Source organism: Akebia trifoliata, chromosome 9 (genome assembly GCF_017979445.1).
Source record: "Akebia trifoliata isolate Shusen 1 chromosome 9, ASM1797944v1, whole genome shotgun sequence".
Lineage (NCBI taxonomy): Eukaryota > Viridiplantae > Streptophyta > Magnoliopsida > Ranunculales > Lardizabalaceae > Akebia > Akebia trifoliata.
Window position 1 is genome coordinate 6,157,953 of NC_141383.1, and position 144,179 is coordinate 6,302,131.

Genomic DNA, 144,179 nt, shown 5'->3' on the forward strand with positions numbered 1-144,179 from the left:
ATGACCCAACTAACAGAAATAGCCCGTTGAAATATCCTACCCACGTATAATTTGTAAAACAATACAATTAAACATATCAAATATGCAAGTTCTGACGTGAATTTGAAATAACCGATTCAATTTTATATTTTTGAAAACTCACTACAAATTTTTAATAAAATCTGAAATACAATTTTCACAATCTACGATTACTAATAGAAATTAAGAGTTCCTTACAATCTCTAGGCAACGAAATTGAAGCACGTGCACGGAAATCAAGGCAATCAGTATGGAGATCGAGGTGATTCATACTTCAAGGCAGTTGATTTTCTAAATTGGCCCGGTGGTTTCGAAGATCTCGACATCGTCGTCCTTCCATTCTGCGGTGGAGGACAGTTTGACCCCGAAACGGATGAAATCCGAGGTCGAAGTTACGAAATCCCCATATATATATATATACGACTATTTTTTTTTATGATACAGGGTGGTAAAGATGAGAAAACGGAAGGAATTTGGGTGGGTTTTGTAGAGAACACGACTGCGGGCATTTCTCCCTTCTGCGTCGGTCGTCGACGGCGAGCCATTTGTGAGGGATCTGCGTTTGAAACTTTGAAAAAAAAATAATTTTTTTTTATTTCGTTGGCTGTTGGACGGGTTGGAGAAGTCGAAGTAATAAAAAAAATTAAAATTTTATTTATATAAAATTGGGGACAAAATCGATATTTCGCCTATTGTTTTGATCGACGATAACTTGACCATCCGGATTCCAAAACTGACAAATGAATACTCTATTTCGTCTAATTTTTCGTTCCGAATCTAATGGTGTGGTCAATTTCTATAAATTCTATCTCTAACAAAAATTTACATTTTTAGCCTAAGATGACCTTTAAAATTGACGTCATTTTCGTTTTTGACGATAATTCAACTTTTTGTGCTCCAAAAATGACAAATAAATATTTCATGTTCAATATTTTTCGTTACAAACCCAATGGTATAATGAAATCTTAATAATTCTTGTTCTAGTAAAAAGTCACTATTTTAGCCTGATCCGACTCGATAATCGAGGATTTTACAACTTTTATATTCGGACTAGCATTTGAGTGTACTTACAGGCTAAAGGATATTTTTCAATTATTTTAAATCCAATGGTGAGGTCAGATTCCATTAAAAATTATCAGAAACATCCTAAAGTTTTACCCATAAGTCCCATTTTAGAGATTTTTTCAAAATTCTATTATTTATTTTCTCGAGATACGAATCGAAAACTCGGGATTTTACATCATTAGTTCCATCAGTCTTTCACTTGACTTTTAGAATCCATTTGTTTTCAATAATCTTGCATCTAGGTGGAAGATCAACAAGTTTCCAAACTTGGTTTTTCATCATAAAACTAATTACTTTTTGCATAGCAGTCATCTATTCTTTAAAAGCAGATGATGACAATGCCTCCCAATAATTCCTAATTTCATCATCATCAATTAGAAAAAACATGAATGATTCTATTCAATTTCAAATCGATGACGAAGTATTGAGCCACATTTACTCCTACGAAGTTGAAGATCATAATTAGAAACATCTAGTGGTACACTCCAACTATCCTTGATGATCATCGGTTCATCAGAAGGTTTAGTTACCCCATCATTGTCAAGAATAGGTAGAGGTTCCTCTTATGATTTCAGATTTGATTCTATCATCTCATAGAACTCATGTGATGTCTGAGTTTTCTTCCTACTTGGGAAATCATTCTCAATGAAATCCACATCTCGCAACTCAATTTCTACCATTCCACCATTATCTCGTTCATATATAAACACAAAGTCCTTAGAAAGCTCAGAATATCTTATAAATGTGTATTTTTAGCTCTCATGTTTAACTTCCCAATCTGATGGGAGTGAATATAAACAAAATCAAATGATCCCCATTGACGTAAATGACCCAAATCGGATTTTCTATTTGTCTATAACTCATAAGGGGTAGATGTAATAGATTTGGAAGGTACCCTATCGAGGATGCAAGCTGCAGTTAAAAGAGCATCTCCCCAAAAAGAAATATGAACATTATTTACGCTATTATCGATCTCTTCATGTCTAAAAATGTTTTATTACTTCTTTCTTCATAGAACCTCTTCATAATTTCTGATAAATATTCGCGTCCTCGGTCAATTCTAAGAGTTTTAATTTTCCTTTTTCAATTTCCAACATAAATTTCTTAAAAGTAGTCTGATGCTTCAAATTTATGTGAAATCAAATAAATATATACAAATCGTGAATAATCATCAATAAATGTGATGAAATAGGTCACTCCATGGTATGTTATCACATTAAGTAGTCCACAGATGTCAGAATGGACTAACTCTAAGGGAATTAACTCACATATTACCTTTCTAAATGGTTTTCTACTCAACTTTTCGGCTAGATAATGTTTACATATCGGAAGATCGACTTTTGAAAGTGGACTTAATAACCCATCCATTATTAGTCTTTTCATCCTATCTTATCCAATATAGTCTAATCTAGCATGCCATTTCACAGAATCAGAAACAACATTATTTAAAATTGAAAAAGCATCATGGTTTAAATTACTATAATTAACATATAATTTAAACAAATCATTTTAAATAAAAGTGTATCCAGAAACAATTGAATCCAAAGAAATGTTAACTATTTTTAACAAAAAATAAAAAATCAAAACCTAAATCTAGTAACGATATAACTAAAAGTAAACTACGTCGAACTCTTGGCGCATAAAGAACATCGTGGAGCAACAGTGTGCGTTTTGTGCGCATCCATAGTTTATATGTTCTCACTCCCACTACGTCTTCACTGGAATTATTTCCTATGAATATCTTCATGCTGTCATGTGGGACTCAACGAAACTCAATGAACCCTACTCTATCCCTTGCTATATATTTGGTTACTCCAAAATCTACAATACAATCAAGATCATAAGAATCAACAACAAGCACCTCTGTGCAAACAAAACAATGAAAGGGGGTATTAGAGTTGGTTTTTATCTTCTTAGGCTCAATGCATTCATGAAGTGATCTAGTTTCTTATAGTTGTGGTATGTCATCTTAGATTTGTTTTCCTTTCTACCACATTTTCCTCTACGATATTTGAAATTATAGCTCTTCTTAGGTGCAAAATTATTAATCTGAGTTTTTTTTCATTGGTTTGCGCTAGGATCTGAAGATCCAATGCTTATCGGATTCAACAATGAAAACGACACTGTTGGTCCTTACAGATTGACGTTCAGCTTCTAATTCAATATGTCACGATAATTGAGAGAAATTAGTAATACTCTCATTATCTATCATATTGAGCTTCATATGCTCCTAAGAATCAAGTAAGGATCTCAAGATAATAAGGATTTATTGTTCATCTGTTAAAACATTTCTAACAACTTTTCGATCACGTATCATTTGAGATATTTTTCTAAGATAATCAACCATGGTGTCATTAGGAGTCTTCTTATATGAGTCGAATTTCAGCGTCAATGCGTGCAATCTGGTTGTTGAGGTACCTGCAAAAGAAAATTTCAAAGTATTCTATATTTTTTTGGTTGTCTGATAACCCTCGAATTTTCCAATAAGATCATTGTGCATGTTACTCAGCATAGTAAAACATGCGCACCGATCTTGTTTCTACCAATTCAGATATGTATCCATGTTACGACGGTTTTGTGTAGAAATCCTTTCTTCTGATCCATCCATAACTAGTGAAAATATCTAGAATTCCTTGCTTATTTAGGAGATACTGAATTTTTTGCGACCAAATGTCATAATTATTTCCATCCAATTTTTCTTCCTTAAATTCGTTACTACGTTTTTAGATGCCATTGCAATTGACTGATAAACGCAAAAACATGCAAAAAAAAATGTATATATATATATATGTTATATTTATCAATTATGCCACAGACAAAAAATTTATTTTATCCCTTAGATCAATCAATCAAGATTAATGTTATGACATTAGATCGAAAAAACTAAATATTGACAATTGTCAAAGTTAGCAATTATCTCTTTTAATCATAATTTTTCATTGCTAAATCCGTGACATGTAAATTTTAAAGAGGAACCTAAGAAGTTATCACTCTTAGTAGTAATAAATTAATAAATATTAAAATTAATTTATTACAAATTGAGATAAAAAAAATAAAAAAATATTTTCATTTGATCACAAAATTAATTGTCAAGATCATGTTATTCCAACAACTATAATCAATCAATTAATCACAGATAAAATATATAAAATGTGAAGTCCACCCAATTATATGCTTAATTGTTAGGCCTATCCATTGATGGGCCAATATGATTTGGGTATCCTGATTATAATGTAACACCCCCAAAATCAATTTAATACTATGCCAATCAAGACAAATGATGGACTTTAATCTTAATTGGCTAAAAAATCATTTTTTTTTTTAAACAGTACATGGTTGCATGGTATTTGCTACACTATTAACGAACAATTTTTATTTATTTTTTAAATACATCCATACAACCCCTTGAAGGGTGATGTATATTAAAATAATCTTAAAATAAAAATATATTCCATAACTACACCGAATAATAGTCCAAATAAAATAAAATTAGTGAGCAAAATAATAACCGATGTTATTTAATTATACAACCTACTCTTGTATATTAAAGTATCCATTCAATATTTCAATAGAAAAGAGTTCTCTTGAACTCAATGTAATTTAATTATTCAACATATTGTTGTATATTAAAAATACTCAATTCAATATTTTAATAGAAGAAAGAGTTATGTTAAACTCAATATTATTTAATTATACAACCTACTATTGTATATTAAAATACAACAATTCATTATTTTAATAGAAAAAGAGTTATGTTGAATTCTTATCCTCTTTTATGTTTTCAACTATTGTATATTAAAATTCATTATTTAAATAGAAAAATGGGTTTTAAATCAGAGAAGAATGTATTTAAAGCTAAGAGGAATTTCATGCGAGAGGTATGGGGTTCAATAGAAGAAAGGGGACCAATGGAAGAGAAAAAATTGAGAAGATCTTCACGACGAAGCAATAGCCTGGATCAGAGAGCTTCATGGCGACGCAGCAACCATTGCCAATAACCTTCAACCTTACCCTCCCATCATCTCTCCCTGGATGAAGCCACAATTGTCCAAATCCCAAACGAATGAGAGCTTCACAGCGAAGCAGTAGCCATGGCCGTGTATAAGCTTTGATTAGAGAGATAGATTGGGTGAGTCCCTTCTTGATTTTGATCCCTATCTCATTTTCCCTTTTTTATTATTTATTTATGAGCTTTAACAAAAAGTAACAAAAATTTTCAAAGTTGTTTAGGGTTTAATCGTCCAAAATCGATTTAGGAAATTTGGCAAATTTCTGTCCTAAAATATTGATTTAGAAAAAACCCAATTTTTGCTCAAAAAATTAAATTCTTGTAGTTAAAATCTTAGCTTTTTGTTCGATTTAGGTTTTGGTTCAAACAACGAAACACGAATCAAATTGGTTCTGATACCATTGTTAGGTTTTTAGGGAACGTACCTTTTAGTCGCATCGGAGATCCAAATCTAGAGTCATATCACGTTGAATCAATCGTCGAAGATTATAAATCCAAATACCCGTCACATCGACGCTTCTAGAGCAATCACGATTTTTTCTACTCCTTAAACCCTACGATCTTCGATAGAAATCTATAAATCTACCAACTTAGAGAGAAGAATAAAATAAAAAGAAAATCTTATTTTTTCCGTTATGTTTCACGTCCCCTTTCAATATCTATTTATAGAGATAAAATAGGTAACATGATTGCAGTCTCTTAGAACAATAGGAACTCAATCTCACTAGGATTTTGACTTCAAAGAGGAGTCCTAGTGCATGATTCAATGGGTTGGATCCATATGAACGACCAAATAACCAACAATGTTAAATAAAGAAATACCCATAAAAATTTACAAGAGCTTCAGATGAAGCACAAGAAATGAAAATGAACTCACCTTTACCAAAACCTTAAAGGGGGTTTAGATATGAAGTTTGAGCAATCCCCCAAAGTACAATCCCACACACGTCATTATTATGTGCAAAAAGCTTAATTTGCTTTATGGTGTTTAGTTTAACTAAGCAAGAGTGAGGATAGTAACCTATGGTTTAGAGACCAATTTTCTTTTGGATTTCTTTAACTTCAAATGCCGTATCTTAAGGGAAATTTGGATTTTTCTGAACCTGAAATCAAACAAAGTGAAGAAAGTGAGACATAGAAAGAGAGGAGAGGGTTTATATCATGTAGTCGCCTAATAGAGGAAATGAGAAGATGAATCATGACTTCATGAGAGGGTTTCAAAAAGTTTGTGGGATTTCTGTTGCCCACAAATGCAGATTGCATTGCAAGTATAACTCATTACAACTAAAACCTATCTAAGAAACATATGAGATAGTGTGTTACCTGCAAGAAAGAGAAATTAGATTCCTTGTGCATTGTCTCTTCCGATAATATCTTTCCCAACGAATGATATGGTAAGCAAGAGATGAATATGTTTCTTTGATGCTTTCTTTTTATACAACGAAGAACTCTCTTTCTCTCTCTTTTAGTTTCATTTAGATTCATTTCTTTCTTGATTTATGATAATTAGATTTTTTTTTTCTTTGGAGAGGGTTTGACAGAATTTCAAAAGTTGTTTAGTCGAACCACAACTGCTAGATTTAAGTATTTTGGACGGTGGAAATCCTTAAAACTTAGAATGGATTTAATTATTAAATAAGTGAAGTACAATTTTTTTTTTAATTTTAGAGGAAGTAGAGGCTAGAAGATTAGATAAATAATAAGGATTAGTATGCTGATTTTCTAACTCAACCTAACAAAACAACTCAAAAACTCACTGAAGTGGCATGTGTAAGAATCATAAATTTTTTCCTCAGGGTACACAACTGCACATCCCCATAAGCATGTGCAATTGTGTATCCCGAAGGAAAAATCTACAGTTCTTGCACATGCCACGTCCATGAGTTTTTGAGTTATTATGTAGAAAATCATTATACTAAGGATTAAGGATAAAAGAACATGGAGTGGATAAATTAAAAAAAAAAGATTAATTAATAAAAATAATATTTTTAAATTTTATTAATAATTAAAGAGTCCGGCTTTCCCACACTTATTCGTGAGAGAGAATCATACGAAAGACCTCATCAATCGTTGGATTGCAACTAGACATCTCGAGATTCTCCACCACATCACCCACATTGCCACATCAAAATTCTTCTCCCATGCACTTGAAAGTTCAAACCAAAGAAAAAAAATCTCCCAAATCAATTTTAGATTTTCCTCTCCCAATACCCTAAAACTAGCAGCAGCCCTAACTCTTCTTCTCCATTCGTCTCTCTCTCTCTCTCTCTCTCTCTCTCTCTTATAATTCGAGTTAAAGCTCCATCCCATTATTTGTTTACTTGGATAGCAAGTTTGTATTGGATCTTTGGTATATTACACAATTTACTAAGAACTATGTTGTAATGTTTAGATTTCTGAAATCATTCAGGGTTGAATCATTTGAATTTTGTGTTTTTGTTATTTATTTGAATTTTGTGTAGTTTTTCATGTAATTTTCAATCCAAAGTGATGAATTGTTGTTGTTTGCCAATTGTTTTTTTCTTAAAGGGTAAGTTGGACTTGAGCCTGGCTATGGCCTTAAGTGTTTTTGTAATGTAAGTAAACTCATCAATGGAAATGCTTCCATATTTTTAATTGAAACTCAGAAAACACCCCAAGATCACTCTGTTTATAATGATAATATAAAAAAATTTGAAAAAAAAAGAGTTCATGAATTTTCAACGATTTACATATAGTTAGATTGACAATCAATTCTAGTAGGATCATACATGAATGGTTGATCAATTTGGTTGTATGTAATAGATCATTGGGTTAAAAATCTATTTCTATCATTGAGTGATGTTTTCCTTTCATAAGCTTTTGGTGGAGGTAGAAATTTCATTTTATCTATCTATGAATCCTATGCTCGATGAAAAGGAGCACTTTACTAATTTAGTAACTCGAGAACAAATCCTTTCTAATTTATCGTGATTTATTGGTTCAAGATATGAATAGTTTGGAATGACATAATGAGATTGATGTATTCGATTTAAAATAGTTGAAATAAAGTTTTGTTGAATGTTCTTTCTCAAACCTTTCAAATATATTATGGCAACATTTAGGATTTGTGATAAATTAATCTCATTTTTTGGAGGTGTTAAATAGACTCATTGCAAACGTTCTATTTGTTTAGGAGACAGTGGGGGTAATTGTCCCCCATAAAACTTTGAGAGACCCTATATTTTCAATTAATTACATACCCCATCTGCCCGCACTCCCTCACTTCCTTCCCCATTTACCCCACCCCCTCACCTCCCTCCAATTTTATCCCCTCAATTTTTTGAAGACAACATTGCCCCTTGAGTGGGCCTTCTTTCATTGACTAATTGAAAACAACCCAAATATCCTTTTCAACTTCCAACCAAAAATCTCAAAATTTCTCCCAAAACTATTCATCTTCAAGCTCTTCAATTGTACCATTAACTATAGTTTGCCCACGCTACAAGAAAATCCTAACTCCACCCTTGTACAATTTCATGAACTTTTGAGGAAGATGAAATGCCTGGATGCAATGAAGCGCAACCAAAGAGACAACTTATTGGTGGAGAGTAGGAATGTCCTCAGTAGGATTGTTTAATGTAGTTCTTAATCCCAACATATATTACATGTTTTCATCTGGGATGTTTGATGGTCATGTTTTACAATTTATCTTTTGTCAGATGTAGGTATTTAATTATGGAAGGAACAAGGTATGCTTAAGGTGTGATTGCAAGCATCTTGGGGAGGCCTCATTCAGCACTACTGACCCGAGGTTTGCACTAATGTGATATAGTGAAAGTATCATACATAAGGCTGATGTTAATTGCACAAGACACTCCTAGAATTGAGATTGGCCAAGCTCGGTACTGAGGAATGGTTCTCTGACAGGGAATGGTGTGGGTCCAACTGAAGCCTCAAACAAATCCATCACTTAGAGTTAGGACATGATTCTTTGCCGCTCATGAGCTATTTGATATAGTGTAATTGTTGCTTAGAGAACACTAGAGAATAGAGGAGTTTGATTTCAAGTTTAGCATCTCTACTTACATGCCCGCTTCCAAGAGGCAGGCCTTAAAAAACTTGACTATTAATAGGAGGAATTTGTAGATCCTCTAGAAGTAGAGTGGGTTATTTATTAAGATAGCTCTAGCTACAACTATATTCTTAGTATCATCCTGAATTTATTCATTTTTGGAAACAAGCACTTCTACGGATACACCTCAGAATAGACAAAGATAAAAAGAACTGGTATTAGCACCCCAACTTTTATTTGTTACACCCTAATTAAAAATAAAGATAATAAGTGAATGATTGAAAATAAGTGAAAGTTGGAGTGCCAATAGAAGTTTTCCTCTTCTTCTTCTTCTTTTTTTTTTCTAGATTCTTACTTTTTGAGTTTAGATTTTATATAAGCCTAATTATAATTGTAAACAACCTAACATTGTATGAACTACTGTTATAATGTTTTGTAATGTTGAGATTATAATTTGAGCCAAACTTTTATAATGTTTGAAGAGTGTTTTAATCTTTAATGGGAGCAAGTCTAACTATGTTCATTTTGTGCCATTTGCTACTGATATGTTTAGTAAAACTCATGAATCGACAACAAACAAGAATGAGTAAGAGGCAACAACAATTCTACTGTTTCCAAGGCCAATGAACAGGTTTGTTACAAGTATAAGTGGAAGACTTTGTTGGAGAGAAGGTAGACGTCTCTCAATACTTAAGGAATTTGCCCATTGGGAGCTTTAAAGAAGGAAGACAACTAGAGTTGAACTAAGGGAGCATTATGTAATCAAAGTTGAATGTATTTCCCAAGAAATTGTGTTGGCAAAGGAGAATCCTACAATACTTTGGGATATTTTTAATCCACAATGAAATTGAGTTTTTATTATTTCATTCCCCAAAGGTTGAATGGATTAGAAAATTTGATAATTTGAGTTAACTGAGATTGGGTTAGATGTTGGTTGAACTGGTTGTATATTCTTAGCACTTATTAGATTTTTCTGTCCCTTCATTGTCATTGGGATTTTTTTTCCAAACCCAAATACCTAATCCAAGTAGAAAGGTAAGGATTTTTATTATGTTTTTTAAATGGATATATTTTTTAATAGTAGACTCTTTTCTTGTTCTTGTAGCAAAAACATGCTTAAGTCTGATAAAATCTCATCATTCTCTGTCGATCTCATGTTAAGATTGATCTCAAAGATTTCCATATCACTCTTTACTTTTTCTTTCTTCCATTCTCTTGGAAGAATTCAAAAAGCAACATATCTGTCATTAAAGGGACTACTCTGCATTTACAAAACAAAGAACAATAAAAGAAGAAATTGAATTAGTTTTTTTTGAACTTTGAAAAAACTGATCGAATACTTCAGGATTGTAGAGGATAAAACATGAACTTTGATAGGAAAAAAAATTCCAAAATAGTTATTTTTCATCATTGAAATTTAATTAAGTTTGAAGTTAGGTAGAAGTTCAATAGCCATCCATTTTCAAAACCTTGGAATTGATTTTAAAAATAAATATATGAGTTTTTCGATGAAAGCTAGAGGGTTGTGGTGTTGGATTTTTGATGTGGTAATCCATTTGAGCAAAATGCCCCCTTAAGATCTTAATATGTTAGTAAAGAAAGCGTTTCACTTAAAAGTATGGCTCCAATAGATTAGGACAAAAGTTAGATTTGAACAAAGAAACATAAACTCCAAGGAACACAAGCCATACAATCAGATTGTGATTAGAATTATGTCATCACTAATTGGTTTTCATTGAACTAACTTTCTACGAACAATTGTAGACGTTACAATGATATGTGATCCATACATTTGTATATAATGATATTCTTTTATTGCAATTGTTTCTCTAATCAATCTCAAGCTGCAAACATCATAATCTCAATCTTTAGAAAATATAGCGAATAAGAAGAATATTATTAGATCATGTCATAGCTTTCTCCTTGTTGATAACGACTAAAGCTCCTTGGCACTTCTGTCTTTCTCGAAAGGTGGTCGATTCCTATATTCACCAACTAAGAAGTAATTAGAACTAGTGTTGTTTCTAAATGCCAAAGCATAAGCCTTACGAGTGTGCTTTAAAAAAAATAAAGATGATTAATTATATTTACAAATAAATAATAATAATTCTATAAAAGAGAAACTTACCTCCTACCTTACACACTAAAAATCATAGTTATAAGACATTAAAAAAGTCTTGTTCATCAAGAAGAATGAATCATTAAAACTATTACAATGGGATATGTAAAAAGCTAGTTGATCAGTCTTGTTCATCAAATAACTATAATATAATACAACCACTAAAGAAAAAAAATAAAGTGAACCATTGAGTTTTAAGTATCTAATTTTAGTACTTTATGTATGTGGGTTGATTGATGTTTTTTTTTTTTTTTTTATATTAGAAGGGTATCTGGTCCAGCTTACGTGCACCAACTCTTCCCTCCTCCCTGAACAAGGCTTACGAAACAGGATTTTAATCCTGCGGTCCGTGGTCATTGATATTAGTAGCCGGTGGGAATCGAACTTGAGACCACAGGGGGAGCACACCCCTTGACCCAGAAGTGCTACCACTCGGCCACCCACCTGGTGGTTGGTTGATTGATGTTCAATCAGTTTATTGATTCACTTATCTTATACTTAACCTTAATGGTTCACTGTTCATTGCTTCTTGTAAACAAATTGTTTCTATCCCTATCAATCTTGGTATAACACAAACCAAATTCTTTCATAGCAATGAATTATTCTCAAAGTTAATTGATGAATATAGAACTACTCAAATCTTATTAATAACTAATACAACACCTCTACTTTGCTCACAGTAACTTAAAAAAAAATAAATAATAAAGATTAAGACGGGCCAATCAACTAAAAAGATTGAAAAACAAAATTCAAAATATAATTAATAGAAAAAGAATAATAATTAAAATTAACTAACAAGATTCCTTTGCGAGACAATTAGTGCCATTGTTGATTTGATCCAAATGTGTTTCAGAAAACGATCGAAGTTGAAACAATCAGCTACAATGAATATCTGAGCTTCAATTATCTTATTGGGATCCTTATTAAAGTATGATAACTTCACAATAATTTTTTTTTTGTTTAGAAATTTGTTAGTTTAAGAAATTCCTTGGATCCTTCAATACGAATTGGTTTATCGTAAACGAACGGCTGGGATGGGAAGAGATTTCTTATGGAACTGTTCGTTAGACAGAGATTATCCAACGTCGCTGGTCTTACGGTTCTAATCTTTTATTTCCTCTTCAACAAACCCCCACCCTCTCTCTCTCTCTCTGCTCTTCAGCCAATTAAGTGCGCAGTGTAGCATACATTCCTCTAAAATGCGCCATGTGTGACAACTAACTCAAAACTCTGAAACATTTGAACAATCTCGACGATCATGGCGGGATGGATCTCTTCGAAGCTCAAAGTTGCAGAAACTTTTCTCCAACAGGCAAGAATTTCTTCTGATCTATCTCCATTTCTTCATTTTCTAGGGTTTCGATCTTTTAAAAACCATTTCAGTTGAAATCAGTTTCATTAGGGTTTCATTGTTTCAGAAAATGCAAACTATTGTGTTTTTGGTTTCAAAGATTTTGTCCAATTTTTTGCGAAATTGAGTTTCTTTTCTTGCTGATTCAGATCGATCAACAAGCGGCTGAATCACTTGGGAAGAACGAGAAACCTCGATCCGAGGACTTAAACCAACAATCACCGAAAATTATAGAATCGGTTGTTCCTCTTAAGGATCAGCTCAAGAAGCGAACACCACCAGAAATCCATGATCCGTACGGTCAATCAAGGAAGGATTCAGTGAATGATCGAAGTACGGAAATTGGAACACCTCCGAAACCACCTTTGAACAACCCTACAACATCGTCCCCGCTCCCAACTCTTACAGACAGTGATTGGACTGAACTTCTCGGTAGCCCTAAGCAGACTCCTCCTCCTGGGCCGAATCACACAAATGGAATTTCTGCCATTCGTGGACCACGGAAGGATTTGAGGAAACCATTGGAGTTGAAAAAGAATCAGAGGAGTCATGGTAGCATTTCTAAGTCTTCGCCGAGATTGAGCATTGCTTCAGAAAATGTAATTAATGGTGGTGCAGCAAACAGTAAACATAGAGATGGAGAGGACTCTGGTATAGGTGATTCTGTGGAGATAAAGTCTGGTTTTGAATCACGTAATGGCGGTTTGTTTGTTGTAGAAACTGAAAAGGTCGGGAAAGTGGAATCAAGGAATGACACTCGTACACTTGAAATGGAATCAACAATGGTATCCAGTAAGGTTGATGGAATAGCCGAAGTAACGAAACAGATGGATGGTGATTATAATGGATTTAGGATGGATAAGTCTGACACAGACGCTGGAAACAATGTTCCTCGTGAATTGCGTGGAGGTTTGTCTTCGTCAAGTGATGGGACGTCTGTATCAGAGACTGATTCAACATCAGGATCGGACTCTGAAAACGAGCGAGAGAGGAAGGCAGAAAGGGCAAGGAGAAGAGAACAGATTATTGCTGAGAAAGCAGCTGCTAAAGCAGTTGAGGCAATAAAGGAACGTGAGAATATTGTTGCTAGGTTGGAGGGAGAGAAGCAAAGTTTAGAGAAAATACTTGAAGAACGTGCAAAGCAACAAGCACAAGAGGTCATTCTTTATGCTTAATGTTGTTTTTGTGTAGCTTTTTGTTCCGTTTCTTAGTAGGCATTATGATTTGTTTATTCTAGATGTACAACACTATGAAATCTAAAAATGTGTTTCTAATAATATAATCTTCCATGAAAAAAGAATAATCATGTGTTTCTTCTCAATTTGAAGTTTTTATTTTTATTTTTTATAAGCCAATTTGAAGTTACATGTTAAGAAAATAGTTATATTGAATAGGATGTATAACACAAAGACCTAATCTCCTTTATGTAGAGTCATTAAGTATTTGAGTTACTTGTAAGTAATGTGGGACTAAACCCAAAACATACCAAAACTACTCAACATAGATAATGACTAAAAGTTTACAGTACTTCTACAAATTATCTTCCACACCCCTTCAATTTCGGGTAGAAGTGATGATTATGCAGTATGCAAACTTGCCCATAACTTCTTATAATTATTTTTCATCCAACAGCCTTGTAGTCTTGTATGCTTCAACACTTGTACATATCAACAATCCTTCTGAAATTGATATGAGGCTTATGAACCCTAAATAAAATTTATTCAATCAAAAATCTAAATGTGAACAATGTGGGAGGTTGATGAGAATCAAAGATTTGATCTTTCAAACTCTGTTTGTAACTCACTAGCAGCTCAAGAATCAAAGAGAAGATGCTTACGACAATATATTTACCTTTAAAGTAGGATACTAATTGCACTAAAATAAACTAAAACCTAAAATGTCACACTGATGTCACAAACCTAGAGTTTATGTTAAAAATCTGGTTCTAGGGTGAAATCTCAAGAATTAGGAGTAATGAAGAATCTCTATGTCGAGCAAAACAGAGTAAAAACTTCAATCTAGGTTTGAGATTGATGGAAATCAATCGCAGACATTAAAATTAAGAACCAATATCGGGTTCTTATACTTAAAATAACTAAGAAAGGAAAGATAAGTTTTTTTTTTTTCCTTTTATTAATCAATTTAAAAAAAAAAAAAAACTAACGGTTGAATTTGTTTATTGGAGCTCCTTATATAGATAACTCCCTCATAATAACTTAGAAACCTTCTACAATACTGAAAAGTAATTTCCTAATCTATCTATAATATATTACTAACCTTCTTGTCCTATTAGAACTCAATTTTGACACCTAAAAGGACTTCTAATTATAACCTAAAGAATAAAAACGAATTTTAGAAAAGAATAGAAATATTAAAAAAATTAGAAACTTCCTAAAGTTGAAATAGAATTAACTAGGATTACTTAAACAACTTTAAGAATAGAAACTCAATAAAAGAAAGAGTCCTAAGAGAAGTTGGACTAGGTCTTGAGGATCAATCAAAGATTGGATCGAGTTGACTTAGTCAATGTTGTTGATTTCTTTCTTCGACGCATTTTAACTCGATCATAGGCATTGAGATAAGTGTCGGCAAGCCTATATATTACACCCCCTTACCAGTGCGTTACTGGCTGGACTCGCGGTCGATCTGGAATGTGTGTGGCACGTGTGGTTGGGTTCGTGGTTGAGGGGTGAAATAACTGGGAAGAAGTGAAGTTAGTCCCACATCAACCAAGAGGTGTTAGAGATTCTGGGTTATAGGCAGTCCAACTCCTTTATCGTGTAACAATGCATTTTAAAGTCATGAGGGGAAGTAGACAATGTTTTTACCTGATTAAGGGTGGGGACTTACAAATGGTATCAGAGCCCAGGACTCAGGGTGGAACTGGGATTTTTCCCATGTGGGAGCCACTAAGAGTGGAAATTTTTGTGTGGGGGCAACTGAGTAGAAAATATTTTGTGTGGGCAATAGTGGTGGATTTTTTATCTGCCGTTATCTATCGCAATAACTCATAAATCCTTAGACTTCGAAAATTCTTGTGGGGGCAAGGGCCCCCACTGTAAATCTGCTTTGTAGGATGACTCTCTTGTTAGGTGGGGAGTGCTATCACACCCTCGCCAGTGCGCTACTGATTGGACCCATGGTCGATCGGACATGTGTGGCTGCCATCGTGGTTGTGGGGTGGAATAACAGGGAGGGGTGAAGTTTGTCCCAGATTGACTAGGGAACGTTTGAGATTATGAACTATAGGTAGTCCAGTGTTCGCTGTATTTTTATTAGTTAAAACTCCAAAAAATTATAGTTAAGTTCCTTACGTGAGTAGAGGTCAAACCCAAAGGGACCGGGGGATTAAAAACTGGATCTTTGTTTTAGGATTTTGAATCGTGGAAGATGATGTTGTTTTGAAGAGATTTTAATGATCTATGAACAAAAATAAACTAAAAAAAGGTTGTACTAATCAAAGTAATAGCATAGAAAATAGGATCCACGGAAGAAACCATTATAACTATAACTTGTTCTCTTTGCAACACAATCCAAGAACAAACAAACATTCTTGGATCAGAATATTTGACTATAAAGCACTAAATATGATTCCAGAGTAAAAAAGTCTCCTTCACTCAAAAGTTTCGAATCTCGATCACGGTGTTTATCTAAATCGAGCATAAACCATAATGGATTTTCTCCAATAATGATTTATCACGAAGCAAGCATAATCCGTAACGGGATTCAAATATAAAAATATAAAATCGAGGTTTAGTGAAGAGAGACCTTTCTTTAACGATTAAACATAGGTTTAAAAGAACAAAGATTATAATTATAAAAATTGCTTTTGGCATCCTCTACCTCTCTACGGAGGGAGTGTTAGCCAATGATCATCGTGACACAAACAATAATAGGAATTTAAAAAACAATAGTATAAGTAATCCTCCTGATTTATTGATGAAACTTTGAATCAATGTTTGCACCACTCCTTTTTCCTCCTTTGATTACAGAAAATTAATGCAGAAAACAAGGCTAGAAAATAAATGGGAAGAAACTTTAATGGAGGTTAGGGTTTAGAAGAAAAGAAAATAAGAGATGTCTCCAAAACCTTAGGGTTTCCTTGGCAGTGCATTTTGACCCTTCAAAAGTCCAAATTGGATCTTAGTTGCGAAATACTACTTTGTTCTCCTCGGAGTTAGCTTTCCAACGCATCTGGCCTTGCCCCGATCCAAGATCCGAATCAAATTCTATGGCCCAAAAGGTGAAATGGGGCAGATTAGTAGTCTCTGACTTGTCCCTCGGTTTTGACCCATAAAAAGTCCAAATTGGCTCTTACTTGTGAGATGCAACTTTGTTCTCCTTTGAGTCAGCTTTCCAATGCATTCAGTCTTGCCTTAATCTGATAAGTGAGTTCAATGTTATGAGCAAAATTGCATGATGTGGCAGACCAGGAGTTTAGAAAAACTTGTTTTTGTCAATCTTTAAGTTGTTTTGTGGATTTGGGACCATCAAATCTCTGAAAATTCAGAATAACCCCCTATTAGTCATGTCTCGCAAATGCGTATAATACATGTAATTATGCCATTTTCTAGTGCACTTAGTGTGTGATAGAGTGATCGTGGCTCAATGCATGATTTTACGTGAATTTTCTGGGTTATTAACAAAAATAGGCTTATAAGTGCTGAAAGAATAATAGGATAATTATCAATATTCCGACACTTATCATCCAACTCCCTTACCTTGTAACAACGTGTTTTAAAGACGTGAGGAAAACCCAAAGTCGACATTATTGTTACCTATTTAAGGTTGAGGATGTTACAAATGGTATCAAAGCCGATGACAACTCTCCTGTTAGGTGGGGAGTATTGTCACACTCTTGCGAGTGCTCTACTGACTTGATGCGTGGTTGATTGGGCACGTGTAGCTGGGCCCGTGGTTGTGGGGTGTAGTAGTAAAGAGGGGCGTGAAGTTTGTCCCCACATCAACCATGGAAAGTTCGAGATTCTATGGTATAGTTTGTCCAACTCCTTTACCTTGTAACAACGTGTTTTAGAGTTGTGAGGGAAACCCAAAGCGAACAATATTGTTACCTAGTTCCTGGGGACATTACATCAAATGACTATTATAACCATGATTTAAAATCTCATTTTGATTTTTGAAAAGTTGAAACGATACCGATACAAACCTGAAACATTCCAAAAGAAACAACTCTTTAAAATAGGATTTTTTAAAAGTTTTTAGAAGACTGTGGTCAAGGGGCATGTTCTCAGTTTCAAACTAGGGTATCAAAATATTTACCAAAATATGGGGGGCTTAAATAAATAATCATGTCTTTAAGAGAAAACTAAGGTCAGGGAAAAAATCAACTTCGTTGATTATTGAAAAAAAAATCGAAGAAGACAATGGCTGAGGAAGAAGAAAACCTTACGTCGAACGTCGGTAGAAATCCGGCGACATTGCAACCACCCAGGTCTTTCTCTCTCTTTTTCTCACCTCGAACATAGATGGAAATCCGGTTAAATCGCAACCACACAGGTCTCTTCTCTCTCTCTCTCTCTCTTTCCATTTTCTTCTTTTTCTCCCCCATTTTCTTTTCCCCTTTATTTTTTTTCTCATTCTCTGATTTTCCCTTAGAAATCAACGAAACATCGTTTGTTCTGAATTCTGGACTGTATTGTCTCGCTACTTCGAAAAGACGAAATGTTTCATATGAAACATTACGATATTTTAAACCATGATTATAACATCAAAGACATAATTCTTACTCCCTCAAAAAACATGACCATATATCTCATTCCACAAACTCCAACAAATAATAAAGTGAGTTAAAAAAATGAGAAATGACTTAAATGCCCTTTCTTTCAACCTCTAACAAAAACTCTTCAATTTCTCCTCAAAATCACTTATCTTCAAGCTTTTCATTCTTATTGGTCAACTATAGTTTGCCCCCTCTACAAGAAAATCCTGGCTCCGCCTCTATTGACTAGCAATGAATCCAATGAGCTTTGCTTCCAATTTGATAATGGTTGCCAACCTTTTTTCTATTAGGAGTACATGCAATGTTTTTGGGAATACAGTGAAAGTTGATTTACCGTGAATTACGTTAAAATGCTTTATAGTATGACAACAATGCTAGTGATTTAAGTTTCAGAGCTTCTATTATACCAACTTCTCTAGAGGAAAAACTGATCAAATTAATCAAGAAATATAAGATGGGAAGCAAAATGAACAAATGGCTTAAGGATATACCAAAGCATACAAAAAATGCATGAAAATTGAAGAATAATAAGCACTAAAAATCACATAAGAATTATTTACTTCATATTTAAAACCCAAATTACTGTTCCTAGACATAGAAAAAATTTAAGACAGATCTTGAACTCAAAATCCTATTTGGGTGCCTCAAACAACCAACTAGGGTTACTTGACTCAATTACTAAGCCAAATTCCTATGAAACTAACGTAGCGGAAGCGTGTGAATCAATAAATTTGATAGGAATTAAGATATTGTGTTCAGTAAAACACACAAAATCAATTTGAATCAATAGAATCAATTGATAAACAAGCAATAACTTGAAAGAAAATAAAGAATGAAGCTAAAAAGTAATTAAGGGAGAAAAGATAATTGAATTGATATGTTTGGAATTCATTGAATTTCGCTTTTGGAGCTCTTTATATAGATAACTCCATCACAACTTAGAAATCTTCTAAAACACTAAAAAGTAACTTTCTAATCTATCTATAATATGATACTAACTTTCTAAACCTATTGTAACTCAATTTAGACACTTCTAAGTGCTTCTAATAATAGCCTAAATAATAAAAACGAATTTTAAAACAAAGTAGAAACTAATAAGGAATTATACTCCTAAAATAACTATGAAATATAAATCCTACTATAACTAGAAAATATAAATCTTACTAAAACTAGAAAATAGAAACAAATCCTACTAGAATTAGGAGACTGCTTAAGACTAACTAAATTGTAGATGTCCTACATCAGAAACTAAAGAAAAACCTTCTAACTTCTAATCTAGTTCAAAGGATCCTCCTTTTATATTACTTAGTCAACAAAAACTTGTTGACTTGTCATAGAACTCAAACTGGCCACTTGCTACATCAACCAATGCTTTTACCTTAGGTGCAACTCGTTTCTGAACCTCTCTCCTACTCTTGTTCACACTAGAATCTTGTACCTCCCCCACTAGTTATTGCTGCTTTTATTTTGTTCAATCCTTTTTAAGTACATGAATTTTGTTGTATTTATTTCTGAAGGCATTTGCAGTGCGTTCCATTGAATTAGTCCTAACGGGTGAGAAGAAAAATCCTTCCCAAGTGACATTTTCTTCTATGTTGACAACATCTCTTAACAAGACTCTTAAGAAACATCACTTATATACAGCCAAAGACTACTATTCCTTGCTTTTAATTTTGATTTTAAATAGTACATTACTTATAAAAGAAGTATTACCCTTTATAACATCTTTAATATTTAGAACTTAGTGAATTTAATTAATTTTCTGATAAGTTTTGACATGTGAGTGTATCATACCGGTAACATGAGGGAGCAAAACACCTTGTACGAGACATTGATGCAAGCCTTTAAATTTGTTGGTTGAAAATTGTTCAATATCATGGAAAAGAAGCATCAAATACAGAAAATGGAGAAGCAATTTCCGCATGGACTGATATAACTAAAACAATCACTTGTTTCACTTTTGTTTTATATGATGATATTTGTCTTCCATGCATAAACTGGACAAAAAAAATAAAAAAGACAGAAAGGAAAGGATCCAACCCTTTACAGTTTCCCCAATCCCAAATTTCTTTCATATTTGTGTGTCCTAGTGGGTTATATTTATTTATGTAATTCGCCAAGATTTTTATTGTGCAACTCCTAATCTGATGCATCTGTGTGTGTACTCAATTTTATGCCCTCTCTGGCATCAGGCTTCAGACTTGCAGATGAGCATGATGGAAACAATGGAAGCTGCTGAGTTGGAGAAGCTGAAACATAATAACACTAGGATGGAAGCACTTGTTCGATTGGCTAAACTTGAGGTCTTTCTACCATGTCCAGTTATTTGTGTTTTACTTTATAGTTAGCTTGTCATTCATCACTGTAAATTTGCTTGGTATTGTTTTTCAAGGCTATAAGTGTTTGTAGTTTCTTGAGCTACTGAATAGATATTAGAATCACTTTTGTCCTCACTAATGATAAAGGTGTTGCAGACTGCAAATGCTGATCTTGCGAGATCCCTTGCGACCACACAATGGAATCTGGAAATAGAGGTATAGCGAGATTTTCTTATTCAAATTTTTTCCTTTGCCTATATCACAATCTTTCTTATTCTAATTTGACTGGAGAGTAAAATATACACTTGGTCTCAATCATTTCTTTCCTGATACTTAAAAGATGCTTTAGTAGAAGATAGTACAACCACATTCTATTGTTTTCACTTCTGCTGGACCTTTCTCTTTCTATTTTCCGTTCTTTTTATCTATATTTATCTGCTTATGTTTTCCCTCTTTTACAATGTATCTGCTTATTTTTTTCCACTTTCACTAGGGATATCTCCAACTAGGTAATAGAATTTAGGGTGTGTTTGAAAACGTCTAGTTAAGGGTGAGAGTTGGCCTTCCAGGAGTTCAACTCTCTGAAGTTCAACACCCGAAAATTGAAGGTGGAGGTTAATTTTAACTTCAGTGTTTGGTTGCCTTCGACGATTCAAACTGGAGTTTCAAAGATCTTCGACTCCATCATTGAGAGAACAAAGAAAAGTTCTAGGGTTGGGGTTCCAGGTCAATTGCTTGCATTCAGTTCAAGTATCTATAACCTAGGGTTAGGATTTAGAAGATTTGTGTTTGTATGTTTGTTTGCTTTTGGGCAGAAGATCAAGGTTAGGGTTTTGAAGACCAGAAAAAAACCCTGCTTTCAAGAAGAAGAAGAAGAAGAGATAGGGGAGTTGCCTTGTTCTGGATAGTTCCGACCTCTCATGGGTTTCCAAACATTAAATTTTGAGCAAGAGAGCGAGTTGTGGACTCTCGCACAGAACCTTCTGTTTTCAAACACACCCTTAGTCTATTGCTTCAATTGAATCAAATGAGATTGTTCTTTGTTAAACTGCCTTTTGTAGGACTACTCCCTTATATCCAACAGATAACAGTAAGGGTGGTCTTCATTCACTGGCCATATGCTATTCCTTCTGACCTTATGGGTTTTCTGTTTTCTCATCTTTCTTCATGGACTAAAAGGGTAATCGGGTAGCAGAACTCAGACAACAAATTGAGCTGAAAGAAGCAGCCCATAAAGGTATGTTAGCACTTTAATTTTTGATCTCCAAAAATGTGGATATGTTAGAGAACTGTCAACTATTTTTTGTGTTACGATATTTTACTTGAGTTCCTTCTAATCTCTATTACTAAAATATGTGACCCTCATACTATCCATCCACAAATGCTGCATGCCCAACAACCCGTCTATTGCTAGAAATCATAAGGTATCACCTTCCATCAGCTTGTCTCCGCAAAGGACCTCTTGTCATTCATTTGGCAATTTTCTTCACCCCATGTAGTAATTACCCCGTTCTACCCACCAATTCATCAAATGAACTAAATTGTCACCATGGTATTATCACCCAACTCTATCTAGTAGAGCATGTTTGTCATTATGTTCCTCTAGTTCCTAGACATCATGTGCCGTCACCTTCTTGCATGAGCACTCGGTCATCATGGTAAAAATCTCCATATGTCGCACATCATTGAAAAAGTGGTGCTTGAACTTAGGTTTTCATAACTTTGTTGAGGACCTGAAAATTCAACTCGTATCTTGAGGGAAATTTTGAAGTTATGACTTTGTAAATTTTGAGTTTATACTACGGTTTAAAAGTATGGATCTTGATTTACAAACTTTTGAGGAAATCTGACATTAATAAATTCCAAATGGTTGAAAAACATAATTTACCCTACAAGCACACGCCTTAATCAGAGGTTAAATGAAAAAGTTGCCAAATCCTCGAATTTCGTGTTAAGTTTATACCACAAAAGGGAAATGATTGTTGGAGCTAGAATTTGGAAAATCTGATCACACCATTAGGTTTGTATCAAAAAATAACCCAAAATGGATTATAAGTTTGTAAAAATCAAAGCCCGAGACGTAGACTTTTTAAATAAAATCAATCAAATTCAAAAATGACCTTTACATCCCTAGGTCATGATAAATATTAAAGTTAGAGAAAATTTATAGAATTTAATCTCTTCTCCGGACTAAAACCCTAGCCTCCCTAGATCTAGAAGCTTCGATTCGAAAATCGTAGAGTGGGATTTAAGGCTTGACAAAAGAGAAGAAAAGTTTCGTTTCGTCACATTGATCCAAGAAAAAACGTGTTTTGGTCGAAGAGGAACTTTCGAGATCGAACAAAAATAATCGTTTGGAGTCGATCCTTCGTAGAAGATGCAAGCATGTAGGACCTCTTCCCTTCTACCTTCTAGTTATACAATTTTTTGTAGAAATTCACTTTTGATCTATGATCTTGTTTTTAATTTCAATTTAGGTTCATTCCTTCAAAGAACATGCATTATTAGATGATTAAAATTCGTGGATCTTGTTTTAAAAGATAGAAACAAAGTAGTTTCCATAATATTTATGATTATATTGCGTTTAAAAAGCTTTAGAAAAGATTTGGATGAATTTGCGGTAAAATTGAAGAAGTTTTGGAAGAAAAATATCGATGTTGGTTCGTCTTTGTAGGTGGCATTGACCTTGCCACTGCCAAAATGCCCTCTGTTGGCGACATCGAAAGAAATGGCTTTTGTAGTCAACATAATCAATTTTTCAGCATTGTTTCAACCTTGTTTTTTACCTCACCAACATAGTATTTTCAGCACCTTATTTTCGTTAAAAACATTTAAGTAAATATTATTTACTTTAGTTATTTAATAAAAATAAGGGAATACCCCCATTTGAAAACAATAAAAATAGTTTAAAAATTCAAACTCAAATAATCAAAATCTAATTTTTTAGTTCATGAACAAAACGTATTTGTCAGATTTTCAATCTTTGATTTCTTTGACTTTTCCTTAAATTAAGCTTCAAAAATTATATGATGTTAAATCTCGTAATTAAGACTTTCCAAAATTTTATTTTCCGTTCGAAGAACTTTGAAAAATCACATTTTTGACACTTAGTCAAATATTCACAACATTAACCATTTTCTGTTTTATCGCGTTTTCCAAGTCTTTTTACTCAACCAAGACCGTCATATGGAATTGGTAGATATCTTAGGATCACAAATAATTTGAAAAAGAATGTACTTTGATAGATACTTAGAATGGTAGATGATATATCGATAGATTGATGGATGGATAGAGAGAATTTATGTTCTCAACTAATTAATGGGACATTACCTCTAGTTTTATGTAGTGGCTATGCCACATTATGCATGATAAATAAATAGATGGATGGATATCTCACGTTCCTATGACCATGTGAGATATGATTGATGGATGGATGGATGGTTTGACAAATGGATGTAATTGGAGGGCACTAACAACTAAATATTTATAACAGAGCTACTTATGTCCCATAAGGACCTAATGTTGAACTTTGATACCACGTTGGGGTATCAGCTAGATCTTTATAATGGAGCTACCAATGTCCTATATAGACTTAATGTTGAGTTCTGGACGTGATATTAGCTAGATCTTTATAATAGAGCTACATATGTCCCATACGGACTTAATATTGAGCTCTTATACCACGTTGTCACACCCCAAAAATCCAATACAAATCCCAAGGATTCCTGTATTTGATCTCAAGGCATGATAATCTAACCCATCCCATGATAACATATAATAATAAATAACAATTCATGCTTAACAGTTGTAACACAACGGAATAATAACTAAAATAAATAAATAAGAGTTTGCGAAAGCTAACAATAATTCTAATTATAATCCACAATCTCCAATCTCATAAGAATAAGTCTTACTGAAACAAAAGACATTACTACGTAACGATACTGAATATAAATCGGCACATGGTGCCTTGGTATAATTTCTCAAACTAATCAACCACTAAAATTTATGAAATACTCAAAGTGATGGAGACGGCTGCTCATCAACATACTCAGCCTCGGGGACCTTTTTGTACGACTCTTCATAATCTGAAATGGTGAGTGGTAGGGTGAGTAACGGGATTTACTCAGCATGAAGTCTACCGTTCTAACTATTGGAAATAATCTAGTTATTTCAGTCCTAGTTGTTTTGAGTAATAACTTTTATCTTTCTATTTCTTATGTGTATGGGCACTTATGTCCATTGACTCTTTATTAATATAAATATTTGCCAAGCTCTTAGAAAGAGACTTGACAATCACTTTTCTTAATTCTTCTTGGTATCAGAGCCTAGGATTTTCGTCCCCCCTCCTTGGTTCCCCTCTTTGATTTTCACCCCTTCTTCCTCGTTTTCTTCTCCTCTTGATTCCCTAGACTTTAATACCTAACCTAGGGCAGCTCTGTTAGATCTTTTCCTCTTTGGGGGCATTTAGTTTCTTTTCGTTTCTTATTCTCTTTATTGCATGTTGTGATAGGATTTGATCACATGTTGTGATAGTTTTTCTACGTTGTCTCTTACCCTATGATAGGGTTTCTACCTTTGATAGGCTTTCTCAATGTTTTTTGCCCTTTGTTAGGGTTTCTCTCCAAGATTTTCCATCGTTTTTGGCCTTTGGAAAGTTGCAGCAGCAACTACAGGGATTATAAAATCTTGGAATAACAATTAGGCTGCCTTTGGAAACCCGCGACAACAGAAGCACAGCCTGTGGAGGCTTGCGATAGCAGCAGCAGCAGGATCCAGCAGCTCCATGGGTGCCTTTAAAGGCCTGTGACAGTAGCAACGAGGTCTAGCAGCGACTGTGGGTGCCTTTGGAGGCCACAACAATTGCACAGCCTAAGAAGGCTTGCGACAGCAGCAACGAGGTCCAACAGCGCTTGTGGGTGCCTTTGGAGGCCTGCGGCAGCAATTGCACAGCCTAGGAAGGCTTGCGACAGTAGTAGCAAGGTCCAACAACGCTTGTGGGGGCCTTTGGAGGCTTGCAACAGCACCTGGGGTGCCCTTGGAGATTTGCGATAGTAGTAATAGTGTCTAGGAAGACTTGCCACAGCACCTGGGTGCTCTTGGAGATCTGCGATAGCAGTAATATTGTTTTTTGAGGACTGTGGCAGCAACTGCACAGCCTTTGGAGGCTTGCAACAGCACCTAGGGTGCTCGTGAAGTTTTGTGATTCTGATATTGCGAGTTTCTCCTTTAGACCTACCTTTAAATCTAAAACAATGACTTTGGAGCAAGCAATTACGACTTCCGCCACCATTCTTGGGTCTAATTCTTCAACCCAACGTATTATCATTGCTCTTCTCGATAGTTGGAACTTTCAGTCATAGTCTCGATCTGTGCGACTTTATTTGGGCAGTAGAGGGAAATTTGGATGGCTCTTTGGCACTGTTACTAAACCACCCCTTACTGATCCCAAATTTGAATTATGGGAGATCGACAATTGCAGTATCCTTGGGGTGGCTATTTAACTCTATGGAGCAACGCATCTATACCATGTTCATGTACCATGAGATCGTCTCATCTTTATAGTTAACACTTACTCAAACATATGCATATGCCAGGAATGATTCAAAGATTTATGAGCTTTATCGAGACATTGCGCAAACTACCCAAGGGACTCAAAGTGTAGTTGATTACTCTGTATTTCTTCAGTCACGTTGGGAGGAATTTTCTCATTATGAGTCTATGGCTGAGTTGTTTGTAGAGGCAGCAGGGTATGTGGTTAATAGGATTGCTTGACATCGGACCTACCAGTTTCTTATGGGTCTACGTCTTGAGTTTGAGGCACTTTGGACACAGATTCTCAATACCACTCATTTACCTTCTTTATTTGAGATATTTACGATCATTGATAGTGATGAGTGTCGTTGTCGTATTGTTCCTTCTCAAACTTAGGTCTCTGACATTCTTTCTACTCCAGCTATAGATCAGATAGCCTTGGCTATCAACTCGAATTTTTTCAACTCTCGTACCCCAAGATCTGAGAATCGTGACCGTGGCAGTCGTTGCCGTGGTAAAGGGAGTGGCCTTACTTGCAATCATTGTGGGAAGACTGTCCATGAGAAGGCCTGCTGCTTTTGGCTCTATCTTCATCTAATACTACAATTTCTTTCCACTCCATTTTTGGGACAGTCTATTCCTTGTGCCGCTACAGTGGAGTCATCATTCATTCCTCCTTCACTTGGCATTATTGACTTGCAACACCTACAGACTCAGATTGCCACTATTGTCTGGGATCAGATTCATGCTCACTCACTCATCTTCGACTGTGGCCTCAGTTAATATGTCTCCACGTACATCCTCTGCTTTTCATGTCACTCAGTCTGGTTATGCTCCTCTAACATGGGTTATTAATTCTGGTGCCTCTGATCACATGACCGGTGAGCCTACCCATTGTACTTTTACTTTTCCCACTACTCATAGGGAGGTTCTCTTTGCTGATAGATCTCTTACACCTATTCACAAAAATGGTATCATCCCCTTATCCTCTAGGATTTTCATACCTAGAACGGATGCTTATTATGCCTAAGGAATGGGGAAACGGTGAATCACTTGTTACTTCATTGTCATCTTGCTAATGAGGTATGGGCATATTTTTTCGGTACTTTCGGGATTGTGGGCAGTTTTCGAAGGTCTATCTAGGAGCTTTTGGAGACATGGGGATCGTGGGGCAACCCCTTTAGAGCATCGAAATGGAATCTCACTCCTTTTGCCACTTGTTGGGATATTTAGATAGAGAGAAATAGATGCATATTTGAGGGGAAGGAGCTCACGATTCCTAGCATTTTGTTGTTTATTTTGGGTCTTTTTTTTTTTTTCTAGAGTATATTGTATAGAGTGCTCAAAGGAATTTTCTTCAAAGATTTCGTAGCTAGGTGGGACATGGTTTGTAATTTAGAGGAAGCCTAAGGGGCATTCCATCCCATTTGATAAGTTTGTACTCCGGGGCCACCTCATGCCCTTTTTTAAATAAATTTTAACTTATCAAAAAAATAATAATAATAACACAACTTCTGACAGCTAGGAATCTGTATCATCTTGCAAAGTTCCAAAATATAGGAAATTTTTGGGATTCCTTACCCATTAGGTTCAGTAAAGAACTTTCAGAGCTCACTTTATAGCTTGAAAAATGGCCGACTTTATCTGTTCATATTGATTAATACTATCCATCTTTCCATGTGATGTTAATGTGTTCCATTTCACCCGTTTTTTTTTTTTTTTTTTAAAATCAGTAACAAAGATATTTTTATTAATAGAAGGGAAAACATGCTGCAGAAATCAATGCTGTCAAGTTTATGAATATTCTGAAGATACTAATAAACTTCGTTAATTATTGATGTTGTGTTGGATAGTTATAAAATGACTTTTTAAGGGCACCGAGATAATAAATCTGAGATAATTTATTAGTTTGGTCTTCAATTTATTATTTCTGACTTTTTTTTTCCACTGTAGAACTGAGAAAGAGAATGTCCACGATTCATCAGGGTGGATCATCCTTAAACAAAGTGAGTCATCCTCATCTGCTTGTAATGATTTGGTGTAGTACTCTGGTTTCTGGAAAATCTTGTTTCTCAGACACAATTCAGTGGTTCCTTCAGAATGTTCTACTAATGGGTGAACTTTACTCTTACCTGAACTACATCAGTAATTTACAATTTCTCCCCTATAATATGCCTAGTTACGCTCCATTGTCCTACCAAAGGAAAAATGTCCTGTTGCTGATCTGAAGAGATTGTTAATCGAATAGTTGTATTGATGAAAATTTTGCCCCTTAAACCAGGTAATGCAATCTGTCAAACTGCTTGCTTATGCTAAATTAAAATAGGAAAATTACATGGGTGACCATCCATAAATCCACAACTAGTTCATGTGGTATATCATTTCCATCATGAAATTTTTATCTAAACCATGTCTTTTGTTACATCAACTTGCATGTTCCTTCTAACTGAGATTGTAATCAGTCTTTCTTGTACATGACCAAACCATCTCAATCGACTTTCCCTTAGTTTATCACCTCTTTCCATCATGAAAATTTTCACATGTGAATTATGCAGAGGTGGTGGGACTGGTGGAACCCGCTAATTATTGCTCCTACGGTCCTCCCTGGGAGTTTTTTTTATGCAAAATGTCACCTTGTTTCGATCTGTGAAATTCATCAGCCGGTTTGTCCCTGATGTCTGTGCATGAGCCATGGTTTGGCAGATTGTTGGGCAAAAAAGTTCATAATAAAAGATCTTTAAATAGGGAGGGTGTACTCCGGATGCCTGTCCAGAGTATAGTTCTGGACCACAAGTTCGTATAGGCCTCTGCATTGTGGCAAAAAATTGTAGATTTTGATTCAAAAATTAAAATATTAAAGACTCGTTCAAAGGGAAAAAAATACAATTCGTGGAAGGATTGTTTGGGGTGTGGAAAAGAGCACGGCCCCTATAAATTGGATGATTGATTAGCAACGTAATCCTCCACATGGCACAATATGGTGGCTGCTCAGGACTCCTCCCCTTCAAGTTTTGGCAACTGGTTTTACTGGTTGGCTTCCGAGTCCTTGAAATGACAACTTTGATTCTTTGGTGGGGGTGTAATTAGACATACTTTGGTGGGGTTTAACTCGACATAATTAAGGGGATGAATTGTAATTATAGGTAGAGTTTAAGGGAAGGAATGAAATTCTCCCTATACATGTATCAAGCTTTCTGTTGGAAATTAATCTACACTTTGCTCCTGACCTGCTTGTCAAATAATCCTTTCTTTTCCATCAACATTTTTGTAGTTAGAAGCTTCGAAGGGTGCTGAATTTGAACGAGAGATACTTGAGGCAGAGTACTCTTTAACATGTGATAAAATTAGACAGTGTCAAGAGAAGGTATGCTCTTTAATGCCTAAAATAATTTTACATGTTTCCTAAAGTGTGTGTTAGTTGTATTTATATTAATGAAAGGGGAATTTTTTTTTTCTTTTTTTTTTAAACGAAAAACTGGGGAAAAAGCATTTGATGCACCAGGAAGGCCTTGAAGCACCTTTTTGGGATCTTAGAAGAATATGACTCTACAAATATCGACATTATCTGTAAAGTTAATAATTTGGAAAGTCATCTTCACTATTCGCCATTGATCCAACACCTTACTTGAAGTCCAAGACTCATTTGTGGTGGGAAAATCTTCAAGACTTGTAACAAGAGATTGACTCTACTTCACTAGTCCTTAGGCCACAATGGTGCTAGAGTGAACTTTTTTTTCCCTTGTGATGTTTACATGTAAAAGTAGGCATTAAATTTCCATAATTTCTATTAAATTCCTGAAACATTTCCCATTCCCCAAATGCAGACATTGAAAGGTACAGACATTTCTGCTTTGCAAAATTTTCATCAAAATCAACACTGAAATTCTTGATGAGAAATATCTTTCCAAAATGGGCAAAAGCCTGATCCAACAATATTGTGTGAGTGAAGAAGACCAGTGCCTTCTGTAAAGTTCTTTCATAAGAAGTTTTAAATTGCATTATTTCATCAAATTATGTCAAATTTTTGGAAAATCAAACTTCTCAATCCTGAAAATTAAACATCTTTTGTATATTCTTGTTTTTTTGCTATGGATGACCACTTGATTTGTTTGTAATTTGTTATAACAATGTATATTTTGTTTAGTAATGGTTATTGCCTCTTAAAAATGAAGTTTTTAAACCTGTTACTACTAAAACTAAATTTTGCATGCACTATACAGGCAAAGAAGCTAGAAGAGAACATTGAGATAACACGGAAAGAGAGAGAAAATCCAACTGAAGTAGAAATTGAACTCAAGAGAAGGCTTGCACAGCTGACTGACCATTTGATTCAAAAACAATCCCAGGTTTGTTGCAGAATTATCTTCTTGAATGGGTTAAATTCTAGAAATATGGATGCTAAAAAGTTGTTTTGTCTCTCATGCTATGGATTATTGAACATTGTAATGCATTTTCATTCTCTACTGTTATGAATTATTGAACATTATGGTTTATTTTCATTATCTATATTCTAATCCTAAAATCCAATTTTTGGTGGAATATATCTTCACCAAGAAACTTTGAGCAGTATTGTATTTTTAAGCTTTTGAAAGAACAAGCTATGTTGCATAGATACGGAGTGCCAGCTTTGGAAAACCCTGAAAAATAGGGTTCATTGATGCAATATTAGCTATTTATATATAATAATTAATAAGTGGAATACCTGAAAAACTAGTGAACATCTTTTCCATGTCTGCCAGATAATGAATGCATCATTCCATGTTATATTCTTGCCATAGTATTAAATTTTGACATATTTTTAGCGTGCAACCGTAGGGATCAGTCTTTATCCTGCAAGGGATGTGTAACCTGTGTTATAAAAAACTCCCTTACTAAATATTGAAATGAATAGTGAATTTTGACCGAAATAATCAAATTTTAGGTATAAAAATACAAGATTTTGATAGAAATATTTCGGTGAATAGTAAAGTTCGACCAAAGTAATCTATTTTGAAAAATATAGTAAAAAAATATTGATAAAAACTTGTAATATATTAAAATTTGTGAATTGTTTATAGAAATGACTTGTAAATTACTCATAATAAGAATGTTTACTAATAAAAAATTGCACATGGAACTCATTAGAAAAATGAATTATGATTAATCAGATATCTACATTATCTTAATTTGATATATTAGTACGTTCATATAAGCATGCAGACAATTATCCATGTGTTAATTAGTTAGATTGATAATTCAAAAAATGAAAAATATAGAACAACAGCACATTAATTTACACTTCTAAAATTTTCATTTAAGCAAGTGTTTTACATTGTATGTAGTTTATGTGACATTTTCATTTCCATGTAGAGAACTGTATTTTTCACCATGGTGCTCTCAAATAATTGTGCGTATCTAGAACATAATGTTATTGATCTCAATTTCCACACTCCTTGATTGTTTATCGTGTTTTGATGACTCAATTAGTATATTTTAACGTCAATTTCATCATTTCCCACATGAAAATTTTCTCAATATTGAAATATTCCATTTCCAGACTGATCAAAATAGACACCAAAATCGAAATTTAATACTTTGAATCTTGCATGATTTTTTTAAAAATAAAATAAAATACATCTCTTAACTTTTTGGGTCAAACTCTATGTATGTGTCAACCTGTCTCATTTGTTAGGGATCAATTGTATATAACTAATAACTGTGTGACCAGGATACATGTCCATGTCAAAGGCATATAGCTGAAGTATGCGAATTTGATACCGGACTCGGTATCTAAACTGTTACAAAAACTCCCTTACTATTTCTAGCCCTTGGTAGTTGCTGATCTACAACCAAGCTTTCTGCTAATTTTCATGGATCACTTGCAGGAAGGACCATACTATTTCCACCCACCATTTATGCCCAGTGTACCTACTCACCTCTATGGACTCCACCCAAAAATGTGTTTTAAGTGGGTGCAAATAGCCTGGCCCCGTATAGGAACCAGATACACTGGATACAGTCCTGACATTACTGGCATGAAATCGAAATAATAATATTCTATCCATTTACTGCATTGGTATTTCACTTCCAACGTTCCCTATCCTCATTCCATACTCATACAGAGTTTATAAATCAGAATATTTGGTTAAAATACTAGAAAGGCTGTAATGATCTGAAATTCCAATTGTCAATCAGGTTGAGGATCTCTCGTCCGAGAAGGCAATGATACTGTTCAGAATAGAGGTATGGAGGAGTTGATAGCTACGACCACTACTACTACTACTACTAAGGGTTTCAACATTTTTTGGTTATTTTGTGCAGACGGTGTCGAGGTTGCTTGATGAACACAAGTCTAGACTGCATTTGCCAGATTTAGCAGGCCCATCATCGAGGGATGATTTAGAAGTTGGGACTTGGGAAATGCCTAATTCAAAGCCGAGGCCTCTCTTTGTGGAAAGAATCGAATCTGGGAGTCGTCGGCACTTTGGATCATTGGTTCAGCAATTGGATGCTATATTTTCTGCGGGTGCTGCATTTATAAGGAGGAATTCCTCAGCTAAAATTTCATCAATAGTTTACCTTGTGTGCCTTCATTGCTGGGTCTTATATATTCTCCGATCACATTCTCAAGTATCTGACATCAAATCTGGTGCCGTTATCTCTTTGGAGAGCATCAATAAGACTTCAGGCTCCTGATACATAATTGGCTACGCTGATAGAAAATAAAAATAAAAATGGATTGGTTGCTGTTTGTATTTATTCGTTTTTATCTTAAGCTTTTACATGAGGCATGCCATTATCGTCCATTATAATTTGTGATTCTTGAACTGCATCACACACTGAAAGTGTATATATAGAGGTTTTAAACATATTAATCCTGAGTTTAGTGGCGTGTAACATGGTTATGTTAATTACGGACAGAGAATGAAATTAAACCTGATGCCATAATATAATGGAAGGAATCAGTCTTCTGGTTATGGATTAAATGAGTTACTACTACATCAGACTTTTGAATAACAATTTGAGGCCTTCCTTGGCAACTTCGGCCTTGTTCTCTTTGTGGTTTTTGGTAGTCTGCCAGTCCATAAATAGTTATAAATAATTAATTAATTTAAAAAAAAAACAGCTTAGCATTATTGCAAAAATCTTACCAGAGGGGCATCAGGAAAAGTTAATCTAACATGGGGCTTCGCTTTGGCCTCTATTCCCGAGTCTCTTATGATTTTGTTTTGTTTTGTTTTTGCTTAGGAGACAATGAAGAAAGTAGTTCATAAGAGCCTGGTTTCTGTGCAAGGGAGCCAAAGCTTGCTAGATTTATAAATATAATAATTAACAAGTGAAACACCTGAGAAGCTAGTGAACATCTTTTCCATGCATTATGAGCTCCAAGGTATTCTAGAGGGGCTCCTTTTGGCTGCTGCTTCCGATTGTCGATGGATACAGGTGCAATCTGACTCTTTAGTGGCTGTTAACATCCTCAATGAGAAGTGGGGCAGGTTCATCTTTTAGTTTTGGCAAAACTAGAAGAACCTTTCTTAGCTTCCAAGATGTGTCCTCTCACATTTTTGCCTCTTTTCAAGCAACCGTCGGTTGCCAAGAGCTTGAGTGTAACTCCTTTTCCAGTGATCTTCTATCAATCCTTGATTATGATGGTAGAAGTATGTTATACCTGAGGTTTTAGCTGGTTCGGGTCTACCTTCACCCCGATAACCTTTCAAAAATAAAAATAAATAAATCTTTTCCACGTATGCCAACCAATGAATGCATTCTTTCTAGTTATATTCTTGCCATAGTATTAAATTTTGACATATTTCCAAGAAATGTTTTCATTTCACAAAGTCCAGTGTGAAATTTAACCGACAATTATTATTATTATTACTATTTTTGGTAAATATTTCATTGGAAACCACTTTTCATTTAGCAAAATATTTCAATGAATAGCGAATTTTGACCAAAATAATCCGACTAAAATAATAAAAAAAATGCAAGATTTCAATAGAATATTTCAATTGACGGCTTTCTGAGTTTTAAAATAAAGTTTGGTCGGATATCTCCACTTATAATGGTTTCAAGCATTGTTCAAAGTTTTGTTCTGCACCAAAATATTCTGATTATGACCAAGGCCGAAAAGAATCATTGATTTCAATTCACTGAATGCTTCAGATTGTCTTACAACGTTTCAGTAGGCTATCATTTATTTTTATTTCTTCAAGAAAGAAACTTAAACCTTGGCAACTACATTGATAGTATGGACTAGGAACTGTGACTTTGATTAGGAAATTCTGTTTTAAGTTACAACTCCCAGCAAATGCTAATTCAAGTTACAGCCATAGTTATTCTTTTTCAATATAAGGTATATAATATATATATAAAAAAAAAAAACACAAAGGAAAGGCCTTCCATATGTTCTTAGTTACAAACTTGCAATTTATGGTTAGTTAATCGTGATGACTGCGAAGACGATGATCATGCACAACAAACAATTATAGAATCCAAACTTGATCATCAAATCAAATCAAATGATTAACCCATCTTCAATCCCTTGTCAACTTCTCTCCGATTCTTTCTATACCTTGCACAAACAGTAAATACCGTAAAGATACTGAACCAAACCAAACCAATACCATTGACGAACAGAGAAGTTTGCCAATCAAGTATGAATGTCAGAATGCAATTCAAATCATAAGTAGATAATAATGCAGTAAGAGAAAATTTTACAGGTCCAATTCTAATTTTGTATTTACCATAGTACAATTAGCAATGTTGTTAACTATTAACAATTTTCTCATTTGTGTTGTCAACAGTATGTTATAAATTATAATAACTAACAAGTGTTCTAGTATTTGTATAAACTTCACATTATTCGAGGTTTCATTACATTCAGCATGAGACAAACACAAAAACACAATACATAGCTTAAAAGGGCAAAAAGTAGAAGTATAATAATATGAAGATACTGGAAGGATATCCACATCCACAATCACGTCATCGATTTCACGAAGTAAGAAGTCGTACAGGTATCCATCATTAATTTGGTATCATAGGTCTCATATGCCCACCAAATAGTGTTAACCAACCAAATACTCTAACAGATCGAAATACTCCAAAAGACCGATCTGTTTGGGAGGGGGAGAACTACGAATATAAGAGGGTCATGGGGCTTAATTGGGGTATGACACGCCTGAGAGTTGAGGGAAATGTACACTCAACACTCCACCTCACCCATAATGGTGGAAAGAATCAAGCCCGTGACCTATACAAACCTAGCTCTCTGATACCATGTTAATCAACCGACCAACTACTTCAAAAGACAGATCCATTGGAGAGGGGGAGAACTATGAATATAAGAGGAGGATCATGGGGCTTACTCGGGTATGACACACCCGAGAGTGGAGGGAAATATACACTCAACAGATAGATCCAAGGATGGACCACAAGAATGTGAGGTATAAAGTCAAACTAATACGCTCCCATGGAGAATAAAAGCATTTAAAAACTATGTGTTATTTACTTACATCTCCTAGAAGAGAAAATTGAGATGGTTCTTCTTATTCCATGTTAGATGCCCTACTACTAGTCCTTTCTGGGCTTCCTTCATATCGGGGATCCAAAGTCCCATCCAATTGGCCTTCTTGATATTATGGATAAGATACTAACATTAATCATATTATTATTCATGGGAAAATCATAGTGAATATTCACTTGGTGAGTAAATATTTTGGAAAATCAGTAAATCATCTTCTTATCCACTATGGTGGAATTTTATCGGTCGAATCTTTTTATTCCTCCTTGATGCATGTATCATTTGTAGACTTCCCTGCAGCCTATATTTGGGCCCCAAGGTTCCATCAAAAGTTGCTTTCTTTATTTGGTTAGCCACCTTGGATAGAATTCTAACCACTGATCAACTAATTAGGTGAGGATTCTCTTTGCCAAACTTTTGCTTTTATCTCTAAACCTATGTTGCGTTGGTAGACCATCTATTGATTCATTAACTTTTTATTAGAAAGATTTGGACTCATTTCCTTCTGCTATTCCACACTTCTAGCTCTAGGGGCCTTCCTAAGTCTTCTTTGGCATTATTCCAAACATGGTAGATTAAGGCCTTTTTGCATAAAGAATGATCTTTCTAGGCCTTGACACCTTTTGCTGTATGGTAGGGGATTTGGAAGGGAAGGAACAGAAGGATCTTTAGAAGGAAGCAATCGTTAGTATATTAGGGCTTTGGTGAATTCAAAGGAATATTTTTTATGGTTTTTTGTTTAAATGAGATCTCATGTGCTTGGTTCCAAGTTAGTTAATACTCTTTATCTTTTAACAGTCAAATTTCCTCGACCCCTTTTCATTGATAAAATGTAAATAATTAAAAAACAAAATTTGGAAGGTGTCTTCTTGATGAGTTGGCAAAATATGTGAGCGGTAGGACCAAAGATTTGGAATCAAAACTCCATCTTAACCAGCTTACCTATGAGAAAAGTAAGGTCTAACCTAGGAAAATCCTTACCTCAAGTCTTCACAAAGTGCAAAAAAAAGTTTTCTACCCACGAATAGTATCCTATTTATAGAAAATAAATTAAGGCTACAAGCTAATACAATTTCATTCATGTTTAGGATAAAATAAATCTAGTACAATCAAAAGCATTAGTGAAATCCTAGGTGATAGAGCTCCCTAATGCAAAGTTACACCTAGTTGAAGTGTAGGCAAATCAACTTTAGACAACTATTTGAAAGATACTGTACTAGAGTTCATAAAATTTTAAGAAGTAATAGCTTTGGAAAACCACTTTCAAATTAAAAAAAAGTTAAGCAAATCAACAAGGCACTCAAATTGTACAATTTTTTACATGGGAAAATTACTTGAAGGACCCTGGAGGATGGATTTCTTTCTAATTAGTCCCTAAGTTTTAGGGCTTATCTTAACAGTCCATTTAGTAAAACTTTTTTTCTTTCTAATCAGTCCATGAACCCCACTCCACACATCTCTCATGATTGAAATGTCGAAACTTCCCTCACCATTCGAACTTATTGGAAATATTAGAATAGATAGTTAGTTCTAGTTTGATTTATATAGATTTATTTTTGTTATTCTTTTTGTGTAAGGGCATTTATGTCCATTTCCCTCTTATGGGTTATAAATATATTCTAAGCTCTCTTTATGAGGCTTAAGATTTCTTTTCTAAAATTCTTCTTGGTATCAAAGCCAAAAAAAAAAGAAAAAACCCTAACTCTGTTCCTCCTCGTCCCTACTTACTTTACTCAGCTTCATCCGGAGTTTCTCCCCTTCGGGGGTTCCTTTTTCCTTCTTTGATTCTTGTCTTCTCAATCGCATGTTGCGATAGAGACTTTAGTAACCCTTCACATGCTGCAATAGAGATTTGCGCTGTGATTAATATTTTTTTTTGTACCTTACGTTAGGGTTTCTCTCGGCAGTCAGCACACACATCTCTTCAACAGATCAGATTTTGTCTTGCGATCAACCTTTAGGCTTTTATAATACCTTGCGACAGTAGCAGTAGGTCTGAATCTCATCTACGATCAAACCTACAATCCCTAAAGTGTTGTGCGATAGCAACAGCAGGTTCCTACAGGTATGTATCCCACCTACGATCATATCTAGATGCTCTTCAGTGACCTGCTATAGCCACAGTAGGTCCATACATGTGTTGCGAGTTAACCTACATGCTCTAGAGTGGTTGAAACTCATCTGCGATCAGACCTACCAGCCCTCTAGTGATCTGCGACAGCAACAACAGGCTGAATCTCATCTGCGATCAGTCCTACAAGCCATATAGTGATCTGCAACAGTAACAACAGGCTAAATCTCATCTGCGATCAGTCCTACAAGCCTTATAGTGATCTGCGACAGCAACAACAGGTTTCTACAGACCTGTGTTCTTACAGAAGGTGCTTACATGTGTTGCGATTCTATCTATACTCTCTCGAGTGCCTTGCGACAGCAGGAGTAGACCTCCTTAGGTTTGTATCTCACTTACGATCTCCCCTACAACACCTTATAGCACCTACGATCAGTTCTACTGCACCATACAGCAGCAGTCAACTATTGGGTACACCTCGATCAGCCCTACAGGGCCTGCTTTGCTCTACGACAATAGCACACATCACACAACACACAGCTATAGCATCTACTTTGATTAGATCACACTCACAACAGCAGTAGGGCTGTTTCTAGATTGCCGACAACAATTAGTAGGATTCTTTGGCCTTAAACAGTACTAATACGGGAGGCCTCCCTTCAATCCAAATACAGTACTAATTGTTTGCAATGACTACGACTCACGAGTCTAAGGACTCTACCACATCTCTTGGGGCGAATTTCTCCGACCAGCGCATCACCAATGCCCCATTAGATGGTCGTAACTTTCAGAGTTGGTCTCGGTATGTACGCCTTTATTTGCGTAGTCGAGGGAAATCTGGTTGGTTGTTAGGCAGTATTCCTAAGCCATCCCCCACTGATCCCAAATTTGAACAATGGGAAATTGATAATTGCACTATTCTTGGTTGGTTATTCAATTCCATGGAGCAACGCATCTACACTATGTTTATGTATCATGAGACTGTCTCTTCTTTGTGGTTAGCTCTCACTCAAACATATGCACATGCTCGCAATGACTCAAGGATTTATGAACTATACCGGGATATTGCTCAAGCTACCCAAGGACATCAGAGTGTTGCAGATTATTTTGGATTCCTCCAGTCCCGTTGGGAGGAGCTCTCACACTATGAGTCTATGGCTAAGTTATCTGCAGAGGCAGCCGGGTATGTGGTCAAGAGGATTGCTCGACATCAGACATACCAGTTCCTCATGGGTTTACGCCCTGAGTTTGAGGCACTGCGGACCCAAATCCTTAATACCACTCCTCTACCTTCATTATTTGAGACATTTGCGACTATTGATAGTGATAAGCGTCGTCGCTGTGTCATTCCCTCACAGACTCAGTCTCCTGTCACTATCTCCGCTCTAGATACAGATCAGATGGCTCTTGCAGCCAATTCGGATTTTTCTAATTCCCGTACTCAAAGATCCGGGAATCGAGGCCGTGGAAGCCGTGGTGGTAAAGGAAGTGGTCTTACATGTAGTCATTGTCGGAAGATTGGCCATGAGAAGACTCGTTGCTTTCAGCTCTATCCCCACCTGTTGCGATCTTCTAGGGGACAGCCCCATGCTGCTGTTGTGAAATCTACCTCTGTTGATCATGCTTCCCTTGGTACTCTTGATTTGCAACATCTTCAGACACAGATTACAGCTATTATACGAGATCAGCTCCAGGCTCGCACCTGTTACCATTTCTCCAGGTACCTCTTCTGCATTTCATACCACTCAGTCTGGTTCTGTTCCTCTGACCTGGGTCATTGATTCTGGTGCCTCTGATCACATGACCGGTGAGTCCAATCATTTTATTTATTCTATTTTTCCTCCTACTCATAAGGAGGTTCGCCTTGCAGATGGGTCTCTTACCCCTGTTCACAGTAATGGTTCTATATCTCTAATTCCTGGTTTTTCTATTGATTCTGTTCTCCATGTTCCACACTTATCCCTTAACCTTCTGTCTGTAAGTAGTATTACAAAATCGCTTAATTGTTCTGTAACATTTTTTCCTACTCACTGTGTCTTTCAAGACCTGACTTCGAGGAGGATTTTTGGTAAGGGATATGAGAGGGATGGGTTGTACCTGTTTGAAGCTCCATCTACTGCTGTTCCAGCTTCCGTCCTCCCACTCACTGGAAATCATACTTTTTCTTTTCAGACTCTAGACTTATGGCATGCTCGCTTAGGACATGCTAATTTTCAACACTTATGTTCATTATTTCCTACTTTAAAACAATCTTGTAGTGGACACAAATTTCAATGCTCTGTGTGTGAACTTTTTAAACACACCCGTACCTCTTATATTCCTCGCATGCATAGAGTTAATGTTATTTTTGATTTGGTTCATTCTGATGTGTGGGGGCCTTCCCCTGTTACTGCTTTTAATGGTCATAGATATTATGTTACATTTATTGATGACTATTCTCATTGTACTTGGGTTTATTTAATGCGTTCTCGCTCTGAGGTACTACCAATTTTTGTTAATTTCCTTAAAATGATTCAAACTCAATACAACATTACCGTCAAATCTCTTAGAACAAATAATGGCGGGGAATATATTTCTGATGGGATTCGCTCCCATCTCCATGAGCATGCTATGCTTCATCAGTTAATTTGCCCATACACTCCTGAGCAAAACGGGGTGGCGGAACATAAGAATCGCCACCTCATGAACATCGTCCGTTGCCTTCTATGCGGGATGCATGTTCCCAAGTCATATTGGAATATGGCAGTTCTTACTACTGCTTTCCTCCTGAATCGTGTTCCGAGCCGTACTTTAGGGGGAAAAGTGCATCTTCATGTTCTTCGACCTGATAGCACTCTCTTCACTATTACACCTAGAGTTTTTGGGTGTACTTGCTTTGTTCAGGATAGAACCCCTCATTGCACCAAACTAAATGACAAAGCTACCCATTGTGTCTTCTTGGGTTACTCTTCCATGTCAAAGGGGTATCGGTGCTATGATCCCCTTTCTCATTGTATTATTCATTCCCTGGATGTCACTTTTTTTGAAAATGTTCCATATTTTCGTACTTCATCTTTTTTGCAGGACTCTTCTCCTTTACAGGATTCTTCTCCAATAGTGCTACCATCTCCAATTTTCTCTCCATCTTCATCTTCGTCACTGCCGCTGCAAGTTTACTCTCGTCGCCCTCCCTCCTCTCAAACTTTGTCAACCTCCTCCTTAGACTCAGGTATATCCCCCTCTACATTTCCGCCTGCCCCTTCTATTTCTGACTCTTACTTAACTATTGCACTTCGCAAAGGTAAGCGAGGGTGTGTTACTGATCACCCTAACGCTCAGTTTATTTCTTATCAGGGTCTTTCTCCTTCCTATCGAGCCTATCTTTCCACCACAGACTCTATTCGGGTTCCTCGGTCTGTATCTGAGGCTTTACGTGATCCTATGTGGACTAGAGCCATGACTACTGAGATGGATGCATTGCAGAAGAATCACACCTGGGATCTTGTTTCTCTTCCTTTTGGGGAGCGAACTGTTGGTTGTAAATGGGTTTTCACCGTTAAGTATCTCGCAGATGGTACTATTGATCGCTACAAGGCTCGACTTGTCGCTAAGGGCTTTACGCAAACTCCGGGAAAGGACTTTGGGGCCACATTTGCCCCTGTAACCAAACTGTCTACTATTCGTTTACTAATCTCTTTAACGGCCTGTCATTCATGGCCTCTTCACCAGGTTGATGTGAAGAATGCATTTCTAAATGGTGATCTGACAGAGGTCATTTATCTGGATCCCCTCCTGGATTTCGTCTTCAGGGGGAGTATTCTGGGAAAGTATGTCGTCTTCTTAAATCTCTGTATGGCCTAAAGCAATCTCCGCGAGCCTGGTTCCAGCGTTTCTCTGAGGTCATTTTATCTATGGGGTTTTTCAGATGCCACTCTGACCAAACCTGCTTTATTCGACGAGGAGTAAATGACCGTAATAGTATTGTCTTGGTTTATGTAGATGATATTATAGTAACTAGAGATGATGCACATTGGATTGACAGGGTTAAGAGTCAGTTGGGTAGTGCTTTTGAGGTTAAGGACTTAGGTCCCCTCAAGTACTTTTTGGGTTTAGAGATAGCGCGCTCGCGCCGTGGCATTTCGTTATCTCAACGTAAATACACATTGGATCTTCTTCAGGATACTGGTATGCTTGGTCGCCGTCCTGCCTCTTCCCCAATGGATCAGAATCATCGCCTTCATGCTGAATCTGGGAAACTTTTATCTGATCCCTCATCTTACCAGAGACTCGTAGGCCGTTTGATTTATCTGACTAACACTAGACCGGATTTGACCTTCGCAGTTAGTGTAGTCAGTCAGTTTATGCATGCTCCACGTACCTCTCATCTTGATGCCGTGTATCGTATCCTTCGCTACTTGAAGTCTCGTCCTGGTCTAGACTTATTTTATTCATCTACTGCTCAGCCACATCTGTCATGTTTCACTGATGCTAATTATGCGGGTTCTCTTACAGATAGGAGATCTACATCTGGTTTCTGTACTTTCTATGGCGGTAATCTTATCTCATGGAAAAGTAAGAAACAGAGTGTGGTTTCTCGTTCCTCTGCTGAAGTTGAGTATCGTGTTATGGCCCTTGGTACATGTGAAATTCTTTGGCTTAGATCTTTACTAACAGAATTGGGATTTCCTACTATTGGCTCCTCCTCGCTGTTCTGTGACAACAAGTCTACTATCATGCTTGCATCTGACTCAGTCCTTCACGAAAGGACTAAGCACATTGAGGTTGATGTTCACTTTCTCAAGGAGAAAGTTCGATCTAGTGCACTTAAGAAAATCTTTGTTTCTTCTTCAGATCAACTAGCTGATATGCTTACAAAGGCTGTTGGACCTTCTGTCACAAACTCTCATCTCGCCAAGCTGGGCCTAGTTGATATATTTGCCCCAGCTTGAGGGGGAGTATTGGAAATATTAGAATAGATAGTTAGTTTTAGTTTGATTTATATAGATTTATTTCTGTTATTCTTTCTGTGTAAGGGCATTTATGTCAATTTCCCTCTTATGGGTTATAAATATATTCCAAGCTCTCTTTATGAGACTTAAGATTTCTATTCTAAAATTCTTCTGAACTCACCATTTTTGTCAAAATATATGGGATTTCCCGTATCCCAATCGAGTTTCAGAGACTCCAGTCTGATGGAAAGAATTTGAGATGGAAGAAGCCATTATCAAAGATATTTTGAAGCTAGGTTTTTCATATTTTTTTTTACTTCATTTTTCATGAAAATCAATCAGGGATGGTTCTTTTGGTTTGAAATCATCTACACAAGTCGTTATGTCAAGTTTTCAATCAAAAAAACCTGGAAAACGAAAATGGGTGGGTTTTACTACTGTCAAGTTGACCACTTTTTATTGTCAAGTTCAACATTTTTATTGTTTAGTTTGACATTTTTTTTAAAAATTGTCGAACTCAACAATAAATAAAATTGGTGAGGTCGACAATAAATAAAAATTGGTGATCTCGACAATAAAAAGTGGTGAGCTCGATAATAAATAAAACTGGTGAGGTTGACAATGAACAAAAAATTGGTGATCTCGACAATAAAAAGTGGGGAGTTCGACAATAAATAAAACTAGTGAGTTCGACAATAAATAAAAATTGGTGAGCTCGACAATAAAAAGTGGTATGCTCAACACTATATAAAAAAATGTTGAATCTCAACTTCGTTCTTCACTTTTTGCTATAAGTCGTCGAAATAAATAAATAAATAATCTAAATGTTCAAAATTAGAAGTATATCATTTCCATTTGTCATTCACGATAAAAAAAATCGTTAGAAATGATTGGTATCACCGTTGGAAAACCCAAGTATGTGAAGAAGATGAAAAAATGGGTAGTTTGGGTATTTCAAAAATATCATAACCTGAGATGAGGTTGAGGGACCATTAAGAAATAAAAAAGTTTACTAAACAGACTATCAAGCAACCACCCAAAACTCATGGACTAATCCCTCTGCCAGGGTCCTTTAAGTAATTTCCCTTTTTACATTCACTATAAAGCATAGACACAGGATACTGATGATGATGATGATGACGACGATGACAACGACAATAAGAAGAAATAAAGCTTGTACATGTAAATATTTTTTTCATTTTGATGTATAAAGCATATGTAACATTGATTTTATATTTGTAGCCTATGTGCATGCATGAACACAAGGTGCGCAAGTGAGCCTAGGTTACCCGCTTTTGTAGTAACTCATGCCTAAACCCTTTTTTAGGAGCTAGGGGTTCTGGCTAAGCAAAGCGTTTGCTAACAAGACTTTAATAAGGAATTTAGGATATAAATCCGTAAGATAGTAAGGAGTTATATCAAATCTAATCTCTAACCTCAGTGGATATCACATCAAAGTGGGTCTTGTGGCTTTGAGAAAAATCAATGAGTTCATGATGAATCTTACATAAACGGCATCAGATATAGCAGTCGGAACTATAATCAGTCTAGAAAAAATCCAAAAAACACCAAGGAACACATTTCATTAAAATTCAAGGACAGAAAATATAAATACTCAGATCTCTAAAAAAAAAAGTTTACGTTTGAATATGGGGTGTGGTGTGGATCTGTGTTCAAGATTCATAGTAATGTTCTCAAGGCCATAGACTTACCAATATGATCTTTCAGCTTGCGGAAGATTTCGACTGTAGAGAGGGAACTCAAAGAGGAAAGCTACTTTGAACCATGCTGGCAACTTCCCATACATAAGAGGGGGTAAAGTAATGAGGGGGCTGAAACAGAGGAAAAAAACACCAGTTACTTTTCTCTTTTAATTACCATATGAAGAATTACAAAATACCAAGGTAGAATTATCGACCTAGTCGTTCTTTTATAGTATACGTATTCAGCAATGTTGCCAAACTTCTTATCGGCTGATTCCTGCTTCAACGAATGTTTTACAACCAAATAAGCAAATTTCTAGCTTTCAGTGACATTGTAACTGAGTTGAAGGTGTAGGTAATAAGCGAACCTCAAGCAATGGAATGCCACTAAGGAAAAGAAGCAAAAGTGTGAGGAAGACTGGACCAAAGATTACAAGCCATTCGGCCCCTTTTAATACGGGTGTAGAAGCCACAAAGATTCCCCACCAAAGCAAAATCTGAGAATGCCATTCATTAAACCAAGGACTAGTTCACACCACATTTAAAAAAGGATATTGGTGATCAGATTCCATGTTATGATATAAAAGAAAACAATAGTATGGAATTTAGGGGTGTCAATGGGTCCGTTCCTGTTCGGTTCCTAAGGCATTTAGAATTGGAATCATTATATTTTTTTGGTTCCGGTTCTTGTTGGCTCCGGTTCTAAAATAAGTGGAACCGGAACTGCCCAAAATTGTGGGTACCTATCGGTTCCAGTTCTCAAGAATTGAATGAAAAAAACGTTATTTCAAATCATTGTAAAACATTTTCCTTTTCAGAAAATTAACCTATACTGTACAAAAGTATCAACGTAATTACAAATTTGTTCTAGATGGTGGGAGTTAATAATTTTTTTCAAGATTAAAATGTATCTACTTTATAAGTAAAAAACTTTTACAAGAGATGATGGCCCATTTTAAGCTCTAATACATAGTTTATATGAAAAAATTGAAGAACTTTTATGTAAAATGTATTAGTTTTAAAATGTTAAAAAATCTTAAATCATCTAAAACATTAAAACAATGACAAAATAAATCGGTTCTGAGTACCCCCGGGTACCCATCACATAGAACCTAACGATTCTGGTTCCTATCAATTCGGCTCCATTTTAGACCTGACTCTAATCAGTTCCAACAAAACGGGAACCAGAACCAGGGTTTTCGGTTCCGGTTAAATGGGTAACCATTGATACCCTTGGTATGGATAGTAAAACCAACATTTAATAATGAATTCGGTAACATAAATTCAACTGAAAACTGAGCATGTAAGCATCAGTTCTGTGAGCAAGTGCTCCACTAATTAATATAACCAAACAAGGAAAATTATGACTCGTGATTGAAAAATAACATGGGCCTCAAAAGCGTTCATGTTTTTAGCTTATGGAGGTGATGTATGTCATCGCTCCAGCTTGAGTAAATAGAGGATCAATAACTGCTGATGTGAGTGCAATGAAAGGTTAACTAACCTCGCCAAAATAATTTGGGTGACGGGAGAATTTCCAAATACCAACATTGCACCACTTCCCTCTGTTATCTGGAGAGTTCTTGAATGCCAGCTTTTGTTGGTCTGCTGTAGCTTCAATAGAAAAACCCACAGACCACACAATCCACCCAATAATGTCTTGGGCTTGGATAGATGGATCTCTATCACTAGCATTAACAACTGTTACAGGTAAACACACAGTCCATACCCAGATTGCCTGGAATAGCCAGAAAAATGCCAATTTCCCCAAATTAGAGCGCATCTCATCGAAACGCCGGTCTTCCCCCCATTGCAGAATCCTGTTAAACACAAACGGTCATGCCCTTTTGCTGATTAAACTAATCATATAAAAAAAAAAAAACTACACAAGATTATTTCTTTTGATATGTGTAAACCTTATTGGTTAAAAAAAAAAAACAAAGGAGGTCCAAAAGGCTTGCCTAATACAAACAAGAGGCAAACATGAAAATAATCACAAGCAATCAACCTGCAAGGTTAAGAGTTCTCCTTGCACACAAGAGCCCATCTAAAAGGAAATCCTCAACAGAGAAACTTTTCAAAGTAATCAAAACCTTTACACTAATAAAAACTTAGCCCTATATGCTAATAATAACCTCTTGGAGAGAGTTCTCGTTCCAAGGAAAACATGTCCATTCTTTTCTTTTCAAATGGCCTAATATGGCAAAAGGAATCATACTCCATAAAATTTCCTCTATGCCTGAAGGCCTAAGACTGCCAACTTTGGAAGAAAAAAAAAAAAAACCATGGCGAAGATCCAATGGATATGGAATAGGGATATGAAATGGGACTAAATTGCAAGACCGAAGAAACAGTAGAGTAGAAGATGACTAATGGATTCACCATTTGCTTTGCAAAAATAATAAAAACTGAAAAGAGTTATACCATAAGGCATGAGATTAACAATAGTCAAATATTGCCAAACGCAGCTGACCAAACAAAAAACAAGTGACCTTGGATGGTACTTTAAGACCCCGAATTGCTGTAATTGGAAAATCCAATGAGATGCCATGAGGTAGGGATAATATTTACTGTAAAGACTTCATAACGAAAAGATAGGATTAGTAGAAATTCAACTGATAAAGCTAGAAATCAACTCAACTCCCAATCATTGAAGTTCCTCCTAAAAGCAGAAATCCCATAAGAATCTGCCACCAGACCGAACCATGAAATCCACAATCAGTAAGTTTTTGTTCCATGAAATAAAGTAAAGACTCAAGAGCTATGCTTTGACTTTCAAGTTGGCCTGATATAGGAAAACAAGAAATGCCCCATATCCATCTAGTGACTTCGAAGGAACTATGTGAGATGAAGTAGATATCCCAAACCCACATAACTTGTCAAAAAGAATATCCTCATGATTAGTTGTAGTTTTCTCCATTTTTTCAAACTCCTCATGGCCATCAAACACGAGAAGCTTCCCAAGTTGCACAAGATTGATTATTCTCATATCTCACTTCTCAAGGTCATTGCAATTAGCCTTTAAGAATATCCTCCTAGTTAAGATCAAGGGTTTATATAGGCATTAATCGTGTGAACACTATTAAGTACATGTGCATCACTTCTAAAATCAAATAATTCCCACAACTTATTGTACCATGCTGGATCATTATCACAAATTAACATTAGCACTTCAACGCCACCCTTGTTCTATCATTGCTTCATACAATTTCCTCACAGTTGATCCCTCACCATCAGTTAACAACGTGCTCTAATAAGAGATTGTAATAAGGGGACAATAAAAAAACATTTTCTCGGTCAATGTTCAATTCCTTCTCAAAATGCTATTGTTGATTAATATGTTCTAATAATCAACAAATAGGATGGTCCTAAAGTAGTTCCTAAATCCAGCATCTTGATGGAGGACAACACCAAAACATGCAATAGAACAACCGGAAACCTTCAAATAGAAGATATTTGAATGACCTAGTAACACTTTTTAAATCTAAAAAAAAAAAAAACACTTTCCTGACTAACTAAGGAAAAAAGGCCTTACTAAGGCTCATCCACCATCAAAACAAACCTCAAGATTTGTTATGTATCTCGAGGTTTTGTTTTGACAGTGGATGAACCTTAGTAAGGCCTTTTTTCCTTACTAAGTTAGTCAGGCTAACCCTACTCCAAAAAAAATTGGATAAAAGGATCTCTGAGCTAAAGCCAATTTTTCACGGGTTGGAAATTCAAATCTAGAACAATCCATCTTCATATTTTTATCATTTACAAGTCTTCTAACATAAGCTAGAATGGCAATTGGGATATTTTAACGGTAGCACCAAAAGCAAGGAATAATGAGAAAGTGGGAAAGACAAGAATTCAATAAAGTATTGAAGAAGATGTATCACATTTGAAGTACTTTCATGGTCATACCTCATTAATAAAAATAGTCCTAGGCGAAGACCCCATAGTACTACAAGCAAGGTCAAGACTACCTGAAAGATAGAGCTCGTAAGTCCAAACATTTAACAAAAATTGTGGCAAAATTGGGAACTATCACTAGACTAGACAAAATAAGACGTATATATAAACTCATATTTCATTGATTTATACCACCTCATGATTTGAAAAGCCATGGAATATATACTTAGAAGCCATTGATTTTAACCAAAATCATTCGGAGTGAGAAAATAGTGCAATAAACTAACTGAATACAATATTTCATTGGAAGAGATTTCCCTCCAATGGTAATTCGATCTCCATTGCAAAGGAATAAGAAGGTTTCAATGGTGTTCAGTCTCCTAGCTGTCAAACGTAACCATGTCATTGTTCAAAATTTCGTTTTCAGAAAATTTCAGTCAAGAAAAAAATGGAAGCACTTCCCAAGACGGAATGGAACATTTAAAAACAATCAGTGTTTCGAAACGTTCCCAAGGCATTTCGAAATATTCCGACACGTTCATCAAAATCAATATTCTATTGATAAATATTGTTTAAAGAAACATGTTTTAAGTTATAAAATAACTCATGCAATGATCTATGTTAAATATATCACACTTTTTCATGTTGATACACATCGATAATTGTTGATATACTGAGAATACACTGAGTTAGATTGTACTAAAGCATGCTGAATATGTTTATGATGTCAAATACTCATACACACAAAATGTACAGATAAATTGGAAAAAAGCTTCACAATATCATTACGTGAGCAAAGATTCAAAACTCCATCTCAAGGTAATCTTTCTATCCATAAAACTCTTGGGTATGACATAAGCAAGATTAGGCATGGATTAATCAACCTACTCACTTGTTGGGCTAGCTTGAGCATGGCCTTGGCAAAACTTGACCTACCTCTACTAGTTTAATTGGTCTGTACGAAGTCCACAATGAAAAACATTTATATCCAATGGTTAGATATCACATATTAGGATGATTTTGGTGTCCTCAGGGTGGTCCAAATATTCATTGGATGATGTTCGTATGAATCAATCATAAAGTTGTTTAGCTTCCTAACTCCTTGAAGTATATAATCACATGTTTTTGATACATACTGACTGGAACGAGCAAGAGACATTTATCTTGATGTTTTCTATATATACCTTTGTCCCTTATCTTGACTAGTCTAGGGAAACATGAATAGAGGTGCCCCGACATCTCTCCAACATGTTCTTCTTTCCCTTATCTGTTTTCTTCTTTTTTTATAAAAAAAAAAAAAAGAAAAAACTTGAGAAAGCTTGATAAAATTGAGGTTTTCTACGGAAGAATCAGATATTCAAAAGACATTTATTGATGCATTATTGCCCCTCAAATATCAAATTTTTATAAAGTTCCAAGTCATTATTTTTTCCTTACATATTAGATTTTTTGTCTGAGTTGCTAGACAGTAAGACCACGTGCACCTTGACAATAGTTTTGCAGTGACAAGATCGAATGTGTAGGATACGTGGGAGGTGGTGACACAATGACCAATCTTGAAAAACCACTCTTTCCCTAATCGTCACATCAATCATTCAGGGGGGACCTTATGAGGTGAGTCGTTTGTCAGGGGCAGGTGTCTCCTAAAGAGTTTTAAGGTGTTCGAGGGTAGGCTCAAGCTAAGATTATGCTCATAAGCATAATGGTATAAGCTTGCTTGATCATAAGACCGACTGGTCGAACAAAGATGAAAGTCGGCAGTGTTGTCCCTCCAAATAATATATTATATGATTGTTTTGTCTCATAATGTCTTGGCCCTAACATTTTAAAATGAAACGAAATTTTTGAACCATAGATCTGTGCATCATATTGTGATAGCAATCATCCAGGGCAACAATCAAATGTTGTTGCCAGCCTGGTTAGCTCGGCAGGTGGCTCAATGTTATGTGTTTTTGAAAGGTTAGGGTACATGTCACCATAGTCACCAAAGTCACCGACTTCTTCAAAAAGTCATGATTAAATCGTGATTTTAAAGACCGATGATTAAATCACTACTTTTTGAAAAAGTCACGATTTAAACGAAAGTCGTGCTTTAATCGTAACTTTTTGAAAAAGTTGCGATTTAAACAAAAAAACATGATTTCATCGTCACTTTTTAAAGGGTTTTTTCGCAGACCATTTATTCTTATAGTTTAAAGTAGGACTTGATGATATAAATGACAACACCTCTTAGTAAATATATATACACATTATCCTAACACTATTTTCGATTTTTTCCCGACTTTTTTCGTTTTTTTTTTACTTTTTCCCTTGTCGATTTATTCCCAAACCTCGACTTGGTGACTATGCATGTCACTACCTACCTATCAAGACCCATCAAGGTTCATATCATGCTAAGAGCGTCAAACAGGGTCTCTACCCATGGCCTCCAAAACTAAGTCCTACACGAACTAGCAGAGTCTCTACTCATGGCCTCTAAACCTAAGTCATGTTGCATGAACTCCCTTCAACGACAGGTTCATCAATTTCGTTGAGGTATCATTATGGTGATAAGATTTATAGGTTTGGTGGGGTTGATGTGTACCACGACATAAATGCTTTTTGGTGAGTATGAGGGCAGTGTCTGATGTAGGTGTGTGGACCTCTTAGTACGTGTGGTGGCCCATTTTGCACCACTGACACCTTGAAAAATGAAAATGTCCCAATGGAGCCTCGGAGCCTCCTATTTGTTTATGATATTGTGGTCAATTATTACTTATGAAAAAATCATAGGGGAAATATTGAAAGAAAGCCCAAGATATGGCAAAATATTAAAATATACCCTCACATTTTCAAGGGAATTTAGCAAAAGCCCCAATGGGAAATAAAATAGAACTCAAGTAAAATGATTTGGCCTTGTAAAATGAAGAACAATAATGGAAAAGATCAAAAAGAACATTTTAGTGAAATTTGAAAGCTCTAAAAGGGCAAAAAAAAAGGGAGGGGCGGGGGGGGGGGGGGCAAAAATGAACTAGAAATGTGTTAAAAATGATTTAAAAGCACATCCTTGATTGAAGATACGTTTCCACATAGAGTAGACAGAGAATTAGATTTGTGATGTTGATCACAAGTATGTGGGATAAGACTTGGATGATGATAATCCTCGTAGTTGTATGTTCAAAAGATCAAAGAAGGACCCTAGATTTAGTTTCAGATAGGAAGTGGCCCCAATGTTCATAAATGACCATAGTTTTCATATGACCAAAGCCTACAAACTCGAATTATGAAAGATAAATTTTCCTTTGCAAGTTGCAACTGAAGGTTCTAGGTACGAATACCATTATCCAAGCTTTGCACATTCTTGTTGATACCATAGATATTAAGAAAAATATATTTTTTATTATTACCAATTAATTTTTTAAGGAGAAAGAAACTCACTTGCCTAATGAAATTGCAAATTCCTTTTCTATTATTCCTCAATTGCAATGATTTTAGTGGTCAGCATAACCAACTGACAAGATCAGAAGCTACATATGAAAAGCTAAAAAAGATTTCAGGGAGTTCTGAAGCAAGAAATTGTACCTGTCTAAAATGCCATGTTCCTTTAAGAACCAAAGTCAGTATAGCAACTATAACAAAGTTTGTGCTTCCTGCAACATAAATAGCAAACTAGATTTTAAAACAAAAAATTGCCAACCTAGATTTTTTTTCTTTATAGTACATGTACTATAAAAGTAGTATTTCATTAAACATCAGACACCTTCTCCATTGTTATTTGGTAAGTTGTCGAAGCCTCTTCAAGATGTTTATTTTGTAGGTTGTTGTAGCCTCTTTTATCTTAATTAACCATACATATTTATATATATATATATGTGTGTGTGTGTGTGTGTGTGTGTGTGTGTGTTAAAACATGTGTCTTTTTTTAATTCTCCAAATAGTAAGGTATAAGTCAAGAAGGGGGAAATTCAATAAAAATGGGAAAAATCGGAAAGAAGTCAGGAAAGATTGAGCTAGAGTTAGGGTTGTGTAATCGTTCCTAGTAGGTGGTGGTCTCATATTATATCATCAAATCCCATATAAAACTACAATAATTAATCACCAAACCCCCTTATTGATACTATCTATCCATCCATAACAAGTAACCACAAGTCTTCAACACATCTAAGGTTTATATTGTTTAAAATATAAAAGAGATTATAATCATGGGTTCAAGTCAGGAATCATCAACCGGTCACCATCATCAAAATCAATATCATCCTCATTGTTTGATGCTTCATTGGTAAAATGGTCATCATCATCTTCATCAAGTTCATCTTTTTTAACTGGTGTATTAAGGTCATCTTTTTTTTTTTTATTGATTTAATTGTAAAGCTCGCAGTTTAATCGTGAAGTTAGGTCTTGTTTGTTAAATTGAAAAAAATAAGTGCTGAACAGCATTAAGCGCTGAAACTTATAAGCACTGAATTTAAGTGCTGAAAAGGTTGTTTGTTTAGATGCTGAATCATGTTTGTTAAACATTACTGAAACTGGTAAATTGTCTTTGTTACCCTTACAATCATATTATACATTATTTGCATGTTTCAAATGCTTATTTATTATCAAACACAATAAAATATATTATTTATTATAAAATTAAAATACAATTTATTTTTAAATAATAAATAATACTCAAATCTTCAATTTATAAATAATAATTTCTATTTATAAAAGCCCACAAATTTCAAATTAAAAATAATAATGGCATACAAGTCACCAAAATTTGAAATCAACTTTAAAAGAACTTAATTTTGGATGAATAATTTTCGATGGAAATGAAGGATGTGTAATTATAAAAGCACCCTATGAATTAATAAGGGCAACCCACACTATAGCCATTTTTTGTTTTGTTTTATATGGGTTAAAGTTTTTGGAATGAGCAAATTTTTAGTGAGGATGGTCTATATGGTCTAGAGATCATCCTCACCAAAAATCAGTCTATTTTGAAACTTCTAACTCGTCAAAAATAGTTTTCAAAAAAAAAAAAAAAGGGACAATTTATGGTTCTTGAATTTGTTTTGATAGGGTTAGAAGTTTCAAGATGTGCTGATTTTTTGTGAGAATGATCTCCTCATTGTAGAGATCATCATCACCAAAAATCAACTCATTCCAAAACTTTTAACCCATATAAGACAAAATAATTTAGCTATGGTGTGGGTTTATTAATTTGTGGGATGTTTATATACTTATACATGGGATATAAGAGGTAATATCCTTTTAAGAATATGGGCATACTTGTCCATGCTCAAAAAAAACAAAGGGCATACTTGTCCGTGTTGAAAAAGCGAAGTGCTTATCGCTTCAGCACTTTTTTTCAGCATCAAAATAGTGCTGAATTTTTTTCACTTATTTTCAGCAATAAGCGCTGAAAATATAAAGTAAACAAACGCGCTATTTTGACAAAAGTGCTGAATTTAATTTTTTTTCAGCAATAAGCGCTGAAAAATAGCGCAAACAAACACCACCTTAGTGATTTAATTGTGAAGTTCGTATTAAAAAGTTGTGATTAAATCACAATTTAATCAGTGAAGGGAAAAAGTTACAATTTAAACGCAACTTTTTTAATAAGTCACAGAATTTGGTGTCTATCCTGAGATGAAACCTAGGATGCCAAACCACCTCGTACCGTGAGGAGTCTATCTCCTCAACCAAAAAGGAGATGGTTTTAAGGAATCTTTACTTTCGCAACAACACCACCAGCACATGCATAACACATGAACCTCCCATAGTTAAGAATTAAACCGGCATTGTGCCCATCCCTTAATTAAGAATTAAGAAAAGTTGTATGAAATATAAAATGTGATACTGGCTAACGACCCTTTCAACAAACATCACTCCTTCCACCTGTCGTGATATAAAATGAGGGTCAGACTCCCTTTGGTGACTACCTCCATTTCTATTACAATTTAAACTTTATCAATTTAAATGGAGTTAGAGGAGTTTGGTTTTCATTTTTAGTCTAGAAAAAAAATCCAAAGTTAATCAAGTAAAGATAAGTGATTATAATTCAATTAAAGCGTCAAACTAAGCTAAAAACAATCAAATTTCCTATAATTTATAAAGACTACAAAACTCTTATCACTTACAAGATCCCACCTAAACAAAAAAAAATCTTCAAAAGAAAAGCCCCTAAAAATTTTCTTTTATGCTTACCCCAATAAAAGGTAAACCCCATAATAGAGAAAATCACTTCTTGAAGAGACTGCGCCTTCCCCTCAAAGATTCCTCCATTTCTTTCTTTCTACAAGCCCCAACAGATAACAAAAGGTATCAAATTCCAAAGAAACCTCTCTCTACCATACAACTTCGTGGTCATCTAGTTAGGAAAGAGCTGGACAATTGACCTTGGAGTGGACAAGGACATATGAAATAGACAGAGAAAATGAGACCACATTGAGTTAGCCCAAGCACAATGAATGAAAAAGTGGTCCACAGATTTCTCACTAGCCTTACACAAGAAGAAAAAGTTAACAAAAAGTATACCTTTATTTCAAAGAATATTCAAGGTTGGAAGTTTACTCAACGACACAGTCCATAAAATAAAAAAAATAAAATAAAAAATTTAAAAGGAATCGAAGGATGCCAAATTGCTTGTTTAGGACAATCTAGAACCCTTTTCCCTTTAAGAAGGAGATAAAAGGCTTTCACAAAAAAAAATTCTCATCTCCAATCCCTTTCCAAATCCTACAAAATTTTTGGGATACATGGGTATCCAAACTTAGTTCGATTAATCCCATGGACACGCCCGTCACCACTTCCAGCACGTGCCTTGTGTACTTGGCCTTTTAAAGCATCAAGGTGGTGGCCAACAAGAGATAATGCTCATTAGGCAAGCAACTTCCTGAATGTTCTAATCCTTAAAGCCTCTCCTGAAGTCAAGGTCCCAAGACCAAACTCCATCTTTAAAAACTAGGAAGGAAGAAACATGAATCTTTTTCTCTTCTTGATAAAATGAACAATGTTGGAAAAGCAACTTGCAACATGACCTCACTGCACCAACAATCCTCCCAAAAACAAATGTGGTTTCAATCCCCTACTTTGAACAACATATGTTTTTTGAATTCAAAGACTAATTTACACACCCATCTTCAAATGCCATAACCATAAGACGATATTTTCTGATGGCTTTCCCAACCCATTGGGTCCTTCCCGTACTTTGCTTGAATGTCTTTCCTCTAAAAACAATATCTTTCCATACCAAACCTACATAACCACTTGCCTAGGAGGGCATGGCTCATAGTTCTAAACTTTCTAATCAACAGACCTCCTTAATTTTTAGTTCGACAAACGATCTTCCAATTGACCAAGTGACATTTCTTCTTCCCTTCGTGATCGCTCCAAAGAAAGCCCATAACCAGTTTCTCCACCTAAGCCTCCATCTTCTTTGGCATAGTAAACAAAAAAGAAGATAAATTGGGATGCTTGATAGGATGCTCTTGATTAGAGTCAACTTTCCACTTTTAGATAGGCATCTTGTTTCCCAAACTTCCAGTCTTTTCCTCACACAATCTAAAATCGAATTCCAAATGCTAGAGGCCCTATAAGCTAACCCAAGTAAGAAGGAAACTTACCCACTTGATAACTTAAGAAATCTTCCCAAACATCTATGTCAAGGGTCAAACTAACAACAAAGATCTTACTTTTCCTCAAATTTACGGACAAACCAAACATTGCTTCAAAGCAAGCCGACAACCCCTTCAAGAATCAAAATTGATCAATTGCCACATCAATAAAAATGAAAGTGTTATCATCAAATCGCAAATGTGAAACCACAAGCCTTAGAGAATTTCCCCCAAACCCTCTTAGCGCCCCTAGATGTACCACTTTAGAAATCATCCTAACCAAGGATTCCACACAATGTCGAAGAGGAGAGGATGTAGGGTCGCCCTGCCTTTAACCCTCTAGAACTCCTGAAGAAACCCAGTCGAGCACCCATTCACTAAGATAGAGAAGAGATAGTGGACACATTTTCTAATCCATTTTTTTTTGTTAAATGATAAAGATTGTATGAAAGAGAGAATATGATATAAAAAAGGGAATAACCCTTAGTTTACATATCCCCCATTAAACAACTTCTCGTAGCTAAGGGACAACTCGCAACATCATGAAAGTAAGCTGAAAGAGAGACTCCTACATTAGCCAGAGAGTTCACAACAGTGTTACTCTCCCTCCAAATATGAAACTCTCCAAATTCGAGTAGATAACCTGCAATGAATTTGATAGAGAATCAGACCCATGTTCCAAGGATTATTTTCGCCTTCCAAACTTTTCACCAAGAGGGAACAATAAGTCTCAATGTGAAACATTTTGTGTCGCAGATCAAAATTTTCCAATGTACAAAGCAAAGCTCGGAATTCCACTTCATTATTAGAAGCAACTCCAAACGACAAGCAAGCAGCCCGTATGAATGTTCCATGGTCATTTTTGAAAACACCACCACCTCCAAAAACTCCTAGATTGCCTTTTGGTGCACCATCTATATTTAACTTAACCCAATCCTGAAAAGGGAGCTCCCAACATATTGCCAAACACTTCTTTGGGCGAATAGAATGAATAGAGAAGCCAAGAACAACCATCCTCCATCCTTGTCGTCTACTCCATGGAAGAATTAACTCTGAAATTCTTGATATTATCCAACTTTTTGGCCCAACGCGATACCTTTTGGATAATCTCATCTGAAGAAGAAAACATACTTTCAAAGATCACCAAATTCCTAGCTTTCCAAATTTCCAATAGAGATACCCAAGGAATTGTTCTAACTAATAAAGCAAATTGAGAATTCTTCACTTTATTCCATGCATTAAGCATAATCCTTAGTTCAATAGGAAGAGGTGAATCCAACAAGTGAAATGAAGAAGTATCTCCACACATCCGAAGCCAATTTGCAAGAAAAGAATAAATGATGAATCGTCGCTTCATGCCTACCACAATTTGGACATCTAGAAGCCATCAAAACCGACTAAATTTTTCTCACAGCATCAACGGGGACTCCCTTGTGAAGGACTTTCCATCCAAAAGTAATTATTTTTGTTGGAATCGATGAATGCATAAAAACTTCCCAAATCTGATTTACAAATTATGTAGCGATTTCTTTGTGAACATTGCAAATTTGAAGAAAAAAACATATATTGTTTAAATAACAATAACTGTAGAAGTATTTCTAAGCTTACCTCTATCAACTCAAACAATAGCCTTCAATGGTAAATTCTTCCTCCTCCACCGAACTGGGACACCAGTGTGGTACCTACCAAACACCCTCCGATGCTCAAGCTAGAATAGAGTCTCAGTAAGTTGTAAAGAATAATGGTTATTGCAATGGATTTTCTTTCAAAAAATCCATTTTCCATAGCACTCCCACTCTATTTATAGGCTAACCTCTTTTCCTAACTATCCTTTTTACCATATTACCCTTTTCTTATTACGGGGATTAGAGTTTATCCGTTTCTTAGGTCTTAAGAATGGTTAGTAAAAGGTTGTTATAAAATAGGAAAATATTCATTAAGGAAAAAGAGTGATTGACACAATCAATCACTCCTAGATTCTCGAGATATTCTCTCAATCCTAGCCCATAAAATAGGAGAGTTCATCCTACCAATATGCTATATTGTACCCTTTCAAGCCTATGGAAAAACTACTAGTTTGATTGACTCAACTAGGCTATTCTAAGAAAAGTAGCTTAATAACTCAAGTATCACAGGATCGGGTTATGTTGAAAACTATTCTACTCTACCACAAATCCTTCTTAGATTTGAACATGTGTAGCGTCCAGATTCAATATTGCTTATATCATACACAATTACCCATTTAACAGAAGATGCGAGTTTTCATCATCATCTCGAGAATCGTTTATTGTTCTATTGGATATCATCATTTGGATGGGCCATTTATATACTAATCATAATGTTTGTCACTTCAACGTATCTCTTCATTAAATACAACTACCGTTTTATTTTTGGACAATCAAAATAAAATCTAAAAACTCAAAATGCTCCAACTCCAACGTGTCGTTTCAACCTTCCTAATCCTCAAATGTTTCATCTTTGAAACGTTTTAATAAAGGGATCCAACGGCTGATAGACTTACAATATGTCCTCCCACCAATCCACCAATGCCTTAGTTTTCTATAAATAGGAGACTTAGAACCATTTTTCAAATCCTTACCTCACATTTCTCTTTCTTGGTGCCTACACTTCACCTTCTTCTTCAAGATTTTCTCCTCTTAGCAGCCTACAACACAATTGTAATTGTATAGGATAGAAGCAAGATTGAATATGGACCCTACATGTATTCAAATCTAAGAAAGATTTCGTGGTAAGAGAGAGTAATTTTTGACATAACTCAAATCAGTAGACCTGAGCTATTAAACCACTCTACTCAGAATAACCTACCTAAATCAACCCGAGTGACAACTCTTCCATAGACTTGGAAGGGTAGAGTAGAACAAATTGATGGGACGAGCTCTCATATTTTTAGATTTGGATTGAGAGGACATTTCGAGAATCAGGGAGTGATTAACTATGTCAATCACGCTCTTTCCTAAATAAATATTTTCTTATTCTATACGAGCATTCCGTTAATCATTCCTAAGACTCAAAAAGAGGATAAACCATAATTCCTTGTAATAAAGAAATGGGTAATACTTTAAATAGAGGGGAGAGCCTCAAGAACGGATTTTTTGGAAGAAAATTCATTGAAATAGCCATTAGTCTTTGCAACTTGTTGAAACTTTATTCTTACTTGAGCGTCAAAGGGTGTTTACCAGGTATCACACAGGTACCCCAGCTTGGAGGAGGAAGGATAAACCATTGAAGACTGTTATCTAAATTTATAGGTAAGCTCAATACCCCTACACCAACTGGTCAAACAAAGAATTTAACTTGAAACATATACTATTCTACTACAAACTGGTGAAACAAAGAATATAATTTGAAGAATCTAAACTTTACCAGCAAAATCGGTGACTTTATCGAATTTGAGAAGAGCTGTGATTACGAAGAACAAGAGCTGATAACCGAACTGAAGATACCAACAAAATCTCAGTATTAAAGGAACAAACAAACAAACAAACAAACACACACACACACACAGAGACTTACAGTAACAAGCGCTGTGAGAGCTAAGAAATGGGAGTCGAGAACAGTTCCCATGTCTATCTGTTCAACAAATGGCAGACTTATGATTTTTCTGCATTTTGTAGTGCTCAAATTTCATTTTTATTTTCTTTCCCAACGTTTGGTTGGCATTTGAACACCGAGGCTTGGGGAACGGATACTCCGTAGCCTCATTTTCCTGCATCGCTTCTTCTACAGCCCTCAAAAGTCAAAACATCGTTTTTCAAAAAAAAAAACATAACAGATCAGATACACTGTACTCATGTTTTAGATCAGATTTGAAAAAAGAAAATTTAGAAAAAATAGGTTTTTTTTACATGATCCATGATGTTGAAAATAGACGATCGCTGAACCTCCCATTTTCACAGACTTTTCAATGGTGTATTATAAAGGTGTGGTTGACGTGGCACTCTGCCAACCGTGTTAAAGCGCCACAGAAAACTGAGCTAGATAGGATCTTCTCCCCCTGGCTTGCGGTGTGGAGGGTATCAATGGGTCGGTTTCATGTATACCTAAATCCGGACCACACCCGAACTTAAATATCGGTTTCGATTTCAATTGATTTTGATTCGGGGTACGAGACCATTAAAATCAAAACCGACCCAACAAATACCTGATACCCATTGAGATAAATAAAATTTGATTTGACTAAATTACTGAGGGCCATTTTGTTCAAATGGATTGCCACATTAGCAAATCCAACACCACAGACCTCCAAATTTCATCCAAAAATTTGGATACAAAAATTTTTATTTTATTTTTGGCGGGGGGCTTGATCCAAGGTTTTGAGAATGGACGGTTACCAAACTTTCACCCAACCTTTTAAAAATTCAACGGAGAAAATTAACCTTTTTTTTTCAAAGTTCATAAAATTTTGTCCTCTACAACCCTAAATCATTAGATCATGTTTTTTGATGTCACAAGATGAGCCCAAAGACCCTTACTAAGTGTGAAATCTTTACTAACTTAGTAAGGCTTGTCGAACTCTTCTATTTGTTTGTATTGTTTGAATTTTGAATGATTTGTTTTATTCTTTAAAGAATTAAAGATGAGAAAAAATCTTAACTTGTAAGCCTATGAGTACAGTTATGTTCTTCTTTGAAGTTGAACTTGAGAATGAGATAAGGGCATATGGAGACGCTTAAAAAATAGAAAAGGTTGAAAAGATATTGAATATTGAAATATTTATTCATAATTAGTAATTACTAATAATTAATTATACTACTGAATAATAAATATAAACATCCTCTTAACTAATTGTAAAAAAACATACCCTATTTACCCAATGGGTATCTCACAAGTACCTAATAGAAACCTAATTCTTAATGGGTCCTTAAAATGACTACCCATAATGGACCCAAAAATTAATTGGATCTCTCATAGTGGAATAAAAACCAATTAAGCGGTTTCTGATACATTGCGTAATTAGGTACCCATTGACACCCCTAGGTAGGACAGTAGTCACTGGTCGTGGGTGGATCGGACCGGCTTTTAGTTTTTGGATTCTATGAAAAATAAATAAATTCATGCATTTTTCAAAGTGAAACCATTTCCTTACTAACATAGTAAGATTTTGAGCCTTACTAAGGTTGTTTTGCTCAAATGGATTACCACATAAAAAATCCAACACCACACCCCTTTAAGTTTCATCGAAAAACTCAAATCCCCCAAAAGAAAAATTAAAAAAATAGTTTCTTTTGAACTAGATCCAAGGTTTTGAAAGTAGATAGCTACCAAACTTCCGCATAACTCCCAAACTTAAAATTGAAATTCAATGGTGAAAAATATATATTTTTTGAAAATTTTCTTTTCGAAATTAATAGAATTTCATCCTCTACAACCCTGAAGCATCAGATCATGTTTTTGGACACCAAGAGGTAAATCCAAGGACCCTTAGTCAAGGTGAAATCCTTAGTAACTTAGTAAGGCTATGGGAACTATTTTTCAAAATCATTTTTGGAGATATTTGATATTTTTTTTACATCAAAATAGATGTCCAACTATCCAGATTGAAAAAAAAAATGATTAGGGATGAAAGCAAATTTATTATTTATTACTAGTAGGTAGGGGTGCACATTGGATCAGGTCAAACCAAGATGAGAACCAAACCGAATCAAGGCATTTCAAATTGGTTTGGTTCGGTTTTTTAACTCATTGGTTTGGTTCTGATTTATAATTTTGAAAAATCGATTGATTTGGTTTGATTTTTTATTCAAGGAATCCTAGAACCAAACCAAACCGAGAATTGAACCAAATTCGTTATTATATATATAACAAATAAAATTAAATATAACAAAAAAGAGCTCTCATTGTTTGCTTTCTGTATTCTAACAAATTTGATCACCAATATGAGTAGGCCAAATGACTGGTCCTATTTATCCAATGAGTTTCAATTTTGGAAAAATCACTCATGTTATTAAGTAGATAATTGAGATTATAGAGATATTAATATTATATTGCCAAAGTCATTCTCCTTGTTGCACCTTGTGACTGAAATCATTGATGGTCATGGGTTTTTTAACTATAAGATTTGATAATTTGTTTCTTAATATTTGTGTTTAGGAGACTTGGGAATCAAATCAAACCGAATTAAGATTGGCTTGGGTTGGTTTGGCTCTAGGAGTTAGTCGGTTCAATTAGGTTTCGATTTCGGATATGTAGAACCGATCAAGTTGATTCGGTTCAAATTTAGTCGGTTCAATTAAGATTTATCCATTTTGTAATTTAAAAATTAATTAAAACGAGTTTGAATATAACATGATAAAAAATTATTTTTGTAATTTTAGAACAATAACTATCGTGAATCTAGGAGTTGTGAAATTTTAAATTTATTCAATTGTGACGAAAATGACCTTGATAATAATAAAGTAAATGCAAATGTGAGAGAACTTTTGATCTTTTAATTTTTGTTAGTAAACCACTTTACTCTACCTTCTATTTATATAAAATAATAAAGATGAGGCATTTTTGTTCTTCCAAATTTTGGCGTCAAAACATTTTACTCCACCTTATTTCATTATAATAGTAAAGACGTATATTTTAGTTATCATTTGTAGAAAATCGTACAATATTGATACATTATATATATGGGGGCAAGTTCAACAACCAACATTTTGGCCAACGTGTTTTGTCCTATATGGGCTAGAAGTTTTCAAATAAACTAATTTTTTGTGAGGATGATCTCTTCCCCATAGGGGTCATCCTCACAAAAATCAGCCCATTCCAAAACTTCTACATATATTGAAAAATAATAATGCTGAAGTGACCTCAAGATTGTACCTCACATTGCACATCCTCATGTGAAAGTGTATAGGAATTATAGATGTTTTCCATCGAGATACGAATGAAAAAGCATCTATGGTTCATATACACTTCCACGTTAGGATGTGTGATGTGAGGTACAATATTGAGGTCACTCCAGCACAACTCATTGAAAAATGTTTGACACAATGTTTGATTTTGTATACGGCCCTTGAACGTCCCCCCACCATCAATACACACTAGTGGATGCTCGTGCCTACAACACGGGTCATCCATTCTCGTACATGTGTTCCTTACTTGTTAATTCTATATTTTGTCAATTACAAGACATATGTTGAGTGTCGGATCGATTTACCATTGAAGACTAATGAAGACTCATTTAAAGTTGCTTAACCGCACGTGACTGGACAAAAACCTCCATTGTGTGTACAAGAAGCCCAAAAGGTAATGAGACCACCTAAAATCTTTTTCTCAACATTTAGATGAGTGATAGGTTGACCCATAGTTATTAGGGAAACTCGTTCTTCTACCTGTTCTTTCATCGGACTTTTCGGGAATCCAAAATATTCATAGAAGAGACATTAGAGATTTGACCAACCTAAACTAATTTTCTATCCTTGGTGCTTTATAGGTGAAATTATATAGGTAATATCTAGCACGTTTTTGAACCGTTTTGGCATTGACCTTCCCGAAAGTTCGATTTGACCCGAAAAGGTAAAAAGGCTATTTCGAGAATCGAAAATGGTCATAGATGGGACATTAGAGATTTGACCACCCTAAACTCATTTTCTATCCTTGGTATTTTATAAGTGGCCTTATATAGGTAATATCTAGCATACCTTCAAACCATTTTGTCACCGGCCTTCCGAAAAATTCGATTTGACCCGAAAAGAAAAAGGATATTTTGATCATTTCACTAATTTATTCTATGATCTAACATTTGGTGGTAGCTTGAGAATATTTTACATAGGAAGATCTATAATCTCCCTGAACGGCATGCAAAACGGACTTACCGTCTGAAAGTTATGGCCAAAATACCCTCCCCCTAATGGCATTTCTATAATTTTCACAGCGGCATGTTCATCAAGCACGGTAGCACCGACAGTAACTATCATGTGGCGTCTTGCCAAACACTAAAAAAAATCCCAAGGTCAAATCTCAAGGTACTAGGTGGCACGTTGAAATTTTGACATGGCTCCCTATGTTTATGCTAGCATTTCACAGAACTCAAAAACCTAATAAACCAAAATCCAACAAATCCTATATATAACATATGCCAAAAATATATACGATACGGAATATGGTAAATTTCGAACAACATAAAGCCAGGTCAGAGCGCGCAAAAGGTAAAGATATACAGGATTACAAAAATTTAACCTCACATTAACAGAAACCTAATCCCTCAATCCAAAAGCTATGTACACCTCTTGGACACGGTAACTCCTAGTGGAAATAGTCCCAGTGCTCACCAGGTAGTGGACTCTGGTCGTCAATCTGACCAACCAGATGTTCCTCAACTAATGACTCAACACTTACTTCACCAACTACAGGCTTTGCAACTAAAAAAACATGGAAGGAAAGGGTGAGTAACAATGGTTACTCAGTAAGTCCACAAACAATTCTTACTAATAACCTCACCTAACGTGATCGAGTAATCATATTGAATCATTTAAAAAATATGTAAATTTTACAAATTAAACTACGATTAACTAGTACATACAGTCAAGGATGAGCAACTAAATAGTTTAAAATCCTACATAGCATCAGTCATCTATACTCATTATACATTTTATATCTTATGCAAATATAATTGACAACATTGAAATAGTAGACATACTTTCCAGTTTATAATTCAAAATAAAACAACAGATACATACTACACAGTGGTGGAGTAATAGAATTAGAGAGTTGGGATTCAAGACTGGATCGCTCCCAGTCAGGACATGAAACAACATAAATCTGGCTTTTAGTTCTTGATTTTGTGATCGGTCGTTGTACTTACCATACTTAGTGACCATTTATCTAGCTCAGGCAGGCCATTTGACGAGACTGTAAGCAATGGATCTCTTTTCGATGTGTCAGAACGTTTGACTACTACTAGATTATTAATGATCACTGACCAATCATCTGCGTTTATGCCTATCAGGCGTGCATGTGATTCCCAAAATAAACACTCCATTCAGATACGACCACCTTTACAATACACATTCACTGATAAAGATAGAGAGGAATGGACCCAGATTCTAGTTGTGACTCCACTCTTATACGTGTCCAATACCATGTATGAGCTTGGTAGTCCCTATCGTACATTTCAGTATAGTACACCACTCTGAATGATATGATGCATTATCCCTTTAAGCATTCACAGACTCTTTAATAGCTCACAAAATAGTTATTTATATATATTATTTTTCTTTAAAAGTAAAAAGAAATTAACATAATAAGGTTGAGAATGGATATCCGGTTTCTTATCATACAAGTATGGCCACCCAACCTAAAATAAATAACAGTACTTAGAGCTTCTACGCCAACATAATTTAAATAAACATGCAACCATTCATTAGACATGGATATCCCTTCACCAACCTACACACAACATACAATGTAAAATGCAGACATCACCCCTCGGGTGTGATTCTGACATTTTACCGATTTATCATTTTTTCGATATTTTTCACTCTTCATCTATTCAAATTAAACCCTTATTTTTCAAGCTTTCAAATTCACTTTGATCATTCAATCAAAAAACTATTAAATTTTTGTTAAAATGAGATCCTAATAGGTATGTGAAGGCAACCTACCAAAATTGGGAAAGTTGGTAAAAATTTGGCTAGGTGTTGGAAACTCAATTTTTCAAAGTTCTCGAAATTGAAAATGGATTTTTAGAAGTGAAAGCCTTGAACACGAGATTCAACACCATATAATTTTTATAGTCTAATTCAAAGTAACGCGAAAGATATTAACTTTTGAAATTTTGTCGAAAACGTCGAAATTTACGTTTTATTCTTGAAACCAAAATTCAAATTTTGATCCTTTGAGATTTGGATCTTGAAACTATTCCCATTATTTCGAAATGAAGGGTAAAATCCTAATTTCATTAAAGAAATTAAAGTAAATGAAAAGTAAATTAAATGTTTTTAACAAAGGACGGTTCAAAAGTCAAAGTCAGTTTTGGTGGAAAATCATGTACAAGTCATGAGGAGGGCAATCCAAAAGTCAGGGTCAATTTTGGTAAAAATTTTGTCGGTGGCAGAAGCAAGGTTATGTCGGTGGAACTACAACTCCTGCCGACAGCACTGAACAATTTCGTAAAATTTGAGTTCTTTGATCCTTTTCGAATTTTTCTTCCGTTCTTCAATCCCATTAACCCACCCACGAATTTAATATTTAAACTTGATAAAAACACATCAAACATCTATTTCTATTATGAATTGAAAATCCAACAAGTAATTTATATGAGTTACAAATACGACACATATTCGATAAAAGTTCCTAAATACACATTTTGAAATCTAAGGTTACTACAAAGAATCAAAAGTCTCTTACCGGAGTTCGTGGACGTCAAAGGTGATGAGCTAGCACGAGAGCCTAGGTTGGATGGAAAAAGAGTCGAAGTTGGGTTGAGTTTGGTGCAAAAAAGGTGAAGGTTTGCAAAACATTCAATGACGGCGCTCTCCTTCACTTTTACAATGAAAGGTAGATCTAACTCCTACTCGATGAAGCCTTTGGATGGAAGGTGTAGAGTTTTCTTCGAACTACATAGCTGATTATTGATGGAGGATGGGAAAAACGAACGAGAATGGACAAGCAAAGATGATGAAGTTGTAGCTCTTGTCGTAGTCGACAACTTTGATTTCTTCATCAAGGTTCAACTTGGCCTTGTTCACATTAGAACTGAATGGGAATGGGTCGAAACCCTTGGGTTGAGAGTGGCTGTTGTTTGGTTATTTGGAGAAGAAGAGAAAGAAATAAAAGAAAGCTAATTTTCTTTTAAATAGAAAGTAATGAGGGTATATTTGTAATTTTCTTCTCATCGTTTCTAGTTTTGATCGTAACTTGATTATTCGAACTCGAAAAATGACGAATGAATATTTTATTTCGAATAGTTTTCATTGCGGACCTAACGGTGTGGTCAAATTTTCCTGATTCTCACTCTAATGAAATTTTACTATTTTGGGTCACATTCAACATGAAATTCGAGGATTTTCTAATTTTTTCATCTTAACTCGAATTCAGACATGCTTACAGGCTAAAGTATATGTTTCGACCATTTTAAATCCAATGGAGAAGTCATTTTCCATTGAAAATGAACATAATAATATCCAAGTACTCAAATCTAAGTTTTTTTTTTAAATTTTCTCACAATTTCATTATCAAGTTCTCTCGAGATACGAGTTAAAAACTCGAGGTATTACATTCTCCCCCCCTTAACAAAAATTTTATCCTCAAAATTAAAATTGTACCTTAGTCTCAAAATAGTTTTGGGTACTTAGCTTGCATCTCTGCCTCTTTTTCCCATGTGGCTTCTTCAATGTTGTAGTACCTCCACAATACTTTGACTAAAGGAATGGCTTTGGATCTGAGTTACTTTACTCTCTTGTCGAGTACCTGTATCGCACTTTCCTCATATGATACGCCCTCGTCTACCTCTAACTCCCACAAGTCTACTACGTGCGAAGGGTCTGGCAAGTATTTCTTCAACATGGACACGTGGAATACATTGTGAACCTGCTCAAGCGGCGGTGGTAGAATCAATCTGTAAGCCATTGGACTTATCCGTTCAACTATCTCGAATGATCCCACAAACCACAGCTTTAACTTGCCCTTCACATAAAATCTGGACATTCCTATTCGGGGTGATACTTTCAAAAATACTTTATCCCCAACTTGAAATTTCAAAGGTCTGCGTGGCTTGTCTGCATAGCTTTTCTATCTACTTTGAGCAGTTTTTAGTCTGTCCCATGTAATGCATACTGTCTCAGTAGTTTCCTCAACAACTTCGGGTCCTAACACCGTGGCATCCCTTGTAATCGAACTATCTCAGCTATGTATATCTGGCTCAGTCTATCAATGCCAAATGAAACCCAGATTGGAATGAAATGTGTCGATTTCGTTAGTCGATCCACAATCACCCATATGGCATCTAACTTGTCACTGGCTCTCAGTAACCACACTACAAAATCCATGGTCACGTGCTCTCATTTTCATTTCGCTATGGGTAATGGTTGGAGTAAGCCTGTTGGGTTGCGGTGTTCTACTTTGACTTGCTGGCAGGTTAGACTTTTACCTACATATTCTTCAATTACCTTTTTCATACCCGGAAACCAAAAATATCTTTGCAAATCTTTATACATCTTTGTACCTCTTAGGTGTATAGAATATCGGGAATGGTGTGCCTCACCCACTATGTCGGACCTCAATTGCGAGTCTTGCGATATCCATATCCTGCCTCAAAATCTGAGAACTTCATCTGATCCTTTTGACCAATCTAGGTCAGCTAGGTCCCTAACTCTCTGCTCATATTCTCTCACATTTTCATCTATCCTCTGGGCTTCCTTAACTCGTGCTATCAACTCATTCTCAATCCTTAATGTACCCAGGTAAATGTGCGGTCTATACTTTTTCCTTGGAGTCTCGAACACTATTTTTATGGCTTGCTCAAGCAACTGCCATTCTTTCATCATCATATGAGCTACAGTATTTCTACTCAATGCATCGACAACCACATTGACTTTCTCCGGGTGGTACTCAAGGGTAAAGTGGTAGTCCTTGAGTTATTCCATCCATATTTAATTCTCGTTGCGAGAATAAGCACTTGAGACTCTTATGATCAGAGAACACTTTAAACTTCTCTTTGTATAAGTAATGTCTCCAAATACGTAGTGTGAACACTATAGCAACTAATTCCAAGTCATGAATGGGGTAACTCTTCTTATGATTCTTCAACTCCTTAGATGCGTATGCCACTACCTTCTCAAATTGCATCAATACAGTTCTCAAACCAATCCTAGAAGCATCAGTAAAGATCGTCAGACCTTTAGTTGGTGATACTAAAACTGAAACGGTCGTCAATCTTTTTTTCAATTCTTGAAATGTTGTCTCGCACTTGTCATCCCACTCTAACCGAATATTTTTTTGCGTCAGTCTCGTCAACGATGCTGTAAGAGTTGAGAATACCTTAATAAACATTTTATAACAGCCAGTTATCCCAAGAAAACTCTTAATATCTGTCATTGTCTTCAGTTGTTTTCACATCAACACGGTTTCAACCTTAGAAGGGTCTACTGCTATCTCTTCATTGGACACTACGTGTCCTAGGAATTTCACCTTTTAGAGTCAGAATTTACATTTGCTAAACTTGGCATATAGCTTATGCTCTCGTAAAATCTGAAGTGTGATTCTGAGGTGTCTTTCGTGATCCTCCCTTGACTTAAAGTAGATTAGGATGTCATTTATAAACATAATAACAAATTTGTCAAGGTGCTCCCAAAATACCCGGTGCATCAGATCCATAAATGATGCCGGTGCATTCGTCAGACCGAAAGGCATCACTAGATATTCAAAGTTTTTTTAGCTTGGTCTGAATGCAATCTTCGAAACATCTGCTTCCCTAATTCTCAACTGGTGGTACCCAAATCGCAAATCGATTTTAGAGAAATATTGGCCACCTTGCAGTTGGTTAAACAGATCATCAATGCGCGGAAGGGAGTACTTAGTTTTGATGGTTACTTGATTTAGCTTCCACTAGTCGATACATAATCGAAGTGACCCATCCTTCTTCTTGACAAACAAAATCGGTGCTTCCCAGGGTGAGGAACTCGGTTGAATAAACCCCAAGTTGGTAAGCTCATCAATCTACGCTTTCAACTCTCGAGTTTCTACCAGGGCCATTCGATATGGTGCAATAGAGATAGGTTCTGTACCAGGAACCAAATCGATAGAAAATTCTATCTCACGATGTGGAGGCAAACCAGGTAATTCGTCTGGAAAAACATCTCCAAATTCCCTAACTACCTCTACCATATCTATCGATTTCTCTAGCTCCGATATACTCAAAGTTCCCAACTGGTTGTATAAAGGACCGTCTCTTCTATACCTGGATCCTCGAACCTTGACTTTTAGATATCCCGACCTTCTAAAAGCTACTGACCTCGTGAAACAGTCGATGTGGGCATGGTTTTGCACTAGCTAATCCATCCCCAAAATGACATCAAAGTCAGAATAATCTAACGTCATGAGATTGATGTTCATCTCCTGGTCCTCTATTCTAATTACAAAGTTCCGACATAATTTTTGAGGTATTTGTCGATCTCCCAATGGTGTAGATAGTTTCATTACCCGGCCTGTGTTAGAAATCTCTAATTCTAGCAACCATACGATCTCAGTGGAAATATATGATCTAGAAGAATCGATATTAAATAAAACTCGAATCCTAATATTGGAAATCAAAATTGTATCTTCTAACACCTCATCTGAAACTGGTATCTCCTCTTGAGTCAAATGATAAACTCTACTCTGGGGTCTAGAAATCACCCCTAAATGTGACTGTGATAAAGGACAGTTTCTCCTAATGTGTCTTGTTTGTCCGCACCCAAAGCATGCCAATGGTCCCATCTATATAGGTTCTGTGGGACAGGTGGTCTCGAAATCTATCTGGTTGGTCCCCTTGGCCCTGTTGGCTTCATTGGAGCCCCAACTGGTCCATAATTCAGTGGTGTGGGAGCTTGATACTGCGAATACGTGGGTATAGAGGCACTCACTATAAAAAATATCGGCCTTTTGGCTGGATCAGCCCCAGGAGGAAAAAAAGTATGGGGTCGATTGGCCTACCCTCTCGAAGTTTGCAACTCCATATCTTCTCACTCAACCCTCTGAGCTCGACTCACTGTGTTTCTGTAGTAGGTGGTCTCGATTACTGACATCCTGACCCTTAGGTAGGGTTATAGTCCTCTAAAAAATTTACGAGCCTTCTACAGATCGGTTGGAATGAGCTCGGGTGCATATCGTGACAATTTAATAAACTTCAACTCATAATCCGTAACAAATAGATTGCCTTGCACCAATCCTAAAAATTCCTGATGTTTAATCTCTTGGGTTGTCTCATATATGAATCTGTTTAGGAACTTCCTTTTAAAATCGGACCACTCGAAAGGTCCATCCCCCAAAACATTCCTCTCAGAACGCTACCAATGGTTGGCATCCCCGTCAAACTGAAATGCAGCCATTGTGTAACAGCCATGTACTCTGACACCTAGAGTTTAGGTGTAGCTCGCACCAAAGTCATCCGGGAGCACCCATGTAATACTATGTAAGGCTCACTATGAAGCCATGTCAGCCCCGTGCCAGGGTATATCTGTTAGCTTAGAGGCATATGTCAGCCCTGTGTTAGGGCATATCTATTAGCTTAGTGGCATTTTTGTAATAAGGGAGTATGACCAGCCTCTACTTTTGATGTTTCCTTCTGAAAACCTAGGAAAGGAAAGTTATACTCTTTGTACGAAGGGTGTTTAGTGCTTCCCAATCCTCGACCTACACCCACGTTGACTGAAGCCCTCAAGCCCAGTTCCGTGGAAGTCCCGTGTGTCATAGGATCATCTATTACTTTGTAACGCACATTTATGCTTTTGTAATGTGTTACCCCGTGTAATCAATATTATATCAATAAAGTTGCCTCCGGGCTTTGCCTCGTGTTGCCTCATTTACTTGTTTGCTAGCTACGTATTGTGGTGTACGATCATTTTTACAGGTTTGCAAGTGAATTTGACCCCCTTGCATCGCACAATCTCACTTCGAAAGAACACGGCCGTGACAGTTGGTATCAAAGCTACAGTTGTTTGAGCATAGCTGGTATTTCAACCAAGTTGGTTCAGGTCACGTTGGTTTTATCCCCAAGCTCTTCTCCTAGTTTCTATTAGTTCATGTGAACAATGGCAAGAGGAGCTGCAAGTACTACTGACCAACCCACTCCAAACACACCACCACCACTTACAAATAAGGAACGCATTAAGGTATTAGAAGAAAGGGTAGCTATGCTATCCGGTCTCATTGATGATATTGTGCAATTAGATGGTCATCAGAATACATTGGAAGAAAGACCTTGACCCTCAGAACTACAGTGACTGTCCTCGAGGGAGATACCAGAGGAACCATAGCCAATTTACAGGAACAGATTACAGAGCTCACTACGAAGGTAGGTCTCATGGTCAGAGTCATCGGTAATGAACGACCTATCGGTAGTGATGCTTCTCCCTCGCAGTTGTGAGTCTCCGAACCACGCACCTTCAGTGGTGCATGCGATGCGAAAGAGCTTGAGAATTTCCTATTCGATATGGAACAGTACTTTCGTGCAGTTCGTCCGGATTCAGAAGAGGTAAAAGTAACAACTACTTCTATGTATCTTACAGGTGACGTAAAACTATGGTGGGGAACAAAGTACACCAAGATGGAAAAATGGCCAATGTTCCATCGATACATGGAAGACCTCAAAAAAGAGCTGAAGAATTAGTTCCTACTTGAGAATGTGAAGTTCATTGCCCGCAGAAAGTTGAGGCAACTCCAACAGACAGGTACCGTGCATGACTACGTCAATCAGCTTTTCGCTTTGATGTTTGATATCCGTGATATGTCAGAAAAGGACAAGTTGTTCTCGTTTATAGAAGGGCTTAAGCCTTAGGTTCAGACAAAACTACATAGGCAACGTGTGCAAGATCTCACGATTGCTATTGCCGTAGTTGAGCAGTTGACGAATTATTCTCCCGTGGAAGGAAGCAGAAAGAAAGTAACTCCTCAATTGAAGGGGTAATCTCTGTAGTGTGAACGCACCAATGGGCCTTCCAAAAGTAAAAATAGAGGATCTAGACACAGTCCAAGTAGGAGATCCCAACGGGATTCATCCCCTTCGAAGAACACAAGTATCCAGTCTAACAATCACTGCAGCAAGATTCTGTGTTACTTGTGTGGTGGTCCTTATATGACGTTCAAGTACTCGTAGAAAAACAAGTTGAACATACTGTTAGATTCCTAGAGTGACCTTAGTAACGAGAGTTCAAGTGAGAGAGATGATGATGATTTTTCTCACATGGGAGCTATGCATCTGTTGAATGCAATGAAGCAAACCTCTGAGACTCAGAAGATCTGTCAGTGTAAGGGTCTCATGTATGTTGATATGGAGATTTGTGGTAAGACCACTTAGGCAATGGTTGATACGGGAGCTACGCATAGCTTTATTTCCCCTACAGAGGCGAAGTGCCTCAATATCTGACTCAAAAAGGATTCAAGCCGTATGAAAGCTGTTAACTCCAAGGCCATTCCTACATAAGGGTTGGCCAAGTCCGTGGTCGTCAAGATAGGCCCATGGAAGGGTAAGCTAGATTTACTTACAATTCCACTCGATGAGTTCAGAGTCATCATTGGGATGAACTTTTTACGACATAACAGGATCGTACCCATGCCATTCGTCAACATTTTGGGCATGCTAGGTGAATGTCCAAGCTTCATTCCCATCTCTATAGATAAAGAAGAGGGAAAGATGATTTCAGCTTTACAGTTAAAGAAAGGGTTGAAGAAAGGTGAACAAACGTTTCTTGCTACCTTACGAGTTGAACCTGATGATCATGACCACAGTTCAACTCCCCCATTAGTCAAGAAGGTCTTAACATAATTTGATGATGTGATGCCGAAAGAGTTTCCAAAGGTCCTACTGTCACATAGGCCGATTGATCATCAGATCGAACTAGTACCTGGTGCTAAGCCTCCTATAAAAGGGCCATACAGGATGAGTTCTCCGGAACTAGTTGAGTTACGCAAGCAACTTGATGGACTTCTGAAGTCTGGATTTATCAGACCTTCGAAGGCACCTTATGGGGCACCTGTTTTGTTTCAGAAGAAACATGATGGGTCATTGCGACTTTGTGTAGACTACCAAGCGTTGAACAAGATTACCGTCAAGAATAAGTATCCTATCCCACTGATTGCTGATTTATTTGATCAACTTGGGACAGCTAAATATTTTTCCAAGTTGGATTTGAGATCAGGTTACTATCAAGTACGAGTTACAGAAGGAGATGAGCCAAAAACTATCTGTTCTACCAAGTACGGTGCTTATGAGTTCTTAGTCATGCCCTTCGGCCTTATGAATGCACCTACCATTCTGCACCTTGATGAACGACCTCTTTAGACAGTACCCTGACAAGTTTGTTGTGATATAGCTTGATGATATCGTGGTATACAGTCCACCCATGAAGAGCACGTTCAACATTTATGCAAGGTATTCCAAGTGCTTCGTGACAATCAGTTGTATGTCAAGCTAGAAAAGTGTTCATTTGCTCAAGAACAGATCATGTTTTTTGGCCACGTTTGTGGGTAATGGACAGATTCAGATGAATATGGAGAAAGTGCAAGCTATTGATGAATGGAAAACCCCTTCTACTATCACAGAACTCAGGTCATTCCTTGGTCTTGTGAACTACTACCCACGTTTCGTCCAAATATATTCCAAAAGGGTCGTACCTCTCACAGACTTGTTGAAGAAAGATCACAATTGGTCCTGATCGGACAAGTGTCATGAGGCGTTTGAAAACCTCAAACTTGTTATGCAAAGCCCTGTCTTAGCTCTACCCGACATCACCAATCCATTTGAAATTCAAACAGATGCATCTGGTTTTACTATTGGAGGAGTGTTGTTACAGGATAGGTATCCGCTTGCTTATGAAAGTCGGAAGCTCAATGATGTTAAGAGACGTTATACCATGCAAGAGAAAGAGTTGTTAGTCGTCGTCCATTGTTTGAGAGTTTGGAGATATTATTTGCTGGGATCACAAGTTCAGGTGAAGACTGATAATGTAACCGTGAGCCATTTCCTGACTCAGAAGAAGTTGACCCCAAAACAGGCTCGTTGGCAAGAGTTCCTCATAGAGTTTGACTTGGCCTTGGATTACAAGCCAGGAAAGAACAATAGCGTGGCCGATGCCCTGAGTCGCAAAGCAGAGCTAGCAGGACTTCAGCGACAAATTTCTCAAGTTACTAATACTTTACAGTTGAGAATTCATGATGGTTTGAACAGTGATCCCCAGGCGAATGCCATATTGGATATGGTGCAGAAGGGGAAAACATGCCTTTTTTGGCTTCGGGATGGGTTGTTATATACCACCAAGAGCCGCATGTTTGTTCCACGTGCGGACGGGCTAAGACAAGAACTAATGAGAGAGTGTCATGATACTCCATGGACTGGCCATCCGGGATGGCGCTGCACATTAGCTCTCTTGGAGCGATGATACTATTGGCCGAACATTCGAGATGATGTGTTAGATTATGTGAGGACCTGTCTCATTTGCCAGTAAGATAAGATCGAGCAAGACAAACCGATTGGGCTGCTAGAACCACTTTCAATCCCCCAAAGGCCTTGGAAAAGTGTTTCTATGGACTTTGTCATAGGTTTGTCGAAGGTTGTAGAGTATGGGTCTATCCTAGTGGTTGTGGACCGTTTCTCCAAATATGCTACATTTATACCGACATTAGCATATTGCTCAACAGAAGAAACAACACATTTATTCGTCAAGCATGTCATCAAGTATTGGGGTGTGCCCAAAAACATCGTTAACGATAGAGATTCAAGATTTACAAGGAAGTTCTAGACTGAATTGTTCAGATTACTTGGGTCTTAGCTTGACTTTTCGACCAGCGGACACCCTCAGACAAATGGGCAGACTGAAAGATTTAATGCCATGTTGGAGGAGTATCTCAGGCATTTTTTCACTGCCAACCAGAAGGATTGGGCCAATCTTATTGATGTCACACAATTCTGTTTCAACCTTCAGAAGAGCTCTTCCTCCAACAAGAGTCCTTTTGAACTTATTACTGGCCAACAACCTTTAACTCCTCATATTATTATTTTACACTATCAGGGACAGTGTCCAATGTCATACAAGTTTACAAAGTTTTGGCAAGACAACAATGAAATTGCCAGATCTTACCTTGAAAAAGTGTTGAAGCGGGTGAAGAAATGGGCTGATGGACATCGTTGATCAGATCGTTTTAAAGTTGGAGACTTAGTTCTACTCAAGACAAATCAGTTAAGAAGGTTCAATCGAGTATAACGAGCACACTGGGGACTACTACAGCGTTATGAAAGTCCAATGCTTATCCTCTCTCGAGTCGACAAGGTCTCCTACAAGCTGAAGTTACCATACTGGTTACGCAACATCCACCCTGTCTTCTATGCCAACTATCTCAAGTCATTCCATGCAGATTCAGCAAATCCAGCACGCAGCATTCCAACACATTCACCTTCTCATTCAGCAATCTAGCCGGAATGTGTTGTCGACAAAGTTCTCACAGAGCGTCAAGTTAGCAGTTGTTCAAGCAAGCAGTAGCACACGGAGTACTTCATCACATGGAAGAACATGCCAGAATGTGATGTATTCTAACACCTAGAGTTTAGGTGTAGCTTACCCCGGAGTCACCCGGGAGCACCTATGTAATACTATGTAAGGCTCACTATGAAGTCATGTTAGCCCCGTGCCAAGGCATATCTGTTAGCTTAGAGGCACATGTCAGCCTCGTGTCAGGGCATATCTGTTAGCTTAGTGGCATTTTTGTAATAAGGGAGTATGACTAGCCTCTTTTTTTTATGTTTCCTTCTGGAAACCTAGGAAAGGAAAGTTATACTCTTTGTACGAAGGGTGTCTAGTGCTTCCTAATCCCCGGCCTACACCCACGTTGACTGAAGCCCTCAAGCCCAGCTCCGTGGAAGTCCCGCATGTTATAGGATCATCTATTGCTTTGTAACGCACATTTATACTTTTGTAATGCGTTACCCCGTGTAATCAATATTATATCAACAAAGTTACCTCCGGACTTTGCTTCGTGTCGCCTCGTTTACTTGTTTGTTAGCTACGTATTGTGGTGTACTATCATTTTTATAAGTTTGCAAGTGGATTTGACCCCCTTGCGCCGCACGACTTCGCTTCGAAAAAATACGGTCGTGACACATCGGTACCTACTGGTCTCTCGATCATTGCATGGTACTCAAAATTTCTTAGGACCTTCAAACCTACTCCTCTACCTTAGTTGGGTTAGAAGAGCCTCCAAATCTTGGTCGACGTAATCGTTGGAAGTTCTGTAGCCACATCCCCAAATTTTTCTGTACTTGAGGTGGGGGAGTTCTCGCAGCCCTCAACGGTACAACCTATAGCCGTGGCTCATGTGGCTTTGGGGGTGAAATAGGGTCGGCCTCTTGTGAAGAAGCTTGGCGTTCCCTCAACTCAGCCACCTCATTGGCTAGTCTAGCATGTGACTCGAGCATCTCTTCCCTAAACTTGTTCTGGGACTCAGTCGTCTGTCCCATAAACAACATCAGCTGCGCTATCGGATCGGGGGTCTGATCTGAAGCCTGTCCCGTTTCTAGTGTATTTCGGCCTCTACCTCTTCCTCGTTTTCTCATCTAGTTTCTGTTCATCAACAACAAGGAATTTATTATCATAAAGCAAGGTCATTCTTATTTAAGAATTAATCGATATCTTAATTAGAAATTTAGTAATAAACACCATTTTAATTACTAACAGGTAAACCTAGGATCCTATTTTAGTCTTACTAAGCTCTATGGACTCTAGACACGGAAGAGCTTCTAATCCCAATACGAAACTACTAATGAGCTTTGATACCATTTGTGGCGTCCTGTCAAACGTTAACCCAAATCCCAAGGTCAAATATCGAGGTAATAGGTGGCACCTCAAAATTTTGACGTGACTCTCTCTATTTATGTTAGCGTTCCACGGAACTCGAAAACCTGATAAATCAAAATCCAACAAATCCTGTGTATAACATATGCCAAAAATATATACGATGCGGAATATGATAAATTTCGGACAACATAAAGCTAGGTCAGAGCGCGCAAAAGGTAAAGATATACAGGATTACAAAAATTTAACCTCACACTAACAGAAACCTAATCCCTCAATCCAAAAGCTATGTACACCTCCTGGACACGGTGACTCCTAGTGGAAATAGTCCCAGTGTTTACCAAGTAGTGGACTCTAGTCGTCGATCTGACCGACCAGATGTTCCTCAACTAATGGCTTAACATTTGTTTCACCAACTGCAAGCTCTATAACTAAAAAAAATATGAAAGGAATGGTGAATAACAATGGTTACTCAGTAAGTTCACAAACAATTCCAACTAATAACCTTACCTAACGTGATCGATAATCATATTGAATCATTTAAAAAATAGGCAAACTTTACAAATTAAACTACGATTAACTGGTACATATAGCCAGGGATGAGTAACTAAATAGTTTAAAATCCCACATAACATCAGTCATCCATACTCATTATACATTTTCTATCTTATGCAAATATAATTGATAACATTGAAATGGTAGACATACTTTCTAGTTTATAATTTAAAATAGAACAATAGATACATACTACACAGTGGTGAAGTAATATAATTAGAAAGTTGGGATTTACAACTGGATTGCTCCCAGTCGGGACATGATGTTACAACATAAATCTGACTTTTAGTTTTTGATTTTGTGGTCGGTCACTGCACTTATCACACTTAGTGACCATTTATCCGGCTCAGGTGGACCGTTTGACGTGACCTTAAACAATGGGTCTCTTTTCGATGTGTCAGAACGTTCAACTACTACTAGATTGTTAGTAATCACTAACCAATCATCTTCGTCTATGCTTATTAGGCGTGCATGTGATTCCCAAAATAAGCACTCTATTCGGATACGACCACCTTTACAATACATGTTCACTGGTAAAGATAAAGAGGAATAGACCCGAATTCTAGTTGTGACTCTACTCTCATACGTGTCTCATACCACGTATGAGCTTAGTTGTCCCTACCGTATATCTTAGGGCAAAATTTAAATAAGAAATTTGATGCTTTCAGCATCAAAAGTAACCAACAAGAGATACTACATTCTATATTCCAAGTCACATCAGAGACGCCTTTCGCATGTAAAATATGAGAAACTTTTTACTACCTCATGGAGAACTATCCTATGGCTAATATAAAACAAGTCAATGCCATTGGGTCATATAACACTTTTAGAAAATCTACTTTAAATTCATAAAGTCAGACTTACCACCTGGACAATAGGTTTCACCCCAATTTTTCCTAACGTCAGAATGAACCTATCCAAAAGGGTGGTATTCCTAATTTTCAAAAATACTATAAGAGGTAATCTTAGCCCAATGCGAATCTTTCTTTGGTTCCACAAGCATCTTACTTTTCACCTCATACGTCTAATCAAAAGGCGATTGTTGTCAATCCTATGATCAACTATTTTCCCCTAGTTGCATAAACAAACTCTGTATTAAAAACAATGATGGCAGAGATGTTAAAGTAACAACAGCAATTTCAGCTTACAACTCTACAAATGCAAAAATTCATGCAAGACCAAGAACAATTGAATCAGAACCAAGCACATTCAATTAACAAGCTTGATGTTCAGCTATGACAATTAACTCTCTCTCTCTTGAGGAAAAAAACAAGGGTAATTTCTAAGCCCAATTATGTTTAACCCAAGAGGAATTGCCCCAAAAGGACATTATGAAATAACAAGTCAATCCTGGCCCTCTAATGACTATGTTCAAGCAGTTCACACATTACATTTTGATAAATTAGTGGATAACCAAGTGCACATGCCTAGTGTGGTCTTAACACAAGAGGATAACCAAAGTGTACATTCAACAGAGGAAGAAAAATAACAAAAAGAAGCTCTTCCAGTAATGGAAAAAGAAATTACCATTCTCAAGGCCCTTTTTCCACATAGATTAGCAGACAATAAAAAAGAAAAGTAATTAGAAGGTATTTTTAAAGTCTTCAAGAATGTTCAGATTAACATCCCTTGTCTAGATGATATCCGCTATATCCCTTCATATGCTAAGTTCCTTAAAGATCTCACTACAATGAAAAGAAAAATACTTGTGCCTAGAGAGGTTACAATGACGGCCCAATCATCCTATCTGATTCAACAGACAATTGCGCTTAAATTCAAGGACCCAAGCTGTCCAACAATTTTTGTGCATATAGGGGACACAATGATTGAGAAATGTCTGCTAGATCTAGAGGCTAATGTGAATCTTCTATCCTTTTCTATTTACAAACAACTAGGTTTGGGGGAACTCAAACCTACAAATATCACTCTCAGCTTAGTAAACAGATTAGTTAAGATTCCCAAAGGGATAGTAGAGGATGTAATAATCAAGGTTAAATACTTTTATTTCCCCGTTGATTTTTTGGTACTTGACATTGAACTTATCATGAAGTTAGACAATCATGTTTCGATCATCTTCGATCGACCATTCTTAGTCACATCTAACGCTGTTATTAGATGTAGAAACGGGTTCATGATCTTAGCCTTTAGAGACATGAAAGTGAAATTGAATATCTTCTACAACAAGTGTCAATCCATTGACCTGGATGATATGGAAGAGGTCAATATGATCGATACATTGGTCAGTAGAACATTCCAAGAAGCGGAGAACATTGACCTGTTAGAAGAGTATTTAGGCTAATTTGACATCGAGTTTGAGGAAGAATAATCTATCAAGGAAGTAAATACCCTCCTAAAATCCATCCCTAAGATAAATTTTGCAAATTTGCAACCTAAAATAGAGAGTATCCCCACCCCTTCAACTCCACCTTCAGTTCGGGAAACTCCTAAACCTGAACTCAAACAGTTGCCTGACATGTTAAAATATGCATTCTTAGGGAAGGTCGAAACCTTCCATGTAATCATATTATAAATACGTAGATTTTGTCATTACGATGAACACATCTACGAAGAATTGGAGTGGTCACCATTCATATTGTAAGTGGGTGTGAATGGTCACCCGATGTATATTTTTCAAAAAATGACATTTTTGGTATTTTTGTGACTCTCGATGGATATGGGGTTGATCAAACCTAAGGATTTGGGTAAGCGGCTCGATTGGAGAAAATGGAAGATGTTAGGCACCATTTTTTTCCCGCCAAGTGACGGTAACCTCTACGCAACTCGATCATTTTGATTTAAAAAAAATGAAAAATAATGTGTCACATGTCGTGCATTTGTACCCTAAGTAGGGATTTATTTTCGGCTCGATCATAGGATCATCTTATTGAAAGAGATGATCCTAATGGATCATTTGCCTTGAGGTCCATTCATCCCAAGTCCATTTGAAACAAAGTGAAGAGAAGAGGGGATGATAGAAGAGGGAGGAGGAGAGGGTAGAGAGAGAGGGGGGTTATTTTTGTTGCACCCACCTTGAAGCTTCAAGATTTTCTTTTCTTTTCTCTCATTCCTTCTTCTTCTTCTATGTCTTCTTGAGTTGAGTCCTTAGTGAGTTATAAGAATGTAACTCTTTAAACTTAGTGTGAGAGAGTAGTGAAGAGATGAGTAAAGAGTTGAGAGTAATGTTTGTGAGACTTAGTAAGAGATTTTTTGTGAGAGTTGAAAACCATTTTTGGGAAGAGGAGGGGGGCTTTTATAGATGTTAGGAGGGTATTTTAGGGGTATAATGGGGTAAAGTGGGAGAAAGTAGAGAATGACATATATTTTAAAGGTGGGGGGTATGAAATTAGGAGTTGGGAGATGGGTAATTATGTAATGAGGGTAAATGGATTGTGTTTTGATCCAAATATTTTAGATCTTACCCAAACCATTTGGGTGGAGTGTTTGATGAGGTGAGATGATGGGTGTTTAAGAGGATGGTTGATTGATTGAGTGGTGTTTGGTTTAAGAGAATGGAGGGTGTAAGAAGGTGGTTGGGAGGGTGAGGGAGATGGTGACATGTTGCAAGATGTGTGAAGGTTAGGGTTTTAGATTTAATTGATGGGAGAGATTGAGAGTTTGATTTGAGAGGATGGGTATAGGTTTAGGTTGTAGAGATGGGTTTATAGGAAATGATGATGGTAGATTAGGGAGAGGTATGATGATGGTAGGTTAGAGGGAGGTGTTTGATTTGAGAGAATAGGGGTTAGGGAGTTATGAGGGTAGGTTAGGGGGAGGTATGGGTTGGAGGTGTTTGATTTGAGAGAATGGAGGTTTATAGGGAGTAATGAGGGTAGGTTAGGGGAGGGTGTAGGTTGATGTGATTTTTTAGAGAAATGTGATGTGGGTAGTTAATTTTTCAGAGAAAAGTGATGGGGTGGGTGATTTGATGAGGAAGGTGAGAGGGGGTGATGACATGTGTCACCTTTTGATGATAAAAAAGTGATTGGTTGATGTGGGTTGTGGTTTGTGGGTTAGAGTTGTGGGTTAGATATGAATTGGATATGGGTTTGGGCATAGGGGCATTGGACTTGGATTTTGGGAAATGTTAGGGGTTTTATGAATTGGTTTGGGGTTATTTTGGATTGGATTTTTTTTAGAGTGGGTAGGTCGTAAGATTTAGGTGATATGGGATTAATTTTAGGTTAGGGGGTAAGGTAAAAAATTGGTTTTTGGAGAATTGAGGGTTCATGGGTCATAGGTGGGCTTAGGTTTTTTCGAATTTGGAGATGGAGAGGTGGAGGGTATAGGAGGTGGTAGGCGTCCCAAGTCTCGTTTTTTAAATTTTCTTTTTTTTTTATGTTTTTGAAATCATTGGTTTGCTCAAAATTTCATGTGTTGGTAAATCGGACTTTTTAGGGCCCATTCGTAAATTTGATCGAAAATTTGTCATTTTCAATTTTGGGAATGGCGCGGTGAATTTTGGGAAAGCATAGGGTAGGCCGAGTCCTTTTGATGGGCATCCTAGACCATTAAGAGGTCTTAGGGGCCTTGATTTGATCAAACTGCCATATTTCGATTGATTTGGGCCTTAGAGGCCCGTTGACAATTTTTATTGAAAAATCTGTATTTTTGAGCCCTTTCGAGTAGGGGCCCATTCAAAATGGGGTGTCTACAGCTGTCCTTCTTTGCAGGAATTGCGTGCAAAGAATTGTAAAGAATAGACTAAACCCCTATTTGTATGGGCTAGAAAAAATTCTGTTGAAACACGATTTCGAATTATCGATTAAATTGATGACGTTTGTAAAAAATGACTACTCAAGCACGGGGTCTGATAGAGTTTTACCTTATTAATTCCTTGATCTCGATGGCGTGAAGCTCGTGTGAAATCTCGGATTTGATGAAAGTTTGATGAGTTTTGAAATTTGGATATTTTTGTTATATTTTAACAAATTGGAGTCAAGTGCAACTCGAAAGGATTTTTGAAATTCTTTTAATTTTTTTGTTTTTTGTTTTTTTTATTGATCTTACTTTATTTCTTCCATAAGTTAACCCTCTCAATTCACGCATTATCCCTTGTAATGACGCCTTTGATCCTGTTGTAACGGTGCTACTCTCCTGCAATATCAACATATTTTTTCGCCCTTCTTGATTCATTATCACACCAATATCTCTAGTTGGCGTGTCACTAGCCATAACACTTGCAAGGCGTTCGCACTGTCGATCTAAGGTAGCAACCCATCGCTTCGCTCCAAATCCAAGGTCAGAGTTAACCAATGTTCTATGCATACTGTGACCTGCTTTGTTATCCACTTCTACATGTTCGACCCATATGACCTTGGAGTAACCCTTTGGTACTTCTTGGATTAAACAACCTGATGGCCTTCTTCGACATCTCAATATCGGGCTAGGACACAAATGATGCAAGAAAACATCGACCACCACTCAAATTCCCTCGGCATGTTATTTATAATACTTTACAAAGAAACTCTTTCAAGTTGGAACCAGAGGTAAAAGGACTTGAAATTCTATTGTCATCACTTGAAGGGCTTCATCTGCTATGCCTAGTGAGTCATGATGCTTTGGATGCTTAGGTGGTGATGAGTCAGGCTACCCGGATTTGTGCTTTGGAGGAACGCCTCGACTCCTTTTTCATTTCTTACAATGATTCTTGATCGACTGTATTGTATTCCCACTTTTTGTATTTTCTTGTCATTATCTGAATGTATGCAAAATGTTGAAAGATTAATGCAAAGAAAATAGGTTTTGTACTTACTTGGCCTCAGGTGTATCTAATGATTTGAAAACTTGAAGTTTTAATAAGTCCTAGATTTTTCATCATCGACCAAAGAGTAGTTTTTTTTTTAATTTTATGAAATGTCTTTATCAAATGAGTATGATAAATTCAAGGTTTGTAAAATCTTTGGTTGTGACGATCTTGGTGTTTTTTCCAACCACAGAGGATATAAATGTCAATTGTTCTTTTGGTTTCTTTAGAGTCATCCCCAATGCCCTAGTATTGGAAGATTGTTATTCGCTTGGACCACAGGTTTTGAGAAAGATTTTGCCGTTTACAGTTTATACTCTTGCGGGTCAGGAGTTCTTCTTTTTTTTTCTTCTTTTCTTATTTTATTATTTTTATTTTTTTTGTTTACCCTTATTGCCCCTGGTGCCAATTACGATTTTCACCAGACCCGATTTCCACGTTTTTGCGCATCGACGTCTTTTTTGAGATTTTTATCGTGCCGATGATTTTGATCTTGTCATTGTCTGATTTTTTTACTCAGAGCGCCCTTTCAGATTTTCACTATGCCCTTTCAGACTATGCTTGTATTTTTCTGGATTTTTTCATTATAATTCTGTTCGAAGTTTCTGTGTCTTTGTGGCTTGGTGACTCAAGTTGAGCTGCGAGATCGACGACTCTACTCTTGTAGTGGCACTCTTTCTTGAGTAATCGATCTAGATTCCCCTCCCGAGTTTGCTGACGACTATTCGTGGTTCGGCAACTCAAGTTGAGCCGCGAGATCAACTACTCAACACTTCGAGTACTCTTTTTTTTCGAATATCCGACCTGGATTCCCCTCTCGAGTCTTCCAACGACTAATAAGACTTTGGAGGTCCGGACCAAGTCGTAAGATCATTGATGCTGCCATTGTCGTTGTGTTGCCCTAGAATATTTTCTGATAAAAAAGGACTTTAAGTAGGACGAAACATCGACTTGGGCTAGTGGTAGTGGAAGCATACAAAAAGATTAAGGTCTGGATGTATTTTGAGTGGTTTGCACATAGGGCTTGTCTATTTTTATTTCGAAAAGGTGATCTATGTCTCCTCCCAGTGTCTCTCGAACTTGTTTAGGCTGGAGATTTGGGTCGAGCTCAGATCAAGTGTCCGAGTTTTTTTGACTTTTTTGATTTTTTTGTATTTTTAGTCGTTCACAGTTTATCCTCATGCTGGCCAAGAGTACTTGATGTTTTGCTTCTTGACCTTTCAGATTTTCTTTTCTTTTGTCTTTTTTTTTTTTTGTAATCTTGTAATTGTTGACTTGCCCCAGTCTTAGGTTGAGAAATGAACGTGATGGCTCAGGTTAACTAAGGTTAGATAATTTGTTTAGTATATCAAGGATGGCCTTTCGTCATCTCAGGATCAGTTCTTAGGTGTAGTATTTCTTGATAGTGTCGGCATTGATCGGTTGCGGGAAGACTTGTCCGTCCATCTCTGTGAGAATTAGAGCTCCTCCCGTCATTACCTTCTGCACGATAAATGGTCCCTCATAGTTCGGTCGAAACTTTTCTCTGGCGTCTTCTTGGATTGGCAAAATTTTCTTTAATACAAGGTCTCCTGGTGAGAAATCTCTAGGCTTGACTTTCATGTTATAGGCACGGGCCATTCGTCGCTGATAGATCTGTCCATGGCAAATAGCTGCAAGGCGTTTTTCTTCAATCAAATTCAGTTGATCAAACCGAGCTTGAATCCATTTAGTTTCATCCAACCCTGCTTCTTTTAAGATTCGGAGGGAAGGGATCTCGACCTCTACAGGTAAAACTGCTTTTATTCCGTAAACCAATGAATACAGAGTTGTCCCAGTCGAAGTTCTGAATGAGGTTCGATAGGCGTGAAGTGCAAAAGACAACATGTCGTACTAATCTTTGTACGTAACTGTCATCTTCTCGATAATTTTTTTGATATTCTTGTTGGCAGCCTCGACTGCTCCGTTCATCTTGGGTCTATAAGGTACAGAGTTATGATGAGTGATCTGGAAGTCTTCGCACATCTTGACCATATCCTTGTTCTTGAAATTTTTGGCGTTATCAGTCACTAGTCCGTTGGGAAGCCCATATCTATAAATAATGTTGTTCTTGACAAACTTCAAGACATTACTTTTTGTGACGTTGGAGCATGAAGCAGCTTCTACCCACTTGGTGAAGTAGTCGATAGCAATTAGAATGAAGCGGTGCCCATTTGCAGCTTTAGGTGAGATTGGCCCGATGACATCCATTCCCCAGAGTAAGAAGGGCCAAGGAGTGGTCATATTATGTAGTTCTGAAGGCGGAGCATTGATCTTGTTGGCGTAGATCTGGCACAGATGGCATTTGCGAACATGCTGATAGTAGTCACTTTCCATTGTTGTCCAGTAATATCTCATCCGTATAATCTTCTTTGCTAGCATGTGACCGTTCATGTGGGGCCCACAGACTCTCCCATGTACAGTCTCAATTAGTCGTCTTGTTTCTACATCTACCACACACCAAAGCAAAACCTCGTGATGCAATTTTTTGTACATGATGCAATTGCTGATGAAGAATTGTCCTGCTAGTTTCTGAATGGTCCTTCTGTCATTAGGCGTTGCATCTGAAGGAAGGATTCGATCTTCAAGATATGCCTTGATGTATGAGTACCATGGTTTTTCTTCAGATTCTTCTACTTCGACGGGTAAGCAATAAGTCGGCTCATCTTGGATTCCAATCTCAATTGGGTCGATGACCAGATCTTCTGAAATACTAATCATGAAAGTAAGCGTAGCTAGTACATCTATGAATTGATTCTTAACTCTTGGCATGTATGTGAATGAGATCCTATCAAACCGTGAGCTTAGTTCCTTTAGATACTCGTGGTAAGGGACCAGTCTCTGTTCCCGAGTCTTTCATTCTCCAGTCGTCTGATAGACTACTAAGTTTGAATCTCCGAAAACATCAATCTCATCTACCTCAAGATCTAGTACTGCTTTCAACCCTGCTATGCATGCTTCGTATTCAGCCTCGTTGTCAGAGCATTGGAATTTCAATCTGGTGGCGATTGGCACATGGGACCCATCTGGTTTGATCAAGACTGTCCCTATTCCGTTTCTTTTCTGATTAGCTGTCCAGTCGAAATACATTTTCCAGTCTGGTTCGTCGTCATCATCCTCAATCTCGGTAAATAGTATGACCTCATCTGGAAAGTTCGTCTTTAATGGCTCGTAATCAGGCAGTGGATGTTCGGCGAGGTGGTCGGCGATGGTTTGTCCTTTGATGGCTTTTTGAGTGACATAGGTGATGTCAAACTCCGATAATAATAGTTGCCATTTTATTGTGCGGCCTGTTAGTGCTGATTTTTCAAATAGGTACTTCAGGGGGTCCATCCTGGTGATAAGCATAGTCGAGTAACTGAGCAAATAATGACGTAGTCGTTGAGATGCCCAGACTAATGCACAACAAGTCTTCTCAAGCATCGAATATTTTGCTTCGTACTCAATAAATTTCTTGCTGAGATAGTAGATGGCATGTTCCTTCCGTCCTGCTTCATCATGTTGCCCTAGCACGCACCCCATCGACATTTCTTGTACTGAGATATACATCAGTAGAGGTCGCCCTGGAGTAGGAGGGACTAAGACTGGTGGATTGAACAGATATTGCTTGATCTTGTCGAATGCCTCCTGACAGTTTTTGTTCCACTTCTTCGGCGTATCTTTCCTTAGTAGCTTGAATACCGGTTCACAGATAGGCGTGAGTTGAGCTATAAATCGGCTGATGTACTGTATTCTCCCTAGAAAGCCCCGAATGTCTTTTTCTGAAACAGGTGCCTTCATTTCGAGGATATACTTAGTTTTTGTCGGATCTATCTCGATACCTCTTCTACTGACGATGAACCCCAGTAGTTTGCCTGATGTCGTCCCGAACACGCACTTTGTCGAATTTAACCTCAAACTGTACTTTCTAAGTCTGTCGAACAACTTCTTCAGATTCACCAGATGGTCTTCTTCAATGTCGGATTTAGCAATCATGTCATCTATGTAGACCTCCATTTCTTTGTGGATCATATCGTGGAATAATACGGTCATTGCCCGTTGGTAAGTCGTCTCTGCGTTTTTCATCCCAATGGCATGACTTTGTAGTGGAAAGTACCCCATGGTATGATAAATGTAGTTTTCTCCTGGTCTTCTTCCGTCATTTTTATCTGATTATAGTCCGAGAAGCCATCCATGAACGAGAACATGCCGTGCCCTATTGTACTATCGACTAGAGTGTCGATATGTGGTAGCGGGAAATCATCCTTAGGACTGGCCTTATTCAAGTCTCGGTAGTCAACACACATACGTACCTTCCCATCTTTCTTGGGTACCGGGATGACGTTAACCAACCACTCCGAGTATGTAGAGATGGCGAGAAATCCTGCTTCGAATTACTTCATGACCTCGTCTTTGACCTTGAGGGTCCATTCTGACTTTAGCCTTCTCAGTTTCTGCTTGATCGGTTTGCTTCCCGAGGTAATTGGCAACTTGTGTACAACGAGATCTGTATCTAACCACGGCATATCTCTGTATGACCATGCGAAGACGTCCTGATAGTTTCGTAAGAGTTCAACCATTGCTTCCTTTTGCTGCGACGTTAACAAAGCTCCGATCTTGACAATTCATGGATCCTCTTCGGTACCAAGATTGATTGAATTTGTATCTTCGATGTTTGGCTGAACACCTCTCTCGTGACGTTTTACCAAGTCTTTGATTTCTTTGGGTGGGTACTCCATTTCGTCCTCAGACTTTTCTTCTATCCCTATGAGGTCGAAGTCGAGTTCAAGATCGAAATCATACTCGTCCCTTTCAAATTCTGTTTTATCTGGGTACTCATTTGACGGAGATAGATCCCTTGAAAACTCTTTTTTTTTTTTTTTTAAATATTTGTTTTTTTACAATTTTGAAAGCTTTTTGATTTTTTTGGTTTTTGAAAATTTTTTGACTTTTTTGATATTTGAGAAATATTTGTTTTTTTTTGTGATTTTCTGGATACCTGAAATAAGAAGAACAATCATGAAAATTTGTTAATAAAGATAGGAAGCCCTCAAAATAGTCTTTACCCCAAGACGAGGGCTCGTTATAATCCTCGGGCAAATTGAAGTTGCCTAACGACATTTTTTTTTAGGCCTCAACAGCCTCAAAAGTTAATGGGAATTCTTCCCAATTGTACAACGTCTCCCCTTCTCTGAGGGGGCGGACGAGATGAGCGACACGGAGTCTAGAAAATATTTTGAAAAAGAAATTACATCAGCACGGAGCTGGCATCGACGCGGAGTCGGTAAAATATTTTGAAAAGAGATTACATCAGCACGGAGCTGGCATTGACACGGAGTCGGTAGAACATTTTGAAAAGAAATTACATCAGCACGGAGCTGGCATCGACACGGAGTCGGCATCAACATGGAGTTGGAAGAACATTTTGAAAAGAAGTTACATCAGCACGGAGCTGGCATCGACACGGAGTCGGTAGAACATTTTGAAAAGAAATTACATCAGCACGGAATTGACATCGATACGGAGTCAAAAAATATTTTGAAAAAGAAATTACATCAGCACGGAGCTGGCATCGACACGGAGTCGGCATCAACATGGAGTTGGAAGAACATTTTAAAAAGAAGTTACATCAGCACGGAGCTGGCATTGACACGGAGTCGGTAGAACATTTTGAAAAGAAATTACATCAGCATGGAATTGACATCGATACGGAGTCGAAAAAATATTTTGAAAAAGAAATTACATCAGCACGGAGCTGGCATCGACACGGAGTCGGTAAAACATTTTGAAAAGTAGTTTCATCAGCACGGGGCTGACATCGACACGGAGTCGGGAAAATATTTTGAAAAAGTAATTTCTGAGATAAATCAAGTTGGAATAACCCATGTTTTTGGTAGCCTCCAATTCAGTTTTCTGAAATCATCGCTGGCCAGGTAGATCTCCAAGGAAGAGACGGCGCACAATGACACTCTTAAATCACCTTATTCCCTGAATAGACGTAGTCTATCCCCCTCGTATCAACAAGATAAGATCTTTCTAGGCACCGACTTTGATCAAGGACTGCAATTGGTGCTTTTCGAAATCTTTTTTTTTTTTGGTTGAAAAAGATTGAATTAATTTGAGTTGATTGATCAATTGTCAGCCTTGTTAGATCATATATAGATCATGGACTTAGTTCAAAATTGGATATGGATCTGGTTTGTAGTGGATTTGGGACTTAGACCTAGTCAAAACAGATCTGGGTTGTGGTCCCAATTGAAATGGATCTGGGTCTTGGACCTAGTTGTAGTGGATCTGGGTCGTAAGCCCAACTGAAATGGGTTTGGGTCTGGGTTGTGAACCCAGTTGTGATGGATCTGGGTCGTGGACCCAGTTGAAATGAATTTAGGTCATAAACCTAGTTAAAAATGGATCTAGGTCTTGGACCCATTTAAAAATGGATCTAGGTTGTGGACCTAGATTGAATGGATCTGGGTCGTGGACCCAGTTGAAAATGGATCTGGGTCCCCAGTTGAAATGGATATGAGTCGTGAACCCAGTTTAAGTGGATCTAGGTCGGGGACCCAATTAAAATGGATTTGGGTCGTGGACCCAGTTTGAATGGATCTGGGTCGTGGACCTAGTTTGAGTGGTGCGGGTCGTGGACCCATTTAAATGGATATGGGTCGTAGACCCATTTTTAATGATTGGTGATGGACGGTAATGGATTTGATTGTAGGTGAGGTTGATAGTGTACCACGTTAGGTGGGGTCAACTTTGATCGATAGAAGGTATGCGAGTTCTGTTTTGATCAAACAAAGAAAAACGGCGAGGAGTAGGCCCTAAGTTTAATTAAAAAATAATTCATTTAAGTATTTTCAAGCCTTAAACATCAAAAGAAAAATAAACTCGAGAACAAAAGTTGTCAAGTCTGTTGTCGGGAACAAAATGAGTAAGAAACAAATTATTATTATTATTATTTTTTTAAAGTTCGTTAGTCCAAAATGAGGCACACATTGCCTCTGGTTTTTGGCTTGGGCAAAAAAAAAGTTACATTTTTTCATTTTTTGTATTTTTAATGATATGCATGACAAAATAAAAAAAAGCTGGTTTTTCCCTTTTTACCAAGGGAATAAGTAAAGAAAATACATACCCCTAAGCCTATACAACTTGCCATTGTGGCTTACAACTTGGGTTTTGAGGCCCGACATCAACTTGTACAATTACAACCTTGCTTGGGGGTCGATGTAACGTTGGAAACTCGTGTCCTAGCATTGTCTAGTCGGACACATGTATGCGGCTTAATAGGTGGCTTTACGGTTACCTGATCTTTAAACCTCGATGCATACCGAAGTACGCACGTCGTTGGTTGGTGATTGGATTTGATGTGTTCATCCCCGACACTTGAAATAACAATCTCAAGCCATAGAACTACTAAACATCGGGGCTAAGTATATTGAGGGTGGGGTGGCTTATGAAGTGGGCTATGCTCGCATGTGTACGTGCCATTTTTTTTTCATTTCTCTTCATCGACCCCCTTAAAAACATGTAACAAAAGCAACATAAGTAAATAAATATTACAATTTGGACTTGAAAGATAAAAAAATAAAAATAAGAAAATAAGAGACAAACAACAAATAAACAATGTTAGTAAACAAACTCTTTTTTTTATTATCAAGAAGACCGAGTTATCACGAGGGGTGAACCATAAGTCCCCAGTGGAGTTGCCAGTTGTAGATACGTGAATTTCGACATTACGACGATCACATCTACGAAGAATTGGAGTCGTCACCATTCATGTTGTAAGTGGGCGTGAATGGTCACCCGATGTACATTTTTCAAAAAATGACATTTTTGGCATTTTAGTGACTCTCGATGGATGAGGGGTTGATCAAACCTAAGGATTCGGGTAAGCGGCTCGGTTGGAGAAAAGGGAAGGTGTTAGGCACAATTTTCTCCCCGCCAAGTGACGGTAACCTCTAAGCAATTCGATCATTTTGATTTTAGAAAAAGTGAAAAATACTGTGTCAAGTGTTGTGCATTTGTACCATAAGTAGGGATTTATTTTCGACTCGATCGTAGGATCATTTCATTGAAAGAGATGATCCCAATGGATCATTTGCCTTGAGGTCCATTCATCCCAAGTCCATTTAAAACAAAGTGAAGAGAAGAGGGGATGATAGAAGAGGGAGAAGGAGAGGGTAGAGAGAGAGGGGGGTTATTTTTGTTGCACCCACCTTGAAGCTTCAAGGTTTTCTTTTCTTTTCTCTCATTCTTTCTTCTTCTTCTGTGTCTTCTTGAGTTGAGTCATTGGTGAGTTATAATAATGTAACTCTTTTGAAGTTAGTGTGAGAGAGTAGTGAAGAGATGAGTTGAGAGTTGAGAGTAATATTTGTGAGACTTAGTAAGAGATTTTTTGTGAGAGTTGGAAACCATTTTTGGGAAGAGGAGGGGGGCTTTTATAGATGTTGGGAGCGTATTTTAGGGGTATAATGGGGTAAAGTAGAGAATGACATATGTTTTAAAGGTGGGGGGTATGAAATTAGGAGTTGGGAGAGGGGTAATTATGTAATGAGGGTAAATGGGTTGTGTTTTGATCCAAATGGTTTGGATCTTACCCAAACCATTTGGGTGGAGTGTTTGGTGAGGTGAGATGATGGGTGTTGAAGAGGGTGGTTGATTGATTGAGTGGTGTTTGGTTTAAGAGAATGGAGGGTGTAAGAAGGTGGTTGGGAGGGTGAGGGAGATGGTGACATGTGACAAGATGTGTGGAGGTTAGGGGTTTAGATTTAATTGATGGGAGAGATTGAGTATTTGATTTGAGAGGATGGATATAGGTTTAGGTTGTAGAGATGAGTTTATAGGAAATGATGATAGTAGATTAGGGAGAGGTATGATGATGGTAGGTTAGAGGATGTGTTTGATTTTAGAAAATAGGGGTTAAGGAGTTATGAGGGTAGGTTAGGGGGAGGTATGGGTTAGAGGTGTTTGATTTGAGAGAATGGAGGTTTATAGGGAGTAATGAGGGTAGATTAGGGGAGGGTGTGGGTTGATATGATTTTTTAAAGAAATGTGATGTGGTTAGTTAATGTTTTAGAGAAAAGTGACGGGGTGGGTGATTTGATGAGGAATGTGAGAGGGGGTGATGGCATGTGTCACCTTTTGATGATAAAAAAAGTGATTGGTTGATGCGGGTTGTGGTTTATGGGTCAGAGTTGTGGGTTAGATATAAATTGGATATGGGTTTAGGCTTAGGGGCATGGGGCTTGGGTTTTGGGAAATGTTAGGGGTTTTATGAATTGGTTTGGGGTTATTTTGGATTGGGTTTTTTTTAGGGTGGGTAGGTCGTTTGATTTAGGTGATATGGGATTAATTTTAGGTTAGGGGGTAAGGTGGGAAATTGATTTTTGGAGAATTGAGGGTTCATGGGCCATAGGTGGGCTTAGGTTTTTTCGAATTTGGAGATGGAGAGGTGGAGGGTATAGGAGGTGGTAGGCGTCCCAAGTCTCATTTTTTAATTTTATTTATTTATTTTTGATGTTTTTGAAATCATTGGTTTGCTCAAAATGCCACGTGTTGGCAAATCGGGCTTTTTAGGGCCCGTTGGTAAATTTGATTGAGAATTCGTCATTTTCGATTTTGGGAATGGCGCGGTGAATATTGAGAAAGCGTAGGGTAAGCCGAGTCTTTTTGGTGGGCCTCCTAGACCATTAAGAGGTCTTAGGGGCTTTGATTCGATCAAATTGCCATATTTCGATTGATTTGGGCCCTAGAGACCCGTTGGCAATTTTTATTGAAAAATTTGTATTTTTGGGCCCTTTCGAGTAGGGGCCCATTCAAATTGGGGTGTCTACACATATCACCTGACTTAAAAAAGTCTCAAATAGAGCAGTTACTAGAGGTTCTACGTGAACATAAGGAAGCTATTGGTTGGACTATAGATGGATTTTTCAAATTATGCACCAAATACACTTCGAGGACAACTACAAACCATCGAGAGAACCACAAAGGAGACTGAATCCGATCTTATAAAATGTTGTTTGAGGAGAAGTCCTCAAATTGTTAGATGCGGGTATTATATACCTCATCTCAGATAGTGAATGGGTAAATCTAGTTCAAGTGGTCCCAAAGAAATTCAGTGTCACTATTGAGACCACCAAGGATAATGAACTAGCACCAACTCGCATCCAAACTGGGTAGCGAGTTTGTATAGACCACATGAAGTTGAACTTAATGACACGAAAATATCATTTCCCTCTTACATTCATAGATCAAATGCTAGAACACCTGGCTGGACACGTCTACTACTATTTTCTTGATAGATATTTGGGGTATAATCATATTCATATCGCCCCTGAAGATCAAGAAAAAACAACTTGCGCGTGTCCCTTTAGGACTTTTGCCTATCGAGGTATGCTATTTGGGCTTTGCAATGCTCATGCAACCTTTCAACGATGTATGTTGAGCATTTTCTCCGATATGATAGAAAAATTTCTTGAAGTCTTTATGGATGACTTTTCAGTCTTCAGCTCTAGCTTCGACAATTGCTTACATCACCTAAAATTAATCTTAACTAGATGTCGCGGAAATAATTTGGTGTTAAATTGGGAGAAGTGCCATTTCATGGTCACTTCCAGGATTATGTTGGGACACATCATATCCCACAAGGGGATTGTGGTAGATAAGGAAAAAATTGATCTTATCACTAATCTACCTCTCCCTAAAATTATGAAGGAAGTTCGTTTTTCGTAGAGCACGCAGGCTTTTACAGGCGTTTCTTTTCCAAATCTCTGTGTGACTTATTATCTAAAAACGCAAACTTTGAACTCTCTACCGCTTGTTTAAACACATTGGAAAAACTCAAAACTGAGTTGATGACATCACCTATCATTTAACCACCGAACTGGAATATGCCATTTGAAGTGATGTGTGATGCTTCAGACTACGCAATAGGTGTTGTATTGGGACAACAAGTTGACAAACTCCCCCATGTCATCAAGTACACGAGTAAAACGCTAAACAATGCCAAATTCAACTACTCCACAACTGAAAAAAAAGTTATTAGTAATAGTCTTTGCTCTGGAAAAATTCCGTTCCTATTTAATAGGATCCAAGGTTATAATCTTCACTGACCATGCAACACTGAAGTACCTTCTCTCCAAGAAGGATGCTAAAGCAAGGTTAATCCGATGGATTATCTTATTGCAAGAATTTGATCTCGAAATCCAAGATAAGAAAGGATGCAAGAATGTGGTTGCAGACCACTTATCCAGACTGGTAATTGAAATAAGTTCTGACTCCCTCCCAATCTTTGAGAATATTCCAGATGAACAACTAATGTCTATCTCCAGTCTGGATACACTTTGGTATGCTGACATTATCAATTACTTGGTGATTGGGCAAACAACTACCTAATGGAAGAAACAAGAGAGGATGAGATTCCTCACCCAAACTAAGTAATTTATCAAGGCGATCCATACTTATTTAAGTACTACCCAAATCAAATAATTCGTTGGTGCATTTCTAACCATGATTAGAAACATATACTCGATTTCTGCCACAACCATGCTTGTGGTGGACATTTTGGAGGTAAGAAAACAACAGTAAAAGTGTTGCAATGTGCTTTCTACTGGCCAACACTTTTTCATGATGCCCACATCTTCGTTTAGTCATGTCATCAATGCCAACGTTTAGGTAAGATTAGTCGAAGAAATGAAATGCCCAAACAATCCATTCTGATCATCGAAATCTTTGATTTTTGGGGCACTGATTTCATGGGACCCTCACCCATTTCACACAGATTCCAATATATCCTAGTCGCGGTCGACTACATGTTTAAATGGGTAAAAGCAACAGCGTATCGAACCAGCAACTACAAAGTCATTGTGAACTTTCTTAAAAATATCATATTTGCTCATTTTGGTACTTTAAGGGTAATCATTAACGATGGAAGTAATCACTTCTACAATCAAGTTTTTGAAAGTCTCATGCGTAAATACGTTATTACTCACAAGGTCACCACTCCGTATCACTCTCAAACGAGTGGACAAGTCAAAATATCCAATCATGAAGTTAAAACCATTATTGAGAAATGCCTTGTGGGCCTATTGTATTGTTTTCAAAACTCCGATCGGCATGTCTCCCTATGGTCTCATCTTGGGAAAAGCATGTCACCTTCCGATAGAACTCGAATACTACACGTATTGGGCTATAAAACATCTCAACTTTGATATTGCCAAAGTAGGAGAACACAAAAAACTTCAACTCTCGGAGTTTGAAGAATTGTGTAACGATGCATATGATAGTACTAAATTGTACAAGGATCGTAAAAAAGGCCTGGCATTACAAATACATTCAAAGAAAATCTTTTCAAGTATGTCAACAAGTATTGCTCTATAAGTCTCGCCTCCACCTATTTCTCGAAAAATTGAAATCTCGATAGACAAGACCCTTTGTTATCCATAAAATTAATTTACATGACAACATCAAGATACTTAATACAATGGATGGTAGTATTTTCCAAGTCAATGGTCAACGGCTCAAGCCGTTTATCAAATTCCCACCTCAAGAAAAAAATTCCTTTATGAGGAATCTTGTGTATCAGGATTAACCTCATGTCGTTGTCTGGCTGAAGACAATAAACTTAACACTTGTCGGGAAACAACCCTTGATTAGAAGGCGTGCAACGTAGTTTTGTCATCATGTAGGATCAATTTTTCATTATTTTCTCAAATTGAGAATAGGATATTTTTAATTTCTTAATAAGTTGTTTTTCTATTTTAAGTAGGATTTCTTTTATGCAACAACTGTTTTGAACATTATCATTGTTATAACTTTCACTCTTTTCAGATTAGTTGTAACAAGACTTTGCACATTAATGTCCAATCCGTTTTAAGTGTGATATAACATTTTTCTCTTTCCTTACTACTTTCATATTGAGTACAATATATCATTTAGATTTGGGGGTATTAGGTTAGCTCATAATTGCATTACATTTCATTAGTAGTTTAGTTTCATGTTTATTTCATTGCTAGTTTAGTTTCATATTTTTAGAAAAAAATTGAGAAAATTAAAAATATTTAACACTTTCAAAATATTTTCTTCAAACACTTTCTATGTATTATTTACATTTGAATTTCGAATTTCAGGATCATGTCCTAATTTTTTAGCATAAGTTCTTTTTAGTTATTCCTTGTCCAGAAAATCAAAAGAATACTTTGAAAATTCACAATACTTTTTATTGATTAAAAATAAGATTTTATGAAATAAGTGTTGACCATTTTCTCTGTCTAGAGTATTAGGAAAAACCGAATCTAGTGAACTATGACTTCCTTGTTCTTTGATTGGTTGGTTAGAAGACAAATAAAACTGGAGATAATATGACTTGGACAGCAACCATATGATTAAATTGGGTACCTTGAAAATGACTACCTATTTTTTGTAAAAATAACACCAGAAAAATGCTGATTAGTGCAAAAGTTGAAAAAATAAAAAATGGATAAATTGAAAAAGACAAAATTAAAGCAAAAATGTTTGAGCTAAAAAAATGCAAAATGAAAAAAATCTAATGAGACCAAATAGTTTAGTAGGGTGAAAGTCGTCAATAGTAAACACGTAAGTAAGCTAAAATATCACAGATAAAGTCCCTTAGAGGTATTAAAGTGAACATCTACACCTGTCACAATCCCAGAAATGATGCTTAGTTTCGAGTTAGAACTGCGAACACCCACATTCAAACGGGCCCTTACTTGAAAGGACCCAAAAATAGTAGTGTTTCAATAAAAATTGGCCAACGGACCTCAAAAGCCTGAATCACTAAAATATGACATTTTATCAAAATTGAGGGCCCCTAAGAACCCCTATGGGTCTAGTGGGCTCACCAAAAAAGATTTGGTGTACCCCTGCCTTCACCGCTCGGCTCCCAAAACCAAAAATACGAATTTTTCAACAAATATAGCCAACGGGCCTAAAAAGCTCAAGTTGCCAACACGTGACATTTTGATCAATCCAATGATTTCAAAAATCCTTAAAAAGATAAATAAATATAAAATGAGACTCGGGATACCCACCACCTTCCATAACCCTTACCACGCCACCTCCGAATTTGAAAAAATCCTAATCCCGTTCAAAGCCCACGAACCCTCAACTCTCAAAAGTACATTTTCTCACCTTATCCCCTAACCTAAATTTAATCTCACATCACCTAAACCCTAAAACCTACCTACCCTCAAAAACCCATTAAAAAATGATCCTAACCAATTCCAAATAACCTAAAATCCTTCCTAAAACCCAAGCCCAACCCACCTCAGCCCATAAACCATTATCCATATCAAACCATATTCATAATCCATAATCCATAATCCTAACCCACAAATCATTATCTATATCAACCAATCACTTTCTTAATCATCAAATGTGACACATGTCATCACCCCATCTCACCTCCCTCATCCTACTACCTATCCCATCACCTTTTCTCTAAACATCATCAACCCACACATCAACACATCATCTTTTCTCTAAAAAAATCTATCTACTCACATCAATTCATCACCCTCCCCTAACCTCTCATCATCATTCCCTACAAACTCATACCCCCCTCTAGCCTACCATCATCATTCCTACAAACCCATACATCTCCATAACGTACCATCATTATTTACTATAAACCCATCTCTACAACCTAAACCTACATCCCTCTCAAATCAAACACTCATTCTTTCCCATCAATTCATCTATACCCTTAATCTCCATACATCTTGCCACATGTCACCATTTCCCTCACATTCCCAAAACCTAATCAACCACCCTCTTACACCCTCCATTATCTTATACCAAACATTACTCAATCAATCAATCACCCTCTTAAACACCCATCATTTCATCTCACCAAACACTCTACCCAAATGAATTGGGTAAGATCCAAATTATTTGGATCAAAACACTACCCATTTACCTTTATTACACAACTACCCTACTCTTCACTCTAAATTTCATACCCCCACCTTCCAAATCTATGTCATTCTCTACTCTTCCAATAATTCACCCCACTATATCCCTAAAGTAACCCCTTAACATCTATAAATACCCCCTCCTCTTCCCAAAAATGGTGATCAATTCTCCCACCAAGTCTTACATAAAAGAAAAGAAAAAATCTACTTTCAACTCATCTCTATTCTTTATTCTCTTCTACTTCACTCTCAACCTTCTCGTATTACTCTAAAATATATAGTCATATTTTACTAAAGATTCAAAGAAGAAGACATAGAAAAAGAAGAAAAAAAAATAAAAAGTTATTAAGACTTTAAGGTGGGACATACCCCCATTTTTCTCCCCTTTCCATTTTCCTCTTCTACCTCCCCTCTAACTTCTTTTTAATTTTTCTTCTAGAAAACCTCTAAGATGTGATGTTCCCCTCTCCTATCTCCGATAGATCGGATTTCAGTTCGATAGAAAGTATAGGGGTTGTAACTACCTTCAAAAATAAAATCGATTTAAAACCCTCAAATCGTTTTGTGGCAACCGGCATTCGGATTCTTCTCAACTCATGAGAATGGATTCGTAACCGAAGTCAACACTTTTCAAAAATATGATTTCCAAGGCTAATTTCCATTAGGATTATCTCCTTCAATGAGATGATCCTTACGAGCTAAAGCCAATAGTAAATCCTTATTTAAGGTACAAGTTATCAATACATGGCACTTTATTTTATTTGTAATTTTTTAATCAAAATGACCAAGCTGAGTTGAGGTTATTATCACTTGGTGGGGAGAAAAATGTGCCTAACACTTTCCATTTTTTCCAATCGAACCGCTTACTCCGATCTCAAGGTTAGATTTGTATCTTATCCATCGAGAGTTATTAAACATCAAAATGACAACTTTTCTAAAAATGAACATCGGGTAACCATTCACACATTTTTCCAAATATGAATGGTGGCGACTTCAATCTTTCGTAGAAGTGATAATCATGATTGAGAATCACGTATTTACAGTTTGACGACTCTACTGGGGAAGAAGGCTCTACCCTTGTGTCAACTCGACCATTTTGAAAAAAAATATATATATACAAAATACAAAATACTTTTATTTGCAAACTAACAATGTTTGCTGTTGTTTATTGTTATATATATATATATATATATTTATTTTTTTAGGCGCATGACATGTAATGTTTACTTACTTACTTTTGTTTATTTGGAAGCTAATATTGTTTGTTGTTAATGTGTGTTTCTTTTTCTTTATTTATTCCCCTGGGTAAAAAGGAGAAATCCATTTTTTTTCTTTACTTATCTGATTTTTAGTCATGCATATCATTAAAAACTAAAAAAATGAAAAAAAATATTTTTTTTACTAGCTCAAGCCAAAAACCAGAGGCAATGTACCTTTAGTTTGGACTAACAAACTTAAAAAAAAAACGTTTTTTTTTGTCAAGTAGATAACAGAACTTAAACTGACTGTAACTTTCTGCTCCGATCTCCGATTAACTATTATAGTATATTGATTTGAGGTAAAAAAAAAATTTCTTTCAAATGGGACAAAGTTAACGAGATTTTGATAAGTCAGAATCAATTTTTAAGTTCGTTTACTATCATTTATGCTAACATTTCTATCTGTCATTTTCATATTTATTTTTTACCCCAGACAGTAGAACTTAAAGTGACTGTAAATTTATACTCCGATCTCCGATTAACTATTATAGTATATTGATTTGGGGTAGAACGATATTTTCTTTTAAATATGACAAAGTCTACAAGATTTTAACAAGTCAGAATCAGTTTTTAAGTCTGTTTACTATCATTTCTACTAATATTTCTATTTTGCTCCTTGTACGGATACAAAATGAGTAAAAAAAATTTTTGTGGTCCAAGCCAAAAACAAGAGGCAATGTGCCTCAAAAAAATAAAAAAATAATTTTTTTTGTTTATTTTGTTCCTTACGTTAGTCTTGACAACTTTCTTCTTGGACTTTATTTTTGTTTTGAGTTTTAAGGCTTAAAATTGATCAAATGGATCACTTTTTCATTAAACTTAAGGCGTACCGCTCGTCACTTTTTGTTTGATCAAAATGAAAATTCAAAAATTAAAAAAAAAAAAACATCTCTCCATCTCAACAACTATCATTCTATCTTCGAGTCAATATTCGTTAAAGGCTTGATTTTGTTTGGGGCACCCAAAGCGACCCTCGATTGACCATAAATAAAAAAAAAAAGTCCTTTTGTTTTAGTTCATTCATGTTTTTTTAAATTAAAAAATTAAATTTTTTTTTTTTTTGTGATTGGTCGATGCTTAATTATTAATGTGCTATCTTTGTTGATTAATTATCTGAAATACTATGGTCTCTATAGATATATTTTCAATGTGCTTACTTGAGTTTAATGTTGATGTGATGGATTTTGTTTTCTTTGATCTATGTGGCATCCATATATTGATGGTTTGATGGTTTGATTTGGTCCACGGGCCCATTCATTTGGAAAATACCCCGGGCACACCCCATCCTATTTGCACACACCCTAGCACGTTTACTTTATTGCATTACACACTTGCATGTCCCTAATAGCTAATGTGGCACTAGTGCGTAGCCCGGTCTCCTCGGAGATGCTACATCATTCATGAAAACTATAATTTCAGTCACGTACCTTAAGGTATATAAAATTGGGGCATCAGTACCGTTTGATCAGGTGATACTGAAAGGTATATCGATGCACCCATGTTGGAGCGATCTGAGCCTTTTTCATATTGTAAGTCGCACAGTCACATGTCCCGATTACCAACGTAGTACTAGTATGTGGTCGGTCCCCTCGCGAGATGGTAAAATCATTTATGAAAGCTACAACCCTAGACTCATACCTATATAAAGATATGTTTTGCATGGTGAAAGTGCCATCGATCGGCGGGGTGCGCGGATCCGCTTTTGACCCTTGAGGTTTGGGAGTCGCCACCTAGTTATTACGGTCTAGGAACCGAATCCCGACTCTAAGCGGATAAAGAAATTAATCTACTAAAGAAAAATTGAATCCAGGGATTACATTACGGGGTTGGAAGGTGTTAGGCACCAACCCCGCCCGGCCAATGTCGGTCTCTACTTATCCCAAATAAGACTACATTGCTAACAACAAAACCTAGATAGAAAAGTAACAGAAATTTTACCTTTGATACGCAAAGATCTTATTCCCTCAGATCTGACAAAAAATGCTTCTTGTACCGTACTCCTTGCTTCGTTCTGTCTCCGGATTTGATTTCTGATCTCCGAGGTAAGGTATCTCTTTCTTGTATCTGGATTCTTCGAATTTGTTATGGATTTTAAGGTGTTTTTGAATGGCTTCTAGGTGTTTTTCAAGCTAAAATTGAAGTATGGGTGCTAGGTAAGGAGTTGGGGCTCCAAAACTAGGGTTTGTGGGAGGCTAGGGGGACTTTTTGACCTACTTCTCTTGGGGTTTATGATTTGATACGAAAATAGGGTGTGAGGACCCCTATTTATAGATATTTTTAAGGGTTGATTTAGATAGAATTAGTGTTTGATTATAATTCTTTGAGTTAGAGTTGTATTTTAGTTAGAATTGTTTTAGGTAGAGTTGTATTTTAATTAGAATTGTTTTAGGTAGAGTTATATTTTAGTTAGAACTCTATTAAATAGAGTTATTATTTAATTAGAACTCTATTAAGATTTTGGCTTTTGGTCTTATTTGATTGACTTTAAGATTTTGACTTTTAGTCTTAATTGATTGACTTTTAGATTTTGACTTTAGTCTTAATTAATTGACTTTAGTTTTACTTAATTGACTTTAATACCTTGACTTTAGTCTTGTTTGATTGACTTTAATTTTTTGGAGAACCCCCCTCTATTATATATTTAATTCTTTGGACCCCCAAATGGAAGAGGTCCTTGAATAAATATCTTGGCAACCTCAACAATTTTGCCTGAGAGTCTGATTGATTGATTTTTTTAGTTTAAAATTTTAAATTAATTTCATTAATGTTTCACTTTAATTATTTAATATTTTATTTATTAATTTTAAAATTTTTAATTATAAAAATTGTGAAATTACTGTTTTACCCTCGGAGAGGACTTTTCGTGCTTTAAGTCGATTTTTGATGCTCTAGGATGTTTTAGAATCGATTTTTCGTAAGGAATTCAATGAAAATATTGGTTTGTATCATTTATGAAATTTTGTTGTGTGAAATGATCGTGAACTTTATGAGGGGCATTTTCGTAATTTTGTTGAATTCTGTGAAAATTGGAGAAATTATTTATTTGGTTTCGATTTGTTGTTTTATGTGTTTGAATGGATTTTTCTAAGCGTAATGTAGGCTCTAGGGATATTTTGATGTTAGGGGTATTTTGATAATTTGGTCATTTTTTAGTGATTTTTATCGTGAAACTTCTTTTTATCTGCAAAATGATAATTTCTATGTTTCTTGAGTTGTATTTTCCTAACGTAGCGTGGTTTCTACAGTTTTATCAGTTCGAGATACCTCATCTAGATTTTTGAAACATTTCTGGTAACAAAATAAAACAATAGAAATAACATCCATCATTGGGAATCATTGCGATCGGGTTGACGAGTTGATTAATCAGGTGGATGCAAAAAATGGGATGTCTACACATGGACCTTAGAAATGTACTGAAATACCCTTTTATGTCAACTCAGGATGCTAACTGTAGGCAATAACCCAATCGACCAATTGGTTAAAACAACTATTACAAGTATGCACACTATAGAGAAAATCAACTTTGAAAAATTATGTTGAGATGTGCCATGTACTTCCACGAATTTGAGATAGATTACAACCTTTTGCGCGCTATGGCTAAGCATTGGAACCCTTATCTTCATATCTTCCACATTGGGCATATGCATTTGTGTCCTACTCATGAAGATTATTGTGACATCATGGGTATATCTACTTCAGGTCCTCTACTCAAGCCTTCAGTGAAGACGGGATATTCTGGTGACCTTGCCACAGGCCTAAACATTTCAAAAGAAAAGTCAAGGCCCTAGTCCATAATGGGAAATTAGATTTAGTACCTTTACTGAGTCCATACCGTTCCTGCAGTCATCCCATCAATGTAAAACCAGAAGCCTAACGAGCTAGTAGAGACTATCGATTATATTTAGGAATCTTAGCCTAATACATACCGACCTTTAAAAGTGATAGTCAAATTGTCCCTGAGTCCTTCATAGACATAACTTCCTAGCTCTCAAGAAAAGCCAACCTGTACCTCTCATTCTAGTTGAAACCTTCTCAGGTCTAGATGCCATAAAAAATGATGAGAAAAGATGTTTCAAAAGAAGCCCTCACCTACTTTATATGTGACTTTGCGACCGTCTTAAAATTGTGGACATCCCTTCAACCCTCGAGTATAGGCCAGAACACTTTTCCAAAAAAAACATGTTAGTGCGTCACAACTCAGTCAAGGCTTGGAGTAAATGATTGGATTCTCGTCTTGCCTGTCATATTGGTTTGAGATGCCCTTGGTGGATGACTGACTACCCTGTTCTAGGTACCAAAGGATCCTATTATGTCCATTTTATCGGACTGAAGGAGACATATTTTTACAAACTTGACTTGATCCTAGAACAGTACGGAGTGCATATAAAATTTTTGCTGTCTCAACACAAAGATTTTGTTCATCCCGGACCATTAACTGAAAAGTTAGTGCACCTCATTGAGAAGGATTAGAACAAACGCACCTTAGGATATCCAGATGGACCAATAGAGTTCAAAGAGCCAGTCGTTAGAACCAAGAGAAATAAGCCTAATTGCCTAGCAATCCTGATAACGATCAAAATAAAGCCAAGCGTCCATGTAAAAAAATAGTCTAAGTCGGAGTTATTGAAAGTTGTTATTCAATGAAAATCTTATTTGTCAATAATTTTTAATAGTTTAAGAAAATTATTTTTTTTTATTTTCTTTGTGAATAATCATTGCATAAATGAATTATTTAATGGGTTGGTGTACAAAATTCAATAAAATCTCAGGATTCATTAAAATGTTATCAAGGGGGTTACACTGAAATTGATAATCCACCTCAAATGGGTCCACGACCCATATCCGCTTCAAATGGATCCACGACCCATATTTACTTCAAAATGGGTCAACGACTCATATCCACCTCAAATGGCTCCATGACCTGTATCCATCCAAATCACGTCCACGACCCGTGTCTACACAAACCGGGTCTACGACCTATATCCATTTAATATGGGTCCACGACCCATATCCAATTTCAAATCAAGTCCATGATCCATCAGTAATCTAACAAAGATGACAACCAATCAAACAACTAAAATGAATTCAATCTTCTTCCAGTAAAATATTATTTCAAAAATAAAAGATTTAAAAGCACTAATTGCAGTCCTTGATCAAAGTTTGTGCCTAAAACGATTATGCCTTATTGATACGAAGGGGATAAACTACGTCTATTCAAGGAAATGAGGTGATTTAAGAGTGTCCCGTATGCCATCTCTTCCCTGGGGATCTGACTGGCCGGCCTTGATTTTAGATAACTGAATTGGGGGCTAACAAAAAAAGATGTTTTTCCAACTCAACTTGTTTCAGTTAATCTACTTTTACAAAATGTCATATCGACTCTGTGTCGATGCCAGCTCCGTGCTGATGTAATCTTCTTTTTTCAAAATGTTTTATCGACTCCGTGTCGATGCTGCTCTGTGCTAATGAAATTACTTTTCCAAAATATTTTACCAACTCTGTGTCGATGCCAGTTCCGTGTTGATGAAATTACTTTTTCAAAATATTTTACCGACTCGATATCAATGCCAGCTCCGTGCTGATATAATTACTTTTTCAAAATATTTTATTGACTCCATGTCGATGCCAGCTCCGTGCTGATGTAATCTTCCTTTTTTTAAAATGACTTACCGACTCCGCTTTGATGCCAGCTCCGTGCTTATAAAATTACTTTTCAAAATATTTTACCGAATCCGTGTCGATGCCAGCTCCGTGCTGATGTAATTCTTTTTTCCAAAATATTTTACCGACTCCGTGTCTATGCCAGCTCCGTACTAAGGTAATTCTTTTTTCAAAATATTTTATTGACTCCGTATCGATGCCAGCTCCGTGCTAATGAATGTACTTTTTCAAAACGTTTTACCGACTCCTTGTCGATGACAGCTCCGCGCTGATGCAACTTTCTTTTCAAAATATTTTACCGATTCCATGTCGATACCAGCTCCGTGCTAATGAAATTACTTTTTCAAAATGTTTTACCAACTCCGGGTTAATGTAAGCTCCGTGTTGATGAAATTCCCTTTTCAAAATATTTTACCGACTCCATGTCGATGCCAGCTCCGTACTGATGAAATTTCCTTTTCAAAATGTTTTTCCAATTCCATGTTGATGCTAGCTCTGTGCTGATGCCAACTCCATGTTGATGTCAGTTTTGTGCTAATGAAATTCTTTTCAAAACCCAGCTCCGTGTTGATGTAATCATATTAAAAAACACACAATCCAGCTCTGTGTAGATGCCAACTTCGTGTTGATACTGGCATCACGCCGAGAAAACCCTTTTTTCCTTTAAAATTCATTTACTTATAATAAATAACTTGACTCGCCTTAATAAAAACATCATGCATTTTCTTTTTGTAAACAAGATAATAGCATTTGGTCTTCTGTACCCACAAAGGCCAAATGAAAGAAATACAAATAGCCAGAGGTGCCTCCATACTTCCTTAGATTATCAACCGCTATCATGAGCACTTCTAAAGCAGCACAGCCTACAGCGGTCGAAACATCAACGGTTGATACAAGGATAATAGTATTATTGAAAACAATTGAGAGGCAATAAAAGATGTTGAGTGCCGTGTTTGCCAACGTTAATATCATACAGGCCTAGACAATACAACACCATGCATTATGATCAAATCAAGACTTACCTAAACAACCTCCACAAGGGCCACAAACCCTACTGCCACCCACAATGCCGGAATACCAAGGGCCCTCGCTCTATATTCCGCAGAATCGACCATCCCCTGTGGTCATTCCTAATGACGAGTGCGAGTATAGGGTCACGGAGGCCAAAAGTATGGTAAATGAAAAAAATGACTCAACAAATCAAGTCCCTTCAGGAGGAAATGAGGATAATGAAAGGCCTCGACACCATGAGTGGAATTCGGTTCAATGACCTATATTTCTACCCCAACGCTCAACTACTGGCCAAGTTCAAATGTCCGGAATTCAAAAAGTACAATTGTTTCAGAGAAGTTTAACGGGGTCGGCCTTCAAATGGTTCTCTGGGTTGGACCACACGCTCATTAAGAATTGGCAGGACTTAGTTGAAATGTTCTAGCACAATTATCGGTTCAGTACAGATGTGGGATTGGATCGAAATGATATGGCTAAAATGACTAGAAAATAAAGAGAAACGGTGAAATAGTACACCTAGAGGTGGCGAGAGTCTGCTTCACAAGTAAGGTTTGTGATGACTGAACAAGGGATGAACACCACATTTATCTCAACACTAAGACACGCCTTTTATACTCATTTGGTGGGACACACTACAGGCACATTCTCAAACCTTGTACAGGTAGTAGATCGGGTCGAGGACGGGATCCGAACCGGTCTGTTATTTGACTTCACAAATCTAGGGGCAACAACAGGGATTCTCTCACAGAGAAAGTCAGTGCTTATAGGAAAGAAGAGAAAAGAAACACAGATTAGCAATGTACAACCAAATTGACTCCTCTTCATCCCGATACCAGCACCGAGACCCAGGCTCCGTCAACTTCTTGGGCTCTGGCACCTCCACCAGTCTGGACTACTGCACCTCAGAAAATATTTCGAGCAAACCCTCCACCAGTCGTACAACAGGCACCATAATATGGACATGGCCAACAAGCACGGCCTAACAGGGTATTCACCAGGTTGCCAATGGTACTATCAGAGTTACTCCCAATCTTACTCAGGGGAGAATATCTCACAAAACGACCACCGAACCCAGAAGCCACAAAGGGACTAGGGTACAATCCTAGTTTGTTATGTGAATTCCATATGGGTGCACTAGGGCACTCTACGAACTAGTGTTGGAAACTCAAGCATCAAGTATAAAACCTGATAGACAAGAAAGCTCTCATATTGGATGGATCGGCAAATCCAACTCAACAACAAAACATCAATCAAAATCCCCTACCTACCCATAGTGGAGGGGGAAGCGGGCATGCAGTAAATGCCATTCTAAGAGAAGAACCGAAATTTAGTCCATCAGCCTTAATAACTTCCGTTGAATCGAAAGTTAAGATCTATCCAACAAATGAAATAGAGATACTAACAGTTCATACCATCAACTAGTACACAACCAATTCACTTCGAAACTCGCAATCGTCACTCAGAATAGCTGACCTTACCATCCATCTCACTAATCAAAATATTATTACCCGACCACCTCTCATCATACCCTATACATCGTCAAGTCCCCAGAATACAACTCGATCCCCCTTTATATACCTTACACTTCATCCTCATGATCACCACTCGTCATTTCCTATACTCTCCCAATCCCTCAAGTAGTTCCTCCAACCATCACCACCTCTAAATTATTGCCACCACCCCTCATCCTCAATATAAAATCAGATCTACTCCCAATAACCATACACTCACCAAAACCATTTCCATATAACTCTAACCAAGTGGTCTCATGGAGCTACGAGACAATCATCACCACATTCGTAGGGGTCGATACAATAAAAAGGCAATGGTGGCTGACATTGGTCACATGAAAAAAATAGGGAGATATCAAAGAACGCCAGTAAAAAGGGTTAACATTAGGGAAGAGACGAAAAAAATAGAAGAAGAAACGATAGAAGATGAAGAGAAAAGAAAAATAAAAGGGAAAAACAAGGTAGACGAAGATAATTAGAAAGGGAAGAAAGGGGAAGTGATAGACAAGGAACCAGCAGACTTTATTAAACAGAACAAACAACCCACTCAAATCAGCATTCTGGATCTTTACAGAAATTAGAGGAACACCAAAAAGTACTTTAAGAGTCTTGGGAAAGTCACATGTACCTACAACTACTTCACTAGCACAATTAGAGCAGCCAGTTGGTCAAATCATGGCCCCTAATCCCATCATCTTCACAAAAAGTGAGTTCATACCGGAGGGACGGGGACACATGGAATCATTAAATATCATGGTCATGTACAAGGGCATGATGATTTCTAGAGTACTGATTGATAATGGCTCAGCCCTCAATGTCTGTCCACTTGAAACTTTTCGAAAGCTCAATGCTGATTGGTCGCATGTCAAACCTAACAATAAAGTTGTCCGAGGCTTTTATAGTTCAAGAAAGAACTCTTTGGGAGAGGTGGATTTACCGATCACTATAGGGCTCTGCACTTTCGAGGTAACATTTGAGGTCATAGAGATATCAACAACCTTTAACTTACTGTTGGGCAGGCCATGGATCCATATTGTTGGGGCAATGCCTTCCTCTTCGCACTAGAGAGTCAAGTTTATCATGGGGTAGATGATGATTTCCGTCTTAGCAGAAAACTTGATACCGACTGGGAGAGCTCCGGACGTACCATTTATTGATATAGAAATGACCAAGGACAAGGCACTATACCACTCCTATCAATTTGCTACCGTTAATCATGTCGAAGAGGGGAAGGAAAAGATAAAAACAGAGTTATCAAGGGCAAATCTGATGGTTGGCCGGGTTTTGAAAAAGACAGGTTACCGACCCAAGTAAGGGCTAGGACAGGGAGGAAAAGGGAAAATCAAGCCAGTCGAAGCAAAGAAGCACACTCTTTATTTCAATTTTGGGTTCAAGCCTACGAAGAGGGATATATCAGCTATGAACGACAAAAAGAGAAAACTTCGACTAGCAAGGAAGTAAAACCGTGAATCAAATGTTTGAAATCTGGGCAAGGTTCCTCACATTAGCATCAGGATTCCAAAATCTCAAGTCAGACCTGACAGTCTATCAGAATAGCTGTCGACAAAGCAAGCTAGAAAGTCAAAAATAATAAATTTCAAACCCAAGCACGTTCAAGAAGACTCAGTTGTTGAGTCTCGACCATCCTTCATGGAAGGCATTGATACCCTATTAAGTGGGGATTCCAACAAGAGTCTATCAGAAATAACCCAAGAGCCTGTAGAAGTAGAATTCATTATGAGCAATGGAAAAGAATCATCTTTCCCTATCAGCATCAACTAGGCATCAGTCGTCATCCCACCAAGCTTGGGGGGACTATACCCAACTCTGACAAAAATCAGTCGGAGGTAATGACCATCTCCAAACCATCAAAAGACCCATTCTCTTATCTCATCCGCCCCCTCAGAGAAGAAGAAGTCTTAAACAACTAGGAAGAATTTCCTTTAACCTTTGAGGCTGTTGAGGCCTAAAAAAAACACCATTAGACAAATCCAATTTACCTGAAGATCATAATGAGCCCTCGTTCTCAGGTAAAAATTATTTTGAGGGCTCCCTATCTTTACTAATGAATTTGCAAGATTGTTCTTCTTATTTCAGATATCCGGAAAACAACAAAAAAATGAGTATTTCTCAAAAATAAAAAACATATCAAAAATCTTTCAAAATTACAAAAAGTAGATATTTTCCATAAATCAAAAAAGAGTTTTCAAGGGATTTGTCTCAATCAAATGAGTACCCAGATAGAACATAATTTGAAAGGGATGAGTATGATTTTGATCTCGAACTCGACTTTGACTTCATAGGTATCAAAGAAGAGTCTGAGGACGAAATAGAATACCCTCATAAAGAAATCAAAGATTTTGTAGAACATCACGAGAAAGGTGTTTAGCTAAACATTGAGGATACGGACTCAATCAATCTTGGTACCGAATATGACCCACGAATCGTCAAAATCAGAATCTTATTGACACAGTAACAAAAAAGAAGAAATGATCGAACTCTTACAGAATTATCAAGACGTCTTTACGTGGTCATACAGAGATATGCCTGGGTAAGACACTAATCTTACTATCCACAAATTGCCTATTACTCTGGGAAGCAAGTCGATCAAGCAAAAATTGAGAAGACTGAAGCTAGAATGGACCCTCAAGGTCAAAGATGAGGTCATGAAACAGTTCGAAGTAGGGTTCCTCGCAGTTTCTATATACCCCAAGTGGTTAGCTAACATTGTTCCAGTACTCAAGAAAGATGGGAAGGTACGCATGTGTGTTGACTATCGAGACTTGAACAAAACCAGTCATAAGGATGATTTTCCACTATCACACATCGACACTCTAATCGATAGTACAGTAAGGCATGGCATGTTCTCGTTCATAAATGGTTTCTCGGGCTATAACTAGATAAAAATGGCAGAAGAAGACCAAAAAAAGACTACCTTCATCACGCCATGGGATACTTTTCACTACAAAGTCATGCTATTTGGGTTAAAGAATGCAGGGGCAACCTATCAATAGGCAATGACCACATTATTCCACGACATGATTCATAAGGAAATGAAGGTCTACGTGGACGACATGATCTCTAAGTCTAGTATAGAAGAAGACCATCTGATAAATCTGAAAAAGTTGTTTGACAGCCTAAGGAAGTATAGTTTAAGGCTCAACCTGGCAAAGTGTGTATTCGGGGCAACTTCGGACAAACTACTAAGGTTCATCGTTAGCAGAAGAGGTATCGAGATAGATCTGGCAAAAACAAAATATATCCTCGAGATGAAGGCACCTATTTTAGAAAGAGATGTTTGGGCATTCTTGGGGAGAATACAGTATATCAACTGGTTCATTGCTCAACTTATGCCTATTCGTGAGCCAGTCTTCAAACTACTCAGAAAGGATACACCGAAGAAATGGAACAAAGACTGTCAGGAGGCATTCGACAAGATCAAACAATATATGCTCAATCCACCAGTCTTGGTTCCTCCTACGCTGGGACGACCTCTGATTATGTATATCTCAGTGCAAGAAACGTCAATAGAATGTGTGCTAGGGCAACACGATGAATCAAGACAGAAGGAATATGCTATCTACTATCTCAGCAAGAAATTTACAAATTATAAAGTGAAATATTCGACGCTGGAGAAGACTTGCTGTGCATTAGTTTGGGCATCTCAACGATTATGTCATTACTTGCTCAGTTACTCAACTATGCTTATTGCCATAATGGACCCCCTGAAGTATCTTTTCGAGAAGCTAGCACGGATAGGTCACACTGCAAAATGGCAATTATTGTTATCTGAGTTCGACATCACCTATGTCACTCAAAAAACTATCAAAGGATAAGCCATTGCTGATCACTTAGCTGAACACCCCTTATCCAATTATGAGCCATTAAAGATAAATTTTCTAGATTAAGCATCTTGTTGACCGAGGTTGAAGACAGTGATGAAAAACAAGGTTGGAAAATATATTTCAGCGGAATTGCAAATCATAAAGGAAATGGAATATGGGTAGTTTTGATCAAACCAGATGGATCTCATGTTCTAATCGCCATCCGATTGAAATTCCAATGTTCTAATAACGAGGCAGAGTATGAAGCATGTATCGCAGGGTTGAAAGTAACAATTGACCTAAAAGTGGATGAAATCGACGTATTCAGGGATTCAAGTCTAGTAGTCTATCAGACAACTGAAGAATGGAAGACTCGAGAACAAAGACTAGTCCCTTACCATGAATACCTTGAAGAACTGAGCTCAAACTTCACCAGAATCTTGTTCACTTACATGCCACTAACCAAAAATCAGTTTGCTGATGTACTGGTCACACTCGCTTCCATGATCAACATCTCGGAAAACCTAGTCATCGATCCTAACGAAATCGGCATCCAAGATGAACCAGCTTACTGTTTATCAGTGGATATAACAGAACCTGAGGAGAAACCTTGGTATTCAGACATCAGGGTATACTTAGAAGACCGATCCCATCAGATATGATAGCTAATGAACGAAGAACCATCAAGAGATTGGCAGGACAATTATTTTTAAGTAACAAGAATCAATTCAAAAAATTGCATCACAAAATTCTCCTTCGTTGCGTCGCAGAAGCAGAAGCTAAACGATTAATTGAGACTATACATGGTGGAGTCTGTGGACCTCACATGAATGGTCACATGCTTGCAAAGAAGATCATGAGAATGGAATATTACTGGTCTACAATGGAAAGTGATTGCTATTAGTATGTTCATAAATGTCATCTCTGTCATATCTATGCCAATAAGATCAACGCTCCTCCTTCAGAATTGAACATCATGACTACTCCTTGGCCCTTCTCACTCTGGGGTATGGACGTTATTGGACAGATTTCGCCAAAAGCTTCAAATGGACATCGCTTCATCCTGGTCGCAATTGATTACTTCACCAAATGGGTAGAAGCAGCTTCTTATACCAATGTCACCAAGAGCAGCGTTCTAAAGTTTTTCAAAAACAATATCATCTGTCGGTATGGCCTCCTGAGTGGAATAATAACCGACAATGCCAAAAACCTCAAGAACAAAAATATGACAAAAATGTGCGAAGACTTCTAGATCACTCATCATAACTCTGTACCTTACAGAGCCAAGATGAATGAAGCAGTTGAAGCTGCTAACAAGAACATCAAAAGAATCATCGAGAATATGACAGTCACATACAAGGATTGGTACAACATGTTACCTTTCGTCATTCACGCCTATTGGACTTAATTCCGAACCTCAACTGGGGCAACTCTGTACTCGTTGGTATATGGAATGGAAGCAGTTCTACTCGTCGAGATTGAGATTCATTCCTTCCAAATCTTTAAAGAAATATAGTTAGACGAAACAGAATGGGTTTAGGCTCGATTCGATCGGTTGAATCTGATAGAGGAGAAGCGACTTGCAGCTATCAATCATGGGCAAATTTACCAATGGCGAATCGCACGTGCTTACAACAAAAAGGTCGAATCTCAAAATTTCTCACCAAGAGACCCTTTCTTAAAATTTTTTTACCAATCCAAGAAGACGTTAGAGGGAAATTCAAACCAAACTACAAGAGACCATTCATTATGTAGAAAATAATGACAGGAGGAGCTCTGATTCTTACAGAAATGGACGGACAAGTCTTCCCTCAACCGATCAATGTTAACATAGTCAAAAAGTACTACGCCTAAGATTTGATCCTGAGATGACGAAAAGCTATCTTTGCTATCCTGAAAATAACTATCTAACCCTAGTCAACCATTTTGAGTCACCACATTCATTTCTTAACTTAAGACTGGGGCAAATCAACATTACAAAACAAAACAAAAAGAAAGAAAATAAAATAAAAGATAGAGAAAATCAAAAATATCAAAGCATCAAAGTAGTCTTCGCCGTATGAGAATAAACTGTGAATGGCTAAAAATACGAAAAAAATCAAAAACTCAGACACTTAATCTTGAGCTTGACCCAAATTTTCAGCTTAAACAAGTTCGAGAGAAGCTAGGAGGAGACATAGATCACCTTTTCGAAACAAAAATAGACGATCCCCATGTCTAACCCACTTCAGATAAATTAAGACCCTAACCTTTTTGTATCCTTCCACTACCATTAGCCTAAGCCAACATTTCGCCCCACTAAAAGTCTTTTCTGATCAAGGAATGTTCTTAGGCATTACAATGATGATGGCAGCACCAATGATCTTGTAACTTGATCCAGACCCCAAAGTCTTATTAGTCGTTGAAAAACTCAAGAGGGGAATCTAGATCAGATATTCGAAAAAAAAAGAGTACTCGAAGTATAGAGTAGCCGATCTCACGGTTCAACTTGAGTTTTCGAACCACGAATAGTAATCAACAAACTCGATAAGAGAATCTAGATTGATCACTCAAGAAAAGGTATCACTATAAGAGTAAAGTTGTCAATCTCGTAGCTCAACTTGAGTCACCAAGCCACAAAGACACAGAGACTCCGAGTAAAAATCGTAATGAAGAAATTAAAAAAAAAATACAAGTATAGTCTGAAAGGGCACAGTGAAAATCCGAAAGGGTGTTGTGAGTAAAAGAATTAGACTATGGCAAGATCAAAGCCACCTGCACGATAAAAACTCCAAAAAGGGTATTGATGCTCAAAAATGTGAAAATCAGGTCTGGTGAAAATCGTAATTGGCACTAGGGGCAATAAGGACAAACAAAAAAATATAAGAAAAAAAACTTTTGGCCCACAAGAGCATAAACTATGAACGGCAAAAACTTTCCAAAATCCCGAGGCCCCAGCAGATAACAGTTTTCCAACACCATGGCACTGATGATGACTTTCAAGGAACCAACAAGAACAATTGACGTTTGTATCCCCTGTGGTTGGTAAAAACATCAAGACCATCACAACCAAAGATTTTTACAAACTCTGAATTTATCGTACTCATTTGATAAAGACATTTAATTAAATTTTAAAAACTACTATTTTGGCCAATGACGACAAATCCATGACTTATTCAACAAAATTTCGTGTTTTCAAGAATAATAGATTTACAATATTTTTGCATACATTCCTAAATGGCAAGGAAAAAAAGAGGGAATAAACATCATGGTAAGAAATGAAAAATGAGTCAAGCCGTTCCTCCAAAGCACGAATCCGGACAACCTGGTTAGTCATCACTCTTTCAGCATCTAAAACGTCACGACACAGCAAATATGCTACAAAATCATCAAAATGAGGACTCTGGGCAAGCCTATCCCTCAACTCAATGTAGACACCCCATTTTTACACTCGCCTGATTAATCAATTCGTCAACCCGATCGCAACGGTTCCCAAGGATGGATGTTTATTCCAATACTTTATTTTGTTACCAGATATGTTTCAGAAATCCGGATGAGGTATCTCGAACTAACAAAATTGTAGAAATTACATTACGCTAGAAAAATATAACTCTAAAAACGTAGAAATCATCATTTTTCAGACAAAAATAAATTTTACGATAAAAATCACTAAAAAATGATCAAATTATCAAATTACCCCTGACCTAAAAACGTCCTTAGAGCCTACGTTACGCTTAGGAAAACTCATTTGAATACATAAAACAACAAATCGAAACTAAATAAATCATTTCGCCAATTTTCACAAAATTCAATAAAATTATGAAAATGCCCTTTATAAAGTTCACAACCATTTCGCACAAAATTTTTTATAAATTACACAAACCAATATTCCCATTGATATCCTTACGAAAAATCGATTCTAAAACATCCTAGAACATCAAAAACCGACTTAAAACGCAAAAAATCCTCTCCGAGGGTAAAATGATAATTTTATAATTTTAATAATTAAAAATTCTGAAATTAATAATTAAAACATTAAAATGAAATCTTAATTAAAATCTTAAAGTCAATCAAGTAAGACTAAAGTCAATCTTAAAGTCAATCAAGTAAGACTAAAGTCAAAATATTAAAATCAATCAAGTAAAACTAAAGTCAAAATATTAAAGTCAATCAAGTGAGACTAAAGTCAAGATATTAAAGTCAATCAAGTAAAATTAAAAAGTCAATTAAGTAAAACTAAATTCAAAATATTAAAATCAATCAAGAGAGACTAAAAGTAAAAACCCTAATAGAATTCTAATTAAATAATAACTCTATTTAAAACAATCCTAATTAGATAATAACTCCATATAAAACAATTCTAATTAAAATATAACTCTACCTAAAACAATTATAATTAAACAATAACTATTTCCAAAAGAATTATAATTAAACACTAACATTATCAAAACAATCACTTAAAAAAATCTATAAATAGGGGTCCTTACAACCGATTTTCGTATCTAAAAAAAAACTCTAAGAGAAGTAGGTCAAAAAGCTTCCCTAGCCTCCCATAAACCCTAATTTTGAAGTCCTAATTCCTTACCTAACACGCATACCTCAATTTTAGCTCAAAAATACCTAGAAGTTCTTCAAAAATACCTAGGAATCCATAAACAAATCTGAAGAATCCAGATCTATGAAAGAGATACCTTGTCTTGGAAATTAGAAATCAGATTCGGAGACAGAACGAAACGAGGAGTACTGTATAAGGAGTTACTCTATCAGATCTAAGGGAACAAGTCCGTTGTCTTTAGAAAGGTATACAAATTTCTTATTTTTTTATATTATTACTTAGGTTTTTAGTAATATAGTTTATTTGGGAATTAGTAGAGACCGGCGTTTGCCGGGCAGGGTTGATTCTTAACATCTTCCAACCCCGTAATTTGATCCCCGAACTCAGTTATTTCTTAAGTAGATTAGTTGTTTTTATCTGTTTAGAGTCAATATTCAGTTCCTAGACCGTAATAACTAGGTGGTGACTCTCAAACCTCAAAGGTCAAAAGTGGATTCGCGCACCTCGCGGATCGAGGACGCTTTCACTCAGCCCTTTCAACTCGAAGCCTAACCACTTCACCACTGTCACTAGATCCCGATCATGCAAGTTCGGATGTCAGTCGAGCAATCTCCTTCTACATCTTTTTCTCTGATTTGAGCCAAATAGCCTGTATTCGATGATGATCAGTTTGGGGACTCCTCTATTTGATCTCGATAATCAAAGAATGATGAAGCACCAGGACGTGCTCGGGGCATTATCGATACTTATTGCCTCCCAGAGATGAATTCTCGAATCCAATGCAAATATGACTAGAATAGGTAGGCTGCAAAGACGGGTCTACTCAAAATTTCAACTTGACTCCATTTTTTCATGAGTCAACTCAAAAGTATGGTTGATAAAGGACCAACCAACTCGTCAAAATTATCGAAAATAAGCACGCCCTGATCATGGCCAAATTGTCGAAGAACTCGAAGTGGTACATAGTGAGTCGCCTCATGGAGACTAACCAAGACAAGAAAACGGGGCTAATCAAATGCAATCACGGGAGACCCCCGAGGTGGGAATGCACCAACCCATCTTACCTTCTCATTATCAAGGTTGCAAATGAATGCATACCATTCCTCTTTACCACTCGAGACCAAGGGAGCAGCTCGTCTTGACATCAAGAATACGGATAAATCAATAAAAAAATAATAAATCTTAAATCAAACAAGTTAAAAAAATCAAAAATCAAGAAAATATAAAAAATCAAAAATTAAAAAAAATCTATCAAAAATCAAAAGAATTTCAAAAACCCTTTCGAGTTGCATTCAACTTCGATTTGTTAAAACACGATAAAAAATATCTGAATTTCAAAACTCATCAAATTTTCATCAAATTCGATATCGCACACGAACTCCGCACTATCAAAATCAAGAAATTAATAAGGTAAAATTCTGTCAGACCCCGTGCTTGAGTAGCAATTTTCTACAAAGTCATTAACTCAATTGGTAATCTGAAGTCGTGTTTTTGCAAAAGTTTTTCTGGCCAGTACAAATAGGGGTTTAGTCTATTCTTTTCAGTTCTTTGCACGCAATTCCTGCAAAGTAGGACAGCTGTAGACACCCCAATTTGTATGGGCCCCCTACTCGAAAGGACCCAAAAATAACAGTTTTTCAATAAAAATTGACCAACGGGCCTCAAAAGCCCGAATCACTAAAATATGGTATTTTATCAAAATTGAGGGCCCCTAAGACCCCCTATGGGTCTAATGGGCCCACCCAAAAATATTTGGTGTACCCCCGCCTTCACCGCTCGGCTCTCAAACCAAAAATACGGATTTTTCAATAAAAGTCGCCAACGGGCCTAAAAAGCCCAATTTGCCAACATGTGGCATTTTGATCAATCCAATGATTCTAAAAACCCCTAAAAAGACAAATAAATATAAAATGAGACTTGAGATACCCACCACCTTCCATAACCCTCACCACTCCACCTCCGAATCTGAAAAAATCCTAAGCCCGTTCAAAGCCCACGAACCCTCAACTCTCAAAAGTACATTTTCTCACCTTACCCCCATAACCTAAATTTAATCCACATCACCTAAACCCTAAAACCTACCTACCCTCAAAAACCCATTAAAAAATGACCCTAACCAATTCCAAATAACCTAAAATTCTTCCTAAAACCCAAGCCCAACCCACCTCAGCCCATAAACCATTATCCATATCAAATCATATCCATAATCCATAACCCTAACCTACTAACCATTATCCATATCAACTAATCACTCTCTTGATCATCAAATGTGACACATGTCATCACCCCATCTCACCTCTCTCATCCTACTACCTATCTCATCACCTTTTCTCTAAATATCATTTACCCACACATCAACACATCACCTTTTCTCTAAAAAAATCTATCTACTCACATCAATCCATCACCCTCCCCTAACCTTCCATCATCATTCCATACAAACTCATACCCCCCTCTAGCCTACCATCATCATTCCTACAAACCTATACATCTCCCTAACCTACCATCATCATTCTCTACAAACCCATCTCTACAACTTAAACCTACATCCCTTCTCTCAAATAAAATACTCATTCTCTCCCATCAATTCATCTAAATCCCTAATCTCCATACATCTTGTCACATGTCATCATTTCCCTCACCTTCCCAAAATTTAATTAACCACACTCTTACACCCTCCATTCTCTTATACCAAACATTACTCAATCAATCAATCACCCTCTTAAACACCCATCATCTCATCTCACCAAACACTCTACCCAAATGGATTGGGTAAGATCCAAACTATTTGGATCAAAATACTACCCATTCACCTTTATTACACAACTACCCTGCTCTTCACTCTAAATTTCATACCCCCACCTTCCAAACTTATGTCATTCTCTACTCTTCCAATAATTCACCCCACTATATCCCTAAAGTAACCCCTTAACATCTATAAATACCCCCTCCTCTTTCCAAAAATGGTGATCAATTCTCCCACCAAGTCTTACACAAAAAAAGAAAAAAAAAATCTATTTTCAACTCATCTCTATTCTCTACTCTCTTCTACTTCACTCTCAACCTTCTCGTATTACTCTAAAATATATAGTCATATTTTACTAAGGATTCAAAGAAGAAGACATAGAAGAAAAAGAAGAAAGACATTAAGGCTTTAAGATGGGATATACCCCCCCTCTCTCTCCTATCCATTTCCTCCTTCTATCTCCCCTCTAGCTTCTTTTTAATTTTTTTTTTTTAGAAAACTTCTAAGATGTGATGTTCCCTTCTCCTATCTCCGGTAGATCGGACTTCGGTTCGATTGAAAGTATAGGGGTTATAACCACCTTCAAAAATAAAATCATTTTAAAACCCTCAAATCGTTTTATGACAATTGGCATTCGGATTCTTTTCGACTCATGAGAATGGATCCGTAACCAAAGCCAACACTTTTCAAAAATATGATTTTCAAGGCTAATGTCCATTAGGATCATCTCTTTCAATGAGATGACCTTTATGACCTAAAGTCAATAGTAAATCCCTACTTAGGGTACAAGTTATCAACACGTGGTACTTTATTCAATTCATAATTTTTTAATCAAAATGATCGAGTTGAGTTGAGGTTACCACTATTTGGTAGGGAGAAAAGGGTGCTTAACATCTTCGTTTTTCTCCAATCGAATCGCTTACTCCAATTTCAATGTTAGATTGGTATCTTATCCATCGAGAGTCACTAAACGTCAAAATGACAGCTTTTCTAAAAATAAACATCGGGTGACCATTCACACCTTTTTCCAAATATGAATGGTGGCAACTCCAATCTTTCGTAGAAGTAAAATTATGATTGAGAATCACATATCTACAAGAACTTAAGTAAAATTGATCATTCTTAGCAATTAGGAGGTGAAATCTTATTCCTAAAAAGATATTGCTTTTAAAATAAAAATCAAAAAAATTGCACGAGCACTCTAAGTTTTTCTTGAAATTTTTTAAATTGAGGAATGAAAACTAGGACTTTGCTCAAATGTATGGACTTTTGGCTGATTTATGAAATGTTGTTATGTTCGCATTACATACATTAAGTTTGATCTTAATATTTTTAAAAGTGTTTGAATTTTGTGGGTATATTCACTGCAAATCCTTACAAGTCAAACTCGTCCACTAGGGTTAACCTAGGAGTTTAAAGGTTTGTTGTATTTGTTAAATGTAGTCGTGTAACCTACGAAAGTGATTTGTAACTTAGTTTTTATTTTATTTTTGTTCGGAACTAGTAAAATCTAGGTTTGAAGGTGTGATCAGGGTCTAGAAAGTCGTTTCTAAAGCCCTATTTACATAGACTTTATCATTAAATCATACACTAAACCTTCTTATTGCATATAGTTTATTGTTAGTCCATAATAATTCTTGTTTTCAATTAAATTATGCATTTCAGAATTAATTACTGTTATTTACATGTAACAAGAATTATTCGTAAAGTTTCAATGCAAATTAAGAAAACCCAAAGTTACCACTATGATCCAAAATCCAAATAAAATTGTGGACCAAAATTCAAGACATTTAGACCAAATTTTATCGCGGTGCCATGGTCAATGGTAAAGTCGCAATTAATGAAGAAAGTCAAGCCTCGAAATTTGTACTAAAGCTTTGCGACTGAAAGAGATTCGTATTGAAGTAGGAATTTGGTATTTTTGTAATCACAGAAAATTTTTGAAATCCTAATTACCCAAGAAACCCTAATCTAGTTTCTCTATAAATAGGAAACCAGACTAAAGGGCATAAAATTTTCAATTTCTCTCCGGAGGGGATCTTTCATCTCCCTGGAGATCAACTTCTTTTTTTTTTTCTATTATTTTAGTTTTAAGTTTTTATTTTTTGTTTCTTAGTTTTACGAAAATCGTATGAAAACTCTGTCGATTTCAAGTCAAGAAGTAATAAAAATATTTATTTTTCTCATCTATATTTTTTCTTTCCATGTTTATTTTATTTTATTTACACTTTATTATTTTTGCAATGACTGTTGGTTAAATCTTCGTTAGATCGGTTGAAAAAGTCGGAGCAAGATTTGTTAGTGTTTTACTATTCTCGTAATGATTTCATAGTTTTATTGTAATAATGTTAGGTATTATTTATTATTATATTGAACATTGAATGTGTCTCAAAGTTTTGATGGTTTCTTTCTTTGATTAGTTCAAGAAGAACCATACTTTACAGAGAACAATTAATGTTTATCTAATAGTCTCGGTTTAATTTATTGCATACTTTTGATTTCTTTTTATTATAACTGCTTGATTTTTTGATTCGCAAACATTAGCTTTGTTTAATGGATCGAGATAAATAAAGAACTAGAATTCATTGATAAAACTTGTGAAAGTGGATCCAATTGATCTATACTTCTCTATCGTATTTTCAAGTTTTTATTTCAGTAGTTTATTTTAAATAAATCTCTCGAAAACTGTTTTTAATTGATTACGTAAATTTAAATTGGTTTGGAAGTAAAATACTTTGGATTAATGTTGTCTCTATGGTTCGACTCTTGCTTGCCAAGGTTTTCTTTTGTTCTTTATTTCATCATCATCTACAGTTCGAACAAAACTCAAAAAAGTTAATGTTGATGATACTAATTTACTAGGGCAACGTGGCAATAATGACTTGGAAAAGGGGTGCTATGTTGCACCACTTCGAGGGTTCCATTTAGAGGAATAACGTCACAAGACTTGGACGACGATATGGACAGTATCAAGCGCAATGTGCACCTCTAGGTTGGCACCCAAATGGAAGAACATGATCAAGGTGGAATAGCTCCCTTGTATGCCCCAATGGGATTCTCCAAGGGCCGGGACGGATGTGGCATTTGTTTTGGTGAAACTTCCCTGAAGACACGTAGACAAATTAAGGGGGTGTTCGTACATTGAAATGGATGTTTGAAAGCCTATAAATATCTTTAGAGAATATTGTTAGAGACACGGATTTCAAGAGAAAAAGACCTTATCTACAATTAATTTCTTTATGTATTTTGGACCCAATACAGTTAATATTATTTTATTTTTATTTTTTAATTAATTAATTTTATTTTTTTTGAAATCTAGAAGGCTTTGGTGTTTGATTGTCGAAGCGGTAATACATGTGGGCCCAACGACCCTTTCTAATATTTGAAATCTTACTAAATTAGTTAGGTTAGTCTATTTCAAGAGTTTTGGCTATAGTGACTGACGAGTGACGACAAGAGCACATGCTTCATTTCATGTTAATTTTTTTAGTCAAACTGAGACTTTAGATGAGCCTAAAAAATGTCCGTAGTAACAACATCCCAACCAAAAGGCTTAGTGAGACCCAATTGGCCAGACCAGGAGCCCCTTAAGAGAGTTTATAGTCAAATCTTATAGTTAAAGGGGTATGCTACCCTTTTTTTTTTAAAACTTCAGTGGGGTTATAGTCCACCACTCGCCCTTATTTAGATCTACCATTAAACATCTGTATAGTACCAATCAAAGAGCCTTCAACGATCATATTAGTTCTTGATAAAAAATGTTGAGCAACGAGAAAAAAAAAAAACCGAGTAAAGAATTTTTGTGTGACTTATGCCTTGGGTTTGAGTGAGAAAAACCCCCCTATATATAGAGTTGGTTCATCAATATGGGTTAATGAACCCAATTGTAGCCACTCTCCCCATATTATCTAACATTTAATTTATTAACAACCGGTGATATATTAAAACTCTACTCCTCATGATTTTTGTAACTTACATGAGTGGTCTTTATTTTGTAACTGCTTCAATTTGACAACTATTCAATTCCCCAAGTTAACTCACTTATATTATGTACTTTATGATTTACCCGGGTGGTATTGACCCTCTTTGCTATTTTTGTTACTTGGGTAGCTTTAGTTGGATTTGAGATTGGTAGTACCTTGTCATATTGCTACTTGGGTAGCTTTACACACTTTCCATATTAGTACGCATCATAAGCGACCACTATTTATGTGATAGTAGTTGAAGGGTGTTGCAAGTTTGATGGAGAAGGAATGGTTGCCCCAAAGGGGCAGAACCACTTTAGTGGTATAGACAAAGGGGTCAGATCCCTATAGGGCCCGAACCACCTTAGTGGGGCATGAAGTTGGGCCGCCTCTCTTGGGAGGTCGAACCTCCTTTAGATTTAATGATGAGGGGTCGGCTCGCTTAGCAGGCCGAACCTTCTAAAGACACAATGTAAAGGGTTTGGCTCCTTAGAGAAGCCAAACCTCCCTATAGTGAAGCGAAGAGGGGTTGGCTCCCTAGGGAGGCCAAACCTGCTTGGATCGGTTTCGTTAGGTTAGGTTAAGTTGGACCAGATCCAACTATATAAATTTGAAAACTTTGCTAATCCCTAGGAATGAAATATTTTTTATTCCTACATCCATCAATAGTTGAGATTAGAGGATATTCCATGGGGATTTCCAACTAAACGAATCCCTCGAAAACTGTGTTTTTCCTTCCATCTCAGCCAGGTGAACAAGAAAGAAAGGAATTATCAAAATAACGTCCTAACTCCTAACAAAAGAATATTTAAAATAGTTTCATGGCCATGTCAACATTCAAATTTTTATTTATTTATAAATCCTAATCTTCCATGTTGACGAAAATGTAGAGAGGTAAACACTTCAGTAAAATAAACAAAATTAATTGATTTTGTCAATTTTGATAGAAACAGCTAATGTTACTCCCCTCAGATTGACCAAAGCTCAGAATTCAGTAAAGAAGATACCAATCATCTAAATTAATAGTCCCAATAAGTGATAAACTAAATAAAACTCAATTGAGATTATTCGATCAAATAATAACCTCAATTAAAAGCAACAAACAAGTTGAAAGTTTCAAAAAACCATTAAGGAGAAAATATTAATAATAATAAAAATTAAAAGAAAAAGGACATGAAATAAAGTAACAAAAGCCAACATGAACATACTTTAATTAACATAAGACATTGTTTTAAACAAAATTGAATGGAGAAACCTAAAATTTTGGTGCAGAGACTTTGATGATGATAGTTTGGACATAATGCAAACCAACATTGCATTAGCACAAGACATGCACTAGCACAAAATCAACCCAAACCTTATTAAACAAATTTAAATGGATCATAAGCAAATATACAACCTTGAATTTGGCCACCTTCACCACCAATCTACAGTTACAAATACAAACATCAAAAAAATATATAGAAAAAAAAAGAATCTTCTTGTCTCAAATCAGATGAATATGTTGGTTATGATCTTCGATCAATCCCTATCTTACATTTGCCTCATTGACCCAAGGCTATCACCCATGTCGTCGATTCCCCAAGCAATTTGGTTTCCCATGGCTCTCCTTCAGACTGTTGGGTCTTCTGTGCCATGTGATGCTATTGGTGCCCTCGGTCTAGGAACTTGGGGGTTTGTTATAGGCTTTTGTAATGGCTTCAATATTGCTATAATCTCAGAAAATGAAGGTCGCAACTTCGGGTCTCTGCAATTTTCTGGCAAACAGGTTAATATCCTATCGATCTGTCTAAATGCACATAGAAATGCATCTTACGCAAGCTTTCATGTAGGCATAATGAACATAAAAAATACACACTTGGATCTCTAAATGATATTTTTTTTAAAAAGGATAGAAGGTAAGGATAGAATAGTTGCATTGCTATTGTGCACGTTGAACACAAGATGAGATTTCTGGAGAAAAATGACTGATTTATAGATGCAAATTGGCATGAAAATTTCTTATTGTAGCCTAAAAACATTTTTCTTTATAATATCTATAACTAAAATGCTTGGTTTTGTGAAAGTTTTATTTAGGAACGTTTTGAAGAATTTATATTATGCAATTAATGATTATTTACTAATGTTAGGTAAGGATATGTTTGGATACAGTAGAAAAGGGCTAACTTAAGCAAGAAAGCATTTTTCTTTTGGAAAGAAATACTTTATTGGTAATTTTTTGAAAAAAAATTTCAAATAACTTTTACAAAAAAGGAACTAGATTTCATCATTGAAACATGCATTTTATTGTTGTTCAAGAGGCTCAGTCAACTACCGATTATGGCAAACTGCAATTTACGAAACAAAGAAAGAAATTTTCTGCTTGTTCGCTAAAAGAGTTGATTTGATTTGAGAGAACATGCTTTCAAATTACAGTTCTTTGTTTTTCTTTTCTTTGAGAAAGTTGTTTTAGTTAAAGGATATAAACAGTTAAATTTGCAGTTGAGAAAGCCAAAGAGTTTCTTATATACAATGAAGACAACCCTAATTAATATTTTAGCTTATGAAAATAGCATTTCCAGACCAAACTTCAGATATAATCAGAAATGGGTGTATTTGTAAAATGCGGGAATAGCTCCAATAGATGTTAAACTAAAGGAGAATCGAATTGAGATGGTTCAGTCTTGTGCATGCTAGTCCAATAACAGCACCAATGAGAGGGAATGTGCAGGTTTAAGATTCCAAAAAAAACCTGAAGGAGAAAAAAAAATGGAATGTGGATTGAGGTATTGAGAGAAGATATCAAGGATCCTGAATTAGTGGAAGACATGACTTCATATAGAATTGAAGGGAGGAGCAAGAGTTCCTCACAATGATTTATTTTTTGATAATAAATTCTTTTCAGGAAATCCTGTCAAAACATCCCTTGATATTTTTGGGCGTGTTTTTTCTTTGTTGTGTCTTTTTTTTTTTTTTTGGGGCGGGGGGAGGTTATTGTTTGTGGAGCTTGATGGTATTGGTCACTAAGGAGGTACTGTTCACGTGCGTCCCTGGTCAAGCTCGGTGCTGAGCTCGCTGGAGGGCACCAACCCCCCCCCCCCCCCAAAAGAAAATTTTCCTATGAGTATTTTCGTAATTTCACCGGTATTAGGTAAAACCCTAGTAAGGTTTTCCTGGGGGTATATTTTTCTTTTTCGTTGAAAGGGCATAATCTATAAATACGAATTGGTACTGGTCATTAAGGAGGTACTGTTCATTAAGCCATGTGTGTCCCTAGTCAAGCTTGGTTTTGAGCTCGCTGGAGGGTTGGAAGGGGACCAGCACCACCCTTGAAAGAATTTTCCTAAAGAGTATTTTCGTAATTTCACTGGTATTAGGTAAAACCTGGGGTTATATATTTTTATTTTCGGTGAAAGGACGTAATCTGTAACAGCGAATTTTCTCTTCATGGTGGAATCGGTGTGATTCGTGAATGTACCTCAATCTTGAGGAAACCACGTAAAAATCTCTGTATTTTGTTCATGATTACATCTTGCTTTATTTTTTTCTTTATTGTTCTTGGATCAGTTCCTCTACAGGAGAAGCATTACTTTGAACCTTTACATAGGTTTTAGTAGGATAGTTGAGTTTTTTTAGAGAGATTTTCTATCATGTCCAACGTAAGCTGTAAAATTATATCAGAGTTAATTAGAAAGAATGGAAAAGTCATAACCGTACTCACGTTTGCCAGCATTTTGTTATAATATCTGCAATGACAGGATCCATATCAAATGGAATTTCAAGGCGACGATGCTGAAATCCGACAGCACCAACAACTTGCATTGGGTTCATTCCCACCCACGGTTGTTGCAATGTAGACAGCTCCCATAATATGACACCAAAGCTATAAACATCACACCTATAAATTTCAGTTACGAGTGTCAGTCTGTGAATCCAAATTCCACAAAGGATATACAATACAAGGAAATTCCAAAGGGAAAGCAATTGAGCATACTTTTCATCTGAAGGCTCATTTTGTAGCACTTCAGGGGCCATCCACTCAGCCTGAAGAAAGAAAAGGCATCATGAAACTAAAAATCTTACCTTGTCATAAGAAATGTCTTACAGAAGCATAAGTGTGTATATAACAACTACGGTTAATTACACATTGACCCCATGTGGTTAAAAGCATAATTCCATGTTGACCCCCTAACATTTTGGCAATTGCACTTACCTCCCCTTTCACACACGGTGTTAAAATTCAGATGTTATTTTAAAATTTTACCCTCTCATTTTATAATTTTTTTTATAAAAAAAATTAAATTTTAAAACCATAAAAATGCCCCCATCAATGCATTCACTAGCAAACCCATTTTTTTCACTGTGATATTTTTGTTTATAAAAAAGAATAACATTTTAAAAAGGGTAAAGTGGTCTTTATAAAGACTAAAAAAATTCATTTTTTAACTGTTTGGTTGACGGCAACTAGATGGAAGGGGGTAAATTAGATACCTATAGGGGAGGTATGCAATTGTCAAAATGATAGGGGGTCGACATAGCCAAACCATAGGACGTGAAAGTATAATTTACCCTAACAACAATTAAGGAAACAAAAAAAAAAAAACTAGCTAGGGATGCAAAATATAGAATAAATGATGATATAGAACCGCAAGTTTCACAAAAAGAGAGGTAAAAACCATTTTCCAACTTATTGCGAGATATGAGACTAATGTGCATTGGTTAAACTAAATGTGAAAGTTTACGAGACAGAAATAAGACCAGTGATGCTTTATGGAGCCGAAAGTTTCAGTCAAGAAACAATGTGTTCATACAATGGGGGTGCCCGAGATGAGAATGTTGGGATATATGAGTTTACGACTAGAAAAGACAAGAACAAAATGAAAATATTGAGTAAATATAGAAACTTGATGGAGATGGTTTAGGCATGTAATACGTAGACCCATAAGACACCAGAGAGAGGCGAACTTCAGTACAAGTTGAAGGCTCTAAAAAGGAAAATTGCAAGGAAGGCTGGAAATGAGGTGGATTGAGGTAGTAAGAGAAAAAAGGATTCATGTTTCCGATCACAATATTTTGGGATAATGCATAGATGATGATGATGAAATTGTGAAATATCAAACAAATAACTTTATCTGCATAAATGACGTAGTTAACAGTAACTTTATCTTCCTTCTCAATTACTTTTGCAATTTCTTGTCTTCTAAGAAACATTCTCTAAAATTCTTAAAAAAAAATCAGCATTTTACATGTTTAAGGTTATAAAATGTCTCTCACAACTATTTTTATCAAGAGTAATGCTGAAGTGACCTCAAGATTGAACCTCACATCGCACATCCTGATGTAGAATTGCATAGGAACCATAGATGCTTTTCATCAAGATACGAGTGACAAAGCATCTATGGTTCCTATACACTTTCACGTCAGGATGTGCAATATGAGGTACAATCTTGAGGTCGCTCCAGCACGACTCTTTTTTCAACTATATCATGCTTTTCATGCCGATTCTATAAATCCATCATTTTTCTCCCCAAATCCTATCTTGTTCTTAAGGTTTGAAAGTTGAAGGAGATAGAATCTCAAGGTTAAATTTTTTTTATCCTAGAGGTTGCATATGGTGGGTTTTGGGGTGAAAAGTAAAGGAGTTTTTAGCTAGAGGTTGAAGATGCGAACATTTAGGTCATTTTGCTTAGTGTCTTACAGAACTGAGGTCAAGTTTTATTTCAACAGGGTGAAAATAGTGGAAACATTATACGGTTCCCCTAGAAAGTCATTGGTTCTAACTTGTCCTCTCTTTTTCCTGATTTCTAATTTGGTTCCATTATGTTCTGATTCATCCCGGAATGTTTTGGCCAAAACATTTCTAGACAAACCGGAACAGACTGAAACATTCATTGAAACTTCGATCCCAATCCTGTTTCATTCCACAATATTCAAAGAACTCTTCATTTCCAAAACTAGTTCATGGATGTGTGTACAAGAACTCCCATCCAATATGTCCATATTGTGTTCTATTTTCCAGTTTTTAAAGGTGAGTGTCTTTTAAAAAAAATTTATAAAACATGTTAAATGTCATGAAACTTCCAATATAGAAAACTTTTTTACATTAAATTTTTTTAGGAAAAGACTCCCAATATATTTTTTTGATAAAATAAATGAAGATATTGTTACAAGTTAAGAAAATAACCAGTAATAAAATAAGAAATTGCAACAAAATAAAATAATTAAATAAAAAAGAAAAAGAAAAGAAAAGACGAAAATAATTGAATAATAGAAGTATCCATGTGGTATTTGGTATCGGCATCATATCGTCCAGATACGAGTAGGTTGGTCATGATGAGATATTCTAGTATCACTGGTATATGCTAATATGCATATATATTTTTTATTGTACTTGGAAAACTATATTTTTACTTTGCTTCCACATGTAGTAAAAAACTCGTCGGCACCAAATCTTTGGGATAATGCTTCGAAGATGATGATGACGTTCATAAAAAATCTCCCTGGTTCTAGAAAGGACTTGTGAATTACACACATTATTCATCTATTAGTAGAGATAAATTATGACGGTCTAGTATTTTATATAACATCTTAGTTCCGTGTAGGATGTAATCTTTTTCTGTTGTTGAGTTCTCAACTAACATGTAATGCAACACTATTGATCTTCATTTCCACACACCATATGGTTGTTTATTATCGTTTGATGACTTATTTCTTCAATATTTCCATTATTCCACTATATTCCCATGAAATTGCACAATTTCCATATTGATAGGAATATTTCTACGAAATATTTACATATCCAAGCTAACCGAAATGTAATACCATGCTTACAAAGTGTTTTTACTTCCTATTTCAAGTTTGCAAAAATTCATATTTATCAAAAGCTCTTTTTTTTTTTTGATCGATAAAGATACTTTTATTAAGAAGAAGAAACACAAGGGGGGTCGAGAAGACCAACCCAAAACAAAGGGAAAACAAAGCAAAAAAGCAAAACAACAAAGGAAAAGGAACACAATTTCACGACAACGAACAATTAAAACAATTAAAACAATTCTCCTCGAGGGAGTTCATGCAAAATCTCAATTGCCTAAAATTTTAGTTCCTGTGTCATTTAAGGTTAGTTTCTTATCAATCTTTGTCTAAGTAAACTTAGCATTAAACAAATAATTAACACGAGAAAGATTCCCAAGTCCTGACCCAAAATTTAAAACATAGACAAGATCCAATCGAATCAATCTATTAATAAAAGGAATGATTCAAAATACAATTCATTTTCAGAATGTATTTTGAATCATTCCTTTCGATTAGTATTACACTTTGGTTTCAGTTTCACTTTTAAACATTCCAAGCCGCTTCCAGAAATTATATAAACATCTTTTGTCTAATGCATGTTAATGTGAAAACTGTGATATATAATTCCAAGAATAATTTAAGAGGACTTCTATTGGCACCCCAACTTTTACTTACTACACCCCAAGTTGGTGTGGCAATAGAAGCTCTAATAATTTATTACCAAAAGAATCACAAAAAGGGAAAACACCTAATATGTACATATATATGACTAATTCCAATATCAAACATTCAAAAAACGAATAGCATCCCTATAATTGAATGGACTTAAAAACATTTTACCGTCCCAGCAGTTGACCTCGAAGAGAGAAATGTATGATGCTTCATTCGTGATAATCCAAAATCACAAACCTACATCACAAGTGCTAGGACTAGTAAAGAAGACATCTTATGCAAAATAACCACCGAAACATGAGAAAGAATGCTTGCTACCTTCACAACCCAATTTTTATCAACAAGAAGATTCGGAGACTTCAAATCACGATGAACTATTACAGGTGTGCAGTTGTGCAAATAATTCATCCCTCGAGCCTGGAAGTCCAAGTATATAAAGGAGACACATTATTTGTAGTGGAATCACCAAGTTGATGAGAAACTTGTTAACTAGGAATTTATAAGGAGTAAGAATAATGGAATTGTACAACATCCAAGGCCATCCTCAAACGCCTCCGCTCATCTAATTGATTGTTAGGCCGGTGAATTAATCCATACAAACTACCCCTGCAAGACATAAATTATGCTTCAATTTCCAAATGACATTGATACAGACATGATTTAAATATCTGGATTTATTGTTACATTGAGACGTCCACACAATCACATACATACAACCCAAGGATTCTGATCACTTGCAACTCCGTCAATCCAACACAATTTTTTTAATTAATACGTGTAACACGAAAAAGAGGATACCCTCTTGCTACTTTAGTGAAGTAACTATCAAGAATAGGTCAGCCATTGCATCAATTGCAGCATGGTGACAAAAATCTGCGATTTTTTCAAATCACTATTTTAATAGTTTTCGATTAAATCACGAAGTTTTTTAAAAAATCACAATTATTTTTAAAAATCATGGATTATTTTTGTTTTTAGCATTTTGTAAGTATCATTTTCATTTAATATATAAATTAAATATTTTTCTTACATTTTTTATACTTAAAAAAATATTTTTTACTTTTTAATTTATCCAATGTTTTCCCGACTTCATCGACTTTTGCCGAAGCTTTCTCTTGCCGAAACATTTCATTAACCTTGAGAAATCAATCCACCATAACATGCATCAGCGATGTGTATAAAAATCCAACAGAAAAGTTAAAACATTGAGCTGGGAGTGGGGCAAAGGGGACTATGACAATATCGAGTAGAATCAAACAGCGAACAGTGGCATTGAAAAGCCTAGAAATGAGAGGGCTTTCATCATCATAAAATATGGATAACAAATCAATTTGGGAAAAATTAAAATAGCATAAACAATCGACCAGTACTTTGCTTGATTCAACAACAAACTATCTAATCTTCTCAACTGCCCTTAGAAGGTCAACACATTTGGGAGGATGCTGAAATTGGAGAGTGGATTCAAAAGAAGATTTCTCAATTAGGTCATTCCATGACACTTCAATGGGAAAAATCTCTGATTGAGTCTATTGAAAGAAACCCAGAGCCATTTTGTGTGGAGGACTTCGTTTGGCCCACAACCTTAGATAAGACCGTAATTGAGCATCATCCAATCAATAGAAAGATGCAAATCACTAGCAGATACATTTTCTGCAAGGAACATGAGGAGAATGTCAATCACCTATTCATACATTCTTTTTTCAAGTGCAGATTTTGTGTGTAAACGAAAGAGAGATTCAGAGAAACCGAGGATGAAGAGATCAGAGAGATTCATAAGGAGTATGAACAAGAAAGAAAATATCCTACTTTTCTTACAATAGGATCCCATCTATAAATGAAATCCTAAAAAACAGTCCTCTGAATTCCCAATAAACACAATAAAATAGCTTTAATAACAACAATGATTCATGATTCTCCTTGCCATTGAATACTCTCGTGTTCTCTCCTTAAAAAGACTCCATAAAAATGCAAAGTGGAGAACCCTCCATAATAGCCTCCCTCTAGAAGAAAAAATCATGGTGTCCCAACTCATCTTTTAGTTCCACTTTTTATCAATCCCAAGACCGTGTTTAATGTCGAACCGGTTTGTATTGGAAGACTCATAAAGCTTTTGACATCAACGTTCAACTAGAAGAAGACTGAACAACTGGGAGATACCAGAGGTAGCCTTTCTCATCCATCTATTGTCCTCTGTGGAGCTGCTTCCAAGTTTGAAAGACAGAGTGTTTTGGAAGCGTAACCGGGACAGTATATTTTCCATCAGTTCTTTTTATTCCCTTTTGGTTGGGGGCTCTGAGTCTCACTCTTCATTCTCAGTGGCCTGGTCTCCCTTGGTCCCCTCTAAAGTTTCTTTCTTCCTGTGGTTAGCTTGTCTTAATAGGCTCCCTACTATCGATTTTCTTAGAAAGAGGGGGCAGTACCTTGTGCCTTTTTGTTGTCTTTGTAAGGCAATTGGGGAGTCAGCTAGTCATATCCTTTTACATTGCAATTTGGCTTCGATGGTGTGATCCTATTTGTTAGCTTTGATTAATCTGGATTGGTGTCAACCTTTTTCAATTTCTTCTATGGTAATGGGCTGGTTGTCTACTAATTGTTCTCGTAGAGAAGGGATTTTGTGCAAATTGGTTCCCTTTGCGATTTGTTGGGGCTTGTGGAAAGAAGGAAATGGTTGTACTTTAGAAGGAAAGGAATCGACAACTCAAGAGTTAATTCTGACTATCCTTGTTTTGGTATTTTTTTGGAGTAAACAATTCTTGGAGTTTAAGGGTTTGTTCTTCGAAGATTTTGTGTTTAGATGGGTTTATGTTTGTTCTGAGTTGTAGTTGGTCATTCTGTTTGTTTCTCTTTGTATCTTTTTGTTTCTTGCTCTTTGTTGAGGACTTCTTGTCCTCATTTTAATAAAACTTTCATTTATAAAAAAAATGGTTAGCCTAATCAGGTAAATGGATCACCCAGACCAATTCCCCCCACTCTTTAGATATCTTTTTGATCGGACCTAAACTAGTAGAACCTTTCCTCAGCCAGATTTCCACCCAAACAAGGAATTTCTTAGAAAATTATTGGCGGCAGCAACCTGGCAGTGCCACCACTAGAAATGACTTTCTCGGTGGTAGAATGATGATTATGGCGTTGCCCCTGCCATATCCAGTCAATTTTTGTTAATTTTTTTTAATTGATTGTTGGATCCTAACAGTGCCATCGCCAGGAATCCATTTCTGAACTAAAATCTATATGTTTTAGACCTTTTGCTTCATTTGAGCACGATCAAACTTAGAGAATCTTGCCTTCAAAGCATCTCCCCATCCTTGGAGCTTTCTCTAAACCATAGGAGACCATATGCCCTAGTTGAACCCATTTTTATTTTTTTGATAAGTTAAAATTTTATTAAAGGGGATGAGATGGCCACTAAGTACAAACTTATTAAAAAAAAAAAAAAAATGCCAGAGCCACTTAGGCCTCCTCTAAATTGCAAACCATATCCCACATAGCAACGAAATCCTCCAAGAAGATTCTTTTAAAAACTCTATACAATTTACCCCAAAAGAACAAAAGACCTAAAATTGACAATAATAGGACATGAATTGCAAGCTCTTTCCCCTAAAAAAATGTATTTATTTCTCTCCTTCCAAATTCCCCAATAAATTGCGAACGCGGTGAGACTCCAAAGGATCCGTTTCGAACCTCTGAAAAAGATACCCCACAATCCCCAAGTCTGAAAAAACTCCTTAATCGACCTCGGAAAACAATCTTTCAGAAAATGAGCCCAAACCTCGTGAGCAAGATCACCGTGAATGAACAAATGATTCGTCATCTCCCCCTCCCTTAAGCATAACAAGTAACCATTCGGGGTTTGAAGACCTCTCTTGATTAAATGATCCAATATGGTGACTTTCTCCAACGAAGCTTGCCACACAAAAACAAAAACCTTAAAGGGAACTTTTACACCCCAAACAAAGAGGCTGGGAAGGTGAAGTTGGAAGAGAGAAGTTCCATAGAGAACATAGACCTCACCGAGTAAACCCCATCTCTCATGCCATCCTAGCGCATAATATCAACCATATCCTCACATATAATAGTAATCTTGACCAATTCCAAGAGCCTTCGCACACTAATGAGCTCCCAATCGCTGAAGTTCCGTCTGAAGCCAAAGTCCCTAGACCTTGACATGTTATCCCCCATTAGGAAATCAACTATAGGCCTCCTTTTTTTAATAGATATTGCAAAAAGATCGGAAATTGCTCCACCAAAGATGTCTCCCCGTACCACCCGTCATCCCAAAAACGAGTTCTATTGCCCCTCCACACTTTGAACTTTACTCTCTTACGAAAAGCAGGAGTTCTCTTCAAAATGCCTTTCCACACCGCACATCCTACAACGCCTTCCCAAACTCTTTCACCCCATATTTTTGAATTACCACATCCTTCCACCTCACCACATGCTATTTTCTAGTGTTGTCCTTGTCATGCCAAGAAAAATCCCTACAGATCTTATCCATCTGTATTTCCACACTCCGAGGCAAAGAAAAATGTGAAAGAAAGTAATTAGGGATACTTGCAAGAGTACTCTTAGTCAAAGTTAAGAATTGATGGATTCTCCGTCCAATTTGCACATGAAAGAAAGATTCAGAATTATTTTGTTAGGATGGATAAGATTTTTTTCAAAGTCCAAATTTTGTCTAAAGAGGCATTCCAAACAAAAAAGTAAACTTCAGACAGGATTTTAGGAGTCCCAAATGATTGAACTAGAGAAACAGATTTGAATTTGAATGAAATATCAGAAAATATATAGACATGTTTAATGCCAACATACCTAGGAAGAAATTCTGTAACAATTGAAAGATTTGGAGCACGAGTTACAGCCCCCATGAAGAGAACAACATTGGGATGCCGTAGTCTTTTCATAATCCGGACCTTGTAAATGAAAATACTAGTTAGATAATGGATTTCAATACGTAATCAAAAGTTATGTGCTCTAAAGCACAAAAAATTCAAACAAAGATGGTTGATATTATTAATAAGAAACTATCTGGGGTTGAAGGAACAAAAAGCTTCTGCAATATTACAACTACAAAATAATATGAAAAGAAGGAATGGAATATAGGAAGAATTCTGGAAGATTCTAGAAGTATTTTGTATTGGCTACGTTTGGGCGTATGGCAATCTAAAAACCATTACAAGGGGCTAATATCTGTAAATCGGGGGAAAGGCTCCATACAAGAACCATAATGAGAAAGCGTAAAACTACCCAATCTACACTGCATGTTGTGTTGAAAGGTATTTCCATGTATCTGGATTGCTTCTTGAAGACTAGCATGTATGTGACCATTGTAGGCCTAAAGAACAGCAGTTGCGGACTTGGTGCATTGACATCATTTAGGTCATTGTGAGGCTAATTCAGCGTGGTTTTATTGTGCTGTGCAAGTACCCCACAAGGCTTGTGTGTGTGTGTGTGAGAGAGAGAGAGAGAGAAAGAGATACCTCGGTTCTGAATTCTTCAAGAGCATCACCAGAAATATCTTGGTTCAAGAACTTCTTAATGGCAACTTCCTATTAAAATTGAAGACACGTAGTCAGGTGAAAAATACTTGAACTGTCAAACTAGATAATGATAAAAAGTGAAAAAATGAAGTTTTGTAAAACACACAATGATTACGGACTCCCTCAAAGGGGTGGGGTGGTTACATACAATTGGACAATTGATTTAGAATTCAGAAATGTTGAAGAACAAAAGGGATATTTTAAAATGTTAGGAGGAAAGGTAAAATGATGATTGCCTCTAGTGCATGTCAAGTTCAGGAAATTGATAATTATCTTTAAATGTGATTTGAAGCCTTGCAGAAAAAAATGGGAACAATCGTATCAGTAACTTACCAGAATGAGATATCTTAGCCAAGGCATTCTCAAATAGAACAATACTTTCAACCATCACTCTTTTTCCCTTCCTCACTAGCAACTATGAACATTGCATCAATTGTTGTAGTAGTGTACAAACATTGAACACTCAACAATTAGAGAACTTTAAACTCAATTGTTTCACCCTTTCCCATTAAATCTTAAATGCCTTTGGACATCAAGATTCCCAACTAAACCCAATGCTAGTTGGGGCCATAAAATCTTGGTCAGGGATTACTTAGGGCACACCCGTTTCAGGTCTCAACCAGGGCCTTTGGGAAATTGCAGCCTTGCAGCACAAGGCCACAAGTTGTGAGTATTCTTTCTAAAATAATGTTTCTTTACACCAAACTCACCCAGAGCATTTCAAAGGAACTAAAATCCAAGAGTACTATGTAGAACTTAAAGTCCATACAGATTCAGACCTGCTGTTAGAAACAAATAGATGTGCTAATGTATCAAACTAGGGATGCAGGAATCAAATTTGATAGCTGCTATTGGCACCCCAACTTCTACTTATTACACCCCCATTTCTTAAACTATTTATCACACCCTAATTAAATATTAGAACATACCATTCGAATTTTACAAAAGTTTGGTTGGTTCAAGTTATTACCTCAACATTACAATGAATTGTAACACATTCAAATAACTTCCACAGTTGTTTACAATTAGGATTACATATAAAATTCTAAATCTAGCAAATAGAAACTTGAACAAAAAAGAGAGTTTTTATTGGCACCCCTACTTTTACTTATTCTCAACCATTGATTTATTATTTTTAATTTAATTGGGGTGTAACAAGTAAAAGTTGGGATGCCAATAGCAGCTCTCTAAAGCATTTATTCTAACAGTAATTCTGTTTAAGAAGAGTTCTCCAAAAATGACCACAGTGAGGAAATATCTATTTAGAGAGAAAGAACTTGGCCAATAATACAGATATACAATGAATAAATATCATGGAAATTTTTAGGAGTCAGTGTGAAAGAACTCACTGTTCCATGCCAGTCTCCACGATATACTTCCCCATATGATCCTGCAGCAGAAAAGAACATGATAAAGAATAATGCTCATTGTGCAAAATTTAAGAATAGTTGAGAGAACAACTCCTTGGAGTTAAGTCTTTTCTTATACTCCTAAAAAAAACGTCTTTCCCTATATTCCCTGTACAAAAATAAATTGAAAAACACTTTCCTTACTAACTTAGCAAGATTTTAAGCCTTACTAAAGGTCATTTTGCTTAAATGGATTACCTAATTGGCAATCCAACACCACGGCTCTCTAGATTTCATGGAAAAACTCAGATAAAAAAAAAAATTATTTTTATTTTATTATTATTATTATTATTATTATTATTATTATTATTATTATTTATTTATTTATTTATTTGGGGGGGGGGATGGACTTCATCCACCGTTTTGAAAATGGACAGCTACCGAACTTCCACGGAACTCCCAAATTTAAAATGAAAATTCAATGGTGAAAAATAACTTTTTTCAAAGTTCATACAATTTTGTCCTCTACACAAACCAGTGGGATCGGATCATGTTTTCAACGACCAATAGTAAGAGTTGAAATATTACTAAATTAGTAAAGCTATTCGGACTCGAATAAAATTCAAAGAAGATGCAATGCAGGTCATTACCCAATCCAATACGCTCACCCAAGGTGATTTCCTCCCACGGTATTTCCCACTCGGCAACATCATCAAGAGCAATGTCAGATTTTATGCTATCGTTACCCGATCCATCCGAAGTTCTCTCTGCTTCTGGAGCCACATCATGCTCTTGGTGGCCACTTCCTCGTGTCTCATACCCTATGCCATCATCTCGCATGCAACCCATTGGATTCAAGCATGAAGCACTCCTTGGCGAGTGAGCACAACACTCCAATTGCTCATAGTGCCTACCCACAGCCGCAGTTGTTGCTACCGCAGCTGCAGCATCCACAGCAGTGGCGGGAACAGGCATTTGCGAAACCTCCCCTAGATCTCGTCGGTGGGTAACACCCAAACTCTCTACTAGCTCCAGATGTTCGAGTTGGGCCCTGGCTTCACTTTCTTTTGATTGAAAAGTTAGACTGCGACCAAGATCAGCCTGACCCTTACGTCGAGTCTCATTCCTCTTTTTCTCTTCATCTTTATCTTCTATTTGGTTCTTGCCATCAAACACTGACGAATCTAGATCCTCCGTGTAAATTTCAGTGAATAAGTCGGGAGGTGCAACAACACCACTTTCAAGTAACACGTCATGAAGCTTCTGAGCTAACTGTGGGTTCTCTTTTGCGGCATCAATCATGTAGAGTGAAACATCTTTCACTTTCATTCTACGAACTGCGGGGGAACTAACACCTTCAGTCCACGAAGGAGACCTTGCATGTGAGTAAGGATGTTTGGGTCTTCCGGGGAGTTCTCGAGCTAAAGCCTTTTGAACTTTAGAAGGATTCATGAAACCATCAGATAACTTAGATTCAACCTCACATTTATTTTGATTGGGCATAGAATCTTGGGAAGATCCTGCCGCTCCTGGATTCTCGAGACCTCTAAACTCACTCCAAGTACCTTCTCTATTATCCAATTCATTTTCTACATAGGCAAGATTCCCAGACCTTGAACTCTTGTCTAATTTCTCAAATTCTGAACAGCCCTCCACAGAACTTGTAGTGCAACTGCTAGAAGATGTTATTTGATAGATTTCATCTCTATGAAAGGGACCCGCAGGACATAAAGGATCTTCATATTTAATTTGGGGTCCTGCAGTATCAGATGGAATAAGCGTGCCAGGGTCTGCCATCAGATCAACAATGTACTCCCTGTGAAGCAAACATTATCCATCAACTTATTTAAAACATAATTTGTTCTTTTTTTTTTTTTTCTTATTTGATAACAAAATATCTAATATGTTAATGCTTCCCAACTTCAAAAGTGGGGGAGAGAGATTCTTCTTTCATTGTTTAAGACCATTGAAGTAAGTTTACACAACTACAAGAACATTGCAGAAGAAATGAGCTCTTTTAATAGCATCATTATCCATCTTCTGTGACTAAGAATCTCGATAAAATCATTTATGGTTGAAGGTTATAAAAAATGGACTTGTAATAACAAAACAAACGAAGGAAAACGATTACCTTCCATCATCAACTCTTACGATGTTCATCGCTACATCATCAGAACCAGTATATTGCTGCCCTTTCACCAACCGGCATGGAATGCCCACACTATCAGCCAAAACCTGCATAAAACACACAAATGGTACTTAGATAGTTAAGTATGACATCAACATCCGGACTTCTAAAATAAAGGCCGTCCTTATGAAGAAAGATAACCATGTTGAACAGAAACCAAACTAAAATATAAAAAGAAGAAATTATATAAGGATTATGATATATACATGAGAAGCCTCTATAAAAGTTATAAAAATAATAATAAAAAATACATGATATGATGAGAAAACCTTTGTCATGTAATCTTTATGCCAGCTTAAGCTCCATCTAGAGCTTTTTTTTTTTTTTTTTTCTAGCGATGAAAAATCCATGAATTTTGATTGAACTAAATAAATAAATCAGAAATCGAGAATATAAGGAGAAAATTCATCTGGAATACTGCTAACCTCCTCTCAAACCTTAGGGCCAGAGATTCTGAGGGACTCTACTCCCAAGAGAAAACAGGTTATGAAATCGGAAACCTATCCAATTTGCACCTTAAACTGAAAACGTTTTCATCAATATTGTCCAACTTTTGCCAAAATGGCCAAGTTCATCTACAAAAGAGGAGTATTTTTCAACTGACAGCAAAAGATTCCCAAATTTGGTAAGCAAGTTTTTCTTATCAATCCCTTTGACCCCCTTTGATGTAGCTATGGGCAACCCATATTCATCAATCACATTAATCTATATCCATATAAATCTCTTGCAACATCCTTCAGCAATCTTCAACGATTCAACACAGCTTTGCTTAAGGGAATAAAGGATGTCAAACTTTCTTTATAATAAAAAGAAAAATGTACACAAAGTCGTAGGAGATCGAGAGGACCCAATTAAGATACAAAAACAAAAACCAACAAACTACCTATCTACCCTTATTCTTTTTCAATAATATTCCATCTAAATACAAGTTTCCAAAGAAACCCCTGCACTTCCTACATATCTTAGACCACAATAAAGTAAAACTTTAATATTTAGTGAAACTCTTCCTCCTTACCCTCAAACACCCAAATGTTACAATCCTTCAATAGGCCCCAACAACCCAGCTAGCTATAAGAAATTCATACAAGTATTGGGGTGTCATCCACAAATTGTTGATGATAAATCATTAGAACTTATCTATCAAAAAAATCATTACACCATCCACACCCACTGCAAAACCTTCCAATGAATCTCTTTCAACTAAGTTCTGTTGGAAAAATCTGCAGAATTTTCCAGATTTTTGTGACCAAGTGGGTCTCTTTAAGCAACGATTTAAGTGGGTCCCACACTTGTTTTGAGGTGGGACCACTTGGAAACTTATTCTTCTCTTTGAAGAGAATAATTTTGTTTATTAAGTTGTCAAAAATCCCTTTTGGGTGAATACGAAATCGGCTCCAAACAACCCCTACTAGCCATGGTTTGTTAACATGTGGTTTGTAGAACTAAAGAGTTTGTTAGTAAAACTCTTTAGTTCCACATCGGATAGGAATAAGAAATTTGTCTAGTTCTTATATAGAACTTCTCATATCACTTAAGTGAATATGAGAGAGAGACTTGGGTAAGCCCACACATGCGCAAGGGGCCCATGGGTGTGCGCGACGAGCCCTTTTGCTGATTTAAGTGTTGGGCTTGGGCTTAGGCTTAATTCAGATTCTCTTTTGAAGGGATGCACCCCTTAATTCTTATCACGTTTCCCATGGGTGCCTGTTCGTCCAGAAAGATTGTATTAAAAAAGACATCTCTTTTGGATTTTGGGTTGTCTCTTAAGAGTCACCTTTCCTTTTCCAAGAGACATCATATCTCTTAGAAACCTTATCTTTTCAAGAGACACCATGTCTCTTCCTTTTCTATAAATAGGTCATTTCAACCTTGATTATTTCATTCAAAAAATTTCTCTTCTCTCCTATTTTAACTTGCATTTTGAATTTCTCGTCTACATTCCTTGAGAATACAAACTTAGCATTCGGTTCGCTGGATGTGCAGATTGAAGTGCTACCTCTGCACGTGTGATCATTGTATCCTGAGAAACAATTGTTCATAAATCCGTGGGCACCAAATTGAGGAAACAAAATTGTCTTAAGGACATTGTGTTCAACACAAGCCTCGATCAATCATCAATTTCTTCAATTCTCGGGTATCTACCGTATAACAAGTTCTTGGCAGGTTCTCCATGTTTAGCTATCCAAATATTGTGCCTAACCCTAAAACATTAATAATCAGGATACAATGGTCTTTACAACTAATGCTCAAATTGTGAACACCCACAAAACAAAGTAGGCCCCTCGATCTCAGTTGACCATAAAAAGCTCCGAAAAATATTGGGGTGCCATCCGTAATCTGTAAATGAGAGATCATTAGACCATATCCATACACAAAATCATTTGACCGTCCACACAGCCACCACAAAACCTTCTAATAAACCCCTTTCAACCGACTTCTTTAGTTTTACAAAATTAGCCATTTCTCCATGTTTGGCAATAAAAAATAATGTGCCAAACCCTAAAACATTACCACTCAATAGAAATTTGCCCAAACATATGATAAAGTTGAAGTAATAGATGCCAATGGAATAGAATTTATTTTTTGTTGATATAGGTCTAACAAGGAATTCAAAGGAGTTTTCTTTGACGTTGGGATATCATTGTTGGTGGGAGGGAGATCCGATTTTTTATTTTAGCTCTTGTTTCGCAATAGTTTTATAGCTCGGATGGCACTAAGTAGGTAGGTCCTCTCGACCTCCTATATGCTATGATCTCTTTTATTTCTTAATATAACGATCAAAAACAAATGTAATAGATACCAAAGGAGTAATACAAGAACTACAAACAGGCACAAAGCACATCAATAAGGCATAAACATAATATAGAATGAACATAAGTAATCTTGATTTCAATTTCAATCATTAATCATCTCATAGAAACTCCAAATAAGATATAAAATAAAATAAACCTCACAAATATAACAATTGGTACTTAAAAGAGGAACTGCTACCTTGAATAACAGTGCACGATGACGAGCCAAACCTATTGTCAAGTAACCAAGAGGCAGCACCATACTACCGAAGGTTGTTCGTAAGTGGTTACTAATATCCCTCCATGCTTTTAACATGCTGTCCGGATCCCCAACTGGTCCACCCATGTAGTCAGCAACCAAAGTAGCAAGTTCTTGCACTAAATCATTACCAACAAAACCTAGAGATTCAGACCTTGACTCAACAGTCATCACCAAGGCTTTCTGTTCAAGTTTTAAAAGGTTAGCATCAGCAGCCCTATTGACTAACACTGCTTCCCAGCTGATACTATCTGATACTGGTGTTCCTTGCAGATCAACAAGAGAAGGCATCTTTGCTGAAGCAGAGTCATCAGCCAAAATGCCATATACATCATAAAATCCATCCAAGATCTTGTCGTCGTAGTTAAGAGCGTTGTAATTCTGTGAAGCATGGATAAATCTATAATATGAGATAGGCAGTAAATAGTATTAGACAAAAAAAAAAATTGAATCTTGAAAGGAGAGTCCTATTTTTTTCAGTTAACTTCCATCGTCTCCAACATAGTTTTTTTTTATGTTGTGCCCTATATAAAATCTCGTATCATTTTGTTGTTTTGTTTTTGGAAAAACTGAACGTCCGTCTTTACTCAAAAATAAATATAGTTAACTGATTTTAAGTGTTTGATATAAAAGTTAAAATTAAAACTCAAAATTTTCATATCAATAAGGATAAGAAATACTTCAAAAGATTCCAAAGCAAACATAGGAATCTCAAAACATTGGATTTAATGCATATATATATATGTTGAAAGGATCTTTTTTTATTTGATTAAATTAATCTTAGAAGTTAAAAAAAAATATTAATGGTTAATTTAGTATTGAAACATTGTCTTTAATATACCAATACAAAGAAACATTGCATTTGATATGTTTGGTAACTTTTGGAAAACATTTCAAGACATTCGAAAACATTTGAATTTCAGTAAAGATCTTTTTTGTACATACTAATACGTTTTGGTATCTTTTGTAAAACATTTTTTTTTTTTTGCTTACAATGGGTATTACCACCCTTCGGGTGAGACTAATCCCACGGTCACACGCACCGCCCCCTCGGAAAGTCCTACAAGCAACTGGTTGAGTCATGGGTCAACTAAACCCTGAAGGGTGCCCCCAAGGAATTCATTTCTTCATGGGGTTTCGAACACTCGACTTACTCTTCCTGAGGAGCTTACCAAGGCTTGGCTTGCCACTAGGCCAACCTCTTGGGGTTATCTTTTGCAAAACATATGGAACATTGTTATACATTAGAAATTTCGCATTGTTTCATACATCAAAAAATGGAATGCTCCATCAAAACATTTAGAAAAAAAAATGAAACTTTGAACCATGGTTGTAACTGTAAAATTTGATGGGTATAGTTTTTTTTTTTTCCAGATAAAATGATGTTATGGGTATGGTCATAGGTAACACACAGGTTTAACCCCCAAATATCAATGTTATTTAGATTTTCAATTGTCAACAGAGTAAAATCCCTATCTTAAAAGTTTGGTATGACAGATCCAATACCCATGTGATCTTGAATTG

The 144,179-nt window shown here is 36.4% G+C and overlaps 4 protein-coding genes across 11 annotated transcripts in view; 2 read left to right on the forward strand and 2 right to left on the reverse strand.

The window, feature by feature from the left end:
• Positions 1 to 12,360: 12,360 nt before the first annotated feature.
• GC2 (golgin Putative 2) lies at positions 12,361 to 33,064 on the forward strand. Its single transcript, XM_086453517.1, has 10 exons — positions 12,361 to 12,556; positions 12,745 to 13,752; positions 20,528 to 20,638; positions 20,810 to 20,869; positions 21,833 to 21,890; positions 28,142 to 28,194; positions 29,460 to 29,552; positions 30,409 to 30,534; positions 32,363 to 32,410; positions 32,489 to 33,064. The coding sequence occupies exons 1-10, from the start codon at positions 12,503 to 12,505 to the stop codon at positions 32,861 to 32,863; spliced, it is 1,986 nt and encodes a 661-aa protein (XP_086309643.1). The 5' UTR covers positions 12,361 to 12,502; the 3' UTR covers positions 32,864 to 33,064.
• Positions 33,065 to 34,416: 1,352 nt separating this feature from the next.
• On the reverse strand, positions 34,417 to 59,754 carry LOC147394206 (uncharacterized). 4 transcript variants are annotated; one of them, XM_086453518.1, is made up of 9 exons: positions 59,398 to 59,754; positions 59,248 to 59,317; positions 51,848 to 51,915; positions 48,299 to 48,360; positions 45,897 to 46,212; positions 44,761 to 44,889; positions 44,608 to 44,669; positions 44,402 to 44,521; positions 34,417 to 34,739 (listed from the first exon to the last, which is right to left on the reverse strand). In XM_086453518.1, the coding sequence occupies exons 1-9, from the start codon at positions 59,446 to 59,448 to the stop codon at positions 34,691 to 34,693; spliced, it is 927 nt and encodes a 308-aa protein (XP_086309644.1). In that variant the 5' UTR covers positions 59,449 to 59,754; the 3' UTR covers positions 34,417 to 34,690. The 4 variants fall into 4 exon arrangements, with proteins under 4 accessions (XP_086309644.1, XP_086309645.1, XP_086309647.1 ...); XM_086453519.1 differs by having other exon boundaries at positions 34,417 to 34,733; positions 59,398 to 59,752; XM_086453521.1 differs by lacking the exon at positions 59,398 to 59,754 and adding an exon at positions 54,455 to 54,542.
• Positions 59,755 to 79,632: 19,878 nt separating this feature from the next.
• LOC147394207 (uncharacterized) lies at positions 79,633 to 80,205 on the forward strand. The gene has a single exon (XM_086453243.1). The coding sequence runs from the start codon at positions 79,633 to 79,635 to the stop codon at positions 80,203 to 80,205; it is 573 nt and encodes a 190-aa protein (XP_086309369.1).
• Positions 80,206 to 124,266: 44,061 nt separating this feature from the next.
• Positions 124,267 to 144,179, reverse strand: part of LOC147394208 (putative serine/threonine-protein kinase SIS8) — a 22,273-nt gene continuing 2,360 nt past the window's right edge. For 2 of the 5 annotated variants that reach the window (XM_086453061.1, XM_086453065.1), the window contains 12 exons: positions 142,596 to 143,036; positions 139,548 to 139,651; positions 138,067 to 139,232; positions 137,417 to 137,457; positions 136,008 to 136,076; positions 135,340 to 135,440; positions 131,058 to 131,136; positions 130,849 to 130,947; positions 130,699 to 130,767; positions 127,061 to 127,110; positions 126,788 to 126,964; positions 124,267 to 124,834 (listed from right to left, as the gene is read on the reverse strand). In XM_086453061.1, coding sequence (XP_086309187.1) covers positions 124,699 to 124,834; positions 126,788 to 126,964; positions 127,061 to 127,110; positions 130,699 to 130,767; positions 130,849 to 130,947; positions 131,058 to 131,136; positions 135,340 to 135,440; positions 136,008 to 136,076; positions 137,417 to 137,457; positions 138,067 to 139,232; positions 139,548 to 139,651; positions 142,596 to 143,036 — 2,532 coding nt within the window. In that variant the 3' untranslated portion in view covers positions 124,267 to 124,698. Of the gene's footprint in view, positions 124,845 to 126,783; positions 126,965 to 127,060; positions 127,111 to 130,698; positions 130,768 to 130,848; positions 130,948 to 131,057; positions 131,137 to 135,339; positions 135,441 to 136,007; positions 136,077 to 137,416; positions 137,458 to 138,066; positions 139,233 to 139,547; positions 139,652 to 142,595; positions 143,037 to 144,179 lie in introns of those variants that run through there. The other 3 variants (XM_086453063.1, XM_086453062.1, XM_086453064.1) reach the window with 3 other exon arrangements.

Bases quoted from the DNA above. Each gene is read 5' to 3' on its own strand.
- LOC147394206 (XM_086453518.1), bottom strand. From the start codon at position 59,448: ATGGGAACTGTTCTCGACTCCCATTTCTTAGCTCTCACAGCGCTTGTT. The intron at 44,670-44,760 runs GTTCGCTTATTA...TCGTTGAAGCAG, and splicing joins GTGGCATTCCATTGCTTGAG to GAATCAGCCGATAAGAAGTT. The intron at 44,522-44,607 runs GTCGATAATTCT...CCTCTGTTTCAG, and splicing joins TACTATAAAAGAACGACTAG to CCCCCTCATTACTTTACCCC.
- LOC147394207 (XM_086453243.1), top strand. From the start codon at position 79,633: ATGACGGCCCAATCATCCTATCTGATTCAACAGACAATTGCGCTTAAA.
- GC2 (XM_086453517.1), top strand. From the start codon at position 12,503: ATGGCGGGATGGATCTCTTCGAAGCTCAAAGTTGCAGAAACTTTTCTC. The intron at 13,753-20,527 runs GTCATTCTTTAT...CTCTGGCATCAG, and splicing joins CAAAGCAACAAGCACAAGAG to GCTTCAGACTTGCAGATGAG. The intron at 30,535-32,362 runs GTTTGTTGCAGA...ATTGTCAATCAG, and splicing joins TGATTCAAAAACAATCCCAG to GTTGAGGATCTCTCGTCCGA.